The 128,098-nt window shown below is 38.3% G+C and overlaps 2 protein-coding genes across 8 annotated transcripts; one reads left to right on the forward strand and one right to left on the reverse strand.

Moving 5' to 3' along the window:
• Positions 1-15,527: 15,527 nt before the first annotated feature.
• OSGIN2 (oxidative stress induced growth inhibitor family member 2) lies at positions 15,528-40,649 on the forward strand. 3 transcript variants are annotated; one of them, XM_043601328.1, is made up of 6 exons: positions 15,529-15,989; positions 24,545-24,699; positions 30,071-30,207; positions 30,998-31,189; positions 36,454-36,545; positions 38,780-40,649. In XM_043601328.1, exons 2-6 carry the CDS (start codon positions 24,633-24,635, stop codon positions 39,807-39,809), a joined length of 1,518 nt encoding a protein of 505 aa, XP_043457263.1. In that variant the 5' UTR covers positions 15,529-15,989; positions 24,545-24,632; the 3' UTR covers positions 39,810-40,649. The 3 variants fall into 3 exon arrangements, with proteins under 3 accessions (XP_043457264.1, XP_043457263.1, XP_043457262.1); XM_043601327.1 differs by lacking the exon at positions 15,529-15,989 and adding an exon at positions 16,706-16,836; XM_043601329.1 differs by lacking the exon at positions 24,545-24,699 and having other exon boundaries at positions 15,528-15,989.
• An 11,239-nt stretch (positions 40,650-51,888) lies between these two features.
• Positions 51,889-103,814, reverse strand: NBN (nibrin). Of its 5 annotated transcripts, none has more exons than XM_043601331.1 (16): positions 103,662-103,814; positions 101,877-102,007; positions 100,170-100,318; positions 99,553-99,712; positions 96,898-97,001; positions 85,991-86,108; positions 84,793-84,986; positions 77,859-77,956; positions 74,877-75,003; positions 72,420-72,692; positions 70,041-70,485; positions 64,265-64,336; positions 62,967-63,122; positions 60,964-61,077; positions 53,272-53,321; positions 51,889-52,070 (listed from the first exon to the last, which is right to left on the reverse strand). In XM_043601331.1, the coding sequence occupies exons 1-16, from the start codon at positions 103,696-103,698 to the stop codon at positions 52,040-52,042; spliced, it is 2,259 nt and encodes a 752-aa protein (XP_043457266.1). In that variant the 5' UTR covers positions 103,699-103,814; the 3' UTR covers positions 51,889-52,039. The 5 variants fall into 5 exon arrangements, with proteins under 5 accessions (XP_043457266.1, XP_043457265.1, XP_043457267.1 ...); XM_043601330.1 differs by having other exon boundaries at positions 102,744-103,684; XM_043601332.1 differs by lacking the exons at positions 62,967-63,122; positions 103,662-103,814 and adding an exon at positions 102,744-103,552.
• Positions 103,815-128,098: the final 24,284 nt, after the last annotated feature.

Raw genomic sequence — 128,098 nt, forward strand, 5'->3', positions numbered from 1 at the left:
CTCTAACTTTTCATTAAGATTGTAATGTTGCTGACCTAGCCTAGCTAGCCAGTAAGCTCTGTCTTATTTACATAGTTACGAGGTTGGTTTTTCCTAAAATATAAGGGACATATGATTCTTAAGTTATTTTCCTTTACAATTTTATCCAGCTGGTGTTTCTGAGTCTACATTTTCAGATCAAATTAGTTTTTCTTAAAATATCCTCTGTAGAAAGTACAACATTGCATCCTCAGCTTCTTTCATTCAAGATTGTTTGATTCCAGATAAAGACCTTGTTTTTCTGGTAAAGAATTACTTACCTTGAAAGAACTTCCCTCTTAAAGCAGTGACCAGTCTGATGCCTAATACAATCTGTGAGCATGTGGCATCCATTGGACTACAGCATGGTTTGCTTTCCACTCTTTCTTTGGAAGAACTCCCTGTCAGCCCATGGTCATATTTGGCAAGGAGGAAGAGAACTGTGATAGCTGGGGCCACAGTGACCTAGCTGTCTGCAGACAACTGGATTTGATACAAAAAGACATCAACAATCTGAGCCAACCCAAACTTACACTGCATTGGGGGATAAACACACACACGTACATACACACACAAGGGTTCAGAATGGAATTTGCCTGGTTTAGATGATTAAGTAAGTCCCATGTTTTATGCCCAAATGTTCAACAAGAGGGAATACTGTTAAATATGTTAGATATAAAATATAGGGTATACTATTAGGAAACTATTAAAATATTATTTTCAAAAACTATTTAATGAAAGCAGGATTTTAAAAGTATATATATATGGGGCGCCTGGGTGGCGCAGTCGGTTAAGCGTCCGACTTCAGCCAGGTCGCGATCTCGCGGTCCGTGAGTTCAAGCTCCGCGTCAGGTTCTGGGCTGATGGCTCAGAGCCTGGAGCCTGTTTCCGATTCTGTGTGTCCCTCTCTCTCTGCCCCTCCCCCGTTCATGCTCTGTCTCTCTCTGTCCCAAAAATAAATAAACGTTGAAAAAAAAATAAAAAAAATTAAAGTATATATATACATATATATATATATCATGAATTTATATGAGTATATGTATGTATATTACAGAATGTGCAAATATATTACAGTGGTTACATTTAGTGGTATGATTCTTATAATTCTCATTCTTCTCTTTATAGAAATGTATACACTTTTCTTAACTTTATGTAATAATCAGGTATTATTTCTAAAGTAGAAATTCAAATATATATTCTTAAAGGAAGGAGGTTTTTAATTTTAACATGTTTGAAAAGTATTTGGATATAAGTGCTTTTAAAGCATCCAGATATTTGATAAACCCCAAAACGCCTATTCCTAATAACATTAGTTTTTTAAAAATTACTAAATTGCATGTATCTGAAATATCCCATTTTCCCTTTAATATCTTTCCAGTCTTTGGGTATAATAAAAATTTATACTTTTATAAATTTATTCATTTTATAAATATATCATTCATTTAGCTTAAACATGTATTTGTTGCTTGATTACTGATTTACTCAGATATAGCTATCAGCCTAAGTAAGTACCTTAAGTAACATACCAGTGACCTTGGAAATCTTCGCTCCCAAGAATCTCAAAACGTGAGCTCTGTGTTTACAACTTAAAGCCATGCCTTATCTTTAACAAGGATCAACTTTAGCTCAGCATTCCTAAAAGTGACTAATGTTGAATCCTACTTGCTTTTCACTAATAATGTTTTGAAGGAGGTGGTAGAAATTAAATGAACAGCTTTCACAATTAGAGTACTTAAAATATCTCACTACCTCTTATTTTATACTGTGCCCCTGCTTCCCCGGGTACTGACTGTGGCACTTTGCCAAAGGACCAGAAAAAGCATAGAGTGATTGACAGTAACGAAGATACAGAGGCTTAGAATTGGAAAGAACATTAGAGACCAGATGGTTGAAGTTCTGTCCAACAGATTCCTTTGCACAACATGCTGAAGGTTGGTTGTCCAGCCTCTGCCTGAATAACACCTCAGGAAGCAGGAGGCTTCGTTCTTCCTGAGGCAGCACATTGAATGCTGACCAGCGCTAATTTCTACACCTATGTTTATTTTTATCACTACTGCTTCTGCTACTGCTCTTGCTACTGCTAATTCTATCGCATTTGCACGGACCTTTCACATGTATTATCTCATATCACCTTTACAAAACTCCTTTGAAGTAGAGATATGAAAAATTATTATCCCCATGTTATACATTGGGAGAAAGAATTTTGAGAGTTTAGGTAACTTGTCTAGATCACATCGTTAGCAAATGCCAGCCCACAGCTGAATTAAAAACCCATCTTTTCCTTCTACATGAATCATTTTGCTCTTTGTTGGAAAGTTTTCCTGTTCTGAGCCAAAATTTTCTTCCTTGTAATTCTCCCCTACATTAATGCAAATCACCCTCCCCACTACTAAGAACTCCATTAATGTTTCACATCCAACTCCTTCAACTTTGATATAGACTATTAGAAGGAAATTAATGAACCAAATTCCCCAGAGGTTAAGAAGAGACAGGCAACATACTACGATGTGTCTGTTTGGATTGGTATCTAGTTCAGCTACTAGAGAGAGAAATTCAAAATAACTGGCTTAACTTCTCTTCCATGAAATGTGGAGCAAAGTCATCAAGGGTTGATAGTATGACTTCACAAACTATTGCACATCTTTATTGCCCCAGGGAAAACTAAGAGGAATGAATTGAGTAGAACCTTATATAGAGAAACTCTATATAAAGAACCTGTACTCAGAATCTAAATAAGCAGATAAAAAGATGCTCAACAGTATTAATCATTCATGAAAAGCCGATTACAACCAAAATGAGATGCTACTTTCCATACTACCAGAATATCTAAAATTAAAATGACTGACAACACCAAGTGTTGTTGAGGGTATTAAGCAACTGAAACTGTCATGCATTGCTGATGAGGTTGGAAAGTAATACAGCCGCTTTGGAAAACAGTTCTGCATTTTTTTCTAAAGGTAAGGATATGCTACCATTTGACTCAGCTATCCCACTCCTGGGTATTCCCCAGAATGAAACGAAAACACATCTACAAGGATGTTTACAGCAGTTTTATTTTTAAAGTCTTGTCCATGATAACCCCAAGTGGGAAATAACTCCAATATCCATCAACTGATAAATAGTTGTGTAGTTTATATAATGGAATACCATACATGGAATACCACTCAGTAATTTTTTTTTGAAAAAAGGACATTCCAGGGAAAGAATAAAGCTGACACAAAGGCTCAAGACAAGAACTATCTTGGAGTATTGCCATAACTGCTAGGATTTGGATGTCACTGGAAAGTTAAGTGGAAGGGGTTAACCAGCAGTTAAAATAGACCTCATACCCTGCATTCTCTGCAAAGGCTTAAGGTTGATATTTTTGGTGAAGGGATAATTTCTGCAATTAGTTTTGGTCAGGATATGGAAAACAGGCAGGTATTGAGATCAAATAAATAGAAACGAAAATGTTTATCCAACAGAACATGAACTGACTTATTGTCAAGGAATCCTAACCTGTGTAGGTAGGCTAGGGAGTCAAAGACAGGGAAGAGAGCAGTGGCACCCAGTGGAATTTTCTGGAGTGTGTGATTTAAATATGGAGGATAGGTGAGATCCACAAGTATATTTCTATGTCATTTCTGTGTGGTTGCATTAAATGTATAGTTTCTCTTTCAATGTCCAGGTTAACATGGTTAACACATTATGAAAATCAGAGAAGTGGTAACTATATCAACACTATCAGAAATACGGTACTTTTTCAAGTAACCAGAAGTAGCCAAAAGTAACTTTTTCAAGTAACCTCTATCTATAGAGGAAAAAAAGAACATAATATTTTCTTCTGTCAAGAGAGTAAATGAAGCTTTAACTCTATTTTATTTCAGGTTTTGGCTCTAAAATATATCTTTAGAAGATGAAGCCAAGAAGTGTAACACATCGGTGAATTACATAGGGTTTGGGGCATTCCTCAACATAAGAAAGTAAAAAGCTTTGTTGAACAAAACCCACCAGGATGGGTTGATGGTAGGAGAGCCCCAGATAGAAGTACAAAGCGGGAAGAAAACCTGGGTTATGGTCACTAGGGAAAAGTTGGAACTGAACTAGTGGAGGAGGTAGAAAAGGCAGTTGCCAGAGTTGCAATAAAGCCAAGTTGTCGTAATGGAGGCTTGTTGCCAACTGCTTTCTTTGCACCAGGTTTCTCCTTGCCTGAGTGCTCTGCCTGGGCAAGTCTTCAGAGGGTAACCAATGATCATGTTGGAAGGAAGGGATGGATGTCTGTTCATGTCTGAAGGCGTGAATAACAAAGAAGGGACTGAAGAAGAGTGTAATGAATCCGCTCCAGTAGCCTCTTCTCTGGGAGCTCGTGGCCCACTTGGCCTCATTTGATTTGTAGCTGTGCCATGAATATCGAAACTCAGTACATGCGTGGACTCTGCCTGATGGGTTCAGCTCATCTACCTTGTGACTCAGTTCTGGTAACTAGATTTTTGTTGTAGGCCAAAAACCTACTGCCCATTTTGACTTAATTCAGATTGAAAAACAGGCCTGCTTTGTTCACATGTGTCAGTGTTGTTTTCTGTTAGTTTTCTCGGTCTTCGGTCTATTCAGAACTTTCTTGGCTTTTGCTAGTCCCGCTCTCATAGATGGTGTCCTGACTCTAAGCAATGAGCAATTAGGTGTGAATTCTACTGCCAAAGAAGTTTTTCTGGCTGTAATTACATGTCAAATAGCAATAAAGTATTATTAAGCATTGGGCACATCAGTAGTAAATTCAAGTTTAAAGTACTAGTTTGATCCTCTGAAAGAAATAAAAGAACTATTTTACGTTACCCTAGGAATGGTGAACATCCAGAAACCATATAGTACTAGACAAAATTCAGTCAACTATTTCAAGGGGAAAGTTATTTACTACCTTTGTACCTAGGATACAAGTAAATGTGAGTATAATAATAGGGAAATCATTAATAAACTCAATTGGAACTCACAAGGAGCAGGAAGACTTGCATATATTAAAGATTTTCATAAATATAGGTCAGCGGATTCAGAACGAGTTGATATTGTAAGGACCTCTTCCTCCTAACACAAACACATGGATCACCCCAAACCATGGAAATTGTGTATGTACTATCAAGCTAGAAATTGACAGGAAATTCTCCAGATTGTAGAAATAAAGAAATGGAAAACATGGGGCAGTGATTAGAGAGTAGGAGCAGAAGCCAAAATAGCTTACACTGTAGAGTGACAATGTACTGGTTTGATAAGGATAGGCTTGCTTTGCACCTGCTGCTTCAGAGTAGTTAGAACAATGTCCCCTTCCAATTTTCTAAGTGCCCTGATCTGGATGCTAAGTTATAAGGTCCTCCCAGCTAATGGACATGTTGAAACCAGATATGATGCTTGAGAGCAGGGTGCTGGGATTCTGAGAAACATGAATGAAGTATGTCCTAGCCAAAAGACCTACCTATAAACTTCCTGCCTATGAGCAGGAGTCATAAGGAGCTGACCTTTTCATGAAATGGAAAAACTTCAGCCACTGATCCTGCTTAGGAAATTGCAAGGAAATGGGGCGCCTGGGCAGCTTGGTCATTTAAGTGTCTGACTTCGGCTCAGGTCATGATCTCGCACTTTGTGAGTTTGAGCCCTGCATCGGCTTCTGGCCTGACACGTCAGAGCCTGGAGCCTGCTTTAGATTCTGTGTCTCCCTCTCTGCTCCTCCCCCACTCGCACTCTATCTCCCTCTCTCAAAAATAAATAAACATTAAAAACATTTTTTTAAAAAAAGAAACTGCAAGGAAGCTGGGTGGAAAAGAAGTCACCCACAGGAACCTACTATCTCAGCCTGTGGGCAGCTCGAGTCAAACTTCATTCTCTCTGCTTGGCTCAAATGATCCTCAGCTGAGATATTTTCATTAAAACTGGTCTAGGTTTGGCCCAGTCTAAGCAGAAGCAAATGTGCAACTAGGCTGTGGTATCTACATCCTGAGACCCCAGCATAAACTCCCAAGTTGGCTCCTGTTGGAGATGAATTTATAGCTGGAGATCATATTCTTCTTGAGGAAATCAATCACTGGAGAAGGTGCTAACAGACACAACAAATAGAAGAATTTGCACACCAAGGACTAGAAAAAAGGTCACAATCTAGTCTGAAAGATACTTTGACGTGTTTATAAAGAAGGAAAGAATATAAATCACAATGAAAGAACAAGACAGTACGTTAAATAAGAGCAGACAGATTTGTAAATAAGCGAAACAGAATCTTTCTGCAAATAAAATATATATTCATAAGAAAAACAGTACTGAGTAGATAGATTTCAAATTTCTTTATTTAATTAACTTCTGTAATGCTCCGGTATCTTTTGTTAACTCTGGAGATCAAACCTTGCAAATGCAGTATTTTTAAACAGGAAAGAAAATTGATCCTCCCACCCTCCCTGGAACTGCATGTGGAAGCTAGATTTGTTTTACATGCTTCTACAGAAATTGATTCCAAATTCTGATTCTGGGCTCCGGGTGCCGCATTAAATTTCTAGCATACTTTGCTTGAGTTTTTATTGACTTCTATTATTGTTCCTAAAAATAAAACACAAATAGGCACAGTCCTTGGCCACCTTCCAAAAGTACAACCCTATCAAACATTCTAGTTATAGAAATGGAACAGGCAATTAGACAGTCGATAAAAGATTAATTTAACTATGTTACGACTGGTACATATTCTAAAACACAACTTAAGAAGTAACTATTTGTTCACATTTATGGGTAAAGCGATTATTTCTGGGATTTATAATAACCTGTTTTAAGATTGAGAGCAAGGACAAATACATAGTTATTTTAGTAATGCTATCTATCTGATGATATCCCTGTTACATAAATACAGGGTATTTGTCTTATTTTAAAATAATTTTTAAATCGTAAGTGCTTTAAAATGCCAGGCTTGCAATTCCTCCTCTTTTATCACTGAAACATATCAAGAAGAGATTATATAATGTTGGCTATTCAACTTTTCTTTCCAAGTGATCTGATCTTGATGTATTTCACTTTACAGCTCCTTCTTTCTTTTTTTTTTTTTTAAATTTTTTTTTTCAACGTTTATTTATTTTTGGGACAGAGAGAGACAGAGCATGAATGGGGGAGGGGCAGAGAGAGAGGGAGACACAGAATCGGAAACAGGCTCCAGGCTCTGAGCCATCAGCCCAGAGCCTGACGCGGGGCTCGAACTCACGGACCGCGAGATCGTGACCTGGCTGAAGTCGGACGCTTAACCGACTGCGCCACCCACGCGCCCCTACAGCTCCTTCTTTCAAATCTATAGGGCATAAATGCAAAATAGCGGTGGATGTTCAAAAGGAGTGAGAATCTTCAACCAAGTCACTGTTAATTGTTAAGTAACTCGAAAGAGTCTAAGATCCACACATGCAAAAGAACTGCTATATCATATAACTACACATACAAGAGTCATACATACATAAGACTCTTTTATTAACCGAGAAGGCCAAATAGTCTCAGAAAATGAGAGAATAAAGTTAGGAGCAAAATAACAAAAATCCATTTTAAAGTAAGAAAGCAATGTCAGTGCCCTTATGAAATTATCCTATTGGGGGCATAAATTGAAATGCTAAAGCCTCTGGAGAGAAATGTCAGAAATGGGTCCCTTTCCAAAAATAACTTTGCCAAACTCTTAGAATTTCCTCTAACTTAATGAGCAAACAATCATTGAAGAGGATGAGTAGGTAGAGAGGATATCTATAATTATATTTGTTCTAATCCTTTTTTATGGATAAAACTGATTAAGGGGAGGTAAATATACTTTGCAAGATGTTGATTGGATAAGTTTATATCAACAAAATATCAATATTTAAATCAAGTAAATAACTGATCTATTAAAAAAACTAAAACAATCTATTTTCCTGCAGTCAATATTCTTCATAACCTTACTAATAAGTCTCAGCTACTGTCATCATCCAGATCGAATCTCCTTCTGGCACTAAAATGACTCTTAGTGGAAACAAAGTCTAAAACTACTATATCGATGTAAATTAATGAATTGAGTTAATTAAATTGCCCAGATTTAATATTATTCTGAGATATTAAAAAGCCTCATTCAATGAAGGAAATTAAGTTTTTACTGTATTCTTATAAATCTGAGAGACTGAATATGCAAACAAACGATGATCAAACCATATATAAAAATAGAACTTTGGGGGTGCCTGGGTGGCTCAGTCAAGTAAGCTTCTGACTTCGCTCAGGTCATGATCTCACAGTTTGTGAGTTTGAGTCTGGAGCCTGCTTCAGATTCTGTGTCTCCCTCTCTCTCTGCCCCTTTCCCGCTTGTTCTCTCTCACTCTCACTCTCTCTCTCCCTCTCCCAAAAATAAACATTTCAAAAAAATAGAACTTTGACCCACAACCTGCAGCAACTTGCTCCGGGAATCCAGCCCCCTATCGATAATTAATAGCCCAGGAAGCCAGCCTGTTTTGTCATACTTACAGGGAGCTAGATTGCTATCTTTTGTGACAATCCAGGAAGTTATGGAAAGTTACAAAATAACTTCTGTAATAATTGGCTCCAAATGTCCGGGACTTGCTAAATAACTGCGAGCTCCCCTATTTTTTGTTCCTGCTTCTGACTTAGTAGCAAGCATAGAAAGCCAAATATGTACCCCTAACCAGTCACATGGATGTCTGGCTTCTAGGTAGCCTGCCTAGAAGTTCCCCTCGCCATCGGTCTCCGACCAGAGGGGCCTACCTGAAAACTCTCCTCTTTTCCACTGAAAGCCTTCCCACTCATCTGCCTGCCTTTGAGTTTCTTCCAAAATACAAATGACGGTGGCCAACTCTGCTCTACAGAAAGCTCAGAATAAATAGCCTTCGCTTTTCTCATCTGATTAGTCTTCATTTATTTCCACAAACCCATGCAACAGAAAGTATTGCTAAGATTAATATTTCATAAAAAGTTAATAACTAACAATTATTGAGGACTTCTCAAGAACCATGCACCGTATTAAATGTTTTGCATGGGTTATCTATTTTCACAGTAAATATAATGACTTCTGAAATTGGCACCATTACTATATTCATTTTACAGAAGAAGGGACCTGAGGCTGAAAGGTGTTTAATAACTTGTTTGATACATAGCTAATGAGTAGCTAAGCAAGGATTAAAATAAGGACAATCCAATTCCACGGAAGATAACTGTTAACCACTCTACAGTTATATATAAATTTTATATAAATTCATCTTGCAATATGGCAATAGGTGCATATTTTAACTGCTTTTATAAGAAAATGGAAGACAACACAAACTTTACATTGTGTTTCAGTCTCACAAGTGGTAATAAAATATTTTATGATGGAAGAGGAAGAAAACTTGGAATTTCATTTATACCAATCTCCTTTTATAGATTATGTAAGTGAGGCTAAGAGAGGTGAAGGTAACTTGCCCAATAGAATATCCCTAGTTAACGGCCAAGACTAAAGCCCAGGTTTTCTGACTCCCAGCCCAGATATCCAGCATGCTCTGCTGGGAGACAGAACATTTGTGGATAGATTTACAACTCCACAAAGACTTTATGTAACAGCGTAGGGCTAGCACGTTCCAAACACATCTTATTATAACATGGCTGAACACATATCTTTTATAGAGATAATGAGCTAAATGATATTTAAGAGCCCACTGAAGCCCAGCAAATATTTATTGAGTGCTAACTATGTGATAGGTACTATTCTAGACACTCAAGTTTCATTCGTGAAAATGGAAAAGACCCTATCTTATTGGTTCACATTTGAAGGGGAGGGAACAAACATCACACAGTCGATCCATTTAGCAGGAGTATTATATATTAGAAGGTAATAAGTGCTATGATAAAAAGAAGAGTAAGGTGAGATTGAGAGTACTGACTTGGGACAAGAAGAGCAGGTTATAATTTTAAACCAGGTGTTCAGAGTCAGCCTTATTGAGAAGGCGATATTTGACTAGACTTCGAGGAGGTAAGGGAGTTACATGTGTGATATGGTAGGAAGAGTGTTCTAGAAAGAGGGAAGGAACAGTCAATGCAAAATCCTAAGGAGAGATTGCTTTGGTATGTTTGGAAAGAACAGTATGGCGGGGGGGGTGGGGCAGCGAGGGGGGGGCGGGGAGACACTGAGAATAAAAGGACAGATTAGAACTGTAAGCTGCTATGTGTGTGTAGGGGGCTTTTGACCAATCAGTTAACTTTATTAATGAAATATAAGCTATTCATTTTCTATTTACACTATAACTATGTATTATGGGATCAAAGAAGTGAGTGTAGTTCTCCCTCAGACTCACTATGGTATGAATATCAGGATGAAAAGTGGTTTAAGCTCTAATTTGTTTTGTCAGTTCAACCAGTTATGCAAACACTGTTGTGAATTGCATGTTAATGACTTGAATCAGGTGCCTGGAGTCCCTTCGCCAAGGACTTTGCATTTCATCAGTAGTACTTCATACTACCTGGGCATTGTTTTTTAAACACTTCCAGGTGATTCTTTTTATTTTTTATTTTTCCGCTTCCAGGTAATTCTAACATGCAGCCATGCTTGAGAAGTGCTACTCTGGTATATGTGAAAAAGAGAAGGCTTTTCTTACTCTTGCTCCCAGGTAGTCTGTCCAATACCTCATCATGTTTGTTCCGTGCTCATGTCAGTTTGGGACTCCAAAACCACAGATCGCCTCCACAGAAATCGTGGGACCTCCCCCAGTCCCCAAACTGGTAGAGAAAGGTAAGACAGGCTTATTTGTCCTCTGCTTTCCCATCCCCAGGTTCCCCACAGCACCAACAAATAAGACTGGATGTGGGGGTCAGATGACTGAAAAGTTTATGGTAGAACATGACAAGGTAAGAGGAAGGGTTTTAAAGAGAGGGGAGGAACAACATGGTTGGAATCAATTGCCTAATAATTTTTTTAAGAACAAGGCTAGTGTTCTATTTTAAACTTTGGCCTTGTTGTGATAGAAAATATACGGTGTCTCCAAATCTTCTGTTTCATTTGTGTGCCTGGCACATTTTTGGTACACAATACATATTTGTTATATGAATGAATGGATCAGGTCAGGTGGGTTGAACACAAAGCAATGAGCCCAAAACCCATCCTTGCTCAATTCCCCCAATCTTGTTCCCCAGAGGCAATCACATTTACCTCATTGGTACCCTCCTCTCTCTAAATATTATTACCTATAATAATTATTTATTAAAATAATATTTATTAATAATATTATTATTAATTAGCAGCTTATGCTGCTCATTCTGAATTTACCAGTTTAGATCTTGCATGCTCACTTCCTGCCCAGAGAGGTAAGAATTTAGTAAATTAACCACCTCAGATTTTCCCTACCTGCAACTCCTAATGAATTATATGGCTACCATTAGCTTTCCCATTAATTACATTTATGATGTTAAATAATTATTGTATTTTATTTTCAAGTTTATTTATTTATTTTGAGACAGAGAGAAAGAGCGAGTCAGGGAGGGGGAGAGAGGGAGAGAAGAGAATCCCAGGCAGGCTCTGTGCTGTCAGCACAGAGCCCATGAACCATGGGATCATGACCTGAGTCGAAGTCTGACGCTTAACTGACTGAGCCGCCCAGGTGCCCCAATAATAATTTTAAAAAGATATTTCTTGTTTCAATTATAAGCAGTATCTCTTTACTTTGTCAAATAAGAATATTGTATTCCATACTTTTCTTTTCACCTCTCTTGGTCTCTTTACATTGTCATGATTAACATTTAAAATACATTTTATAACCATTGTTATGAGATTCTTGCTTCGTCTACAGGTGAAGTGTAAATCTGAATATCCGTAAACAATGTTTACATCTACATTAGCATTGTCCACTTATCCACTGCCCTCGTGAGTTGCATTCCATGACTAGACTGTACTTGTTTTTTGTATACTTTTGGTCATACACCCGCTTGACTTCTAATTGCCTTTTTACTTTTATCTCAAATTGTCTGCTTTCATGGCATCATTAGAACAGGTTCTTCCAACATTTCCAGGATACTGTCACATCTAAGGACTCTTTTCTTTCTGTAGGCAGTTCTCTTGCAGCCCTGAGGTCTTCCTTCAATTTGGATGGGGGGCTCTCAGGCCTGCTGCACAATTGTCATCGTGGGACTTGCCTTCATTGCTTTTGTGAATTAGTTCTATTGTTCATACATCCAACCTGCTCCAATTTCTTGGATAATTCCCTTGTTTTGCCAGCCCACATTCTCAAGAAGCATCCTAAAAAAAAGAGTATTTGGGAGAGAAAACTTTCTTGGTTTATGTTTACCGTTCTTTTTCATTCTGCCCCCATATTGTATTGATAGTTTGGCTTGGTTTGGAATTCCAAGTTCAAAATCATTTTCCTATGGAACTTTCAGGCTTGTTCATCCCAACATCCAGTTCTGTTGATGGAAAGCTAGCCTATTGCTAGCCTGATTCTCATTCCTTTATGGAGGATCTGTATTTGCACTCTGGAAGCTTTTAAGATCTTTTTATTCTTGCTATCCTTAAATTTTAAGATATGCCTCCATACAGACTTTTTTCCTTTTCAGGACTTAATAGGTCTTACACATTGCAGATTCATGTCTCCCTTTTGTTCTGAACATTTTTTTCTTGTAAGTTTCATCTAACCATCCTCTCTGCTCTCACTCTCTGGATCTTCTGATGTGAAACCTTGATTAATTCTGTATGACTTACCTTTTAGGAGATGCTTTCTGTCTCTGGCTACCGCTCTCTATTCTCTACTTTTCTCCTTTTCTTTAATCTTGGAGAAATGCAAATAGAGTCTATTCAGTTGATCTTACAGGCAATGACCAACAAATGAGTTGTAACTCATGTTAATGCCTTCCATTTAAAGGCTTATCCAACATCAGCCCTGCTGGTTTACTGGATGAGTGTTACTTATGATGCTGTGTGTTTATCCCTACTACAAACCAATATCTGTCCTCAGTGCTGTGGTACATAACCGTGAACAGAAAAACTAAGTTCCTTTGTGGTAGAGGGAGACAGACAACAGGTAAAGTGTTGCAATGTCAGGTATAGTTCTGGAATCAGCAGCTGTAGGCAAAGCAGTCAATTTGGCAGACAGCATCTTGGTCACAGACAGGAGGCAGCTCCCTTGATGGCTTACCTTTCATTGTGACTTCAGGTATTTTTCTTAGAGTTGTACCTATGTTTCTTTAGTCTACTTATGATTCTGTAACATGTTAATATCCTGTAAGAAATTTTTTTTTTCTTAGAGTGAATTCTAGGAGTTCTGTTCCCTGCAACAGAACCTGACTGCTACAATATTTACAAAAATAAATTGCATTTTTAGCAAGCTGCCTTTTTGGTATTTTTCCCTCTGTCCTAAGTTCAAACAGCAGGAACAAACTTCAACTTAAGAATCCAGCACCAGCTTCTGTCTCCAGTTTTCTGTGTAGTCAGGAAAACCCTCTTACGATTTGCCATCAAAATAGAGAAGTGAATTAATAAGAATTGCAAACTAACAGCTAAGCAGAGGTGTTCACTGTACCAAAAAGTACTGAAGGCTTGAGGATAAGAAATCTGAAAAGCGTCTGAGCTTCCCAGAGCTTCAATAAATGAAGAAGTGTTTTTTTCTAGAATGTTTTCTAAAATGCATTAAAACTGAGTATCGGGGCACCAGGGTGGCTCAGTCAGTTGAGTGGCCGATTGTGGCTCAGGTCATGATGTCACAGTCCCTGAGTTCGAGCCCTGCATCGGGCTCTCTGTCAGCGTAGAGCCCACTTTGGATCCTCTGTCTCCCTCTCTCTCTGCCCCTCCCCTGCTCACGCTTTCTCTCTTAAAAATAAATAAAATGTTAAAAAAAAAAACCCAGTATTACACTGCCAAACTACTGCATGAGATGGTCCATTGACAGATATACCTAATTTATGAAATGCAATGGTTTATTTTGAATAGTTTACATTAATTTTGTTTGTTTGCTTCTAGAAAATGCAAAAGCATACTGTCTTAGTGAGCCTGGGCTACCTTAACAAAATGCCAGAGACTGAGTGACTTAAACAACAGACATTTATTTTCTCACAGTTCTGGAAACTGGGGAGTCTGGAATCAAGGTGCCTGCCAGTGTGGTTCCTAATGAGAACTCTTACCGGCTTACCACCCTCTGCTGTCAGAAAAAGGGAGCTCCTCTTTTTATAAGGTACCAGCCTTTCTGGATTAGAGTCCCACACTTATGACTTCATATGGCCTTAATCAACTCTTCACAGGCCCTAATATCACAAATAGTCACACTGGGGGGTTAGGGCTTCAACATATGAGTTTGGCAAGGGGCACAATTCAATCCATACTTTCTGGATTTCTGCTTTAGAAAATGTAAAAATAATTTACATTATTATTATGGGTAACAAGGAAAACTAACATTTATTCAGCGACTAACATGAGCCAGGCACTGTGGTGAGTGCTTTATAAGTATTTTCTTATTTCATCCTTATAACCAATGAAGTTAAGTTCATAACAGATTAAGAATCAAAGCCCAGAGATGCTAAGTAACTTGTCTACGATCAACAACAGAAGACTCCAACAGACAGTCCTTTTAGCCACTATTTTATAATTAAATGTATGAAATACTGGTACACTATATACCAGTTAAGAAGAGTCGCTCAGGAAGGATTCTACAACCACATAACACTAGGAACCCACTGGGTACCATGGAGTGACAAGGTTACTGGTGTGGTATGGACCCCACCCTCAACCTGCTAGTGTGGACACTGAAAGGTTGGCTGAGGTGCGGCTCTGCAGGTGAGGGAGCGTTGGATTACATACTAATTTACATTATCCCCAGCTGTATCTGAGTCTGTTGCCCCACAACGTCACCTGCAATTTATATCTATTTTTTAATACAAAACCTGGGCTTTCCATTTAAATAAGACCTCACCTACAGTTCAGAATAAAAATACAAACACTCTGACATGCCCCATTTCCTGTAAGAAAAATCCTCTATGTAGTCATTGTGACAGGATTTCATCACAAGCCGTTATCAAATGTAAACCACGATAGCAAGTTCACAAGGTTTAAATACAAACCAGAGTCAGCCTAAAATCTGAGATGCCCGCTCGGCTCTTTGATCTGAAATACTACAAGAAAACTCCTAAAAACAAAGCCGTAAGGGAAAAATTACGGAAAATAATTACAAACATTCTTGTAGTTTTAAATATCTCAATTCTCTGGGTTGGCATAAATTTTAGGCATCTAGGCCCTTTAAAAGGATAATGTTATGAATATTAACAGAAAAGTAACTTCATGCTTCACTCTTCGAAACATTAAAACGAACTGAACGTGTCAAATTTCCAGTAATTGAAAAAGAAAAACAAATTTTTTATAGTTCTGGAGGCAGGCTGAGTCCTACAACTTTCTTTTAAGCTTCACAAAATCTAAAATACCTAAGTGTAAGTTCGTTCAATGACAACATTCAGCAACACTTGTGAACTTAAAAAAAACACAACTATTTAAAAACAGAAATGATGTATCCCACATTTTAATTGCAGAAATACTTGGGCTTTTTTTTTTTCTTTTTGAAGTAGAGCTAGAGACACGTGTGTGTAACAGTACATGCAATTAACCACTTCTAGGAGTTTTTCCCGCCTATATTTTTTGACAACATCGAATAGGGACAGGCGGTACTTTTCTAACTCTTCTTGCATCACCTTCACCTGGAGGGACTCACGATACACCTTCCTGCCATTTCCCCCTCCCGGAAACGGGCTCAGTGAGTCTTGGGCGGGGCTAAGCACTGGTATTTTTAACCAGAGATGCAGGTGATTCTCACACTCTTGCAGACGGGTGAGCCGGTCGAGGCTCTCCCGTTCCAGAAGCCAGACTTGCACAGTCAGAACAGTGGGGGTTGGAACCCGGGCACCTGTGGTTCGGGGTATTTTCAGCCCCACTCTCCACCCCCGGCGATGGTGATGGAGGAACGGGAGCCAGAAGCGCGCAGAAGCTCCCAGCCTTAGTGAGGAAAGGCGCTAAGGTGGGTGTCCTGGGTGGGAAGGTCGGCCTTTCCGGGCCTCCTGGGTGGGAGTCCCGCGCGGACCTCCTGGGGGCGAGCCCGCGTGGCTCGGGCCGCGGAAGCCGCGCTGTACGGCGGCTGTCTGTCCCGCGAGCCATTCCGCTGCCCGGGTTAGCAGCTCTGTCGTCCCCTCACCACCAGCCCCCCCCCCCCCGCCTCCCCCCCTCCCCCCCCCCGCCTCCCCCCCTCCCCCCCCGCCCCCCCGCCTCCCCACGCGCATCCGCCCAGCCCTGCCAATCCCTCCCGGCGCGGAGAGGGCGCACGCGGAGGGCCGCGAGGCGCAGGCCGAGGCCCGGCCCCCGCCCGCCGCCGCAGCCGTCCCGCTTGGCGCGCGGCCCTCGGTCCCCGGCCCGCGCAGCCGCCGCTCGCTCAGGCCCGGCCCCTCGCCCCGGCCGCGGCTCCGCCAATCGCCGGCCTCGCCCGCCCCCGCCGCACCTGCGAGGAGGAGCCCGCGCGCCTCCGCCGCAGCCGTCGCTGCGTCCCCGCCCCGCCCCCACCGCGGCGCCCCCAGATCATCCGCCGCCGGCGTCTGGCTGCCCCGGGGCGAGGAGCGGAAGCCGCTATCCCGAGGCGGAGTTCGGGGCGCCGGAGCCCGGCCGGCTGCTCAGCCGCAGCTTCCGGGCAGCGCCGGCGACGCGCGGGGCGCTGGCGCCCCGCGGACCCCGCGACCCCGGGCGAGTGGGCGGGCGCCCCGGACGGGCAGCCCAGCCGGCGCAGGCGGCGGTGGCGGTGGTCGCGCTCAGACGCCCCTTGCGCCGCGCTCCATGCCGGTGTGGTGCTGCCGCTGCTCCCTGGCCGGTCATTTCAGGTGACTTCTCTGCCGGGGAGGGGAGGGGACGGGAGCGGGCGGAGCGCTTCCCGGCCTGGATGCTGCGACCGAGATGGGCTGAGGCCGGGCGGGGTCGGGACGGGTCCGGGATGGGGGGCGAGCGCCTGGTCTGCAGCGGCCTCCAGCCTCGGCCGCAGCTGCCTCCTGGTTCCTGACTGGTCGGGGTTCCCGCCTCGGCCGCCTGTGCTTGGGGGCTCCTCGCTCCGGGGGACTGCCCTCTGTTGTCCCCTTTTCCTTTCCCTGGACTGTGCCAGTCATGGGACTTCGAAACCGGCTAGGCCCGGAGTGGGTCGGTTACGGCGACCTGAGACTTCTAAGTGGTGCGAAGTTTTAGGGAAGTATTGGCGAAGCTTCCTCCCTACCCCACCTTTACTATATATGTATACGTATGTACCTATACCTGTATCTATGTGTTTATTTTAAACGCGATAAGTTACTGTGTTGAAGGGAGGTAGGGAACTCTTTCAATTGGAATGATCTAGTAGATGCTAACTTTGTTCTAAGATGTTTGTCATTGTGAGCCATATATTGTGGAAATTTGAAATAGGTGGCCATTCCGGACTCACATTATGGCAAAGTTTGTAGGGATGATCAGGTTAATGCATTTTAAAATAAAAGTGAGTATATTATGTGTTCTAGATCTAGCACACTTGGCCAATGCTTAAGTCAGTTGTGGAAAGACCAAAGACACTTGGAACTGGTTTTAACCCTGTGAAGAAATGTTAGACTTAGCAAAGAATAGTAAAGCACCTTACTTTGGCGTCTATGAATGTGCTAGGATAATGCTGTATAAATTTTTTCTAGTAAAATATGAAACTCAGATCCAGGGTTTTTTGGGGTTTTTTTACGTTTATTTTGGGGGGAGGGAGAGAACAGAGAGCAGGGGAGGGGCAGAAAGGGAGAGGGAGACACAGAATCTGAAGCAGGCTCCCGGCTCAGCCCTGTTAGCACAGGGCCTGATGTGGGGCTGGAACTCACAAGCTGTGACATCATGACCTGAGCCGAAGTTGGACATTTAACTGACTGAGCCACCCAGGCATCTCTCAGATCAAGAGTTTTAAAATTGGAGTTCATGGGTAGAACTCACATGGTCATGAACTTGTATGTAAAGAAAGGTACAACTGATACATTGGCTAAAAACTTCAATCAAAATTTCATGTCCTTCAACTATGAATATAAGCAACAAGCAGCATAGTATTTGTGACCTTGTCACCAATAGAATGCACATTTTCACTTCATAGTGGTAGATTTCTAGGAACACTGTATACTTATTTCCTCAAAATTACAGTGCTTACACATCACTAAACTTGTTTTTTAATACAATAGAGAAGTGCAAATAAATGTCACAAACTTTTTGTAACTGTATTTTAATGTAATTGGTTTCCTTGTAAATTCTATGTATCTTTTATGTGTTTAATATATTATTCAAAGAAGAGGTTCAGAGGCTTCACCAAATTGCAAATGAGTGTAAGGCACAGGGAAGGTTCAGGACTCCTTTAATAGAGAGCAACAGTCCAGGCTTGCCCAGCCTCTCAGTCAATGAGTTCTGTAGGGATTTCTAAGTTCTGGCTATTTAAAAAACATTGTTTTATTTAATAAACTGCTGAATTTTGGGTTCTAGGCAAATTAGTTTGTTGACTGCTTGACAGACGTTGTTTTGAGAGTATCAGATCCACTTTGGAGAGTTTCGAAAACACATTCCTCTAGTGAAAACTTGTTAAACTGAAGCCCCTGAGAAATTAAACATGCCTTTCAGAAAAGTGCTGTCCAAAAGTCTTTTGACCGCTTTTGGTACAGTTGAACTCTAAAGACACAGGTTGGGATTTGTATCCATTTAACTAACCCTAGGTTGTGGATACCATACGCTTACCTCTTTGTATAGAAATTTGGAGGATTTGTCTTTCCCAAAAACAAAGTACTTTATGTTTTGATCTTGAGGGTTAAAGGAAAGCAAGACTTGCTAGCCAAAAGGTGAAAATTATGATTAATAAATAATATACCCATTGTAAAAAAAAAAAACTGTATTGTATCTCATTTAAAAAAATAAAACATCTAAGATGGCTTCTTTAGGAAGGTGTTTATAATTTACTCATGTTGTTTTTTTTGAGCGATTTTATTAGGAATAATACGTTTTAAACAGGTTGTGATAACCTCTGTATTTTGGATCTTACACAATATCTGAAAGGAACAGGTATTCTGAGAACTGTCCACTGACTTCTCAACCATCTAACTGTTCCATGCTTACTATTTTGGAAGATGAACAGTGTGGTGAACATTTGTAACTTTAGAGCCTTTTTTTCCCATATAGTAGTATAAATTTGGTAACAGTTTAGGATAATGTTTCCAAAGACTGTAAAAACTCTGGTAATATTGCTAGATGTGACAAAAGTCTTTTTGCTACCCAAATTTTATGCCTGTGCCATCCTCTTAAATTTGTTTTGAGACTGGACTATAATATTTCAAAAATAAAAGATGGAAGGTCTCCAAGATCATATTTATCAAATAGTCTTTTTTTATTTGTATTGAGGAGTAAGAGCATGGAGGTGGGGGACAGAGAGAAAGCAGGGGAGGGGCAGAGAGAGAAGGAAAGAGAGAATTCCAAGCAGGCTTTGTACTGCCAGCACAGAGCCAGATGCGGGGCTTGAACTTAATCGTGAGATCATGACCTGATTCTTAACCAACTGAGCCACCCTGGGGCCCCTCAAATAATTTTTTAACTTGATACCTAATAGTAGGACAACTATTTTTGCATGTGTGTAAAATGTTTTTACACTATATTCTATATTGTAGTTTTGTATTTTCTAATTTAGTGTTCCAAATGAAGGAAAAGGAGATTTTTTTTATTAGAATAAATACTTGTTTTAAATACAACATTCATCAAATTGGATATCTCAAGTAGAAACTGAAAATGTTGATAGACCTGTGATACAGTATGCATATATTATAAAACTAAATTGTAGCTGAATTTTTTAGCAAGAATACTTGCCAGTAGGCCTTTGTTTTATCATTGCTTTATCTAAAACCAGTGAACCATACTTTTGGTTTTCTCTTGATTCAGTTTTTTTCTCTGTTAATCTGTATTAATCAAATACCATGCAAGTTTATTGCAAATAGTTTATGCCAGTATTATAGATAATACACATATTACATACATACAGTTTATACTAATGACCAGTAGGAAATCAGAACAAATTACTTACACTGTACACAGGATTTAGATAAGCTAGAATGCTGGCTTTAGATAAGCTAGTTCATGTACTAGAGTATTGGAACAGACCAGTTAAATTGTTTGAGGTCCACACACAAAACCTATTAGACCTAATAAATGAATTAAGCAACATTGGAGAATACAAGATCAACATACAAAAATCAGTCATTTTTCTATACTCCCTAGTGATGAACAGTCTGACAATGAAATTAAGAAAAAATTCCATTTACACTAGCATCAAAAAGAATGAATAGGAATAAGTTGTAAGACTTGAATAGTGAAAACTACATAACATTATTGAGAAGAACTATAAAGGAATCCCATATTCATGGATTGAAAAGCTTAGTATTTTTAATTAAGATGGCAGTATTCCTCAAACTGGTCTATAAATTTAGTGCAACCCTATCAAAATCCTGGCTGCCTTTTTTTTTTTCCAGAAAGATAAGCAGATACTAAAATTCATAGGGAATTACAAGAAACTCAGAAGAGCCAAGACAACTTGAAGAAAGTTGGAGAATTACTGCTTCCTAATTTCAGAACTTAATATAGAGAAACAGTAAGCAAGACAGTACGGTGTTTGCATAAAGATATAGATCAGTGGAATAGAATTAAGAGTTCAGAAATCCATACATTTGTGGTTGGTTGGTTTTCCATGGGATCACAAGATGAAGGGGAGATTCCAGTCTCCTCAACAGATGGTTTCAGGACAAATGGATATCCACAAGCAAAAGATGTCTTACCTGACACCTCATGTGTATAAAAATTTAATTCAGAATGGATGAAAGACCTAAACATAACTAGAAATCTAAAACTTACAGAAAATGGTAGTCCGTCTTGGTGATCTTGAATTAGGCACACAGTGGTTCCTTGGACACCAAAAGCACAGCAACAAAAGAAGAAGTAAATTGGACTTGATCAGAAATTGAAACTTCTGTGATTCATAAGAAAACAAAGAAAGTGAAAGACAATCCACAGAATGGGAGAATATACTTGCAAATCATCTATTTGAAAAGAGACATGTGCTCTACACGTGTAAAGGATTTTTAAAGTTGAACTATAGGGGTGCCTGGGTGCTCAGTCGGTTAAGCGTCTGCCTTCGGCTCAGGTCTTGATCTTCTGGTCCATGAGTTCAAGCCCTGCATCGGACTCTGTGCTGACAGCGTGGAGCCTACTTGGGATTGTCTCTCTCCTTTCTCTGCCCCTACCCTGCTTGTGCTGTCTCTCAAAATAAATAAGCTTTAAAGCAATTAAAAAAAAGAAAAACCTCAATAATAAAAAGCCCAGTTTGAAAGTGGGCAAAAAATGGAAGATTTCTACAAAGAAGGTGATACAAATGGCCAATAAGTAAATTGAAAAGATGCTTAACATTATTAGTCACTAGGGAATGTGTTAGGGAAATGCAAGTCAAACTGCAACGAGATGTCTCTTCACACCAATGAGGATAGCTAAAAAAAAAAAAAAAAAAAAAAAAGTGTCGGTGAGTGTGTGGAAAAGCTGGAACCCTCTTACATTGCTGGTGTGGTTGTAAAATGATACAGCCACTTTAGGAAACAGTTTGGCAATTCCTTAAAATGTTAAACAGAGTTTATGATCTAGCCATTGCATGTACTCCTAAGAGAAATGAAAACATTTGTCCACACAAAAATTTATATGTGAATGTTCACAGCATTATTTGTATAGCCAAAAAGTGGAAACAACTCAAATGTTTATTGACTAGTGAATGGACAAAATGTATTCTATCCATACAGTGGAATGTTACTTAGATGTGAAAAGGGGTGGAGTACCAACACATCCTGCACCGTGGGTGAACCTTGAAAACATGCTAAGTGGAAGAAGCCAGACACAAAAGGCTACATAATGTATGAGAGGTTCCATTTGTATGAAATTTCCACAATAGGCAAATCCAACAAGACAGAAAGTAGATTAATGGTTGCCAGTAGCTAGGGGGAGGGAAGAATGGGGACTGAGTTTTAATGGGTGCAGCAGTACTAACTAGTTTACTATTATTAACTCGGTTTATCACTTTTACGGTGATAAAATTCTAGAATTAGTGGTGGTGATTGCAAAAATTTGTGATTATACTAATAACCCTGAATTGTACACTTTAAAGTTTATTTAGAGAGAGAGCAATAGAGGGGCAGAGGGAGAGAGAATTCCAAGGAGGCTCTTTGCTATCAGCACAGAGCCCAACATGGGGCTTGATCTCCTGAACTGGGAGATCATGACCTGAGCAGAAATCAAGAGTTGGACGCTGACATGACTGGGCCACCAGCTGCCCTTGAATTGTACTCTTTAAAAGGAGGAAATGTTTAAGGTTTGAAGGACACCTCTCCTTAACAAAAAGAGTGATTATCATTTTTTTTTATTTCCCAGATTATATATATGGGAACAACGTTTGAGATAGGGAAATCTGGAAGAGACTGAAGGTGAGGTGTTCATCTTCAGACAAAGAATTGTGGCCTTTACAGCCTCCACAATGATATTAATCAGGCCCGGGTATCCAAAAGGACTTTGGTCAGAAGCATCCGAAGTGAGCTAGGGAACCTGCCCTTGGCACGCTTTTTGGAGAAATATCAGAAAAGGCATGAATATAATGCACTGATGTTGAGTTCTGTTAACAAGAAGTGGAAGCAGGCCAGACAGCTAGTATACCTGGATCTGATCAGAGAAGTAGTTGGAATGATCTGAAAGGGATAATTTGAGTATAAGACACTTCTTCCAGGAGCAGTCTTCACTTTGAGGAGGGGCTATCCCTAGTAACCATGTCCAGAGGGTATCTATTCTGGCCCAAAGAGCCATGTATCCTTAGGGGAGTCCAGATATTTGGGGTGGAGGTTATACCTTCAGGAAGGCTGTCGGTGTATTCTGGAGAAGCCCACTCTATCCTGGTGCAGACTGGGACCTTGGGAGGCTATAGGGAAGCAGGAATTTTGGTTTTTGCCTCATCCTCTCCATTTATCATTGTCCTCCAGGATCTGTGAGGCCTATGAAATAACTGACCCATCTCATGTTTATCATTTTGGAAATGGTAATAAGCATACTCACCCATAGTTGGTGCTCAGTTTAACATTTCCAGATAGTGGCCTTTTACTGACTATATGAAGATGAAAAATAATTTGGGGATTCTATTCTGAAATAATCACTAGTATAATGCAAAACATTTACTGTGTTTGGAGGATATTCCATTTATTGCAAGAGTGTGTCAGAATGTTAAAATTAGTTTTGGGATGCCTGGGTGGCTCCATCAGTTGAGTGTCCAACTTCAGCTCAGGTCATCATCTCATGATTCAGAAGTTCAAGCCCCACGTCGGGCTCTGTGCTGACAGCTCAGAGCCTGGAGCCTGCTTCGGATTCTGTCTCCCTCTCTCTCTGCCCCTCCTCCCACTCATGCTCTGTCTCTCTCTCTCAAAAATAAATATTAAAAAAAAATTTTTTTAAATTAGTTTCTAGGGAGGTAACTGGGGAAGAAGGTAGATTAGAAATGAGCATTAATACTTTTCCGTATTCAGAGTGCCTGGGTGGCTCAGTTGGTTGAATGTCCAACCTCGGCTCAGGTCATGATCTCACGGTTCCATGTTAAGTTCTGACAGCTCAGAGCCAGGACCCTGCTTCAGATTGTCTCCCTCTCTCTGCCCCTCCTCTACTTGCACACATGTTCTCTCTTTCTCTCTCTCTCTCTCGCTTTCTTTCTCTGTCTCTCAGAAATAAACATTAAAAAAAAATGTGAGATCTTTCTATATTTTTAAAAAAAATTTTTTTAACGTTTTATTTATTTTTGAGACAGGGAGAGACAGAGCATGAACAGGGAAGGGTCAGAGAGAGGGAGACACAGAATCCTTAACAGGCTCCAGGCTCTGAGCTGTCAGCACAGAGCCCGACGCGGGGCTCGAACTCACAGACCGTGAGATCATGACCTGAGCCGAAGTCGGCCGCTTAACCGACTGAGTCACCCAGGCGCCCCTCTATATTTCAATATTTAAGAATTAATAAGATGTATAAACCTTTCTTTTACCAAAATGCATAGTTTATAATGTATAAAAACAGTAACTTTTCCTTAAAATACTTTATGTGACTTCCAAATATACCACCTCTAGTGCACTTGTCTTTTTATTAACTAGAAAAAAGTAAAAGAAGCTGGCCATTCCTAGGAAATCCCAGAGAATTATAAAAATCCCCAATACAGTGCTGTCTCTTCTGTCTTTGAAGATGGCGTCTTATTTAGAACTTGTCTGGGACTTGGCCTGCTGGTAACGAAGACCTTAGCGGCCATTTAAGATTTCTGACTTTAACAATGGTACAGGTTGACATGCAAGCTAATCTACTAATTTGAAAGCATTCCTTTCAGAAAGGACTTCCTTTTCTCCTTTTATGGGACTTGAATATTTTATGGCTAAATCTGAAGAAAGACTGTTATAAAGGCTATATTGACTATATCTCTTGTTTTGTTTTTGTTCCGTGTTTGTGTGTTTGTTTTTAAAGAAACTATAGTGACACTGAAACCGAAGGAGAGATTTTTAATTCCTTAGTGCAATATTTTGGTGATAATTTGGGGCAAAAAGTTAAAGCTATGCCATTAGTTGAAGAAACTTCTTTACTGGAAGATTCATCAGTGACTTTGCCTGTGGTAGTAATAGGTAAGTTACTAAATTTTGTCTCTTAAAATTATGGTCCTTACTGCTACTGTCTACTCATAGTTACATGGCACAAGTTCTTTGGATTGTCCTGAAAAATACTCTTAGGTTTTTTGATATGTTTAACCAATAACCAAATCTTTGGAGAGAGTAATGGGTTTATCTGATACTAGATTCTGTGTTAGAATGTAACACTCTTTTGTTGAAAGCCTGATATTACTCTATTATGTTATACTATCAATTGAGTTAATTATGATAGCATCATGGCAATGATGATAACCAGTATTATTAGAGCTCTATACAGAGCGTTCTGTGTGCACTGTTGAATTATGCCTTACAACCTTAGAGCCCTCTTTTGTAGGGTAGATACAGTCAGGGCAACTCAGAAGTTGAGTAACTTATGCAAGTAGTAACCAGTTCTCAGTAATGAACGTTACGGTATTCTGCAGTAATGTTTATAATGACCTTAACCAATAGCTAGTGTTCTGTGTCCTTTGTACCACCTCAACAGATAGTCCTATAAGATACTAAAAATTAAGCAATTAATAAGATCTAATTACTTCAAAACTACAGAAGTTTTTATGATAAAGTTTAACTGCATGTGTTTAACTACCTGTCACGTATATCTTGCATCTAATATTCAGACTTACCTGGTCAGACAAGTACTACAGGTACTGCTGCAGGAAAGCATTATGGGGCATAATGTACCTTGATGTCCTATAGTTTCCTTAGTTTCTTTGACAGCCCCTTTCCAAAGTTAACAGGAAGGGGAGAAAAGTCCTGTCTTCTGACTGGCATATGGGGGATGCGGGGAAGGAAGGAAGGAAGGAAAGGAAAGGAGGAAAGCAAGATTGTTCTATCCTAGATTTCTCTCTCTCGGGGAGATGGGAGAGATGACGGTGTCTTTAGTGGCTTGCATCCAGGGTATCTTAGACACCATACCTCATGTTCCATTTTCTCACTTTCATCCAATCCTGAGCCCAGGATTTTCCTTCCCAAATGTATCGGCATGAGTAAAGAAACCCTATTTTTGTTTCAGCTGGGCTGTGGGAGCATCAGAAAAGGAAAAAGTACCGTGATTTATACCTGTCCACCTCACTCCCCCCAATACCATCTACTCACGTTTTGCCTCAGCTAGCCAATGGGTAGATTAACCTAACACTCTAGGACTGTTCCTGCTGGCAATAGCCCTCCGCAGGAGCACAGAGCAAGAGCTCGTTTCCTTAACATATGGGTTTTCTGTTGCTGTCCAATTCCCACAAACGCTAGTGTCTTTAAATGATGTAAATTTATTATCTTACCATTCTGTAGGTCAGAAGTCCAACACTGGTTTCACTGGGCTAAAATCAGGATATGTGCAGAACCGCATTCCTTTCTGGAGTCTCTAGGGTAGAATGTTTCTTTGCCTTTTCCAGTCTCTAGAGGTTACTCTAATTTCTTGGCTCCTGGACCTCTTCTCCATCATCTAAGCCAGCAGTGTTGGTTCTCTCTTCATCTTCCATCATCACCTTTCCCCCCTCACCAGAGCTGGGAGAGAGTCTCTGTTTTTAAGGACCTGTATAATTAGATGGGGTCCACCTTTGTGAACCAGGATATTCTCCCCATCTCAAGATCCTTCATTTAGTCACATCTGCAGAGTTACCTTTTGCTGTATAAGGTAACAATCTCAGGTTCTTGGGGTTAGGATGGAGACATCTTTGGGAGTGAGGGAAGCATTCTACCTACATTTTTATTTCTCTCTGAACTGCCTGTGTGCATTTATTGCCAATGTCTGTTGAGTGTTTTTTCTTTTTGATAAGACTTCGCTCTTTGCCTCAGATCCTAATTCCCGCTATTTTGCGTTTATTTAATATTTATTTTAATTAATAGATTTTATTTTTTAGAGCAGTTTAGGTCTACACGAAAATTGAGTACAAAGTACAGAGAGTTCTTATATATTCCCCTTCTGCTACCTCCAGTTTCTCCTATTATCAGTATCTTTTTATTGGTGTGGTGTATTTGTTATCACTGGTGAAACTCTGTTTATAGGTTACTATTAACTAAAATCTGTAGTTTACATTAGGGCTCCCTCTTTATGTTGTACAGTTCTGTAGGTTTGCTGAATGTATAATGTCACGTATCCTCATGTATCCACAGTTATAGTATCTTACAGAATAGTTTCACTGCCCTAAAAGTCTTCTGTGATCCACCTGTTTGTCCTTTTCCTCAACCCCCGCCCCCTGGCAACCACTGATCTTTTACTCTGTGTGTTGTTTTGATTTATCTAGAATATCATATCCATGGAATTACACAGTATGGAGCCTTTTCAGACTGGCATCTCTCACTTAACAGTATACATGAAAGTTTCCTCCAGGTCTTTTTTGTGGCCGGATAGCTCATTTCTTTTTTGTCACTGAATACAGTTCCATTGTATGGATGCTTCAGTTTATTTATGCACTTATTGAAGGACATCTTGGTTGCTGCCTGTTTTTTACAATTATGAGTAAAGCTGCTATAAACATGGATGTGCAGGTTTTTGCATAGCCATTAGGTTTTCAGCTCGCTTGGGTAAATACCTAAGTGCTCATTGGATCATATCATAAGACTATGTTTAGCTTTTTGAGAAACTGTCAAACTGTCTTCCCAAGTGGCTGTATCATTTCGCATTCCTAACAACTGTGAATGAGAGTTCCCATTTCTTTAAGTCCTTGTCAGCATTTGGTATGGTCTATGTTTGGGATTTTAGCCATTCTGATAGGTGGGTAGTGGTACCTCATTGTTTTAATTTGCAGGGCTGTGATCATACATGATGAGTGTTTTTTCATATGCTTATTTGTCATCTGTTTATCTTTGATGTCAAAGATAATTTGTTCAGATCTTTTGTGTACTTTTTAATGGATTGGGTTATTTACTTTCTTATGGTTGAGACTCAGTAGTTCTTGGTACAAGTTAGAAACAAGTACATTATCAAACAAGTTTTGCAAATATATGCTCCCAGTCTGTGACTTATCTTTTCATTCCCTTAAGAATGTCTTTTCCAGAGTTGAAATTTTAAATTTTAGTGAAGTCCTGTTTATCAGTTTTTTCTTTCATGGATCCTGCTTTTGATGTTATATTTAAAAACTTACTACCAAACCCAGGGTCACCTAGATTTTTCCTGTTTTGTCTTCTAATTTTATGCTTTATTTATATTTAGGCCTCTGATCTATTTTGAGTTAATTTTGGTAAATGATGATATAAGGTTACTATCTAGATTCAGATTTTTGCATGTGGATGCCCAGTTGTTATGGTACCATTTGTTGAAAAGACTATCCTTTCTCCATTGGGTTGCCTTTGTTCCTTTGTCAAAAATAAGTTGACTATATTTGCGAGGATCTAACTCTGCTCTGTCCTTTTCCATTGATTTGCTCCTCTTTCATAATTTCCACACTGTTTTGTTGACCATAGTTTTATGATAAGACTTGAGTTTGGATGGTGTTGGTCTTGACTTTCTTCTTCAATATTGTGTTTGCTATTCTGGGTCTTTGACCTTTCCATTTAAACTTTAAAGTTTTTTATTATTATTTTTAATGTTTAATTTTGAAAGAGACACAGAGTGCGAGCAGGGGAGGGGCAGAGAGAGGGAGACACAGAATCCAAAGGAGGCTCTAGGCTTTGAGCTGTCAGCACAGATCCTGAAGTGGGGCTTGAACTCATGAACTGTGAAATCATGAGCTGAGCTGAAGTCAGATGCTCAACCGACTGAGCCACCCAGGCGCTCCTCCATGTAAACTTTAGAATTAGTTTGTCAATATTCACAAAGTAACTTTCTGGGATTTTTATTTGGATTGCATTGAATCTGTAGATCAAGCTGAGAAGAGCTAACATCTTAACTATTGAATCTTCTTATTCGTGAACATCTATTTAGATCATCTTCAGGCTCTTTCATCAGAGTTCTGTGGTTTTCCTTGTACGCATCTTCTATATATATACTTACCTTAAATATATAGAGATTTATACCCAAGTATTTGTGTGTGTGCGTGCATGCACACACACGCGCACAAATTAAACGGTGTTGTGTACTTATTCTAAAATGCCACTTGTTTATTGCTGGTATATAAGAAAGAAATGACTTTTGTGTATTAACCTTGTATCTTGCAATCTCGATGTTCTAGGAGTTTTTTGGTCAGGTCTTTGGGATTTTCTACATAGATAATCAAGGCATTTGTGAACAAAGACAATTTTATGTCTTTCCAGTCTGTCTTTCCTTTTCTTATTACATTAACTAAGACCTCTGTCATGGTGTGTGTTGAGTAGGAATGATGAGAAGAAATATCCTTGTCTTGTTGTTGATCTTAGAGGGAAAGCATCTAGTTTTTCACCATTGAGTATGCTGTTAGCTGTAGATTTACTGTACTCCTTACGAAGTTGGAGAAGTATCCTCCTTGTGAGTTTGCTCAGTTTTTTTTAGTTTTATTATGAATAGGTGTTGGATATTATTAAATGATTTTTCTGTATCTTTTATTTGTATTGATATTATCATATGATACTACTTCCTTAGTTTTGTCTCTTTGGTTTGATTAAAGGAAATTAACTCTGCCTCAGGTCTTCTAGTATTTCTTGTTTGATTTTCATTTTTAGAAGTCACATGGTTTCATTTCCTTTCTGTCTTTTGAGTTTTGTGTCATACTTAAAGGCTTCAGCATTATAAGTAGAAGAATTAGCCTATATTGTCTAATATTCTTATGAGTTTACTTTTCATATTTACATCTTGGAGTTTATTTTATTTGGGGCAAAACATTAGAGATGGAAGAGGATTTCCTTCCTGATAGCTGGCAGTTAGCATAGCTGGATTAAATTTTTGGTAGTTGGAGATAATAGAGAAGTGGAAACCCGGACTAAAGGAACTACAGAAATGGATGCAGTTCACCAGGGTTCAGCAAAAAATTCAGTTTAGTTTTAGTTTAAGCAAATAAAAATATAGGAAGATGGTATCAGGAGATCAGTCTGGTCTGATTGAGACCAGAATATGGTGAGCACTGGATAGCTAAAAGCAAGCAGTTAAGGCCTTCCAAATGGAAGGGGGTAGCATGATGAGGATTGTGTGTTATCAGAATTCATCTGAATGTAGAATGTGAAAGGATTTTGGAATAGAAGTGTGTTCAAGTCTCTTGAGGAGAATCAAGAGACTTTTATCTTCTGAGATCATAAGAATTGACACAAAGACAGCTGAATGGATATAGTGATTGAATAGATTTAGAATCAGAACCTGATTAATTTAGGAGTTTGTTAGCACCAGACTTTGAGAGGGGTTGATATTTAAAGGGAAGGGCACCTGAATGAAGGAACTCATGAATATGCTTTTGAACACATGATGCACCTGTCTCCACCTTTTTTGTTTGTTTTTTGGTAATAGGAAATGGACCCTCAGGAATCTGCCTTTCTTACATGTTATCGGGCTACAGACCATATTTATCATCAGAAGCAATACATCCAAATGCAATCTTACATAGTAAATTAGAAGAAGGAAGACATCTTTCCATTGTTGATCAGGTATTTATTTCTTACATGTTAGTGCTTTTGCCTTTTTTTTTAATACTCAAGGTTAGTTTTGTACTTTTATAAGCATTGTATTTTTTTTTTATTAAAAAAGTTCTTTTTTAATGTTTATCTTTGAGAGAGACAGAGACAGAGTATGAGGAGGGAAGGGGCAGAGAGAGAGGGAGACATAGAATCTGAAGCAGGCTCCAGGCTCTGAGCCCGACACAGGGCTCAAACTCCCAAACTGTGAGATCATGACCTGAGCCAAAATCGGATGCTTAGCCAACTGAGCCACCCGGGTGCCCATAAGTATTGTATTAACTTAATTGAAAATTCTTTCTTCTAGACAACATTTTCTAACATTTTTATTTTTGATTTGTAAATATAGTCTGCCAAGTTACTTCTGTTTATTTTCCTTTGATTAAAGCAGAATTTCCCAAATTATTTCCTGGTGGGAGTTTTAGTAGGTGCTGTATGTTCAAATAAGTTTGGGAAGTGCTGCTTTTTGTTACTGGAATGTCGTAGTAAATATTAAGGCATATTAACGTATTAAGTGGATCTTCAAGATTTGCAGTAAAAGGATCTGATTAGCTTTGTTTGAAATCCTGTCTTATATTCATTTGACCAAAGCATCTATGAAGATCTCAAGGTGTGTTTTGTAGCAACACTCTCTAGGAAGTGCTGGATTTGAGTAATGGCTTTCATTCACTATTAAAATAGCTGGGGTGTTTTAGTTTTAGTTTTGTTTGTTTTTTCCTTCAAACTCTACCTGCCTTTTTTCTTTTTTAAAAAATTCATTCAGGACTTAGAATACCTGTCTGAGGGCCTTGAGGGCCGATCATCCAATCCAGTGGCAGTACTTTTTGACACACTTCTTCATCCAGATGCTGACTTTGGGTACGATTATCCATCCGTTTTGCATTGGAAATTAGAACAACATCATTACATCCCTCACCTAGTTCTCGGTAAAGGTCCACCTGGTGGAGCTTGGCATGTGAGTATATTTTTCTTAGCATTTTAGTCCATGTGAGTTATTATATGTCGTCTTGAGAAGGCTGTTTGAATTCTGAAACATTACAACATGAAGTACAGTGTTTACCACATTTGTATCTGAGAATTTTAATGCTGTTCAATACAATATGGGTTACAAGAAGGTAAGCCACATTTGATTACTGATAGTCTTAGCATAAGCTTCTCTATACTGTTTTACAAGAATTAAGTAGAAAATACTACAAGAGTGGTTTGCACAGTAAAAAGTTTTAAATTCATTTTAGACTTTACAAAATCTCACACAGCGTCTCATCCCAATGAAGTTGTATTATTGGGCTGCTATAATGATATAACATAGACTGAGCGGCTTAAGCAACAGATAGGGTTTTCCATTACCTCTCAAGTTTTACTGTCACCTTCAGTAACTACATATGTGACACAGAAGCAACACCTTAACCTCTTAGTCTCTTACCTCTTTATTCTTTTTTTTTTTTTCAACGTTTTTTATTTATTTTTGGGACAGAGAGAGACAGAGTATGAACGGGGGAGGGGCAGAGAGAGAAGGAGACACAGAATCGGAAACAGGCTCCAGGCTCCGAGCCATCAGCCCAGAGCCTGACGCGGGGCTCGAACTCACGGACCGCGAGATCGTGACCTGGCTGAAGTCGGACGCTTAACCGACTGCGCCACCCAGGCGCCCCAACTCATCTCTTCATTCTTAACGATCTCTTAACCATTCCTCCTTAGACGCAAACTCCTGGGGTTCCACTGTAACTACTCAGTGAAAATCTAAATTCTCAAATATCTTCGTGACCACACCTCTTGATGCTTCCAGCTCCATTACCCAGTTCATACTGTACCCAGTTTTCAAACAGAGCATTTGAAACTCTGGTCTTAACCTCCTTACCTACCCCAGCTTAGGTTCTATAGTCCCTTGATTTTAGCCATTCTCCTTAATTCCCTTGCCTCATTGTCCTTCTGCTACACAGGCTTGGCAGTAAAAGCAATTCACGTAACTGTCAATTTTGTCTTTTCCTATACTTGTGCTATTAAATATTGCCAGAAAAAAAGTTGTACAACTGTGAAAAGTATTCTCCAACCTCATTTGGGTCCTGAACACTGTTTGGTAATCCTTTGATATTTACTTATTAAATGTTCTTGTCAAACTTCTATTGCTTTTTTAACTTTCCTATTTAGAAATATTCTTAATTCCTATGTGATGGATTCTGTTTTCTAATTTTGTACTCAAACCTACAAACTTATCTCCATTCATACTGCTTCCTTGTTTCTTATCCCCTGTTAGAGTGGAAATGGTATCATTTCTATCTGAGGCTTACCTTCCGACTGTATCCTGTATCCCTGTCTTCTCCAGAGACATTGTATCTTGAGTTTCTCTGCTGGCTTCTGTTCATCAGTATATGAATATACTAAAATTATTATCCTTTATTGAAAAGTTTTTAGGGGCGTCTGAGTGGCTTAGTTAAGGATCCGACTTTGGCTCAGGTCATGATCTCACAGTTCATGAGTTCAAGTCCTGCTTCAGGCTCTGTGCTGACAGCTCAGAGCCTGGAGCCTGCTTTGGATTCTGTGTCTCCCCCTGTCTGCCTGCCTGCCTGTCTGTCTGTCTGTCTCTCTCTCTCCCCTCCCCCCACTCATGTGCTGATTCTCTCTCTCAAAATAAACAAACATAAAAAAAAATAAAGTTTTTATGTGGAGCTCCTGGGTGGCTCAGTTGGTTGAGTGTCTGATTCTTGATTTCTGCTCAGGTCATGATCCCAGGGTCATGGGATTGAGCCCCACGTCAGACTCTGTGCTGAGTGTGTAGCCTGCTTGAGATTCTCTCTCTGCCCCCCTCTGCTTCTCTTGCCTGCTTATGGCCCCCACCTCTCTCTCTCTCTCTGTCTCAAAAATAATAATAACGATAATAAAGTTTTTATGTGCCAGCTTATCTGTATCCTTTGCTTTAGAGCCAACTTCTTGAAATAGTTACCTATCCTTTATTTCTCTGCCTTTGCCTCCTATTCCTTAGCTCACTTGACTGTAGCTTCTGTCACTGCCTTTTCTCCTGGAGCTTCTTTTTGAAGGTCAGTAACTTCTTTTTGCTCAGTCTGAGTCTCAATGTATCCCTCCTGACCTCTGCAACATTTGGTAGTGTTGATATCCCTCTTAGATTCTCTGAACCTTTCATCTCCTCATTTTTCTTCCTGTTTCGTCACTCTTTTTTTCAGTTACCTTATGTACTCTTCTGTAAACTCTGTCCCAGGCCAAGGTCATCTCTTTATATTCTTCATTCTCCCTGGCTTTCCTCATATAACTCCACTGTCTTGCACTGAGTGATTCCTGAATCAAGAACCGTAGCCCAGATTGTTTTCTTTTGTATATTCACCTCGTTACCTTCCCCTGATTATTCCTTGGTGTTCTCAAACTCAACATGCCTAAATAGTCATTTTTATTATCAGATTTCTTAAATTCCTTATGGAATAGCACTGTAATGTAGTTACTCAAGCAAGAAACCTTTCTTGATTATTCTTTCCTCAACTCCCACTCCAAACCAATTATCCTATCTTTTCCATATTTTTCATAAACATATGGTAAGTCCGTCTACCCTACTTTTCCCCATTGTAATTATAATTTTGCTATATTGGCCATCGTCATCCTTGACCCATATTATTGGAAAGGCTTCCTACTTTTGCTGGGGGGTCCAGGTTCACCATCAGACTCTAGATTCACTAGGATTGACAGGATTCCTTAAAGGTCTTGTGCTCATGGTTATAGTTTATTATAGTGAAAGGATACAGATTAGAATCCTTAAAGGGGAAAAGTTCATAGGATGAAGTCCAGGAGAAAACAAGCTCCAGTTTCTAAATGTTCATTTTTACTGGAGTTTTACTGGGGATGCACTTAATTCTCCCAACAATGATTTGTGACAACGTGTGCAAAGAGTTGCCAATCAGGGATGCAGGGATGTTCACCCACACCTTGGTGTCCACGATTTTCTGGGAGCCAGTCATGTAGAACAGCAGTGGCCACATGACTGATCTCAGTAACTGATTGCCTTGCCTCTCAGAGCTAACATTGGTGTTTACCATAAATCTTGTTGTTAGGATAAACTACAGTTCTACTGGTACAGCATGGCCCAAGGCCTCTGGCCTACAAAAAAAAATCACTCATTACATAGAATATTCAAAGCACTCAGTGTTGCTCTCATAGGAGGCAGCCAAAAGCCAGTCCTTAAAGACAGACCTTTCTGAGTAACGTGTACAATTCAAGCAGCCCAAACCTGTTAATACTTTCCTGCATAAGGCTGACCTTTTAATTCCTTGAAGGCACTCCTGTTCTTTCTCTTTATAAACTGTCACATGATGTCTTTATCCAATCTAGAATATTCTCCCTTCCTTTTTAAAAGATATTTTTTTAATTTTTTTTTTTTTAATGTTTATTATTTGAGAAAGAGACCGAGTGTGAGCAGGGGAGGGGCAGAGAGAGAGAGACACAGAACCTGAAGCAGGCTCCAGGCTCTGAGCTGCCAGCATAGAGCTTATCCGGGGCTCAAACCCACAGACTGCAAGATCATGACTTGAGCTGAAGTTGGCTGCCTAACTGACTGAGCCACCCAGGCGTGCCCCTAAAAGATATTTATTTTTGAGAGAGAGAGAGAGAGTGGGCAAGAGTGGGGGAGGGGCAGAGAGAGAGGGACAGGAAGAATTCCAAGCAGGCTCCGTGTACTCTCAGTGTAGAGCCTAATGTGGGGCTCAGTCCAGGAACTGTGAGATCATGACTGAGCCGAAATCAAATGGGATGCTCAGCGGACTGAGCCACCCAGGAACATCCTCCTCCCTTTTTAATATTACACTCCTTACAGCCCATTTGTGTCCTTTAAGAAACATGCTTCTGTTTCTTCTCTTTCTATATGCTCCTGTCAGGTTTGCATCTCTTAATATACCAAGTGTCCCTGACAGCAGGCATTCATGGCATTTAGATCACATAAGGGAAAACAAGGCAGATAATGAGAAAAGAGATCAGGGACTAGGGCTCTCAACTAACCGGAAGAACTGGTGCAGGGGGAATAAAGTTGAGATTATTGACAGAAAGTGGACTCTTAGTGCCCTAAGGGTTTTGAGTTCCAGATAAGACAATTATGGCTCCAAATAATTTCTGTATACAATAAATTCTTAAGTTTCCCTTCTGATGTTTTCCATCTTCTTGGTTGTGATCATAGTATCAGGCCCAGCCTGCCTCAGAGCAGTGACTGCTTGCTGCCTTCTCTCCCAGTGGTGACCTACACACTGTCATAGATAATGGGCTTCACATGGCTCAGCATATAGTAAGTGCCTGGAAATGTTAGTAATAATAAGTACCATTCCCAGTACCGGATTGTTCAGAAAACAGGACAAGAAAAGTTAAGAAAAAGCCATAGCCTAAAAGAAATGGTTGAGAGAGATCATTGGGGTCATTGGGACAGGTGCTGTTGGCCCTTGGGCTTGTTGCTTTGAAGTGAGCAAAGCAGAAGTAAGTGGGACAAGGGAGCTTGAAGGGCTCACTTCCTTAAAGGCAGCATTAGCCTCAGCTGTGAGTCTGTTCTTAATCAGGTAACCACTACTTATTTCCTTAGTTTTAGAAAGAGATGCTGCTGTATCCAAGCCACCTTGGACCTCACAATTATAATTGATGGAGGGGGAAAGGCTGTTTCACTGCCCAGTTTTTAGAAATCTGTTAGGGGTGCCTGGGTGCTAGGTCAGTTAGGCATCTGACTCTTGGTTTTGGCTGAGGTCATAATCTCGTGGTTTGTGGGTGTGAGCCCCACATCGGGCTTTGTGCTGACAGAATGGAGCCTGCTTGGGATTCTGCCTCTCTTCCACTCGTTCTCTGCCTGTCTCTCAATACATAAATAATTAAATAAATAAAATGAAGAAAAATCTGTTAAAATGGGTAGACATCTAAAGTGTTAGAAATTAACTTTTTTCCTCTTGTTTAAAAAGTGAAATTACAGATTTCCTATAACATATTCTGTATCTGAATTACTTTATAGGCCGAAGCTATCAACATTGTATAGGCATCTGGCAATATGATAAACTTGTTTTATAAATGTATACTTTATGAAAGGAATATAAATACTACAGAATGATAAAAGTATTTTTAATTTACACAACTTCTTCTTTCAGCTCTCCTTATCCACATTCTTAATGATAGTGAATGAAGATGGGTTTGGTTTTTTTTACAAATCCATGTTACTGCTTAAATGTGTTTGTGCATTTTTTATTCAAATAGAATATGGAAGGTTCCATGTTGACAATCAGCTTTGGAAATTGGATGGAGCTACCTGGACTTAAATTTAAAGACTGGGTATCCAGCAAACGAAGGTAAATATCAAACTGTTAGAATCCTTTGATGTACAGTGGGAAAGTCCATTGGCAGTTTCCAAAATATTTGTGATACTGTCTTGGAATAGTATAAATTCATGTGTCTTTCAAATAAAACCTCTTTATAGCCAGTCATCATGAGCTAGTTTCCATTTAGAGACTAAGCACACACAGGTAAAGGTTTGTCTACAGATTGGGTTTCTTTGACTTTTGTTAGTTATGGATTTATCCCACTCTCCTGTTAAACCACTCTGTTTAGTTTCTCATCCACCCACAAATCCTTTCTACGCTTATTGTTATCAGTGGATATACACGTTTGTGTATGGATATCTCACGTATACGTACTTACAGTGTTTGGCTTTCAGAGTAGATGAGTGTATGTGCTTAATAATTTAGAATGATGGAATAAGCCAGAATCTGTGATGTGATTGGCTACACTGTTGGCTACTATAGAGGTAAATATTTAATAAGAAATACGAAAATAGAAGGAACTGAGAAGAAATCTCTCCTTGGAATAATATAATTTTATTTGGGAGGAAAAAACCCAAAATTTAAGAAGAGAAATAATATGAAAAACCTTATATTCAAGGATAGTAGTATTAAATTAGATAATATAGAGAAACCTAATTTGCTCACAGAAACAAAGTAAAGCAGGAAGTTACTTAATCTTTGCAGGGTTGTAAACATTGAGTGCTTGACTTTCTGCTGGATAGAAACCATATTAATCCATGGAAATTATCCTTGAGAAGATTTAAGGAGAACAAATTCAGACCAGCATGGGCCATAGAGATTAAACCTTTCAAATATTTCTGTTGGGATTTTTTTTTTAAGTTTTATTTGTTTAATCTCAGCATTCAACATGGGGCTCAAACTCACGACCCCAAGATCGAGAGTCACACGTTCTGACTGAACCAGCCCTGCTTTTGGGTTTTTTTTTTTTTTTTTTTAAAGGAGTTTTATATTGGTTTGAAACAAAAAGTAGCAAAATCAAGCAAGTTGTACAATTTGATTTTCATAAGCAAGCAAGTGAAATTGCTCAACATTCTTCCTTTTGTGATAGGGGTAAAAAAGGGAAGCCTTGGGGCACCTGGGTGACTCAGTTAAGCGTCCAACTTCTGCTCAGGTCAAGATCTCAAGGTTTGTGAGTTTGTCCGCCGTCAGCGCAGAGCCTGCTTTGGATGCTCTGCCTCCCTCTCTCTGCCCCTCCCCCACTTGCACACACTTTCTCTCTTCATCTCTCAGAAATAAATAAAAACATTAAAAAACCGGGGGGGGGGGGGAAGCTTTATGATTATGTGCCAAAAGTATTCATTCTTTGACATTGGGCACATTGTATATCGAAGCAATATGTGAAGAATCTTGTAATTAAATACTGGCTTTGAGTCTGCTGTCCCGCACCTTTTCCTGCCCCTCCCCCACGCACGTGCCTGCACACCCACTTACATGTGCTAGCTCTCAAAAAAAAAAAAAAAAAACTTTTATGAACTTCTAGTTACAATTTGTAATGAATTATGTGAAATGATTTGGTATGTTTTTACTGCTACTTATTCTCTAACTGGGGCCCAGTGAGGGTTACTAATGCCTATTGCTTTAAAGTTCAAGTGGAAAATGAATATGCTGTTTTTGAATAAAAGTACATAAGTGTATTTATAGACCTCTGTTAATAGGAAAACACAGAATTGTTTTATCTACTTAGATATAAGATGATTTTATTCAGAAGACCGATATGAATTATTTTCAGTCATTAGGAGAAAATAGCAACTTAGAAAAAATCATGTCAGAATCCTATTATCTTTAAGAATCATGTATTGTAGTTAGACCTGCAGTGTAATATCAGTGTTATAATCTGTCATTCTATTATAGTGTGTAGACTGAATAGTATATAGACTGGATTATTTATAGTTGTGAGATAGAGTGTAGTCTGAATTTCCACATTTTAATTCATTTAAAAAATTCATTGGTAAAGGTAGCTAATCTGAACAGATTCTATGCAAAGCCCTGGGGAAACAGATGCATTAAAATACAGTCTCTACCCTCGGGGAACTGACTGATAAAACTAATTCTTTACTTAAAAATGTCGAACTTTGTTAAAGAAGGCTTTCTCTGTTAAAGGATAATTTATAGTTAAGACAGGCAAAATTAAAAAGATCTATATCATAGCTTACTAGATGGAAAAGGAATAATCATGGAAACTATCAAAGTACTATCTTCATAGCATATTTTTCCTTTTTTAGGAACCTAAAAGGGGATCGTGTTATGCCAGAGGAAATAGCTCGTTACTATAAACATTATGTAAAAGTCATGGGTCTGCAGAAGAATTTCAGAGAGAATACTTATATCACCTCTGTATCAAGACTCTACAGAGATCAAGGTGATGGTGATGGACAAGACAGAAATATTTCAACGCAGCATTTACAGATAGAGAAGTCAAAACTTATCAAGAGAAATTGGGAGATCAGAGGTTATCAGCGAGTAGCGGATGGTTCCCACGTTCCCTTCTGTCTCTTTGCTGAGAACGTAGCTCTGGCAACTGGAACGCTAGATTCTCCTGCCCATCTGGAAATTGAAGGGGAAGATCTTCCTTTTGTGTTCCATTCAATGCCTGAATTTGGAGCTGCTATAGGCAAAGGAAAGTTGCGTGGCAAAGCGGACCCAGTGTTAATTGTGGGTTCCGGGCTTACTGCAGCTGACGCAGTACTGTGTGCGTACAACAATAATATTCCTGTGATTCATGTATTTCGCAGACGAGTAACTGATCCAAGCTTAATTTTCAAACAGCTTCCCAAAAAGCTTTATCCAGAATACCATAAAGTCTATCATATGATGTGTACTCAGTCATATTCTGTAGACTCCACTCTTCTTTCTGATTATACCAGTTTTCCTGAGCACCATGTGCTTTCCTTTAAGTCGGACATGAAATGCATTCTTCAAAGCATCTCTGGATTGAAGAAAATATTTAAGCTCTCTGCAGCAGTAGTACTGATAGGTTCTCATCCCAATCTGTCTTTTCTGAAGGAGCAAGGGTGTTACCTGGGCCACAACTCAAGCCAGCCCATCACATGTAAGACTAATCCTGTGGAAATAGATGCATATACCTACGAATGTGTTAAAGAAGCCAACCTTTTTGCATTGGGTCCTTTGGTTGGAGACAATTTTGTTCGATTTTTAAAGGGAGGGGCATTGGGTGTTACACGCTGTTTAGCTACAAGGCAGAAGAAAAAACATTTATTTGTGGAAAGAGGAGGAGGAGACGGGATAGCTTAAAGTGAGTTTACAAGTAATTTATATGGACAGTTTACAATTAAAGATTTTTTAATAGTGGTTTTGCAGTGTACTGGCTTGAAGTTTCTGGACTTGAATGAACTGAAGAGAGCCTCAAGCTATCTATAGTAACTATTTTTTACAGTTACAAGAACTTGGCATCCTGATCTATATAGTATCAAAGGTATCACTGTCAGACCAATAGAAACACTGCCAATTTGGTATACTTTAAGCGCTTAACAAAAACGTTCTTTTCTTCCAAGACTTATTTTTGGTGATCGTTTGTGGTTATGTTTGATTCCAAAATCTGACAGCCTTGAATAATGGATAAAACCCTACAGTCCCATTAAACCAGAAATTGTCTTCACTGTATATTCGAGCAGCAAGGTGACCTAAGGGTGGTCTAAAGACCAACATTAGCTTCACTTGTAGCTTGGTAGAAGTGTGGACTTTCAGGCCCCACAACAGATTACTGAAGTCAGAAACTGCATCTAATGAGATCCTCAAGGAATCTGTATGCTCATTTAAGTTTGAGGCATACTGGTGTAAAAGAACTATAACTTAGGTATGCTGGGGGTGGGCAGAGTAGGAAGCATTTATAACTCAGGTTTAATTTATTTTGAATGATCAATTCTGTAAATCTAATTTATTACCAAATATGGTATTTTAAAAAATATTTTTATTGTAAACTTGGTAAGTACTTCATATTCTTAGCTTCTAATAATTTAAAGAGTCCAATAATGTTGGCATACACTTAAACATTCAGAAACCTGCCAAAATATTTTTGGAGATTTATTCTCTCTTTAACAATCTAACTTGCAATTCAATAAATTGTGAAAACTATCCCTGTGTCAATTTTGAGTTACTTTGTCATTAAAACTAACATATTTGGGCAAAAATACTTATAATATTGTAATATTATTTGGGTATTCCTAGAATTATTTAAGGTTAAAACCTTTCTTTTCCATTCTCATGATTACTTTGAAATCTGTTGGACATGACCTAGCAGCTTATCCTATGGCTGTTTATTGAATTATATACCCTATCTTGATTTACATTTATTTAGATGTGCTTAATGTCTGTGTTTTCACACAAGTCCCCAGAATTTGTGTTAGGCATAAAAAGTCTGTCTTCTGAATTTCTTAACCTTTTTGTAATGGGTTTATTGAATACCTATTCCTTTTTCCTTAGTACATTTTTCTGTTCAGTTGCAATGTTATGTGCTTACAGGATCATAATTCACCTTAAAATATAATTCAAAATCTACTTCTCCAAGGAGCTGTTTCAGATGAATTCTTACACGTCCCATAATTCTAAATCTTTTCCTTATCACTGTCAACCAGCTATTTGGGATAGAGGAAAACACTCAATTTTAATTGATAGTTATAATGATATCTTCTTCACCCCTTAAAACTCTAGCTCTGGAAAGAATGTTTAAAAAGCAGAATCACTTGGGCACCTGGGTGGCTTGGTTAAGTGTCTGACTTCAGCTCAGGTCACAATCTCATGGTTTATGAGTTTGAGCCCGTGTTGGGCTCTGTGTTGATGGCTCAGAGCCTGCTTTGGATTCTGTGTTATCCTTTCTGCACCTCCCCTGCTTGTGTGCTCTCTCAAAAACAAAAAAATCACTTCGGGGTTTGAAAACAAGATGTAGGCATGGCTCTTAGTGGTTTTAGGCAGTCTTAAGTATGTGAACTTAGTTCAGAACCTTTTAATTTTGAAAATCCAAGTATTTAAAAACAAGTGGTCAACAGAAGTAGTAAAAACTCTTCCAAATTAAACCTATTAAATGAGAGCAAGTCCCAGCCTGACAATCACTGAGGCACCCAGAATGAAAATTAGACTGAAAGGTCATTTAAAAATTTAACTTGGTTACAAGCTTTATTGCATAAAGCCATTTTGATCAGATCATACAGACTTTTAAACTACATTGTATACATTCCTGGGAGAAAAAAGGGGCCGTGATCCCTAAGCCTAACCTGAAAAGAGTACATGGAATAAGGACTGACCAGACATTCTGTTGCTTGTGAATGTCCCTGCCTTCACCCCAGGGTACTCAAGAAAAATGGTGTATGTGGGGAAGTAGCAGGGCAAATTAAAAATAGCCATCAAATTTAAATTTAAAAATAAAAGGACAGCTTCCTGTTTCAACAATGATGGAGTAATGGAGTATGGAGGAATGATTACCCTTCACTGTAATCAACTATTATACCAAAAACACAAACTGATGTTTTCACACAATGGACAACAGCCCAGGACTGATTTTTAGGAGAACAGAAGAGGTGAGTTATACAATTACCCAGACTGCCCGAGGGCATTTTCCAAATGGACGCTGGAAGTGGTGTCTCTAGATGGAAGAAAACATCACAGTTTAGGGTTCCTTGCTGCAATCTGATGAGGTTACTGGAGAGGAGGGAGGTACACTGAGAAGCAACTCCAGAAATCGGATTATTCTCTTAAATGTGTCTCAATGATAAACAGTACAAGGTGATGGCCCAGAAGGCCTAGCAGAGAAGAGCAACATCAGCTGAAACTGAAAAGACCTTCTGGATGCATGCAGTTCTGTGAGACACTGGAGTTCGGTACAAACAGAGTAACAAGACCTTGCTGATCACCCAGGCATTCAACAGAGGCCTCAAAAAAAGGCCAGGCTTTGGGAATAATTACTCAAGTCCAAGTTAGCCTAAAACTAAAGACAACAGGATCAACTCGACCTGCCAATAAGTTAACTGCCTGCCAGCACAAAACTGACACTCTTTAAAGGAAGACAACAAAATGCAGATTCTCAGCAACATCAAACACACAACAAAAAAATATTGGTTATGAGGACAAACAAGAAAATATGACTAAGGAGAAAAATACAAAAACACCGAGACTTGATACTGATGTTAGAAAGCAGACAAGCACTTTGATTTACTCTATGATTATATTCAGAATTGTAAAGGAAAAGGTTAACAATGAACAGGCAGTGAATCTCAGAAAAAAGTACACTGTACAGCTGAAAGATACATTCTGAAATGAAAAACTGATTAGATGACCATAAAAATATACAAGAAGAAAAGATGAACTTGAGGGCAGATTAGAAACTCCAAACTGAAAGCACAGAAGTAAAAGGATTTAAGAAACCAACAGACCTAATAACATATAGGATAAATAACAAGGGGCCTAACATGTACAGCTGGAATCCAGAAGGAGAAGAGAGACTAGGGCAGAAAAATACATGTGGAGTAATGAAAAATGCCCAAATTTGACTTAAAAAAACAAAAAAAACAAAAAAAACCCACAGATCCAAGAAACGCAAACTGCAAACAAGATAAAGGAAATCTCACCTACGCATATCACTATCAAACTGCTGGAAAATAGAGGGGAAATTTTAAAAGCAGACAGGAAAAAAGACTCATTAACAAAACAACAAACAACTGACCAGAAAAAAACATACTGAAGACAGTGGAGCAGTGTCTTTATAGTGCTTAAGTAAAAACCTGTCGAGCTTTATCTACATAAAATTCTATATCCTTTAAATTTTATGAAAGCTAAGAAAATTTGACTTCAGAAGACCGGCACTACACAAAATATTAAGTGAAGTTCTTCACATTGGAGGCACATGAGATCTGATGAAACATGTATCTTCATGAAGGATAAAAGAGTGCCAGAAATAATTTAGGCCCCAGAAAAATAATTTTTATTTATTTAAAATCCAATTAACTGTTTGTTGAATGTCATAGTGTATAACCAGAAACAATATAAAGCAAATTTAAGATTTAGGACATGGAGAAGTAAAATATAATTATACCATAAATAATGGGATAGGTGGAAGTACACATTTACAACATACACATTATACAGGCATAAATGGTATGTTAAATTAAAAAAAAATTTTTTAAGGTTTATTTTTCAGAGACAGAGCGTGAGTGGGGGATGGTCAGAGAGACAGGGAGACAGAATCTGAAACAGGCTCCAGGCTCTGAGCGGTCAGCACAGAGACCAACGTGGGGCGTGAACTCAGGGACCGTGAGATCATGACCTGAGCTGATGTCAGACGCTTAACCGACTGAGCCACCCAGGCACCCCATAAATGGTATGTTATTTAAGGTAGGCAGAAATAAGTGTATAACCTTACAACTACTAAATAAATGTAAAAGGTGTAGTTATAAAGCCAATAGAAGCAATAAATGGAATACTAAAAAATATTTAATCCAAAGGTGGAAATAAGTAGGCCAAGGAGAAAAATATGATGACAGACTTCAACCCAACCACAAATTATGTAAGATTAAGCACCACCAGTTTAAATACAATTATCATCATCATGGATGAAAAGCAAGCTTCAATGGTGTTTATAAGAGACTTATGGAAATAAAAAAGACACGGATAGGTTATAAAAGGATTAAAAAAGAAAGACATAGGATAAGAGGCAACTTCAAGACAAGTATTACTAGAGATGGATATTTCATTGCAAAAGATAATAGTAAGTCCAGAAGACATATCAATCTTAAATGCATATACACCTAATTACTGAGTATTAAGAAAAATAAAGTTCTGGTTCAAGACAGTGACACAGGAGGCTCCTGAATAATTTCCTCCCATGCACACACCAAATCTATAGCTACCCATGGAACAATCCCTTTTGCAAGAAATCTGGAAACTAGCGGAGAAACTCCTACATGGGCAAATGAGGAGAGGAAGAGGAAAAAACAAACAAACAAAAAAACCCTCCACCTTAGTAAAAGGGGTAAGGAGGAGCTTAGACACACCCTTGCCATAAACCCCACTTATGGCACAGCAGCAAATAATCAGGAAGAAACTTATATATCCCACCCCCCTGCCAGATTGAAGGGTGTGGATTCAACATCTAATGTCCCCAATTTTAAGACTTCCTCTGAGGGATGAGCCTCCAAAACACCTAGCTTTGAAAGTCAAAGGGGCTTGTGTGTACAAGACCCACAAGACTATAGCAAACAAAGAAATGTTTCCTAACTGGCTTGGACTTATTCTGGATATTTCACCAGAGGCAGCAGAGAAAAATGCTCATTTCCCTCCCAGTCTTTCTCTAGAAGAGGCTTATTTGCCGGTCTTAAAAGCTGCAGCCTTCAAGTCTGGTTGCTAATTTAGCACACATCTAGGACCAGACTGCTATCCTCTCCAGAGACCAGTAGATGTCTTCTTTGCATTCTCCCTTTGCCCTGCTCTAGGTCACTAGTGTTTTCCTAAAAGGGGCTGGTGCACATGTTTGGTGCACTAGCTTTTGTGGCTGCCCCCTAGAGGGCACATTCCTCGATAGCCTGGCACTGGTGGCCAGCAGTATTGTTTGTGGGTTCAATAGAACTATGACTAACCAAGAAAACAGTTCTTAACCAGCTATATGTCCAGGGGTCAGTGCGGAATCAGTACAGAATTAGACACACCCTAATGCTCTTGTCACAAGTCTCTCCCTGAAAGAAGCCTATTTGCATATTATAAAAAGCTGTAGCCTAAGGGTCAGGCTTCTAATTTACCTTGCACCTAGGGAGAGACTGCCATCCTGCTCAGAGACTAGAGAAGCCAGCAGACACCATGCCTGCATTCTCCCTGTAGCCCAACCCAAATCACTAACCTCACTAGAAGGAGCTTGTGTTCAGGGTCACACAGGATTGTAGCTAAGAAGAAACAATTCTTAACTAGCTACTCCTCTCTACGTTCAGCACAAAAAAAGACAAACATCCAGCTCACAGGTCCATGGAAGCCAGCCACTTGAATACTTTAAAATACTTCTGAGGGTCCAGCTTCTAAACAGCCTGCATCCAGATGCTAAGATTCTCCTCTTTAGGACACTTACAGAACTTGGCACACCCCCAACCATGTTATCTAATACACAGAGATCAACACAGAGAGTCAAGGAAAATGAAATATAGAAATATGTTCCACATAGAATAACAAAATAAAAATTCAGAAGCAGACCTTGGAGATTAGTAATTTATCTGATAAAAAGTTAATGGTCACAGAGATGCTGACCAAGTCAGAACAATTATGTGCAAAAAATGATTATTTCAACAAAGAAAAAAACATCACAGGGCTGAAGAATACAAAACTGAACTGAAAAATTCAACCGAGGGGTTCAAAAGAGACTAGCATAAACAGAAGAAAAAGTGAACTTAAAGACAGGACAGGGAATTAATCTAGAGGGGGAAAAAAAAAGAATGAAAAAGAATGTAGACAGTTTATGGGACTCATGGGACCAAGATCTGCATTAAAGAGATCTCACAAGAAGAGCTAAGGAGACAGAAAGCTTATTCAAAGAAAAAAATATCTGAAAATATCCCTAACCTGAGGAAAGAAATTGGCATCCATATCTAGAAAACCGAAAAGTTCTTTAAAAAAAAAAAAAAAAAGCTATTTAGAGAAAGAGACAGCATGAGCAGGGGAGGGACAGAGAGTGGGGGAGACAGAAAATCCCCAGCAGGTTCTGTGCTGTCAATGCAGAGCCTGTTATGGGGTTCGATCTCACAATTGTGAGATCATGACCTGAGCTGAAACCAAGACTTGGATGCTTAACTGACTGAGCCACCCAGGCACCCCAAAAAGTTCTAATTAGAAGAAGCTCAAAACACCCACAAGAACACATTAAATAATTGAATAGTCAAAAGTTGAAGACAAAGTAAGAATCATAGGGTGCCAGGATGGCTCAGTTGGTTGAGTGTCTGACTTTTGACTTCAGCTCAGATCATGATCCCAGGGTTGTGGGACTGAGCCCCTGTGTCGGGCTCTGCACTGAACATGGGGCCTAAGACTCTCTCTCAAAAAAAAAAAAAAAAAAAAAGACAATCTTAAAAGCAGAATGACAAAAGTCATTTGTTACTTACAAGGCAACCCCCTACAAGATTATGAGAATTATTCATCAGAAATATGACAGGCCAGGATGGAGTAGAAAGACAGATTTAAACTGCTAAAAGGAAAAAAAAAAGTGCCAATCAAGAATAGCCTACCCAGCAAAGTTGTCCTTCATAATTGATGGAGAGATGGAGTTTTCCAGATACAAAAACTGAAGTTTATGGTCACTCAACTAGCTTTACAAGAAATGTTATAGGGACTTCTTCAATCTGAAAAGAAAGAATGGTAATTAGTAACAGGAAAATAAAAATCTCACTGGTAAAGGTAAATACATAAATTGAAAATAATGTTGTAATGGTGATAGGTAAATCATTTATAAATCTAGTACGAATGTTTAAAGACAAAAGCAGGGATGCCTGGGTGGCTCAGTTGGTTAAACATCTGAAACTTGATTTCAGCTTAGGTCAGGATCTCACCGTTCTTGAGTTCAAGCCCCATGTTGGGCTCTGCCCTGAAATCATGGAGCCTGCTTGGAATTCTCTCTCTCCCCTCCCTCTCTCTCTGCCCCTCCCCTGCTCTCTAAATAAACATTTAAAAAAAGATGACGGATTTTGTAAAAAAAAAAAAAAAAAAAAAGTACGTACAATTTGTTAATAGTTACACAAGGTAAAAATATGTAAATTGTGACATCAAAAACAGCATAGAGGAAGAGTAAAAATGCAGAGTTTTAGTATGCATTCAACTTTAAGTTTTTTATCAGATTTAAATATACTGTGTGTCTATAAGGTATTTTAAGCCTCATGGTTAACACAAAGCCAAGAATCTACATTAGATGTGAAAAAGATAAAAGGAAAGGAATCTAAATATACCACTACAGAAAATTATCAAATCACAAAGGAAGAGAGCAAGAAGAAAGGAATAAAGGAAAATATAAAACAATTTAAAGAAATTAGCCAGGTAACAATTAGACAAATGACAATAAGTTCACACATATCCATAATTACTTTAAATGTACATGGTATAAATCCTTCAATGAAAAGACATAGAGTGGCTCAATGGATTAAAACAAACAAACAAAAAAAGACCCAACTACATGCTGCTTATAAGAGACTCATGTCAACTTTAGGGACATACACAGACTGAACATGAAGGGATAGGAAAAGCTATTCCATGCAGATGGAAACAAACAAAAAAAGCAGTAGCTATACTTAGATAAAATAGACTTATATCCCGAGTGTAAAAAAGCAAAAGATCATTATATAGTATTAACGATAAATCCAATAACAACACATAACAGATGTAAATACTTATGCACCCAACATAGAAGTAGGATATATATAGGCTATAAATATATCCTATAATATATGGGATAAATTTAATAGACTTGAAGGAAGAAATGGAAAGCAATACAGTAACACTAGGGGACTTCAATGTCCCCATTTTATGTAATGGATAGATTTGACAGAAAATCAATCACAGAATATGGAGCTGAGGTGATGCATGAGACTAGATGAATTTAAACAGACATTTACAGAACATTCCATCCAACAGCAGCAGAATATATATTCTTCTCAAGCACACATGAATATTCTACAGGGTAGGTCATATATGTTAGACCAAAAAGTCTTAAAATTTTTAAGATTGAAATTCTTGTATCAAGCATCTTTTCTTATCACAATGTGAAACTAACATTCAATTACAAGAAGAAAACTGGATGGAACTGGAGAGTGTGATGCTAAGTGAAATAAGCCATACAGAGAAAGACAGATACCATGTTTTCACTCTTATGTGGATCCTGAGAAACTTAACAGAAACCCATGGGGGAGGGGAAGGAAAAAAAAAAAAAAAAAGAGGTTAGAGTGGGAGAGAGCCAAAGCATAAGAGACTGTTAAAAACTGAGAACAAACTGAGGGTTGATGGGGGGTGGGAGGGAGGGGAGGGTGGGTGATGGGTATTGAGGAGGGCACCTTTTGGGATGAGCACTGGGTGTTATATGGAAACCAATTTGATAATAAATTTCATATATTTAAAAAAAAAAAAGAAAATTGGAAAACAAATAGATGGAAATAAGGCAGCACACTACTGAACAACCAATGGATCAAAGAAGATATCAAGAGAAATGAAAGTACCTTGAGACAAATTAAAGCATAAAGAAAGCATACCAAAACTTATGGGATGCATTCTAAGAAGAAAGTTCATTATCAGTAACTGCCTGCACCAAGAAACAATAAAGATCTCAAACAACCTAAATTTATACCTCAAGGAACCAAAAAAATAAGCCTAAAGTTAGTAGAAGGAAGGAAACAAAGATCGGAGCAGAAATAAATGAGACAAAAATACAAAAGATCAATGAAACTAAGGTTTTTTTTTTTTAAGGATTAACAAAACTTTAGCTAGACTTAAAAAAAAAAAAGACACAAAAAAGTTACATTAGAAATCAAAGAGAAGACATTCCAACTGATACCATGTAAATATAAAGGATCATAACAGAATATAATAATGATAGGCCAAAAAAACTGTAGAATTTAGCAAGAGTGGGTAAATTGCCAGGACTATACAATCTAAATATGCAATCATAAAGATACAAAATATCTGAATAGATTAAGCATTACTAAGGAGATTGAATCAGTAATCAAACATCTTCCCAAAAAGAAAAGCCCAGGACTAGGTGGTTTTACTGGTGAATTCTACAGAACATTTAAAGAGGAATTAAAACTAATCCTTCTCAAACTCTTCCAAAACACAGTAGCGGAAAAAACACTCATTTTGTGAGGCTAGCATTATTCTGATGGCAAAAGCAGAAAATTACACTACAGGAAAATACAATTACAGGCCAGTATCTCTGATGAACATAGATGCAAAAGTCTTCGATAAAATATTAGCAAACCAAATTCAACAATACATTAAAAAGATCATATACCATGACCAGGGATGCAAGGATGGTTCAACATTGGCAAATAATTCAATGTGATACTTACCTTTAAGAAAATGAAGAATACGAAAAAAAATAAAATAAGAAAATGAAGAATACAAACCAGTCATCTGAATAGATGCAGAAAAACTATTTGACAAAATTCAATATTCATTCATAATAAAAACTCAACAAAGTAGGTATAGAGGGAACATACCTCCACATAATAAAGCCATTCATGACAAGCCCAAAGCTAACATCACACTCACTGGTGAAAAGCTGAAAGTTTTCCCTCTAAGATCAGGAGCAAGACAAGGGTGTTCACTCTCACTATCCTATTCAACATACTATTATTAGAAGTGCTAGCTAGAGCAATCAGGCAAGAAAAAGAAATGAAAGGTTTCAGAATTGGGAAGAAGTAAAATGGTCTCTATTTACAGAAACATGATTTTATTTAAAAATACTAAAGACTCAACAAAAAAATTGAATCAGTGAATTCAGTAAAATTACAGGATATAAAACAAAATTAACTTACAAAATCAGTAGCATTTCTATACAGTTAACACCAAATTTTCTGAAAAAATAAGTAGATCCCATTTGAAATGGCACCAAAAACAAAACACTTAGGAACATTAACTAAGGAACATTAACTAACTTAGGAACAGTAACTAACATTATGTACTCTTAAAACTACAAAATACTGATGACAGAAACTGAAGATACAAATAGAAAGGTATCCTTTGTGGACTGAAGAATTAGTATTGTTAAAAGTGTCAATACTACTAAAAGGCATCTAAAGATTCAGTGCAATTCCTATTAAAATTCCAATGGTATCTTTAGGATACCATTGTAGGAGTATTGTAGTAGAAAAAGTACTCCTACAATTTATATGGAACCACAAAAGACCCCAAATAGCCTCCCCCCCCAAAAAATCCTAAGAACAAAACATTAGGCAACACATTCCCTTATTTCAAGCTAGATTATAAAACTATAATCAGCACAACAGTATGGTACGGATATAAAAACAAATACATCAAGACAAATATAGAATCAAGATCCCCAAAATAAACCTAAGTATATATGGCCAACTAGTATTTGCCAAGGGAGCCAAAAACACTCAATGGAGAGGGGTCTCTTCAATAAAGAGACTGTTATAATTGTTATATCATGACAATGATAAGTGCAATTACATCAACCTAAAAAGCTTCATCAAAAGCAGCCATCAACCAAACAAAAAGGCAACATATGGAATGGGAGAAAATATATGCAAATCATATATCTGATAAGGGGGTAATATCCAAAATATATAAAGAATTCCTACTCAACAGCAAAAAACAATCCAATCTAAAAAACAAGCAGAGGAGCTGAACAGGCCTTTTTTCAAAGAATATATACAAATGGCCAACAAGTACATGAAAAGGTGGTCAACATCAATAATCTTCCATGAGGATCTAGCAATAGTACATTTATTCTTTTTATTTTGATGGGGGAGGGGGGCAGCAGGAAACAGGCAGAGAGGGAGAAAGAATTCTAAGCAGGCTCTGCACCAGCAGTACTGAGCCCAATACAGAGCTTGAACCCACGAACCATGAGATGATGACCTGAACCAAAACCAAGAGTTGGACACTTAACCGACTGAGCCACCCAGGCACCCCAAGACTATTACAATTCTAATGTACAAGGTTGTCTTCATACAAAATTTGAAAAAAAGACTTTTTTCTTACCATCTCCCTTTAACATGGAAGACAATCTTATCACTTACACTTCGCAGGTAGGAAAACTAGGACTCTAAGAAGCTCAAAACAGAGGTACACCCAGCTCAGTAAGATCACCAAGTAAGTCTTCCCATTATACGAGCTTGAAGAAGTCTTTCATATTGTCTTTTCTAGTACTAGAATGATATGTGGTGACATCTTCATCACGGAAATCCATTTCATTTGGGTCAGTTCAGCTCAAGGAAGGCTATGGTATAGTGGGGGGGGGGGGGGGGGAGTATGCTCTGATACGTGTATGATCTTCCAATCTATTCAGCAAGGTGCAGAACAGTGTATATATTATGCTATCATTTTTGTAGGAAATTACTGAAAATATGCATAAAAATTTTAATAGGAAATCTCCAGAAAGACTCATAAGAAAGAAGGATCATAGTTTTTTTTTTTTTTTTTTTTTTTGAGGGGAACCAAGTAGCTAGACCAGTCGTAGAAGGGAGACTTTAATTTCTTATTCTTTTATTGTTTTAGCATTTTGAATTGTGACTATGTTAAGTATTCAATAAGTAAACAACCACATTTAAAAATGAAAAAATTACCATAAGACATGAGATGACAAAGACTGGAAACTGAATAATACTGTCACACACAAAAGAAATGGGAATTCTGTGCATTTTATTCAACAAATCTAGGGCCTAAAACATTTGTAATTTAAATCTCTTCTATGTACTTTATGTATATATTCTAGAGGAAAAGGACATAAATGCTTGATGGAAATGTTTTCTGTGACTTCTTCATAAAATCCTCAGTTATCTTCTCCTCCTTACATTAGGATTGTATCTGCAAAGAAAAAAATAAAGTTAAAGCATTAGATAAACGATGGCATTTCTTTCACTTTTAAAGTTAAAGAGCTTTCAAAATATAGTTACACTCTGGCAAACAATGAGCATGCCAATTTTATCCTTAGGATCATACATTGAGCACTGATATTTTTACTTTCTTTTGTCCTTTTGATGTTGGTTAGATGAATATTTGGTAAAAATAAAACAACATCAACAATAACAAAAAGTCCTGTAAAAGCATTAAAATAATTAATGAAAACAGTTCAAAACTAAATCTGTTTCCACCTTTCCCAGTATGGCTTCAGACTCCTCCAACTCCCAACTAAAGTATAACATCTGCCTAAGAGAGTATAATGAGCCAAAAGTAAGACTTATTTATAAAATTTTCTCCTACAGTATTTCAACAAATTTAGCTGGCAACCATATATTCTCCTTTAACTACTTAAAAATCAGCACCATATGTCACCATTTTCACCAATGATATATACTGTTAATAATAAAATTAAAGAATCAAATTGGCTGCAAAACAAACTCTGAGACACAGTACTTCTCGGTTCTGCCTTTAAGTAAATTTGGGAAAATGTTATTCTCCCCTAGCCAGTATCTACCTACCAGTAGGAAAAGTAATTTTATTTTATACTATTTGTGAGTATTTGAGAGCTAATTATTATAAGGTTTCTGGCCTGCAGGAATGCTGAAAATGTGTTAAGTCAGAATTAAATTATAATCACCCATTATAAAGCCTCTCAACCTCCCACAAAAACCTGATTTGAAACTCTAATCCAGCCTCTTGTTTTTATGCTTGTGCCAACTAAAACTAAACAAATGCTCTGGTATTTTGTCTTAACTCGAAACCCATTCATTCATAATTCTACTCAGAGCTGAAAATCTCACAAATGTATCCAGCCAAATTCACCCAGTGCGGGACCCTTCTTTTGCATGAATGCCCCCATACAAATTTTAAATATCATGTGATACAGGTTCAACTGAATCAACCCCAAACCTCAAAGACATATCTAGCAAACCTAATTAAGAGGTGCTCAAAGTAAAAATACATACATTAAAAACAAAACATTATTTAGGTGAAGGGACTAAACGTCTATTTCTAAAGTCAGAAGAAATGAATATTTAATCTCTATGAGTAAAATGGCATTTTATATACATCTCAAAGATTCAAGAGAAAACAAATTAAACTTTACCTAAAGAGATCATCAGCAAGTGACTCTTCTTTTGCATGTTGATTTTGAACCTGTCAAAATTGACACAATATCAAACATTTGTTTAACAACGAATGTATGGTTCATCAACTGCTATATACTGGGTAGTCACAGTTATCTTTGAGATTTCAACATCCATAAGGTCACCAGGTTTACGAGTTCTTGCCTCTATCAGTATCTCCCCCATTCACCAGATCCTCTCCATTTTCACTTTCTGCCAAAAATTCTGCAAATGTTCTCTAATTAAACAGCATTCTCCAGTTAATCCCTTCCCAAAGGCAACCGATATAAGTATATATTGCTAGCTTACTGAGTTTTTAAATATTTTTTTCCAACAAAACGCTTTAAAAAAATTAAGTGTTTTGAGGTCACAGGACTACTGAAGGGGCTGAGATGGCAAAATCTACCCCCATCTTCAACCAGAGCAGCCTCCAGCTGCAATGGTTTTCTTCCCCAAGGTCCCAAGTCAGGCTCTGAGGCTGATGCTTAGTTACTTCACTGACAAAAGTATTTTCAACATAAACTTGCCAAACTCCTAATGCACTGCTGAGAGGTAGGAACAGAAAAACTCTGTGCTGGGTCCCTCTTTCTAAAGTGTAGCTATGATCCTACCATGTGCCATTCAAAACCCTTCAGTGACTTCTTCCACCTACCAAAGGAAACACAAATTCTTGAGTTTGACCCTTAAAATGGGAAAAGACCTTCATAATCTGGCTCCATTCTACATTCTCAGTCATTTCTCACCTCCCTCTTCACAAACCCTGTATGTCTGTTAAAACTCAATCACAAAACAACCAACCAACCAGACTCACCTCCCAACAAATATCTCATCCCTCTCTGCTTTTGTTCATATTTTTCTCTCTGCCCAGAAGATTACCTCTTTTCTTTCCTCTTCCCATATCTGACGATATTTCAGTGTGCATTCATTCAATAATAATTTAGGGCCTACTATGTGCCCAGGAACATGTTCACCTCTTTACCAATGATTATCCAATCCTCTTCATTTAAAAATAACATCTGCTATGAAGAACCCCCATAAAACTTCAGCTCTACAACTCAGATTTGTCGTATCAATTTCCACCCTGTATCATATCTTCCCTAAAAGACCAGAAGTTCCTTGAATGTACATACTGTTTATTTTTATGTTAATAACTTACATTTGTGTATTTCCAGACACTATCTTAAAAGTCTTTATTAAAAAAATCTCATTTAATCTTCATATAACTTCATTACTACTATTAGACTATTATCCTAGTTTTAACCAATAAGGGAACAAAGAGTTAGGTTAAGTAACTTAAGGTTGTCGTATGAAGAACAGGATTTGACCAGGTCTTCGTAAGTAAGAAGAGCACCACCAGGTCTTAACAGGCTATTACAGAGCTTCTGAATCTGTGGAAAGGGCCTAGATGAAGGACTTGCAGGGATTCTTCCAGAATGGTTTTCTATTCATACAGGGAAATATCAAAATGAAATTACATCTTTCCACATTTTCTAATAGGTATAGCAGCACATAAATGGGAAGATAATGATTTTTATCAAGGAGCTGTCAAAAAAAGTGGCTGGTATCATTATCATAATTATCCTTAAAGGCTTCCCGGCAGGGGATGCTAATTTTAAACTTATAATAAAGAACAACTGTAAAGAAAAATCAGCTTTATTTTATGTGCCTTAGTAGAAACATTAAGTAAAATAGTATTAAGAAATAGAAATCCTGATATTACTGACATCTTTTTAAAGGTTTGGGAGAATTACATCTCCAGTCTTTCAAAATTCCAATCAGGTTGGATAATGTCTCAAAGAATTATTATGTTTAATGCACAGAATGAAAATATCCTAAACTGAAGGAAACTCCAGGAACAGATTCAGTGATTATGAAAACAAAGACTGGTCTACAGCAGAAGCACCAAAGGAAGAACTGACAAAGAATGAAAGAAAGGCAAAAGATACTTAAGAACAGCGGCTGGGACCAGCCTGGGGAAGTATGATGTCAAAGCAGTAACATACTTCTATACAGACAGCGTAGTTGCACAACAAAGTCAACTCTATTATCTTAAAGAGTGAAAACAACCTAGTTCACCTAAAATTGTTCTAGCAAAGAGAGATTTGGTGGAATAAATCTGGAACACAGACTCTACTAATTCTAATCAAATAAACAAAAGACCGAAAAAAGTCAGCAGCTACACTGTCATTCTCTCAACCCTCCCTGTCCAAGAACAAGTAAAACCTTACAGCCATAATAATCAAGGAGCCACAGCCTTGAAAAAAGTGGCCTGCAAAGAACCAAAAGATTGATGCAGATGTTTCTAACACTGCCCCAGCACATGAAACAATGCCACAGAACTAAAACCAACCTGAGAATGCTTACCAATACTCCAATTTTGGGAAAAAGCAGCCTGAGCAGGCAAAAGAAAACACCGCTGGTGGGCTGCTGGGAAGGGACAAATGGCACAGGGAAGTGAGTGGGACTAACACTGACCAGGCACAGGCGCCACACATCCCTGACAAATTAGGTAAACAACCTAAAATGGCAGGTGATTGTCTTCTGGGAGAAGATACGCTCCCTGGTACACATTTAATTCCAACCCCAGGAAAGCGATGCACAGGTCCAGCTGAGCCTTTCCTTTCCTGGATTCAAAGTCTCCAGGCAACAGAAACCAGATGCGACATGCACTGCAGCCCCGAGCACACTGCCACACTGACGGTACAGAGGCACAAGGGTCATTCCGTTCTCCACCAGAAAGCTAAGAGCTCGGGTAGGAGTAATTTCAACTACATTCACTTTTTGCCTCACAAACTGTCTTTAGATAGTAATCCCTGCATAAAGTAGCACAGGATGCTTCGCAAAGCAAACAGTATCTGGACAGGGTATTGTACTCCAAACAGCTGCCAAGATCATAGAAAACCAAAAACTACTCCACATACTAAAGGGGAAACAAAGGACAGCAACTGGAACAGAACGTGCAAAATAAATGAAGAACTTAGTCTGCAAGAAATAACAATCCAAGGATCAAAAAAAAAAGTTACTAAGAACATGAAAGCAATAAAAGGAGAACCAAAAAGTTAGATGACAAAACACAATGACAATGAGAAGGGAACAAATGCTAAAACACTGAGACCTATTAATAACATCATTTCAGAATCAAATAAATTAGAAATAGCTAACACTGACTCTTTCCATGGTTATAAATGCTTTATAAATAGCATCTTACTTAATTCTCACAAAAATTCTGTGAAACGGAGGTACTATTATTATTCCCATTCTACACAGGAAGAAACACAAGCATAAAGTAATCAAGTAATCCACCCAGGGTCATATAGCTGACGAAGAATAACACAGACACAACTGAAATGTGAATTTTTGACACAGTGAAAGAGCTTAAGAAAACCACAGGGAGTGCAGAAGAAATGGGTATAGAGAGTAAAGGTGATGTAATAAAAGCATGGTTACATCTTAAATATACAGAACCCAGCAAATAGAAAAATGCTTTCAAAGATGTAACAGAAGAGTTCCTTGAAATAAAAAGAAATGCATCTGCAGATCAAAATAACATACTGTATTTCAGGGAAAACAAATGGAGAACTGGGAAACACTGAGACACATTCTCACTGCTTCTGACTTGCAAGTGCAAATCACCTTTAAAAGGGAGGTAAGAAAGGACTGTCAGAAGATGGGCGGGGGCAGGGAGAATGGAGGAAGTACAATCTCCTCACTGTTGACAGCAGGGAGCCAAAAACCATCGAAAATCAAATAGGCAGTTTGAAACAAATACTGATTCTAATCTGATAGTGGTTTTTTTTTTCGTATCTATCACCCCTTGGTCTTAGATGCATCTCAGAAAACAAAATATCTTGAGAAGAAACATTTGCACAAATTCAGCAATGCTTTCAGCTTTACTTTCTTCTATCGATCCTCCCCTTCTCTTGCACTCTGTCCTAGCTATTACTCCTCCTCAATAAAGAGACGTCTGGAATAGTTTACTGAATTTACATGGGTTATTTCTGGACTTCAGGATTGTAACCTCATCATTATTTTGGGCAGTACCATAATTCTTTGAAATGCACATTTTAAATAGTAAGGCCATTTATTCTTTCAAAAAAGAAAGGAGGAAAGATGTCATTTTCATTCTTCCATTTTTTGACACTACATATCCTAAGTGACCTTGAACAACCTCCATTTTTTAGTGACCTTTGTAACAACTTTTTAATTAAAAAGCATTTTTAAAAACAAATTGCTAGAGACTACATTAAACCCACAATGAAGAAGAATAAAAACCCTGAGAAGTTAACAACACAACCAGCTTTTGCCCTCCTCTGTGGGTATCCACAAACCATAAAAAAACTGGGCTCTGCCTTTGATGTCTGCAATGGGTGATGAGTGATATGAGAGAAAATCAAAGATGAGGGATCTAAGAAAAGACTCCAGCATTTAAGGGAGAAAAAGGAATAAAGTCTACAACACAAAAGAAGATAAGAAAGAAACTTGTCTGCCTTGACCCTAGCACAGGGTGAAGGAAAGAAAAAAACTATCAAGTTTATAATGACAAGCTGGCCTTCACTCAGGTTTCTGAGTACTTTAGGTGATCCTAGGAATTAACTACCTAGGTAATCCAAGAAAATCGCCAGCTGAGGCTAAAGTGGTTTCCTAGTAGTAGAACAAGACTGGCAGACACAACATATCTTTTCTGGAGGATCAGAACTCAAGGAATTCCCACAGATCAAACTACAAGGAAAATGAGTGGTTCACATAAAAAGATCACAAAATATGTACTTGGAAACAAGGCTCCATAGGAGATGATTAGCACAAACATAAATAGCAACAAGCATTTTAGGCACAGAAAACAAAAGAAGAGCTTACAAATATCAGCAGGGAACAAGATTTAGAAATGAATGAAACAGACATCCAAAATTGAAAAAATACAATAGGCTAAGTGAAAACTTAATGAATGGGTGGGAATACCAACTAGACAGAGTGGAAGGGAAAAGTACCAAACTGGAAGACAATGTGGAGAAGTTACCAAGAAATACATTTCAGAGGAAAAAAAAAAAGATAAAATATATATAAAATAAGATAAAGAAAGGGATATAAAATTGTAGAGTTCAGGGAAGAGTTATTATCCTCACCCCTCAATTGCCAAGTGGCCCTACTTCAAATAGCCTGCTGAGACAACCTATCTGGAGCCCACCTTTGGGTTCCAGGAGGACTGGACAATCAGGCAATACAAAGACTAAGAAGAAAACATTCTAACCCTAGAGGAGGCCTTTGATTATCTCTCAATTCAATAGTCCTATGTTTCTGAAATCTTAACTTCCATGCAGTAACTTCCTCTATGGCAGAAGTTGTCCACTTCACTTAATTTTATTAAATTCTCCAGTTTAAAAAAAAGTCAGGGGTTGAAAGAATTATGAATCAGGTAGATGGTCTTTTTACATAATATCCACTAGGACTCAAAACACCTAGGAAGAAAGTAAAAAAAAGAGAAGCATAGGGGACCCTGGGGGGGCTCAGTTGGTTGAGCGTCTGTCTGACTCTTTATTTCAGCTCAGGTCATGATCTCACAGTTCGTGAGATCGAGCCCCATGGGACTCTGCAATGACAGCATAGAGCCTGCTTGGCATTCTTTCTCTCCCTCTCTCTCTGCCCCTCTCCCACCCCCATGCACATGTGCTCTCTTAAAAAATTTGAAAGAAAAGAGAAGCTTATTTTTATAATCTTTCCTGTGAGTTCTCATTATAGCAGTATATAAATATATACAGCTGTTATGTGTAAACAGTGAGTTCTTGAAAATCACATTCTAACATGGAGAGCTGTAAAGCAGTTTATAGTTTCCCAAAAGAGCAATGTCATAACTGAGATTTGGTTTCCTGAGACTTAGGCAACATATTAGTTGTAGATATGATCGAAGACATGCCATAAGGCAAGTATGCGAAATTATAAAACTTTAAAGCAATTTCAAGTATCAAAATTATGCTGCTGATCCTAGTTTAGGGTTTTGAACATGAATTGATTGTATTAAGTACCCTACTGTAAAGTGATAGGAAGACACACTCTGACATAATATGTACTTGATCAGAAATCTGTATGTTTGAACATATAAATAAAAATGAAATGAAAAATGATTGGGATTTGCTTTAAAATATTCCAGAAAGAAAAATATTCCAGAAAGAAAAAAAAGTTGAGAAAGGCAACAGATGAAGCAAGATGTGCAAATCCTGATATTTGTTGAATCTGTGTTTGAGGTTTGTTTCATTCCTCTCTTTGTGTATGTTTGAAAACTTTTCATAATTAAAAGTTTAAGAATATGAACTAAATGTAAATAATTACTACTTAATAATCAACCAACATTATTTAATGATTTCTCTTACCTTCTTAAAACTTAGACTCTGGGGAAAAATGAGATGGATCAGTAACAACTGCCCATGGGAGGAGGCATTAAGGCAAGGTTCTCACAGCAAACAGTTGTCAATAGTATAACTGGCTTGTCACCATCGAGATGGTATGTTCATGTATCATTGAACCAAAGTGTGAAAGTGTAACTAGAGAGAATGAAGTTGGACTCTAACCTTACACCCCTTATGAAAATTAACTCAAAATCAAAGATCTAAATATAAGGGCTAAATTATAATACTCTTGGAAGAAAAAAGGGAAAAAATCCTGACATTTGATTTGGGAACGATTTCTTGGATATAATACCAAAAGCACAGGTAAGCAACAACAAAACGGATAAACTGAACTACATCAAAATTTAAAATTTCTGTGCATCAAAATACAAAATCAACAGAGTGAAAAGGCAACCTAGAGAAAGGGAAAATACTTGCAAATCATATATGTGATAATAGGGACTAATATCCAAAATATACAAAGAACACCCATAATTCAAAAACAACAAAAGATAAACAATCTGATAATCAGAAGAGATTTTTGAATACATATTTCTCCAAACAAGATACACAAATGGCCAATAAGCATATGAGAAGACGCTCAACATCATTAATCATTAGGAAAGTGCAAATCAAAACCACATTGAGATTCACACCAGTTAAATGTACATTATCAAAAAAAAAAAAAAAAAAACTAAATGAAGTGCTAGAGAGGATGTGGAGAAACTGGACCCTTGCACATATCAGTGGGAATGCAAAATGGTGAAGTTGCTATGGAAAAATTATGGCAATTCCTTAAAAAATTAATATACAAGAAAAAAGAGATACAATAGAAAAACAGGAACAAGGTAATACTAAAATAAGGACTGAGAAATTCTCAGAACTGCTGAAAGATAATTCCAGATTTGGAAAGCCCAGTTCATTCACATACTATATATAACTGATATTACTTGTAATATCCCCCGTATGACTGTACAACCATCTTTTAACAGTTATCTTTTAGTATTCTTTTATTTTTTGCTGGTTAAGTCTCTGTTCTCTCCTTTACATTAGGATGTAAACTTAACTCATTTGTCTGGGTCCCATCTTTTTTAACTAATAAATCTAAAAGTCTCTAAAGAAGCATTATGCAAAGATACAAATTAACCTTAATGCTCTGTAACTCAGGAATTTTCCTTAATGAATGACCTTAGGCCAATTATCTTAAGTTTGGTTTTACGAAGGATGTGCTCTAAAGAAACCACAAGGGACCAGAATGTAAACCAAGCAAGTTACTAGGCCTCACTTCCTACTAACCTCCATTTCCTGCTTTAACCACTCGTCTAATTCTGTATTCTTCCGAGCATGATGAGCTATTAGATCTGATCCTCCAATGATGTGTGGAAGTTTTCCTGCTCCAGGAAATATGACCTGTTAAAAAAAGTAAAAGTAGTAAGATTAGGGGCAACTGGGTGGCTCAGTCAGTTAAGCGTCCAACTCTTGATTTTGGCTTGGATCATGATCTCACAGCTATGAGACTGAGCCCTGTGTCGAGCTTAGTGTGAAGCTTCGAGCCTCTTGGGATTCTCTATCTCTCCCTTGCTCTTTGCCTCTCCCCCATTGACCCCCCTTCAAAATAAACTTCAAAAAAATTTTTAAAAAAATAAAATTTTTCCAAACTGCTTTCCAGAAGTTTGTACTACTTTATAGCTCTTGGCCATCCCTGGGCCAACACGGATTGCTTTATCTTTGGTAACTTCATTAATAAAAAATATGTATCAGGGGTGCCTGGGTGGCTCAGTCGGTTAAGTGTTTGACTCTGTCATTTCAGCTCAGGTCATGATCTCACAGTTTGTGGCTCTGCATTAATGGCTCTGCATTAATGGCACAGAGCCTGCTTGGGATTCTTTCTCTCTCTCTACCTCTTCCACGTTTGCATGTTCTCTCTTAAAATAAATAAATAAACTTAAAAAAAAAAGTATGTCTTTTGAATTTTGATTCAACAATGAGACTTGGTAACATGACACTGAACATGAAATAACCATTCGGTTAAGAATAACCCTGTGACGGGGTGCCTGGGTGGCTCAGTCGGTTAAGTGTCTGACTTCGGCTCAGGTCATGATCTCACGGTCCGTGAGTAACCCTGTGACGGGGTGCCTGGGTGGCTCAGTCGGTTAAGTGTCCGACTTCGGCTCAGGTCATGATCTCACGGTCCGTGAGTTCAAGCCCTGCGTCAGGCTCTGTGCTGACCGCTCAGAGCCTGGAGCCTGTTTCAGATTCTGTGTCTCCCTCTCTCTCTGATCCTCCCCTGTTCATGCTCTGTCTCTCTCTGTCTCAAAAATAAATAAACGTTAAAAAAAAAAAAATTTTTTTTTAAAAAAAGAATAACCCTGTGGTATTCATGCGCTACACCTGAGGGATGGAAAAGAATTAAGTGGGTGCCATCTAATGGGAAGTATTTCCATCTTCCACTCTAAGTAGAAGAAAGGGGAGTTCAGAACCTTTTACACATTGTCATAGTAAGCAAAAAATTAACAAATGTTAATAGTAGCTCACATTAGAGAGGAAAAGCTACAATACCTCATAGTCACAGCAAGAATCAAACAGATCATATTCTAGTGAAAGGCAGTCTTCCACAGAAACCACTTTTGAAAAAATTAACTGTATTCTAATTAACTGCTTAAGCAAAAGGTAGTAGTAAGTAGTAGGTATGGAACAAGAAGCAAATATCCCAGCAATAGACAACAAAATACAGACTGGATCGGAAATATCCTTTTAGTCATATTGACAAACTAAATACCTTATCAGTTCCTAAAAAAGAAGAAACTCTGGCTGATGGTAACACTCAGGTACATATTTACATTTTTTATATATACACATAACAGTAAAATGCCTACTTTTCATTATTTAATGTGCTCAGTTATTTTAAACAGATCTATTATCTTCATAAAGTCCTGAGTTAAGGACTTTCAGGTCCTTTCAGGTAGCCAGAGATCCTTATTATAAGTAGAAGAACCCTTTCAATATAGCCTAAAGCCTGCCCCTTAAGGTGGAGAAGACCAGGTAAACAGCACCCTTTAAAGAATTCAGTCTCAATGAAATTTGTTTCCATGTATTCTTTATATACTCAACATATATTTATTCACATATTCATTAACTGTCAGTTTATGTTCTTACTAGAATAATTTTAACTGTTTTAAGCAGAAGAAATAGTATCAGTTTTCAACATGAACCGCTTTTACTATTTAGCATCAACAGTATTTCTAAAAACATTTCAAACGCTGCCCTCTGGTGATACTGTAGTTAAAGGAATACCATACCTTTTTGAATTTCTTGAAATTCTTTAATTGACCATAATCACTATTTACACAGGATGTATTTCTGGAGGTAAAGTTACTAACCACCAGTGATCTAAATTCAGTCAGTAACACCTTCCTTGGAAACATATCACCATCACCCTGAAGCTCATCTTTGATCTTAAACGGGGTTACGACGGATACATAAGCAGAAAAGATAAGGAAAAGAAAATTACTTATTTGGGCATCTACAGAAAAAGTTCAAATACCTGAGGAAAAAAAAAAAACAGTAAAAAAAGGTTTATTTCTGGCACCCAAACTCTGTATTTGGAAATCAAATCATAACTACTTCAAAACCAGAATATTACTTACTCAAATACTCTATACACTCATCTATGACAGAAGACTAAAACTATTTAGCATTTTTAATTTAGTAGCTTATTCCAATGAATATCATCTCAATACTTCATCTTCTATATATTTTCTCAGCAAGGAATCTGTTTTGTCTACTTATCATAAAAACCATGAACTAACATTAGTGTAACAATCTGTTCTACAAGTTCTCATCTACTATATTTAAGCTTCCTTGGATTTTCAGTAACATTATTTTTCACATCTCCAAAAATCATTAGTTCTGGACACACTCATTACTCATTAACTGAAAGCCATTTTTTAATTGCAGATTGACAGTATTAAATCAGCCTGAAGATTCCTTCCTGTTACTGGATGAGATTCTTTAGGTAATTTTCTATTAACCAACTAGTTACATATCAACATTGCCAGAGCAACTCAAGGCTGACCATCTAAGTTTTTTACTCTTCGACTGCCTATTCAAATGGAAGTTGCTAACAGGGAGAGAAAGAAAAAAAGTGGAAAGTCAAAAGACAAGGTTCATCTATTAGTGACAGAATGTAATTAGGAACTCTAATAAATTAACAATGACTTAATACTTTTGTAAATGTGTTTTAGCATTTAGAAATAATTCACATCCATTCCTCTATCTGATATAAATGATCACCCTGTTGGAAAAGTGCTGACCTGATTTTATAAAGACCTGAGGTCCATAAATGTGGAAGTGACTTGTTCAGGATCAAACATTTATGCAGAAGGCAGGGAATTATACTCAGGCTTTTCTCTATCCTCTTTTTGCTATATCATGATTATAATATGATCAAATTATTCCCAGAGTAAGCGTAACTATGAAATAGACCAAAATTACACAAAGGGAAATAACGAATCCTAAGAACGTAAACTAATAGTAATTGATCAGATGTTGCTCATTAAGTCAAATCTTTATAAAAATTAAAGAAAAATTTCCTTACAGATAGTTCTTCTTTAGTTGACCACAGTGTATCTTTCTTGAACTCACATTTCTTCCCAATTTCATTTTCTTGCTAAAGAAATAAAAATACTGTTCATAGAAATTATAAAATGGCAACTTTAAAAATATTCATGTTCTTGACCCAGTTATTTGATTTTCAAGTATCTTTCCTAGAAAAGCTGAGAATAGAAATCTACGTAAAAAAAGACACTGCAGTATGAATTACAAGAGCAAAGAGGACACAATCTAAGTTCATACCAGTTATTTTACAATATGAGACGTGACCATAGTATAAATGAGTAAAAATGGCTATGAAATTACATTAACAGTTGATTCTAAGTTTGCAGAATAAAAATTAATAAATAAAATACAATATTATCTATGGTTATCTACAGATGGTAGGTAGGATTATCAACAAATCGTTATGTTTTGATTTTCTATATTTCTACATAGCTATGTACTACTTTTATACTCTAAAATAGAAACATTTTTAAAGGATTCTATCTAAATTTACACTTAGTATTTAATTTTAAATTGCCCTTAATCCAGGAAAAAGGAAATAGGGTTACTTTAATTACTCAAGATATATGTCTGCAATAAAATGCAAACTGCCTTGTAGTTTCCTTCACATCCAATATCCAGACCAGGTTCCAGACAAGAGGATATTACATAGATGGCTTTCTGACAATTTCAGTAAAAACTATAATCCCTTGGGTACACTAGGGGAGCATACGATTTTACATCAAATTTTCAATGATTCAATATTAAATTCAGAAAAACTGTAATAAAAAGTTGGAAAGGACAGAAAAACAAATGTACATACTTTGTTTTTGCTTAGGGACTAAAGAGAATTAATACTTTTATCAATAGTAAGGTTAAAAATTTATACTAAGCCTACCATGTGCCCTTTCACTACTTTCATATACATCACCCACTGCAAGTTAATCACAATCAGAACATTTTACACCCCTGCCCTTTCTCCCTTATACTGCCCCACTCCTTCAAACTTGCTCATCCTCTTGAGCAGTTATTTCCCATCCCAGAGAATCATGTTACAACCCACCCAAGCACTCAAACTCTAAACTTGGGAATTATCCTATACTCTTTTCTTCTCTCTCCATTTCTCATGCTGAGTCAATCACCAAGTCTTGGAGATTCTTTTTTTTTTTTTTAATTTATTTATTTTGAAAAGGAAACAGAGTACAAGTTGGGGAGGGGCAGACAGAGAGAGAGAGGAGAGAGAGAATCCCAAGTAGGCACTGCACCATCAGTGCAGAGCCCAACACGGGTCTCACACCCACAAACATGAGATCATGACCTGAGCCAAAATCAAGAGTTGGATGCGTAACCGACTGAGCCACCCAGGTGTCCCTGGAGATTCTACCTTTTAAAGGCCTAGCAAACTTATCCTCTCAGACAGCCTTTCATGTTAGCATGCCCGATGCCTGGAGTAACTGGATAAATGAATGTCATTCTAAGAAAGCTGATAAAAGGAATTGCCAAAAGAGCAGAGTAGCCCTACATTTTCGTCCCAGTTCAAAACCTAGCTAAGCAACCTTGCCAAGTTACTTAATACCTTACTGTCAATTTCCTAATCAGTTCAATGTGTATAGTACTGCTTCACTGCAGAATTGCTATAAACAGAATGATGATATCCAGTAAGTGGTAGGTATTACTACTAGGTTTTGGAAGATACTGTAGTTAAGAGAAGTGGAAACCTTAATTTAGAACAGGAGGGTAGAATGAGGTGAAGAAAAGATGCTCTGCACTCAGTGGGTGATATTAAGAAGAGGAAATGTTAAGGATGAGTCATGTTTGTATTTTGTGAGACTATGAAACTGTAAGGCCGCGACACAGGCACAGCTGTCATATATATAAGGATAAACTTCTAGCAGGAATATCTAGTCACAAGCTTTCTATTTCAGCTTATAAAAAGTATTATAAATGTGCTAGAACCTATATTTAAATCCCAAAATAGAAAAAGAGTGGTTCTATCATCAACAGATTTTAGAAATCTATCTAAGGAATCCAATGTCAAAGAGAAGTTTCACATTTTTGCCTTAAAATTGCATTAAGTTTTTTTTTTTTTAATTTTTTTTTAACATTTATTTATTTTTGAGACAGAGAGAGACAGAGTATGAACCGGGGAGGGGCAGAGAGAGAGGGAGACACAGAATCGGAAACAGGCTCCAGGCTCTGAGCCACCAGCCCAGAGCCTGACGCGGGGCTCGAACTCCCGGACCGCGAGATCGTGACCTGGCTAAAGTCGGACGCTTAACCGACTGCGCCACCCAGGCGCCCCAAGTTTTTTAAATGAAAGGATTAAGAATTTTTTTCCTGATAATCACTTCCACAGCTAAAAAAAGTAAGTGCAATTCCTTTATTCCATGAACATCTCATCTACAAGGACTTTCCAACAACAAATTCTTAAAACGATAAAAGTGAAAAAATTAAAAATAATCTCCCATTGTTTAAGGTTGATGAACTGCATCAATGTCAACTTCCTGGTTGTGATACTGTACTGTAATTATACAAGATGTTACAATTAGGGGAAACAGGATGAAAGGTATACTGGATCTCTCTATATAATTTCTTACAACTGCATGTGAATCAACAATTATCTCAAAATAAAAAGTTGTCAAAAATTATCTTACACTGAAAGCAAAATAACAGGCTCTTACTAAATATGTAGAGTGTTAGAATACAGTGACTGAACTTTTAATATACCCAAAAGTATATCACAATCAAATCACTATTCACCCTCCAGAAGATTTCTGTAATTTTATTTAGAATGTTATAAATTCTAAAGTAGTAAAGTAAGGACAGAGGAAATTATGCTACAGAACCACAGAACAAAATAAAGTAACTGTATGCCCTAGTATCAATATACAGCACGTAAAACTCAGCTATTAAATGAAAGGTCTTTTCAGATACACAAAAGACTGTTTACTAAATCCCGTATCACTGGTGTATAATGATCACTTCCTGTCTCTCCCACTCTAGGATCAAATGCCCAACCCTGAGTGACCATGAACCCTGGGAGAATGTGCAGTCAATGCAGAGTATTTCAGAATATTAACAGCCATACAGGAGGGGCCAAAGAGTTCTGCTATTAAAACCATAACCATTTTCAGACAGAGCTGTAGCCACTGTGAACAGTGGACCAATCTGGGATAGAAGAAAAAAAAAAGGCTATTAAAAAAATGAAAGCATGTAATAGCACAAGACTAGAGAAAGAAAATAAGAACATACCAGAAAAAACTAAAAATGAGTACATGAGGAAAGATACACTGCAAGGGAAATGCATTTGCACGGTGTAATGAAAATAATATAGAGTCTAACTTTCCAAAGATTAAATGCTTATAGTATTAAGTAGTCTGAACACAAATTTTGGAATAGTCTGGAGCTAAAATAACATTGTAAATTCATAATACAAATAAACATACCTTTATAAAGAGATACAAATTTATTAAATGTAGTTAGGAAATCATCCCTTGGACTTCACCAATACCACATGAAACCAACGTGAAGTTCCACTCTAGTGGAAATTGCTAAGCAAGTAACTTACAGGATATATAAACCACTTGGTTCAAGTAACCTCTTCTGTAAAGTGACAGCTAATCTTTGATAATAAAGAACCTCCCTTTCTCTGAAGTTCTCAATTTGGCTAAACAGGATCTCACTGTCTATTCTTTCTTCCTTATCTAATGCTAAATTTGTTAGGGACAGCAATGTGTCAAGCTTAAAACATTTCCCATACTCTCTTGTAGACTAAAGGTGAGGGATAGGGAGTCATGCAGACCATTACTAAATTCTGGCTAATAACCAAAGTTATAAAGTGAGGTTTCTGAAACAGCTCCTTAGAATGCGAGGGGGAACTTAAGTGGAGAGGCCTTTTTACCCTGTCCCCTTCTCCACCTTGTTCTTCCTCCCTGGAAAGTTGACATGATGGCTAGAGGTGCCACCTAGTAGAGAGAAAAAGAGACACCTAAGAAATTAATACCATGGAACTTCCAAGCAGCTTTGGTTACCTACTTCTGGGCTTATTTTATTATTTTTAAAAATTTACATCAAAGTTAGTTAGCATATAGTGCAACAATGATTTCAGGAGTAGATTCCTTAATGTCCCTTACCCATTTAGCCCATCCCCCTTGCCACAACCTCTCCAGTAACCCTCGGTTTGTTCTTCATATTTAAGAATCTCTTATGTATTGGGGCGCCTGGGTGGCTCAGTCGGTTGAGCATCCGACTTCAGCTCAGGTCACGATCTCACAGTCCGGGAGTTCGAGCCCCGCGTCGGGCTCTGGGCTGATGGCTCAGAGCCTGGAGCCTGCTTCCGTTTCTGTGTCTCCCTCTCTCTCTGACCCTCCCCCGTTCATGCTCTGTCTCTGTCTCAAAAATAAATAAACGTTAAAAAAACAAAAAAAGAATCTCTTATGTTTTGTCCCCCTGGGCTTCTTTTATAGGAACAAAAGAACCCTACCTTATTTAAGCCACTGATTTTAGAATTTTTAAAGACAGCAAAAGGAATTCTGAACTAAAAATGAGGGAGCATTTTCTGGGAAGAAAACTGGATGTATCAGAATCTTTGGGGATTTTGGTCTGGGTATCCATATTTTTAAAAAAGCTTACCAACTGGGGTGCCTAAGTGGCTCAGTTGGTTAAGCGTCCGACTCTTGATTTTGGCTCAAGTCATGATCTCGTGGTTTGTGAGTTCCAGCCCTGGGTTGGGCTCTACTCTGCACTGATGGCATGGAGCCTGCTTGGGATTCTCTCTCTTTCTCTCTCTCTCTCCCCCTGCCCCTCACCACTCTCTCTGCCCCTCCCCTGCTCACATGCACCCTATTTCTCTAAAAATAAAGTTCAAAAAAAAAAAAAGCTCACCAGCTGATTCTGATGCATCTGATCCACAGAAAGGCATTTAAGATTCACTCAAAATAAACTAACAAATAATAAGGATTTTCTCTCATAGGAAGATGCCAATATATAGGCTAAACAGGACACCTACTTTGTTTTCTCAACAGTAGTTATAGATTTACAGTGCTTGATACACACTAGGTTAACAAATACTTATTAAATCATTATACCTTCCAACCACTTAATCTTTATCCTTTTACTCAGTCCTGTTCTTATGCAGTAGCCATTTATAGGAGGGGAGTGACCACAACCATGAACAAGAGTAGAGCTAATCAACCTAAATGAAAGATCAGAATATTATATTTTTACTTCATCAGGTCCATGCTCTCACCTAATGACCTAACTATTCTACAGAAGCGGGCAACTTAGGCATAAAATACAAAATAATCTGAAGACTTTTCTTAGATCAAAGTGGTAAGACAAGTTATTGACATTCATGAAAATAGGATATTAAAGACCAAAATGAAAATAAAAATTCCTACTGATGTTATACCTGATTTATCTAACAATTTATTTCATAGTTTGTTTTACTAACTTTCTTCATTTTTGTATGTCTGCTTGCTCTATTAAGGCATCTCCTATACTTACCATCAGTGCCAAAGGTCTCATATAATAGTACAGTAATAATACAGCCTGGAACTATATTAATCATGAACAACAGTTTGTTGTCATTTATTATATACTGTCAAAGAAACACTATTTTTAATATTTACCTTATCCACCAACAAATCCTTACACTTAATACTGGGTGAACACATGAACTTTTTCAAGGAAACAGTGGATGCTTTTACTGTCTTAAATTTCTTTTTAATCTTCTAAGTTTCTGTCTGTGATACTTCTCATTAAAAAAGGTTACTTACAGATATTCTGTTACTTTCTGGTATTGCTTCATCATAATTAAAAGTGCCATTTGTTTCTATATCCAATCTTGGCCTTTTCCTAATATTGACATCTTCCTCTTGTTTTTGAACTTTCACTCCAATTTCTAACTCTGATTTTGTGTTGAGTAACTCTTCCAATATTTCATCTTCAATGGCTAAATCATCAATTTCTTTTCTTTTTTCTGATCTTAGTTTGTCTGTAGAAAGAGATTCATTAACAGAACTTTTCACAGTGGATTTTAAATCTGTATCTGTAAGTAAGTTATCTGGTTTCTTTTCCAGAAGCTCACTCTGAAATAGAGACTGTTCCTTATTTTTCCATACTGAGGGTGGAGCAGGTTGTGTCTGTTCTAACAGAGAACAAGACATTTCTATTCTTGCTGATTTGGGTGAAAAAATTTCTTGATTTTCTTCATCTCTTTCCCTTAGATTTAAAAAAGGAGAGAAGAAAACAAAACAGAAAATGAACGCAGCTGATATCTGGCAATATTCACTTCCTCCCATTTAATGCACAATATTCTTGTTTTTATTAATATTACTGGGAATAAAAAAAAGGACATCTGAAAAAAGTACATAATTCATATAGACTACTGCTTTCACAGGACTGCCAACCCAACGGCTAAAACAATAAGGAGAAGTCTATCTTCTCTGCTAAGGCAGCAGTAGCTAATAAATCAATGGAGAGGAAAAGGTAGGAAGACATAAAAATACAGAGGATTTGTTGCTGGGAAACAACAGCTTACTTTATAATGTAGGGAACTTGCAGGCAGGGAAAAATTACCTTGGAAATAAAACCTGATGGGTTAATGAGAGCTAATTCAAGGTAATAAGTCAGAGTAGCTCTATCCACAATACAGCACAGACTATACACTGCAAGTAATACGTGAATACATGGGGCGCCTGGGTGGCTCAGTTGGTCAAGCGTCCGACTTCAGCTCAGGTCATGATCTCACAGTTCATGGGTCGAGCCCTGCATTGAACTCTGTGCTGACAGCTTGGATCCTGAAGCCTGCTTTGAATTCTGTGTCTCCCTCTCTCTGCCCCTCCCCAACTTAGTGCTCTCTGTCTCTTTCTCTCTCTCTCAAAAATAAACATTAAAATTTTTTTTAAAAAGTGACTATAAGAGTTTTCTATACAATACTGTTTAAGTACTGAATAGTTTATTCATTTATATACTGTACTTCTAACATCCACAGGGAACATAAAAATGTGGATCTCTGCTTCCCAAAAGTTTACTGAATTCATGCTAATTTGGAATAATCAAGGTGATATTTTAATAACACAAATATAGTATCAGGGTACTGGACAGATTTATCAAGAGGTTTCTGCAATAATTTAGGTAGAGTTTAAATCAGAGAGCTGGCAATACAAACAGATGAAAAGGGAGGAATTTAGGAAACAATGAAAATAAGAATTACAATACTGTTTTGGGGGGGTAGAATAGAGAGTCAAAGATTTTGACAAAGTGAACTACTAATAGAAAAAATACATAATCGATGACAGAGGAGAAAAGATTTAGGTGAATTATTTGGGAAAACAGCAGAAAATTCCTGTGGGAAAGCAGAAGTGAGGTTTAAAGGTTAAGTTAAGGCCAAATATATTGATCATCTGTAATAAAGTCATGAAACTCTAAAGGTACCACATACAACACATAAAAAGCAGTAGTACGAAAAAAGAAAGAAGTCCTCAAAGGGGGCAGAGAAGCAAAACAACCAGAAGCTACTACTACTTCCGAGAAGACACTGTAAGGAGAACAAAGATTCAAGAGTTGAGTATACCAAAGGCCACTAGAGCTAGCAACTGTGTCAATGGTTACTTTTCAAGGACATCATGTCAAGATGAAATATTGCTGGTTAAGAATTATTTCATACAGCAATGGGAGCAGTAACAGTAATATCTTTTTTTGAGAAGTTTAATAGTGATTGTGAAAGACAAAAGGCATTTGCTAGAGGAAAGAAACAAGTCAAGAGAAGGTTTCAAAAAATAAAAGGGACAGACAGATTTTGAAAAGAGAAGGACCTAGAATAATTAAAGGCACTGGAAACTGAGAAACTAACTGAGAGCATGGTCTTAGAGGAGGTAAGAGAAGTTGAAAGAATGAGGTGTGGGAAAGCTCTTCTTCAAAAGAAGCATGGTAAAATGAAATAACAGGTAAGCTAAGCTATCTAGGAAAAAATAATCTATCTACAACGACCTTAGTGAAGGAGGAGATTTGGACATTTCTGAAAGGGCGTGAGGTCAAAGAGTCAGTTTTCCACAGAAGCATTTTCAAGCAGAACACAGACTAAATGCATTCTATAATCATATAACAGATATTAATATTTTTCAGAGACACAGAGGCATTATTTTAAAATATACCGTTTTTTGGTAGACGGCTGAAAGTAGTTTTTGATGGAGTTGGTCTGCTGCTGAGAAGCCCGATCTCTACTTTTATTTACACCTGAGAATTTATTTGGTGAAAGCTGATAGGTTGGGATTTTCCTCCTAACCAGAGTATTTGATACTGTATTATTATCATTAGAGCTTATTTTGTGGGGTTCCTTCGCAGCGGATATTTCTTGTGAAGACATTCTGAATTTCTGTTCCACTCTGGAGATTTTGATTTCTTTAGGTCTTTCACTCAAATCCATGCTGTAGCAAAAGAAAAGAATGCAAGGTAAACAAGTGGATTTACAGCAATTTTTATCTAGAAACAAAGTCTTCTAAATAGTACTAATGTGATACAGCTTTAGAACATAATTATCTTTAGACAATAATTAAATGAATATATTTCACTACCTCAAGAAAGTCACTCCTTTTTCATCAAAGCTCCCTAAAGACAAATGATAACTTTCTCTTCTTCATTCCTTACAGCACACAATGACCGGCATACTCTATTATAAAAAACTACCATACACACATGAGTATCACCCTAGTATTCTATTAAAAATTAAACTAGGTGATAACCTAGGTAATTATTACTTTAAAATTTCAGAATTATTTTCATGCAAAAAAATTAATTAAAAAAAGGAAAATCAGAAAAAGAACAATCTTCTACAATTCCAGCATCATCTATAAGGAGATATTTAGATCCCCTTTAGAACTAAATTAGATAAATTTAGATTCACATGGACTGATATGGCTATTTTCTACCCAGATGGCAAGAATACAGATGAACTAATAATGGTTATATTCCAGCCAGATGGTAGTCCCTAGAATAGAACTCTATTCTCTACCAGAAAAATATTGAAAACACACACATGGTTCTACAATGTATGGTTAAACATATACTGCCTTTAATACTCTTATTTCACACACACACACAAATATTCTTATTTCACAAAAAAACTAAAGTGGTCATACAGATGACTTTCAAAACATTAATAGTTTCTCTTTAAAAAGTTACATCTAGGCTGGGGCACCTGGGTGGCTCAGTCGGTTAAGTGTCCGACTTCGGCTCAGGTCATGATCTCACGGTTCATGGGTTCAAGCCCTGCGTTGGGCTCTGTCCTGACAGCCTGGAGTCTACTTCGGATTCTGTCCCTCTCTCTCTCTGCTCCTCCCCTGCTCATGCTCTGTCTCTGTCTCTCAAGAATGAATAAACGTTTAAAAAAAAAAAAGCAAGTTACATATGGGGCGCCTGGGTGGCTCAGTCAGTTAAGCATCCAACTTCGGCCCAGGTCATGACCTCATGGTTCGTGGGTTCGAGCCCCATGTGGGGCTCTGTGCTGACAGCTCAGAGCCTGGAGCCAATTTCAGATTCTGTGTCTCCATCTCTGCCCCTCCCAGGCTTGCGCTCTCTCTCTCAAAACTAAACAAACATTAAAAAAAATTTCTAAAGTTATATCTGACCTCAATATAACAAAAGGATATATTAAAATTTTAAATATGATCCAATATAGTGATATCACAAATATCTTTCAATATGAATAGTTTATTATGGATTATTTAAAATATACTATCTTAAATGAAAAATACCGAAGAATATATATAAGTTGCCCTTGCTCAAAAAAACCCCCAAAGAACAAAAAAGGCCTCTTCAAATAGAGAACTACTAGAAAACTATCTTCACAAACAAATATTAATTGTTTAGATAGCCAGGTAGAAACACAGAAAGGATCTCCAAGGGGCGGCTGGGTGGCTCAGTCAGTTAAGTGTTCGACTTCAGCCTAGGTCATGATTTTGCTGTTCCCGAGTTCGAGCCCCACATCGGGCTCTGTGCTGACAGCTCAGAACCTGGAGCCTGTTTCAGATTCTGCATCTCCTTCTCTTTCTCTGCCCCTTCCCCACTCACACTCTCTCTCAAAAACAAACATAAAAAAAAAAAAACCAAGTATCTCCAAAGTTGTAATATTCAGATAAAGGCAACATTATACAGCACACATTTATTTCAAAGTTATTTCACCAGTCACAAAAAAAGTACATAATTCTTTTTGGTCTTCCATGTGCATTTCTAAGAAACAACAACAAAACTTTGTAAGACAGTGGTTAGCAATCTATGGCTTACGGACCAAATCTGGCCTCCCACTTATTTTTGTAAATTAAATTTTATTGGAACACAACCACACACATTCATTTACATGTTGTCCAAGGCTGTTTTCATGCTACAATGGCAAAGCTAAAAAGATGTGACAGATATCAATGACCCACAAACCCAAAAATATTTACTCTCTGGTCCTTTATAGACAGTTCACCAATCTTGCCCTAAAACATGACATCCCATTCTCCCATACTTTATCTCCTAAGAACTAATCTGAAAATGGCACTGACTTTACTTCTTAAATATACTATTAACTCACTGATAGAATTAAGTGTCTGTTAACAATGAAACTTTACCATGTATCTGCTTGCTCTGATTCCGTATCAGCTACATATGTTGTAGTGTTCACTGGGGCACTTAGCATTAGTTTTTCATTGACAGACAAGCCTTGGGAAAAGCTTGGCCCTGGAGTCATCTTCAATGCTGTAAATCACACAAGCAAAAGGAAGAATCATAACTGCTAGACACAAGATGAACATTTTGTCACTTAAAATGGTTAGACTGTTCCATGCCAAGGGAAGTAAGTTGGTAACATAGAACACAGTTATCTTCAGTCAGTGGAGCCAACAAATACTTAACGAAATAGCCTAAGAGCAGCCTGTTGGCATTTGTAATGGGCTTATCTGCATCAAATCATTTTAAAGCTACATCAAATCTTTCATGAAGTATTATAATCTTAAATAAAAATAAAACCAACAAATTATAATTCAAATTATGCTTTAAGTCAGTAGGCCAAAAAATTGCATTTCTTCCCCACAGAAAGAATATCGACCCTACTTGGTCTACACAAATCAAAATTAAAGTGAGTTTCACTTTCTGAAGGAATACTGTCTGAAAAAAAAGACATAAATAGTTTTAGGCACAAATTTTGTGGTCACTCCAGAAAACCATAATGATTACTTCATCTTTTCATTAATTAGAACAACAACTTAATTCAAGTGCCACTCTTCCAGCATACTTTTCTGAACCTCCCACACTGAATTAGGTATCCTTCATTTCAGCTCCCATACCACCCTTTACATCACACTGTTAACTTTTTGCACACTTACCATCAGCTACACGACCTGCATTAAATTATTTAACCTCTCTATGCCTCAGTTTCCTCATTCATTAAATCTGGATCATTTTGTTTTGAGGCACAATGAATTGATACATGGAGAGCACTTTAAAAAATGCGTGGAAACAGTAAGTACTATGCAAGTACTGTATTAGCTGTTATCATCACTTTATATTACGCTTGTTTACTTGTTACTTTCCCTTATTAGACTTGGAATCTCGAGAGTAGGAACTGGCTGTTGTTCGTATCTAAATCTTTGGTACCTGAGCAACGTTTCAGACAGTACATATAAATAAGTTAATGGAATTAAATTATTAAAAGAAAATTTTAAAAAGTTGACATCTACTAAGTTAAATTATCACTTGTTAGGTCCTCATGACATAGGATGTGCTAAATAAATGTTTATTGCTGATTCCAAATTCAGGTATATAAATGACTTGTCACTTTCCTTATATGACCTCCTTAGAAGCTCATTCGCATCTCCTTAAACACACATATCCTTAGAATTCATGTCAGCGTGCACTTAAGTTTGTAAAAAATAATAATTACAAATACTTACATTATTACTAAAAGAAACTGTAAGTAGAATGTAAAGATCCCAAATAAGTGATGTTTGTCAACAAAAGATTTATAATGTTCTCCTTGCTAAAAATACTATATAGGAAGGAATCTGATTGGCTCACCTCTTTATTCCAAGTGATTAGATTATAGGTATATTACAAATATTCAATAAATATCTGAATTAATAAATGAAAAAATATGGAAGGAATAAAGTAAGGAGGGGAGAAAGGGAAAGATACATGATTTTGTCTATTCCCCCACAACGGATTATGGTGTAAAATTGTTTATAAGTCAGATGTCTAGGACTTGGAAACTATATAGACCCACCTATGTGTATTTGCAACAAGTTAATACTACTGATTGTAATGTTGATTTTTACTCCTTATGACCCTGTTTCTATATGAAATGATACAATAGAAAAGGTACTAGTCTAAGTGTTCAAAACACCCAAACTTTAGGATTGGGCTGAACATGAAGTATTTACGGAACCTTATCTTTTCTCAGCCTTGAGAGCTCTCTTACCTTTTGAAAGAAAGACAGATTAGATGATCTCTAAGGCCCTTTTGGCCATAACACATTTCCAACAGTGGATGATAAAACTTTGTTGCTCCACACTGGCAAAGATAATCCTGTGTACCAACAATTTAGTTCAATTAAGGAAACATTCATACCTAGTACAAACAAGTACTATGCGCAGTGCTGTCAGGGAATCCAAAATTAGTAACATAATTAATCTAGTGGCTGAAAGAGGCATGGAAACTGGTTACATTTCAAAGTAAGAAGAAACGCTAACTGGAATAAAAAAGTTACTGGGGTACAGAAGACACAATAATTCTGATTTGGAGAGTTATGGGAGACAAAACAACTTAGAAAAACTTCATGAAGTAGGTAAGCATTTGCAGAATGAATCAAATTTTGAAGAGCAGTATTGACATTCTAGAACAGGGACCATGATGAGCAAGATCAAGAAGTGTGGAAACTATAAATAATATGACACATATATACTGTAGGGAGATGTATTTTTAAAAAGATGAAGATGGGAGAAAGGCTGTTTATCAGCTAAACTGCTGAGGGCTCAGAACTCTTGATGAAGGGCTCAGGGTTTTACTTCATAAATAATGAGCTAGTAAAAGGTTTTAAGAAAAGGTAAGCTGATTCTATTGGCAAAGTGAAATGTTAACTGTAGAGGGGACTATGGAGACAGGACCATCATTGGTGCAATTACAACAGCCCTCAGGACAATCAGACAACAGAAGGTTCAAATGGGGCACTGGCTGTTGAGAAGGAATGGCAGCAGACCTCGTGAGTAGAAGTTACAGAGAGAAAATTTCAGGTCTTGTTTTAGCTTTCTCTTTATGCTTGGCCTTACATGAACTTGTCCAATGTGTTTGTTTATTAACTGAATCTTGACCTTTAGAATGTAAAGTTCACAAGAACAGGTATCTTGTTTTACTTTATTCACCACTGTATCCTCAGCACTTAGCAACAGTGCCCAGTACACGGCAGCTACAAATATTTATCAAATAAATAAACGGATAGAGGAGTGTTAAAAGATGGTGAAAATGGTCATCCCTGACAAGTACAGACTAATATGCATACAGTCTATCATCAAGTTATGAATAAAGATGTTATAGAATCAAGAAAATAATGCTTTAATTACCTGTACTTGGCTGGCCGTGAGGATCACAGTAATTCTCTGTAGTCATGAAAATGACTGCCAATCCAATTTCTGCTTCAGGAATAGGTCTAAGACCCTGCCTGTGAAAATAAAACAGATTAAGTATGATAGTATACTGAAACTAACAACTCTTATTAAAGTGGTATCAAGTTCAATCTTTTTATTCCTTCCTTAAAGAGGTATCACAATTTTACGGTATGGAGAGAATTTCAAATACACTGAGTACTGGCCTACTAAATTGGGGCAATGTTACACTGGGAAAGCCCATCACCTTTTAGTCACTTGGTTATTTCATCTGGAAATAAAGACCTAGAATAAAGGATATAGAGACTTCCAGTTCTGAAATTCTGTAATTTTTAGAATTAAAAACAAAACAAAAACAAATAAAAAACAGTAATGCCCCAATGAAGCAATAAATTATTCTTTAATTTTTAACATTTATTTATTTTTGAGACAGAGAGACAGAGAGAGACAGAGCACAAAGAGGAGAGGGAGACAAGAATCCGAAGCAGGCTCCAGGCTCTGTCAGCATAGAGCCCGACGTGGGGCTTGAACTCACAAACTGCAACATCATGACCTGAGCCGAAGTTGGTCACTCAACTGACTGAGTCACCCGGGAGCCCCTAAAAGAAATTTTTATAAGCAAACCTAATACTAGGATCCAAAGATAAAACTTGAGAGACAGAAGACGGTAGACAGGGAAGGAGAGAGAAAACTACAAAGAACTATCATAAGCTGTATCTATACATGTTTTATAATTTAAAGTTTAGTAAATAAAATCATTTTACCAAATTTACATGTATTAAGCAAACTTATTAAAGAATCATACAGTGAACGGTACGTACCTTCTGATTTCTGTGAATGAAACAATAACTACCATATAGAAACTCTACCTCAGACTTTAAGAACTATAAAACTCCTTTAAATGCTTATTGTAAAGATGTTTTAAGTGGTTGTAGTTTAAAAAGTCTTTTTCAAATGCTAAACATTTTGTTTACGTCCTAGGTTTATGTAAATAAAATTCAACCGTATGTGCAATTATGACAATACCATATTAAAATATATTTTTAAAACAGAATAGGGGCGTCTGGGTGGCTCAGTCAGTTAAGCATTTGACTCTTGATTTCGGCTCAGGTCATGATGCCATGGTTCGTGAGACTGTTTGAAAACAAAAAAATTTTATGGGACTCCTGGGTGGCTCAGTTAGTTGAGTGCCCGACTTCGGCTCAGGTCTGATCTCACCATTTGTGAGTTCGAGCCCCGCATCGGGCTCTGTGCTGACAGCTCAGAGCCTGGAGCCTGCTTCGGATTCTGTGTCTCCCGCTCTCTCTGACCCTTCCCAGCTCATACTCTGAGTCTCTCACCCTCAAAAATAAAAAAAAATTCAAAAAATATTTTTAAAATATTAAAAAAATAAAGTATTATAATCAAGTGATCACATATCTATTTATAATTCAGGTAAATCAAAATTGATATTTTATTACCCTTTTTTGAAACTGTAAATTATGTAAATTAGTTATAAAATTTAGCTCCATAAAATAAAAACATTTTTAACATATAATTAAAAATGCTACACAGATACTATGTCATCCTAAATGGGGAAACACAATCCTTTTAAAGTCAATAGTGATATAAATGTGGCTACTAACCCTAATTCAACACTACTCTAGAGGTTCCAGTAGGTATGAACAGAGAAAGATAGAAAAGGAGAGAAGTATCAGAGGTATAAGGATCTAAAAAAAAGGACAAAAACTTTACTTACAGATGAGGATTTTTACAAAAAAAAAAAAAAAAAAAGACCGCAGATACATTAGAAATAAAGGGGAGGCTAACAAAAGTAACAGGATATAAGAGTAATATCTAAATGACTACTGAATTTATATTAGAAAATGTAATTAGAAATAACATATTTATGTTCTACTTACCAGACATATAATATCTACCAAAAAATATGTAGTACCGAGGAATAAATCTAATAAAAGGTATTCATGATGTCTATAGGGAAATTATAAAAATTGTTAATTCTCCCCAAATTGATTTGTAAATTCAATGGCATTCCTAATCAAAATCCCAGCAAGGTTTCTGAAGATGACTCAAAATGTATATGGAAAAATACAGAGCAAAGAATGGACAGGACGATTCTAAAGAAGAGCAGAAAGATTTACCATAGTAGATTATGAGGAATTGATGTTATAGTAATTAAAACAATGTAGTAAATGTGGTGTTGGTACAAGAACAGACATAGTGACCAATGGAATAAAGCCAAAAACATCCCTATGCATGTATGGAACTTTGGTATAAAACAGAATCAATTCCAGATAGATTAAAAATAAATTTGAAAAACAAAATATCAAAACACTAGCAACAAATTAGTAAAAAGCATAGGTGAATATCTTTTTAATCTAAGAACAGAAAGATTTCTTAAATTTTTTTTTTTACATTTATTTATTTTTGAGAGACAGAGCAAGACAGAGCACAAGTGGGGAAGGGACAGAGAGAGAGGAAGACGCAGAATCCGAAGCAGGCTCCAGGCTGTCAGCACAGAACCCTATGCGGGGCTTGAACTCACAAACTGTGAGATCATGACCTGAGGTGAAGTCAGACGTTTAACTGACTGAGCCACCCAGGCACCCCTAGAAAGATTTCTTAAAATACAAAAAGCACTAAGAAAGAAAAGGTTATTTAATGTTAATTTTTAGTATATTAAAATTAAGGGCTTTCATGTATCACCAGTAAAACACTAATGACAAAGTGGTAAAAGATTTTGCAATACATACAAGTGAAAAAAGGAATAATATTGAGAAATATATAGAACTTATACAAATAAAAAAGAAGAGCATACAAATATGCAATTACCACATGATCCAGGAATTGTACTCTTGGGCATTTATCCCAAAGAAATAAAAACTTATATTCAAAAGAAACTTACTTGTACATGTATGGTTATACAGGTTTCATTTTTGACAAAGACTGGAAAAATGCAGATGTCCTTCAATAGAATGACTCAACAAACCGTAGTATATACATATATTTATACATAACACTAATGAGCAATAAGAAAGGATGAATGACTGATACGCACAACTTAGGTGAATCTCCAAGGAATTATGCTAAATAAGCAGCCCAGTCCTAAGGATTATATGCTATATGATTTCATTTATACAACACTCTTTTAAAAGACAAAATTTTAGAAGTGGAGAATAAGTTAGTGGTTTGCCAGGATTTGGGAACATGGAGTGGGAAGTGAGGACGGAGAGAGGAAAGGAGGGAAGGAAGTGGGTGTGGCTATAAAAGAACAACAGGAGGGATCCCTGTGGTGATGGAACTGTTCTGTGTCTTGACTAAGGTGGTGAATATATGAACCTACAAATGTGATAAAATTGTATAGAACTAAAACACATTCATACACACACACAACTGAAAAATCCATATTAAAAAAAATAAAACAATTACACCAATAGAAAATGAGGTCAAACACATGAACAGCTATTTCAGAACAGGAAACACAGATGTCCAATAAACATTAGAAAGAAATGTTTCTCGGGGCGCCTGGGTGGCGCAGTCGGTTAAGCGTCCGACTTCAGCCAGGTCACGATCTCGCGGTCCGGGAGTTCGAGCCCCGCGTCAGGCTCTGGGCTGATGGCTCGGAGCCTGGAGCCTGTTTCCGATTCTGTGTCTCCCTCTCTCTGCCCCTCCCCTGTTCATGCTCTGTCTCTCTCTGTCCCAAAAATAAATAAACGTTGAAAAAAAAAAATTAAAAAAAAAAAATGTTTCTCACTGGTGATGAGAAAAATAGAAATCAAAATCTTAAGACATGAATATACATCCATTCAATTAACAAAAATGGTAAGTCTAAAAATATCAAGTGTTGAAAACAATGTGCATCTACTTGATCTACCATGGGTGGAAGTATAAAGTGGAAAAGAATTTGATACCACCTCCAGAGGTTGAGTGTTCACATAACCCATAACCCAGCAGTCCTAACCCTAAGAATATTCTCCAAAGAAAATCTTGCATTAAGTACAACCAGGAAATACAAAAAATGATCTTAATAGCAATGTTTACAATAATAAAAACCAGAAATAAGGTATTTTTCAATGTGGAAAAAATGAATGAACTCTGGTCTATTCGCACAATGAAACATATTTTACCATCAAAACAAATTACAGCAACATGCAACAAAATGGATGAATTCTTATTAGCAATGTATCAAGTGAAAAAAATCCCCAAAGATTACATGCAGTATGAGGACCAGGTTATCAAGTTAAATCAACTAAAACATACATACACATATTTTAGGAATATATTAAAAAACAATAAAACTGTATATAAAATGATAAGCAAAGGATTCAGGAAGATAGTTATCCCACGTAGGGGGGACAGTGGGCTAGGAGTATCCTATTTTAGAGGTAGGTTATTTTCAAGTACCTAGCTTGTATTCTGCAGAGCAGATTCTCAGATATTTATTATGTAATTTAAAATACTACTGGGGTGCCTGGGTGGTTCAGTCGGTTAAATTTCTTGACTTCAGCTCAGGTCATAATCTCGCGGTTTGTGAGTTTGAGCCCTGTGTCGGGCTCTGTACTGACCACTCAGAGCCTGGAGCCTGCTTTGGATTCTGTGTCTTCTACTCTCTCTCAAAAATAAACATTAAAAAATAAAAAAATAAATAACTACTTAACTAGTGAACAAAATTAAGTTGTATTAGTTATGATTCCATGATGACAGTGTATCATGAACCAAGGATTAAGACTCATCCAATTTTGTGCAAAACTGTGCAACAGGTGAAGAGAGGAAAAGTCAAAGAGGAGGAAAGGATAAAGAGAAGATAACTAAATTAGTAACAGGAAGAGTTCTCAAATTTGAGCTAAGATACTGGGAATATACCTTAGCAAGGACAAAAATCATTTCCCTTAGACTTTGAAATTTTCTTCACAAGGTATTTCATTTTAACCACTCATGTCCAATACCCACTTTTTACCACTAATCAATATAACTATGGCAGTAGCCAATCCCAGTATTGCCTTGTCTGAAATTCAGTTAATAGCTGGCTTTACTGGCCACCTGCCTGATCTAACTGCACGTTCAATGACTATCAGTGGCTTGGACTAAGTGGACACATGTTACCCTAAGTGTCGGTCTTTCTCAAATTATAAAACTGCCTTCCCTCCAAAACCAAATTGTAATGGGGCCAAATGTCACCATATGATGAAGGCACCAACCTCTGATCAACTTTGTACTCTAGCTACTTTCTTACCTCGGGGTCACAGTACATGCTGAGAAGCAGTGAGATGTAATGGTGAAGAGCATGCACTCTGTATCCAGGCTGCCTGGGTTCACATCCTGGCTCTTGCTCACTCCCTGTGTTCTACCCCTTTTGTCTTATCTATACAATGGGTACCATAACAGTAGATAATACACGGAGTTGTGTGAGGATTAAATGTCTTTATATACGTTAAAACTCTTAGGACAGGATCTGCTATACAGTATTCTGTAAGCATAGCTTTCACTACTGCTGTTTTGCCTGGCTTTCAAAGACTGGTCATAGGTAAAGTATTGTCTAAAAGAGGCCTTCTCTTCTTTATGCTATTTAAAATAAACTTCTTGGGGCGCCTGGGTGGCGCAGTCGGTTAAGCGTCCGACTTCAGCCAGGTCACGATCTCTCGGTCCGGGAGTTCGAGCCCCGCGTCGGGCTCTGGGCTGATGGCTCGGAGCCTGGAGCCTGTTTCCGGTTCTGTGTCTCCCTCTCTCTCTGCCCCTCCCCCGTTCATGCTCCGTCTCTCTCTGTCCCCAAAATAAATAAACGTTGAAAAAAAAAAATTAAAAAAAAATAAAAAAATAAATAAATAAAATAAACTTCTTCCCCTTGCCTTGTTATTCCACTTCCTTTATACACATTTGTAATTATCTGGTTACTTGTCTTAATCTGTCTTTCCCTCTAGACAGTAAGCTCCAATGGTGGCAGGGACCACAGCCACCTTGTTTACCACTATATTCCCAGTGCCTAAAACATATGAAAACAATAGTAAATTCTGGATGTAGTAGCAAGATATCACCGTTTTTATACAAGTATTTTCTTTTTGTAGCAGTTACTACATCTCCATTAAATAAAATATTTATAGGGGCGCCTGGGTGGCGCAGTCAGTTAAGTGTCCGACTTCAGCCAGGTCACAATCTCGCGGTCCGTGGGTTCGAGCCCCGCATCGGGCTCTGGGCTGATGGCTCAGAGCCTGAAGCCTGTTTCCGATTCTGTGTCTCCCTCTCTCTCTGCCCCTCCCCCATTCATGCTCTGTCTCTCTCTGTCCCAAAAATAAATAAAAAATGTTGAAAAAAAAATTAAAAAATAAATAAAATATTTATGGGACAGATGACTGAAATATTAACTTTTGTTTCAGCAAACATATAAATAAAATCAATCTCCATGGGTAGAAGGACTATTGGGACAGGAAAAATGAGTATTGTAGGGAATAGCTATGGACTTTTTAGATATATTAAATACCCTACGCCGTAACTACTTTTTGGTAGGTGAATAGAAATTTGGTCAGCAGATTGCCAAGCCTGACATTTTTACAATACTTTTAAGCTTCAACAATGCTAAGATCATTAATATCAATAAAAAGTTTAAGAAAAAAACCCTTTGTTTATCTCTTTCGCACACTCTCTCCCCACTACAAATCCTATTATTGAATATATAGCATTTTTTCTTGCTTTTGCATGGTAGCCTATATGACAGGACTTAAGATTTTTATATGCACTGACCAAAGAACAAATACATTTCAGTTCTAGGCAATTTCAGAAAAAAAACTTACATTTGTGTTTGTTATAAAGATACTCTATTTCTAGCATACTAAGTTACAATAAATTTTCAGTTATAGATAAAATTGCTTTTTTTTTTTAAATAAAGAATCTTCTGTACCTTTGGAGCATATCCATAATTGAGTGAATCCATGTTTTCTGAGAGTCAGGAATTAGAGTTTGTGAATTTGTTACTCCTACATCAACAACACAAATTCCAGGAGCTGAAAAGAAACTATCTTCTTCTTCATTTTCTTCTGATATCAACCTAGCATCTCCTCCTCCAAAAATAACTGCTGAACTTAACTTTTTATGCTAAAAATGGAAACAAAAAGTAATGAAATAGCCCCAATTTTTGAGTACATTCTTTTTTTAAATTTATTTTAATTCTAGTATAGTGAACAGTGTTATATCAGTTTCAGGTGTACAACATAGTGATCCACACATCGCCCAGTGCTCATCATGACAAGTGTACTGCTTAGTCCTCTATCACCTATTTCACCCCCATCTCCTTCCCTCTAGTGACCATCAGTTTGTGCTCTACAGTTAAGAATCTGTTCCTTGGTTTGTCTTTTTCATTTGCTCATCTGTTTTGTTTCTTAAACTTCACATATGAATGAAATGATATTGTATTTGTCTTTCTCTGACTTATTTTGCTTAGCATTATATTCTAGACCCATCCATGTTGTTGCAAATGGCAAGATTTCATTCTTTGTTTTACGGCTCAGTAATGTGTATACACACACACACACACACACACACACACACACGTAGGTATGTGTACATGTATGTACACACATCTTCTTTATCCATTCATCTCTATTAGGGAAGTAACATAAAAGTACAATTGATTCTATTTTTTGAGAAGACAATCTGAGCTTCCTCTCAGAAAATCCCTGGTTCACCAGGTATCTCTTCAGCTGTGGAATTGTTACGCTGTTTGCACTTCTTTATCATAATTCACAGTGCTCTGTGGGTTTGCCTGCATTTTTGCACCTACAACTTAAACTCCTTGAATGCCCATTTTGGCACATATAAGACATTCAACACCCGTTTACTAACTGACCAAGTAAGGACTTAAATCAGTTTTCTGTCCCCACTCCCCCACTTATATATTAACATAGCCTTAATTATCCAATTAATATATGTCAAGAAATACCATAATCATATACATCAACAATGGGAAAGTTCTGGTGCCTGGGCAGTTTATTTCACTTCGCGCTTCTATACAAAATCTCAAAAAAAAGCATTTACTACTGTTAACGTTATTAATTTATCCTAGTTTATAACATCTTCTTTAGGAAAATTTAGCCCATTACCTGTTTGGCATTTAGAAATACAAATGTTTTCCCTTTGAAGATTTGCTTTCTCTCCTGTCGTCCTGACAGATCAATGTTTTTATTTCCAATAACTGGTTCATCAATAGGTGGGTAAAAGCTGTAAAAAAAAAAATTTTTAAAGAATATTCTAATTATATACTATTCTGTATGTGTACTGTTAAATTTGTAAGCAGAGTAGCTATCTAGACACTAGAAAGGTTTAATTTCCATAACACCATGAAAAAACATTTTTTTTTAAAGTTTTATCTGGGACAAAAAGGCAAAAAGCATCTAGAAAAATTGTGACACATGCCACATAAAATAGCAGAACTGTTCTCTATTTTCTGAAAAAATATAATCCAAGGGTAGACAATCATAAAATACAATTTAATAAACATGAATCAAATAAGTTATGTGAATTACAAAAGGCTGAAAAAGACAATGTCCATAAAGATCAAATTCTATTGGCATCTCGGGTTTCCTGGGAACCAATGTGTGTTAATGTTCACATCTAATTCTGTGAACTACTATTGTGTTTTATTATAAATCCATTGGAGAAGCTCAGGAAATTTTAAAACTTATTTTTGTCAGTTTAAATAAAACTTCCAAAGTGAGATTAAAAAACACAATCTTTTAGCTCTTTAACATAATGCTGTAAGAACACCTTAATCATCCATGAAAATGAGGGAAAAGAAGAAAATACAGAAGCAAAATCAACAGATAATTCTTAAGCCTTCCACAGTTCCAACTTTCTACATAATCAAATCTTTTGCTACAATAATTCATAATGGACCAGCCTTTCAGCTTATCCACTTTCAAGTAAAAATTACTAATTACTAATATTCATGAATAAGAAGACTCAATATTGTCAAGATATTAGTTCTTCCCGACTTGATCTATAGATTAAACATAATCCCAATAAAATTTCCAGCAAGTTACTTTGTGGATACTGACAAACTGATTCTAAAATTTACATGGAGAGGCAAAAGATCCAGAAGGCCCAACACAATATTAAGGAAGAACAAAGTACTAATACTACCCAAATTCATGATTTATTATAAAATTACAGTAATCAAGACAGTCTGGTATAATGAAAAAATAGACAAGAGACTAGAGAGCCCAGAAACAAACTCACATAAATATACTCAACCGATCTTTGACAAAGGAACAAAGACAATACAGGAGTTCAGTCTTTCCTTTTTTTTTTAAAGGGTTTTTTTTTTGTTTTGTTTTGTTTTGTTTTTTGAGAGAGAGAGGGAGAGAGAATGAGCATGGGAGGGGCAGAGAGAAAGGGAGACACGGAATCTGAAGCTGGCTCCAGGCTCTGAGCTGTCAGCACAGAGCCCAATGCGGGGCTTGAACTCATGAACCCCCAAGATCATGACCTGAGCTGAAGTTGGATGCTTAACTGACCGAGCCACTTAGGAGTCCCGAGATCAGTGTTTTCAACAATGATGATACTGGACATTCACATGCAAAAAAAAACAAACAAACAAACAAAAAAAAACCAAAAAAACAGAAAAACAAAAAAACAAATCTAGACTCAGGCCCTACAGTCTTCACATTAACTCAAAATGAATCATAGACCTAAATATAAAACTCCTAGAAGATAACATAGGAGAAAATACAGATGGCCTTGGTTATGGCAATGACTTTTTAGATACAACATCAAACATGATCTATGAATGAAATATCTGGTAAGCTAGACTTCATTAAAATTTAAATTTTCTGCTCTGTGAAAGGCGATGTCAAGAAAATGGATGACAAACCAGCGACTGGGAGAAAATACTTGCATAAGACACATTTGATAAAGGAATGTTATACAAAATATACAAAGAACTCTCAAAGCTCAACAGTAAGAAAACAACCTGATTAACAAATGGGCCAAAATCTTAACAGCTACCTTACCAAAGAAATACAGAGATAGCAAATAATGAGATACTCAACATCATGTTATCAGGGAAATGCAAATCAGAACGAGATACTGCTACACACATAAGAGAATGGCCAAAATCCAGAACACAGACACCACCAGAAGCTCATGAGAACATGGCATGACAGGAACTTTAATTCATTGCTGGTGGGAATGTAAAATGGCAAAGTCACTTTGAAAGACAGTTTGGTACTTTCTGACAAAAACTAAACCCATCCTTACTGTACAATGCAGCAATCACACTCCCTGATATTTATCCAAAAGAGCTGAAAACTTATGCCCATACAAAAACCCACACATGCATGTCAACAGCAGCTTTATTCCTTTTTTTCAAGTTTACTTCTTTTGAGAGAGAGTGTGAGAGCGCACAAGTTGAGTAGGGGCAGAGAACAGAGAGAGAATCCCAAGCAGGCTCTGCACTGTCAGCACAGATCCCAATGTGGAGCTTAAACTTACAAACCATGAGATTGTGACCTGAGCCAAAACCAGGAGTTGGACGCTTAACCAACTGAGCCACCCAGGTGCCCTGACAGCAGCTGTATCTTAATTGCCGTAACTTGGAAGCAACCAAGATGTGCTTCAGTAGGTGAATGGATGAATAACTGTAGTACATTCAAACAATGGAGTATTATTCAGCACTAAACAGAAATGAGCAATCTAGCTATGAAAAGACATGGTCAAACTTTCAATACATATTACTAAGTGAAAAAAGCCACTCTAAAAAGGCTACCTACTGTATCATTCCAACTATATATGACATTCTGTAAAAGGCAGAGACAGTAAAAGATCAGTGGTGGCTGGAAGCTGGGGGAGTGGGAACAATGAGGGTTTTCAGGGCAATGTAAATACTACAATAATATAATGATGAATACGTGTCATTACACATTAATCAAAACCCACCACATGTACAACACCAAGAGTAAACCCTAATGTAAACTATGAACTTTGGGTGATTATGATGTGTCAATGTAGGCTTGTCAACTTTAACACATGTGCCACTTTGATGGAGAATACCCCAAATGGGGCAGGCAATTCATGTGTAGAAATGAGAGGTACGTGGGAAACCTCTGTACCTTCCTCTCAATTTTGCTATGAACCTAAAACTGTTCTAAATAAAAATAAAACCTTAAATAAAAATAATTTACTAACACAGCATGGTGATGAGGAGGAGACAATGCAGGACAGGGGAAATTCACAACCTGGACAATTAGTCACTAAAAAATCAAGAATTAACCATCTGCAGAGAGCAAACAGTCAATGTAGTAAAAATATTTTGGTCATGAGGATCACCATCCCACATTTAAAAAAAATTTTTTTGAATGTTTATTTTTGAGAGAGTATGAGCAGAGGAAGGGCAGATAGAGGGAGAGACAGAATCACGAGCAGGCTCCAGGGTCTAAGCTGACAGCACAGAGCCCAATACAGGGCTCATACTCATGAACTGTGAGATTATGACTTGGGCTGAGTTGGATGCTTAACTGCTGAACCACCCAGGTGCCCCTCACCATCCCCCATTTTAGAACTAATTTCTTTACATATTTTTTCTTCCCTTAGAGTCTTCCTTGGCCACATACATATTTCACAAAGTCAGCTAAGTCATGATTAAACAATTTTTTAAAAATTCTGATAACTGATTGAAACCACAAATGTACATGTTTCAACCTGCTACAACAGATGTTCTAAAATTATGATTCCTAGAACTTGCAATCTCAAATGAGCTATCTGCGGGCAAAAGCTGACTTAGCCAACAGGATGAAATGCAACCCACTGCATTACTCTGATTTTTCTAGATAAGTGACTTTAAAATTCTATTTACTTTTTTTTTTTTTAACGTTTATTTTTGAGACAGAGAGAGACAGAGCATGAATGGGGGAGGGTCAGAGAGAGGGAGACACAGAATCTGAAACAGGCTCCAGGCTCTGAGCTGTCAGCACAGAGCCCGACGCAGGGCTTGAACTCACGGACCGCGAGATCATGACCTGAGCCGAAGTCGGCTGCTTAACCGACTGAGCCACCCAGGTGCCCCTTTATTTACTTTTAAAGTTACACAGAGAATAATGAAAACAATTTGTGTTAAATTTTTTTCTTTTTTTTTTTTTTTTAAAAAAAAAGGGCATTTGGGGCACCTGGGTGGCGCAGTCGGTTAAGCGTCCGACTTCAGCCAGGTCACGATCTCGCGGTCCGTGAGTTCGAGCCCCGCGTCGGGCTCTGGGCTGATGGCTCAGAGCCTGGAGCCTGTTTCCGATTCTGTGTCTCCCTCTCTCTCTGCCCCTCCCCCGTTCATGCTCTGTCTCTCTCTGTCTCAAAAATAAAAAAAAATAAATAAAATAAAAAAAAAAAAAAAAAAAAAAAGGGCATGAAGCTCAACACGACGCTTGAAATCAGACCCTGAGATTAAGACCTGAGCTGAGACCAAGAGTCAGAAGCTTAACCGACTGAGCCCCAGGCGCCCCTAAGAAAAATTTTTAATATGCCTTTTATCCTCTCCCTTTTAACAAGAATTCTCCCATATTTCACTCTTCTTTCAGCGTGAAAGGCAATTAACACTTCACTTACACACAAGGGCTCGTTTACGAAATTAGTATACACAGTAATGTTAACACTGGAAGATGGAGCCATACCCAGGCAAAAATGGTACGTACGTTCAACACATACATATGACTAAAGAGATGTGAGAGTCTTACTGCTTTCCAATGACATAAAATGATTTTTAAATTATCTACATACACCATTGTGCTATTCATACTTTCTTAATTCTGCCACAAATAGTGGTTTATTGTACCCAAAGATCAGTTAACTGTAGTTTAGTTCAATAAAGAGTGAACATTTGTTGGAGCACCTGGGTGGCTCAGTCTGTTAAGTATCCAACTCTTGGTTTTGGCTCAGGTCGTGATCTCACAGTTATGAGTTCGAGCCTCCTGTGGGGCTCTGCACTGACAGGGTGGAGCCTGCTTGGGATTCTTTCTCTCCCTCTCTCACTGCCCCTCCTCTGCTCATGCTCTCTCTCTCAAAAATAAACATTAAACGAAGAAAAAAGAAGCGAACATTTGTTAAACCTTCAGCCAGGCTCCTAAAGACAGGAGCGTGATACGCCCTTTGTTTTCCCTGATGGCACTACCAGAGTCCTAACTTTAATGTGTCATTTTTCAGTATCTGGCTCTTCTACCAAGTGCCATAAAGACAAACTGTAATGCTTTTTGGCTCATCATTATATCCTCAGGTCTATCTTGCTTAATTCATGGTAGGCATTCAGAAATATTTGTTAATAAATAAACTGATAGTACAAAATATAAATTAAAAACTCATCTAATAAATTAAAAGTATAAACATCCCTCAATTTCCTCAATATATAAATTTGACCATTAAAATTCTGGGACTGGACAAAAACATAAAAGACTCAAATATGGAGAACAAACTCTTAAATATGGGTTGCTGGAGGGGTTGTGGGAGGGGGAATGGGCTAAATGGGTAAGGGGCACTAAGGAATCTTCTGAAATCATTGTTGCACTATATGCTAACTTGGATGTCAATTTAAAAATAAAATTTAAAAAAATAATAAAATAAAATAAAATAAAATAAAAATTAAACTTCTGGAACTGAAGGGGTACCTGGGTGACTTGGTCAGTTGGGTATCTGACTATGGCCCAGTTCATGGTCTCATGGTTTGTAGGTTCAAACCCTGTGTCGGGTTCTGTGCTGATGGCAGAGACTGCTTTGGATTCTGTGTCCCTCCCATCTCTGCCCCTCCCTCACCTGTACTCTCTCTCTCAAAAATAAACGTTAATAAAAAACTAAAAAATTCTGGTACTGAAAAAATGTATTTTAGTTTTCTTTTAAAAACACTGGGAAATTTGAGCCACTCAGTAAGACTGATCTTAAAAAAAAATACATCACTGTATTGTGAAGAATCTAACCAAATGCTGGAGTCATGTACAATACATATATATGTATGCATATGATGTATAGAAACAATTGATAATATAGTGATAAATAATACACTATGTTCTGAACTTTACATACCCAGAGAAGTCTTTTTCTCTTTAATAGTGTATGGATGAGAACAAGAAAGGAAACTAATAATAAACGTGAGAAAACTTGGGGCGGCTGCGTGGCTCAGTCTGTTAAGCATCGGCTTCAGTTCAAGTCATGATCTCAGTTGTGAGTTCAAACCCTACAACGGGCTCTGTGCTGACTGCTCAGAGGTTGGAGCCTGCTTCGGTTCTGTGTCTCCCTCTCGCTCTCTGCCCCTCTCCCACTCGCACTGTCTCTCTCAAAAATAAATAAACACTAAAAAAATTAAAACAAACATAAAGTGAGAAATCACTACTAAAAATCAGTATTTCTGAAGCAATACATTCTAGAAGTTTTAAAGCATTTCTGAGACTACAGTGATTTGACAGCTAGTAAAAACTTTGGAAAAGAGTAAATTAACTTGGGAGAGATCAAGGTCTCTGAATACTAGGCTACCACAAATATAATCTAATCTCCATTTTCTATAATGAAAAAATTAAAACAATTTGGCCCACTTCTATGGAAGCTTCAAGAGCTACAAATAGTTATGTTTTATTATATAGTAACTACTACATATAATTCACAAATTCTATAAAGTATTAATCTAGAAATCCTGACTTTCCCTATGTACATTCTATGACTTTTTAAATTCTTTACATCATCTTCAATAAATTTCATCTAACTCAAAGCACATCATCTTCATTTTTGTCTCGAGATTATCCAAATACAGAATTTTTCTCAATTCACATATAATTCTGGCCAAAAATACTGTATCTCAAGCCACAATGTTCATTTGCCCAACATCTGGATGGCTCTTTATTTCATTAGTCCCATAGGCATATGTTCATGATTTGTATAAGAACTTACTATACAGCTTTCTTTTGGTGATCTTTAAAAGGCTTGAATTACACTGACATACACAACTTGTAAATGTGAGGTTTTATCGCCAGTAAAAAATTTCTGCTGTATGTTAAATTTCTTTGCCTTGAATTTTGATTGATTACATACAGTCAACTCCATAAACTTCCTAAACTAAGACTGTTTCAGACTAACATGTTTCTTGGGTCTGATTATTTGATTACAAGCCAACAGCCTGTTCCTGTTTCTTGGATGTGGGCAGAAGACACAAGACTCCTGGGTCAGAGACAAAGTGAGCAGCAAGCCTCAGCGTATTTGTAGCATATCTCCTCTCAGACCAGTCCTGTGGGTACAGTATAAAAGGCACAAACAGTAAGTTGTGTTACAGGAGAGAGGAACACTGAACTTAAGAATTCACTCAGTTTCACAGCAAGCTATAAGGAGACCTGTTCTTTGTGTCTGGAGGGACATTACTTCTTCCCTCAAGGCTTCTCACTGCAAACCATGAGAAATGGTCTGGGTATAGAAGGTGGTCAGGGCCTTGTATTCTTGGCACATTCAGCAAGTTGCATATGAATGCATATACTAATTTTCTCCCAACAGTGTTTTCCCAAACACAATGCTTGTTATTTGAAATATAGTAACTGAGAGGGCACTCCACAATATGAGAGACTAAAAATTAAAACAAAAGGTAACTCCTTCTCTTTTCTAAGGGGTCATTTCTTAACATTCACAAAATATACAATATTTTAATGAGCTTCCTTTAATAAAGTATAAATAATCAAAATTCAGTACTTTTAAATGGAGTCTTCTAAAAATGACTTCATCAGCATTGGTATTTTGATGACAATACAGGCAAGTAAGATCTCACAAATCATGTCAGGTACATGAAGCTTAAACTCTGTCTTACTCTGAATAAGTAGCAGTGCCAAGATGAAGACATAACCGCACTAAATAGAATTGTACTTTTTGTTAGGTTAAAAATATACTTCTTACTCAATTTTTTTTCAAAGTTTATTTATTTAGAAAGAGAGAGAGAGGGAAGAAGGGAGGGAGGAAGTAGGGCAGGGGCAAAGAGAGGGAGAGAAAGAGAATCCCAAAGCAAGCTCTGTGCTGTCAGTGCAGAGCCCAATGTAGGTCTCAAACTCACAAACCATGAGATCATGACCTGAGCCAAAACGGAAAGTCAAATGCTTAACCAAATGAGCCACTCAGATACCCCAAAACTATACCTCTTATTTTAAATCCAGTGATAATGCTGTTTCAGAACTAAGAGGTAGTTACATTTTATTAAAGAGCCACAATTTCATAAACCTTTTGTAACCCATCCTATTTAATATTTAAATTTAATCCTTTTTCTATTTGATAGTTGAGTATATAGTCAAATAAGACTTCAACAAGGATATCAGAATGGATCCCAATAGGTACACAAATCTAGTAAGGCAAAAAACTACATATTTTAAAATAATATTAAAATTTGATCAGTTGCCATTATCAAACATGGCTAATGTAAATGCTTTTCATGGTTAACAATGAATTAGAAATTACTGAATAACCTTATAGCTGAGAAGTTTTATTATAGTCATCTAAGTTAATAGAGTCACAAATTAAAGCCAGAAAAAATTATGACGAACCTAAATTCAAAAACAGATCCAGGTTAAACACACCTAAGTGAGTCTGAACAATAAGTAGAAATCAATGACTAAACCTGAAAACTTCAAGACCATAAAACATGGATTATCAGTAGTAGAAACCTATCAGACCCCTCCACTCCCAAGTAATACAGAATTAATAATTGTTTATTATCTGTAGCAAAGATCATTACTTATAGGATTTATTGGGTTCCCTAGGAAGAATCACAAATAGGCTTCAGGGAAAAAATGTGATTCTGTTGAAATACTTTGCAAGTTGGTAGTACGTAAGTGAAGTTTCTAGAGGAAAGACTAGTGTTTTGTTGCTCTCAGAGGGGTCTAGGATTCAAAAAAGGTTTTAGAATCATCTATTTTAATACCTAAGGACCTCTTTCTAGAGTCCAAAAACAATACATTATCAGTTAACCTCAATATAAAAGAAACCTCCCAAGGGAAAAATAAAAACAAGGAGAAATGTCTTTCAGTTACTTTTAAAAGCAGATACATAAAAAAAATAAAGCAGACACATATTATCAGATATAAATAGTCCCTAAAACACACACACACACACACACACACACACACACACACACACACACACACACACACACACACAAACCTGTGTTGGGCAAAATAGTTTATGTAACGATATTTTACAAATACTAATACAATTCTTAACTTGCCTAACATTTCAGATTTTTAAAGCCTCAAATACTCAAAGTTATCCTACAGAGATTCAGATGAGCTTATAAAGTATACCTATTATGTCATAAAGGCTATAATCTAGAGACATATATTTTAACCAAGCATGTTCATGTGCTAGGTTGACTAAAAACACCTACTCATTTTTACAGTCACCAGCAATTCAACCATGCAATCTGAAAATAAAAATCCAAACATCTTCCTCCTCAACTGTAGCTTTATATTACTTCAAAGCATCAGAAATACAATATATATGGTAGGTAGATCCTTTAGTCTGGTGGTTCACAAATTTAGCAGTTATCTAAAATCATCATCACCAGCATCATCATCATCATAAAAGTTACTACGGATCCTACCAGATATTAATGCAATTAGGAACATTTCTTTTAACAAGCACCTATCATGGTGCCAGGCAACATCCTCAGACTCTGTATACTCTATTACTTAAAATAATGCCACTCCTAAATACTTAAATACAGGACAAATATTAATCTCATTTTTCAAAGGAGGTAACTGATGCTCAGAAGAAATAAGCTCATTCGCAAGGCCACAGTGCTATTAATAGTCTAGCCCAGGACTATGTGACTCCACAGAATGACATTGCTGCACCACACAGTTCCAGGAGTCCTGCATACATGATGCCAGGCACTGGAACATGTGGCCTCTGGACTGTACCTCTGTGCCATTTGCTGTCCTTCAACTATTTTGTTTAAATACTGGCATATATGGGAATGCACGCTGGTGCAGCCACTCTGGAAAACAGCATGGAGGTTCCTCAAAAAACTAAAAATAGAACTATCCTACGACCCAGCACCTGCACTACTAGGTATTTATCCAAGGGATACAGGTGTGCTGTTTCAAAGGGACACATGCACCCCCATGTTTATAGCAGCACTATCAACACCCAAAGTATGGAAAGAGCCCAAATGTCCATTGATGGATGAATGCATAAAGAAGACGTGGTATATATATACAATGGACTATTACTCGGCAATCAAAAAGAATGACATCTTACCATTTGCAACTACGTGGATGGAACTGAAGAGTATTAGGCTAAGTGAAATTAGACAGAAAATTTGTCAGAAAAAGACAAAACTCATATGAATTCACTCATAAGAGGACTTTAAGGGACAAAACAGATTAACATAAGGGAAACAAAAATAATATAAAAACAGGGAGGGGGGCAAAGCATAAGAGACTCATAAATATGGAGAACAGAGGGTTACTGGAGGGGGTGTGGGAGGAGGAGATGGGCTAAATGGGTAACGGGCATTAAGGAATCTACTCCTGAAATCATTGTGGCACTACAGGCTAACTAATTTGGATGTAAATTAAAAAAAATAAAATTAAATAAATAAAATACTGGCATATATGTCACATTTGTTTCACTCACTGAGATTGAAGACAACAAACCGTTCTTTACATACTAACAAAAAAAACTTTGTAAAATTGAACACTATATCCTGAAACAGTCTTTAAGAGTTTTTATGTTTTACATTTATATGTTTTATAATTTATGTTAAGACTACATAAAATCAGTGCTATCACATTCTGTACATCATATTACATTTAAAATGCACAATACAGGAATTTCCAGGTTGGTGAACACATGAAGGTACAGGGAGGGTGGTGCACCTGGAGAGGGCGTGCAAGCTCCTTGCCCTTTCCCCATACCTTGCCCTGTGCATGTCTTCATCTGGCTGTTGGTTAGCATCCTTTATCATATCCTTTAATAAACTAGTATAAGTTAAAAATATATACATAGGATATACCTTTCAATTTGTGGAGGCTGTTTATTGGTCTTAACTGCTTTAAGAAATTCAGTAAAATATTCTGGCTTTACAATCGGACGTCCACAAATGAGTGCACATATTGTCTGAAAAGAAGAAAACATATGTGAATACATACACTCATGTTCTAGCTTTTCTTTTTTTTTTTTTAAGAAACTACAAAGGGGCTGTTCTATTATGTTTTCCCTTTCATCTCTCTAAATTTATAAAGGAGCCACAATCTATAAAATTCAAGTCAATATTTGGCCACTAACTTAGTTTTAGTAATACAAATCTCTATAGAATGACTTGATTTTAAGAAGCCACCAATTACAATATTAATTTAAAAACTGCTTTGGGGAGGGGGGTGCCTGGGTGGCTCAGTTGGTTAAGCATCCAACTTCGGCTCAGGTCATGATCTCATGGTTTTTGAGTTTGGGCCCTGCATCAGGCTCTGTGCTGACAGCTCAGAGCCAGGAGCCTGCTTCGGATTCTGTGTCTCCCTTCTCTCTGACCCTCCCCTGCTTGCACTCTTTCTCCCTCTCAAAAAATAAACATTAAAAAAAAATTAAAAAAAAAAAAACCTGCTTTAGGGAAGGCAGAACATAAGATATAAATCAATTTTAAAATGTATTCCAATTTAAAAGAGATTAAATATTAAAAAGTAGATCGTAGGACTAAGTCTATCAAGTACCCTAGAGATAAATATGAGTTTTAAGACCTTTTCTGCCTAAAAAAATGCCTTTTGAACAGATTGTAACTATGGATTCAAGTATTTTTGAGAAAGTAAATAAAAGTAACAGTTTGGGGAGGGATAAAAGCTCAAGATATACGGAGATCAGGGAGGGCGAGGGTGGAGAAACCGCAAATAGCAAGTGAACTAAACTATCAACATCAAATATATCAAAACCTGAAAAAGATTAGAAAATACCACTGAATATAAAAATCAAGATTCATCATAACTTTAGGAAATAATCCAACTGAAAAATTTCTAAATATGTTTCTAATAACAAGAGGTAGTACTTAAATATGAGAAAGCAGCTTAGGGTGTCTCTCAAGAATGAAATCTGAATACACCAACCTCAAATGTGAGTGAAATAACTGACTTCTGGCAGGAAGCAGTGATGTGCAACTCACACTGGACTGAGTAAGCTCCAATACATGTGATCCTGGGCAAAGGATTTAATTGGTCACGCCTTAGTTTCTTCTTCAGAAAATAAAAATTGAACTGAATGTTCCTTAAGTTTCCTTTGGGTTCTGACATTTAATGATTTTAAAAATATAAGGTAACTTGTACTTTTGGATAATTTACCCCCAAAAGAATACAATAACTAGGTTTTCTCTTTTGGCACATGACTGATCAAAAGTATTTGAAAAAGAACTGCTCTACAAGTCAATGATGGTGTATATCCAGTGACTCTCTAATAACCGCTGCCATTAGTATCCCACTCACTGGAATAGTGTGTTCTCTGGTGAATGAATGCTAGTTCCAGGTATGTCACAGACTCAGTAAATCTCTCTCAAGACCTTCCAACTGCCTTTGCTCTTATTTCATAACCACCAAGTGAGTGCATGACTACCTAAGTTTCACTTCTCAGGTACCTTAATACCTCCAAGAGGCTTGTGTCCCCTTAATACCTTCAAGGAAGTCCACACATAAATATGTGGTCACTATAAAGGTGCATCCTTATGGTAAGCTAATAAATGGACGTTTTGATTTACTAGCATAAATCGGTACTCAGGAGGTTAATCACTCTGAATTTATAAATCGATTTCATAAACTTGCAAAGATGGAATGATCCTTGATCAGAGATAACCCCACCAACATAAAAGTTTAACCTGAGGTTCAATCTAAGCAGCAAGTCTTTCTCTATGATACCTGTTTAGCTAAAATACATATATTCTAATTACATTAAATATTAATGGATTTTTGCATCTAATAAAGGAATCTAAATATTTTTTGCTTTTCACTATAGATACTAACCTAAAACAATCCCACATTATCTATAGTCAACCTGTTTAAAAGGAGACAAATCACCTCCCAATGTCATTCTTCAATTAGCTTTGGATACGACCAAATCTGATGAAGATGCAAAATCTGAAAACACACCAAAATATATCACTGCTTTAATGAAGAGTTGGCACCTTCTAATGGTGTGTACCTACATACATGTCTCTAGATTGTGAATATAATATTAACTGATAAGAACTTAGAAAGTCTGTGATTAGGGCATTATACAAAACAGAAACTAAGTAAGAGAGCATGAGACCATGAGATGAGCTAGAGGAAGACAATCTGATAGAAGAGACTAGAGATGCTAACTTCGGGGACTGGCAGTTGACTTCCATCACTTTGCTTTTAGACTGAAGATATCAACTATAAACTAACTTATTGGTGAAAAGTATACCATGAGTCATTTTTAAAATGCTAAATCAAAACCTGAAATATAATTTTATGTGCTTTTGCTTGTCTCAAATAATAAACAAGTTACCTGGAAAGTCATTCTAGCCTATATGGTATACAAACGCATGGATTAGCATATATAAATCCACAACTAACAGCCCTGATAATTGTAAAGTAAACGGCTTGTGTATAGTGGGAGAGTAAGCTTAAATTCAAGAACTTATTTTAACATAATAACAAGGCATTCAACCTACTTTAATGGTAACTTTGACTGATATCATGACAAGATGAGTACATTCTTCTGTCCAATTGTTTACAGTAAGTCCTCCAAGTTGCAATATAGCTTGATTTAAAGCAGTTTTCCCAGAAGCATCTAAACAAGAAGAGCATGCAACCAAAGCCTCATATTCTACTCTGTAAATGAGAATAAGTTACATAAAGTTGTATTATCATAACTCCAGAAAGGGCAACTTATAGTACTGTAAACTTTAAGCTCATGTCACATTGTGTTATTTTAACTTTTACATGTTATTAAACTTCCTAATTTATTAAATTATCACTTCCTAAGTCTTAAGTTGCACTTAGGAAAAACAATGATCAAAGTTAACATTATACTTTCATTGATGTGGAATCAAACAAACGTAGCTCCCATTAAGGTCCTCGGAGACCAATCACACTCTTATTCACCCTTGGCACTACCTATGATTGGCAAAGAGCACTAACCACACATGATGCAAAGTTCACTAACATGCTAAGAAGGAACTAAATTAGACGGTTTTCAATTTATTATCTATAAATAACGTGTCCTTTAAAATTTGAGTAGTGCAAAGCAAAGCCATCCATTTTTAGTATCAATTAAAAAAATCCTTACCTGAATTTACTTTCAAACACTCCAAAAGTAACTCTGTCCCCGGTCTTCAAAGCTTGGGAAAAGCCATTCTGCATTTTTTCCTCATTAACAAAGGTACCATACTTGGAATTATCTTTTATTGTCAATATAGGAATTTCATCTGTTTCACTCTGGGGGAAAAAAAAAATCAATACTTAATTTAAAGTCTTTTACCACTCAGTAAACACAATTCTCAGGGGGGAAAGGTTTCAAAATAAAAAGCCGGTAACTTTTGAATAGGTAATTGATAGATGGCTAACTTCCTAACACATTAGGCAATAGTTATTGTTTTGGTTACCTGCACAGAATCATCACTCAGCTAGAAATTAATGGCAAATGTCTTAATTCCAGGATCACCCCTCTTAGAACATGCATTTTTGTAAGTCAGTGGAGATTTTTCTGACCCCTGAATTTCACACATTTGACAATTCCTTGTTTTTGTATAGTCTGTTTCACACGACAGCTTCGTTCCTAAGGGGTTTTTTTTGGTTTTTTTTTTTACATTATCAAAGTAACATAGTAAAAAATGGTCCAATGAGAAAAGGGTAGAGTCTCTAACCTGCAGTAATAATTTTATTTTCCCTTTAGGAATTTTAACAATAATCTTCTTCTATACCTAAAAGAATACAGACACAAAACCTAAATATTACTGAACAGATACAGCATTTGATATATAGTCTTTGCTCAAGATAATGGCTTTTCTTCTTATTATCACCAGCATTATCATGAGCACATATATATATACATGTATATATTTATATATGTTACTTTCAACACCCAGAGTTGTAATTAAAACAACTAACCAAATAAAACAAACTGAAAGCCATTCAGAGGAGCTATGGGACATAAGCAACAGCTGTTTTTCCTAATAAAACAAACCAATTTCCACTGTGAAAACCTACATTATATGGGAAATGCCTATCTTCACATGGCTTACAAACTCTTTAAATAAAACAGGAGTTCTGACTTCGGCTCAGATCTCGTGGTTTGTGAGTTTGAGCCCCGTGGACCCTGAAGCCTGCTTCGGATTCTGGGTCTCCTTTCTCTGTCCCTCCCCAACTAGTTCTCATTCTGTCTCTTTCAAAAATAAACATTTAAAAAAAAATTTTTTTTTTAAATGTTTATTTATTTTTGAGAGAGAGAGAGAGACAGAGCATGAACGGGGGAGGAGCAGAGAGACAGACAGAGAGGGAGACACAGAATTCGAAGCAGGCTCCAGGCTCTGAGCTGTCAGCACAGAGCCCGATGCGGGGCTCGAACTCACGGACCGTGAGATCATGACCTGGGCCGAAGTCGGGTGCTTAACCGACTGAGCCACCCAGGCGCCCCCCCACCAAAAAATTTTAAATAAAGCAGGAGTGTGACAGTCTGTCACTGCTTCACTGCCAGGCTTGGCACATTGATGGACACACAGTAAACACGTAATGTTCATCAAGTAAGTATAAATTTGTTCTACTTCCTTTGACTTTCTAAATTACTACAACAGAGTAAAACATGGGAACAGAAACTTCAAATATCAAACTAAACGAGTATCATTTTTACGACTACCAAAATGTTAAGTATTTAACATTTAAAGAACACCTTTATGAAATTAAAAATCCTACAAACTCTCTCACATACCCACCAAAGTAATCCTGTAATTTCAACTCCCTTACTATATAAACTAGTGAAATAAAATTAGTAACATACCGGCATGGTTACTGAAAAGTTAGCAGTTAACACAGCATGATTTCGACTGATTGACTGATCCCCTTCAATTAGAATGCCACAGTTTTTCCTTCCAACAACGTATTCAACACCAGTCAACAGTCTGAATGGTTCTATTAAAAAAAAAAAAAAAAAGTAAATGTATAGACACACATCCAGATACACATATATATGCAGGCAAATACTACAATATTCTTATTTTACTATTTACATGTTAATAATCAACTTTATATAAATCAAACTTGGGTTTTCTGGTAAAGTCTCACTGAAGAATGCAAAAGATTAGATAAATGGAAAACTCTAGAATTTTCTAAAGAGAAAACAATATTGAGCAGTGTCAATGCTTGCCCAAATTAACTTACACATTTCATTCATTACCCAACAAAAATCCCAATACTACGTCTGGAACCTGATAAATAGATTCAAAAATCCACTGGGAAATAAATGTAAAAAACTGTCAAGAAAAATATGAATATTACAGAACCTCCCCTACGAGATGGTAAGCTATGTCATAAAGCTATAGTAATTAAAATGTACGGTATCAGGAAGAAACAACATAGATCAATGCAAAATTCAGCCCTGATTTAAGTGTGTATTGGGGGGGAATTTTGTTTTTACGTTAAAGATAGCATTTCAAAAAAGCGGGAAAATGTTATTAGTTTTGTTTTGTTAATGTTGCAATCACAAACTATGGGTTGCAACAGCATTTTGTTGGAAGCTAGTAGAGTTTTTGTATGGGAACCCAGGAGTCCATCACCGGAGTGGTAGGGTAATTAGGGCGGATAAACTCGCCTAAAAGTCAAGAATGCTGGTCAATGATGATAGAGGCATTTTTGTACTGCTACCTACCTTGGCTACAGGAACTCTGAGAGCCAGCCACAGGGCACGGCTGTTCTTGGAAAGCAACTGAATCGTACTCGCCCACCAACAGCTTACGTTCTACCTCAGCACGGCTCCAAGTCCACGGTGATGCCTTCATCTTTAGTCTTTATAGTACTTACTTTCCTAACCATTCGTTTTGGCCTTCTTCACACACTGTCAGTAAACTGAGGTAGGTCTTTGGCCCATCATAATGTTGCCTAAGGGCGACACCTCATCATAGGCTACAGCCGCTTAACAAGGACTCGGACACACCAGGCAACCAATTAACGGGACATAACCACCTGCCATGGCTGAAAATACACGGCAGAAAAAAAAATCTACTTTGTCAGTTCTGATGACAAAAAGGGCTCTAAAACAAAACTGAAATTACGCTTTCCTGTGGTTGCCACTTATCCGAGTCATGGCCGGTTTTTCGCAAGATTGAACAATGCGCTCGAGACAAAGTCATCTGTTGCCATCACGCGGTCTAGCCTGCGTTAACTTCATTCTCGCGTTTCGCCAAAAGCTCGAAACATTAGAGGACGCAACAAGTGGCCGGCCAAGGCTCAATTCGGCAGGGCCTGCAAGGCGGGTCAGAGCCGGTCCCTACCCCCGACCACTAGACGGTAGGCCGGGTGAGGGACGCCAACGCCACTGACAGCCCCTGAGCCCCACGCCCCCTCCACCGCGCACGCAAAAGCCGCGTTCAAAAGCACCGCGCTGCCCGGGAAGACACCGTGGTCCCCACACCCCGCTTCCGCAGCCTCCCGGGGCGGGAACGAAGGCGGCGCCGCAAGGCGGGGAGAAGGCCAAGAAGAACCGGAAGCATCGCTCCTCGGGGCCCCTCTCCCCACGGCAACTGCTCCCGGGAAAACAGTCCCGGGGGAATCTCCCTTCCGCCCTTACCTCGGGCCGGGCCCGCCACGGGGACCAGCTTCCACATGGGTCCGGGTCTTCTGGGGGGGATGGACGACGTGCGGAAGCGTAACAGCAGCTGACCGACGTGCGCGGCCACAGCTCCCGCAATCGGCGTGGACTCCTGGACGTGCGCGCTCCCGGGAGCCGGTCCGCCTAGGAAGAGGAGGGATAACCAGGAGTGCGACGTGGGCTGCTAGTCGCCACCTGGTGGTGAAGGGATTGAACAGCGCAATCTGTATTGAAATGTGCTGTATTAGGTTACGAAGTATGGATCCCATTGTAAATAAGATTATCTAACCTTTTGTGATTGTGAATGGAAATAATTTTAAAAACTAGCTACAAAGCAACCTTGACATAGTAACCAATCATGTAATTTCATGCATTTGCGATTTCTTAGATTGCAGTCATTCCTTTGTATGGATCCAAACGATGATGATAATTATAATGAAGATAAAGATTTTACCCCGCGTCAACTCATTATTTTTGCCCTTATCCAAGCCTTAATCAACTTCTTCTAACTTCTCTACTTCACAACATTACCCTTCCATCTAATCAGGAGCTAAACATTGGGGAGTCTATGCTTCCTTTTCATTTCTACTTGAACCAAACTGGTCCAAGCTCTTCTCTAAATACTCCAGTAGCCCCCTAATTCTTCACCACCCATCTCCTGCATAAATCCATTCTATATCTTGTACACTACAAAATAAACATCCTAAAGCACGCTTGGGATATATAATTTCTGGTTTTCTAAAGCATTTGTAATGAGAAGGAAAAAAATGTTACTTTAAGAGGCTGGTTTATCAATCTCCATTATAAACATAGATGCAAAAATCATAAACACAAAATTAGCAAATTTAATCAGGTGGTATATAAAAAGGATAATCATGACCTAGTGGGGCTTATTCCAGAAATGGAAGGATGGGTATTTGGGGGAAAGTCCAATATAACTCATCAGAATAACTGGGGGGGGGGGGGGGAAGAAAATTCATATGATCATCTTGGTAGTTGTGGAAAAAAAAATTTGATAAGATTAAACATTGCTCATGATAAAGACTCTCAGAAAAATGGGAATAGAGGGAACATCCTTGATCTGATAAAGGGCATCTATGAAAAACTACAGCTTATGTTATACTTAAATCATTGAATGTTTCCCCCTGATGTAAGCAATGAAACAAGTACATATTTGCTATTACCACTTGTTTTTTACTTGTTATTGGATGCTCCAGCCAATGCAATAAAGGAGAAAAATAAAAGGCATATAGATCAGAAAGGAAGAAATTACACCGTCATTCATAAGACATATGACTATATACAGTTAAAATCTAAAAGAATCTATCAGCAACTTAATAAGTGAATTTAATAGGGTCACTGGATACAATGACTATATACAAAATTTAATTGTATTCCAGAGAATAAATAGAAAATGACACATAAAATATACAATCATAATAGTACCCAAAGTCATCAAATACCTAGTTATAAATCTATAAAAAGATGTGATACAAAACATTACTGCCTGCAAAACATTGACAGAAATTAAATACTAAATAAATTCAGCTATATCCATATTTATGGATTAAAATGTCATTTCTCCTAAAACTTATCTATAGATTCAAAGCAATTTCAGTAATGTTCCAGAAGATTGTTTGAAAGGAAATTGATAAGCAGATTCTAAAATACATATGGAAATTCAGAGGCAGAGAATATCCAAGGTAATTTCAAAAAAAAAAAAACAAACAAAAACGGGAGTACTTTCACTGCCAGATATTAAGACCTATTAAAAGGTTATAGTCATTAAATCAGTGTTCTATTGGCACAAAGATAGAAAATAGGCAAATGGTCGAGAGAGAGAGAGACCTAAAAAAGATGCACACATGAAAGGTAATTTGACTTTTCAAAGGTGATACTGCAGAGCAACATAGGAAGTTGTTTTTTCAGAGGGAGGGGTTCAATAAAAGAACTTGGGGATATTTATTAACACTACAGAAGAAATGAAGGCTGACCACCTTCCTTACCAACAAAATACAAAAAAATCAATTCCAGATGGATCATAAGTCTAAATACGAAAGTAAAATAGTAAATATTTTTATAAGAAAACATGACTGAGAAATAGACAAATACTTCTTTTTTTAATTTTTTAAATGTTTTTATTTATTTTTGAGAGGGGGGGAGGGGCAGAGAGAGAGAGGGAGACACAGAATCTAAAGCAGGCTCCAGGCTCTGAGCTGTCAGCACTGAGCCTGATGCAGGCCCTGAACTCACGAGCTGTGACCTGAGCCAAAGTCGGACACTTAACTGACTGAGCCACCCAGGCACCCCATGGCAGATATTTCTTAAATAGGACACAAAAAAGTATTCTCTGGAACCCATAATTCTTAAATTTTACTGATTTGGGGGATCCCCAACAATTCGTAGGGTTTTTCTTCTTATTCTTCTGGAGTAAACATGTTTCACCAAGGCCTCCAATTTTTATCAATCTAACTCGATTAGCATAATACCATCAATGCGGTAGACCAGTATTGTGTTTTGTGAGATATCCAAACATTTCAAGTCTCTTAGGACTATATTATGACAGACGGTAGAAAAGACAACATAGCCCTGGGGGAAGACTATAAATATTTTCTATTATTTTTTCTAAGTGAATGAAAACACCTTCTAATCTTACTTTCTGATAAGGTTGGAAAAGAACACATTCATCATATCAACCACTTCAAGCCAGTTCCCTGAGGTCATGTTGCTCTGTTCTTGTAAAGATACCACATGCGGTAGAGCAGCTCTAATTGTAGTTATGACTTGCAGTTCAATTGCAGTAGTCTATTATTTATTCTCCAGGAGCTGTTGGGTCTCTGGAGGCACATGAATGGTGAATTAAATGGATATGATGGGAACCAAAAGTGGCATTAATATCTACCATTCTCCTGTATTGTTTTTATTTAATATATTGGCTGTGCAATTTCAAAGGCTCCTTGTGGCCTTTCGCACTTTCATAACCCTTATCCCATAGGCCAAGAACCAATGTGGGTGTTATACTAACTACCAAATATGTCCTTTCCAACTATACGTTTAGGAGTGGGGAAACAACCACCACATTGGTCCATGTGCTCAGTGGACCTGCTGTATGCCAGATCTGGGCAAAAACTCCATTCGTTACCTGGCTCCTGTATACCTCTACTCTAATTGAAGGTCATAATAATATTCAGGGTTCCTAGGTATCAATAATTGTGCCCAACAGTCTTCAAAATATTTAGGCATTGTCTTTTCTTCAGTGTATGGTTTCCCAAGGGAATGGCCGTAGGTCTCTTTGGAGAAGAATTGCTGGGGGCATGGGTGCATCACTGTATATTCTCACTGTAGTGTTACAGGGTCCTCCCTCTTGGTGTTCCTAGCTCTCCTTCAACCACTAGGATCTGGAATGATAAACTGGTTCAAGTCAAGAAACAGGGGAAGAGACTGAACCTTTTTATAGAGGCTGCCGCTCTCAGCCTTGTGTTCATCCATCCCTGACTTTTCGTTTTCATTGAGTATGCTTTCATTGGCTAGCTTCTGTCTTTCCCCTGAAGGGTGCCATGTTCTATTAATCATCTTCAGAGCTCTCTGTAGGTCAAGACCTCTGGCTGTCACTCCATTCTTGCCACGCAGGAAGACAGTTGCACCCTTCTGATGCTGCTACCTGGCCTCTATTGTTTCAAGATTCAGGTATCTTTGTTGCTATCTTTGAACCTATTTTGGTAACAGCATCTTTTATCATCAGCCATGAGGTATGGAGGAGAGCCCACCAGTGAGGCTGGTACCCCTCTCACCAGATAATTCCTAGTCACTTTCATAAATGGAGAATTTGAATCAGAACTTTGTCATCTGGTGGAGTTTCCAGCTTTACGTGCATAACCACTCTAGCATACCACTTTTCTGAGCATTTTGCTCCCTGCTTCCACCATCTGCCATGACAATTCTATTTCTACTTCTCTCAGCATGGGCCACCACTTTCTTCAAGCCTCTAAGAGCCATCATGGAACTATGACAGTCGTATTTTCCAGGGTCCTTTCCAGGGCATTCATTTGTCTCTTCCTGGTGAGTGCTCCCAAATCGATAAACTCTCCCTTATCCAAATTTATTTTCCATTTGCCCCTTTTTCACGATCCTCAGAATATAGTCCCAAAGGTACTCTCCTTGCTCCCACTGACACATTGATGGCCTTGCAGCTCCTTTTACTGTAAAGTCACATCTTCTCTTATCAGGCCATGTCCTTCCCCAGCTGGGTTACACTATAACTTAGCTCTATTTATTTTCTGATTGCCAGGAGGGGTCATGGGGCAATGTTAAAGTGATAAAGGAAAATTTATCTGTCGCTTGGCAACTGCACAAGACTGATGATCAGAGCTTAGAAATTTTTTTTATTTTTTTTAAATCTTTTTTGTATCTAAAAAAGTTTTTTTTTAACATTTATGCATTTTTGAGAGAAGGAGAGAGACAGAGCATGAGTGGGGGAGGGTCAGAGAGAGAGGGAGACACAGAATCTGAAGCAGGCTCCAGGCTCTGTGCTGTCCGCACAGAGCCCAATGCAGGGCTCGAACCCACAGATGGTGAGATCACGACCTGAGCTGAAGTTGGACACTCAACCAACTAAGCAATCCAGGCGCCCCTCTTTTTTGTTTTTAAAAAATTTTTAATTCATTCATTTATTTTTTTATTTTGGTGGGGGCAGGGAGAGAATCTGAGGCAGGCTCCAGCCCCAGCATCAAGACCTACTTGGGGCTCCATCCCATGACCGTGAGCTCATGACCTGAGCTGAAATCAAGAGTCCGATGCTCAACCTACTGAGCAACCCAGGTGCCCCTAGAGCTTAAGAAAAATTTTAAAGGGGGAGACAATGCAAATAGAGTTTAAATTGGTAGCAGATTGGTCTGCTTACTATTCCAGGCCCCCTGCTTTGTGTAGCTTGCTGGCATCTGCTGTCACCTCCTGTTCTGCTGTAAGCAAAGACTGCTAGACCTTTTAAGTCTTCATGAAAACTTTCCTCTATGTCCTGCCTTAAGTGAAACAGAGCTCTCACCCTAGATCAGTTTTTCTCAACCGGTTCTGGGATAATTTCTCCAAAGCCTCTTCCATATTTACTGACCAGTAGGCTATCCACCATATTTATTGGCCAGGAGGATTACTATTTCCACCTAAACCTACACCTTCACTTTCCATTTTAGTGTTTTACTCTTCCCTGCCCTGCAAAATCTCTCCTAGGTCCGAATCATTTTGTGTGAATACACACTCTTTATAAATTCTGTTACTGTTACCTATTGGAGGTATACCCATGTCACTTGTCCATATTCGTCGAGGACATCGCCACCTACAGGAGAGTTTTCTGCTCCATCCCAACTCTTGCCAGTATTTTCAAGTAACTGTAAGACACAAATGGAAAACTCATTCTACCCATTTCTCCGACTTTCTCAAATCCTAGGACTTTCACCTCTACTCCCCACACAGAACTTCTTCAGGGGCCACCCCTTAGGTCATTTCATCACCAGGACCTTCCCCATCTTTAACATGCTACTTTCTGACAAGCTGCCTGGCCTTCTAGGTTTCTTATATGCTCACTCCATTACACCTGCTTTCAGCTTCATCCAGGTCTCTCGGCACTTGATCCCTCCACTTTACCCAGGTGATCAGACTCCTTTTATCCTCCATCATATCCTGGTATGGCTGGTTACCAGGATCGTAGCTTGAACTACTTTTACTCACAGCTCTGCTTTCAGTACTGGGAGCAGCTCTCAGCACTACTTTCATTCTCAGAGTCTCTGTAGCTCACTTGTCTAGGAGCCTTAACAAACCCCAATCATGAGCCAATTATACAACCACCTTCTATACTGAAGCTTCTGGATTAAATCTGCCTATCTTTGAAAACGTGAAACCAATGAAAATTCACAAGCTCTAATATCAGTTGAATTATAGAACAAGACTCATTAGTTCCACCTCTTGCTTTAAAAAAAAAAAAACATCCATTCTTGAGGCACCTGGGTGGCTCAGTCGGTTTAGCATCTGACTCTTGATTTCGGCTCAGGTTGTGATCTCATGGTAGTGAGATTGAACCCCAAGTCTGGTGCTGCACTGACAGCATGGAGCCTGCTTGGGATTCTCTCTCTCTCTCTCTCTCTCTCTCTCTCTCTCTCTCTCTCTCTCAAAATAAACATTAAAAAAACCCTCCATTCTCTGAAACCCTGAACAACTGTTCTATACCTTTGCCAGTCTCCTCACATATGACCATCTCCTGTCCTCCTTCCAAAAATAGTGTTTCACATCTTACAGAGAAAATTTTTATAAGGATTTATTTACCATTTCTGCTGAACTCTGCTTTTATCCCTATCATAAGATAAACTTCTTTTCTTTTCTTTTTTTAAATGTTTATTTATTTTTGAGACAGAGAGAGATGGAGCATGAGTGGGGGAGGGGTAGAGAAAGAGGGAGACACAAAATCCAAAGCAGGCTCCAGGCTCTGAGCTGTCAGCACAGGATGTGGGGCTTGAACTCGTCAACTCCAAGATGATGACCTGAGTGGAAGTTGGACGCTCAACTGACTGAGCCACCCAGGCACCCTGAGAAACTTCTTTTCTTTTTTTATTTTTAAAAAATTTTTATTTATTTTTGAGAGAAAGAGAGAGAGAGAGAGAGAGAGAGAGGATGAGTAGGGGAGGGGCAGACAGAGGGAGATGCAGAATCTGAAACATGCTCCAGGCTCTTAGTTGTCAGAGCCTGATGCGGGGCTTGAACTGTGAACTGTGAGATCATGACCTGAGCTGAAGTTGGACGCTTAACTGACTCAGCCATCCAGATGCTCCTACACTTCTTTTCTTTTAAAATCTATACTTACACTTCATCCTTACCTTCTTATCTCTGGTTTCCAGGTATGATTTGACCCTTCAGTTTGAGATCACTTCTTCCATTTGTGCTCAATTTAAACCTGTCTCCTCTCATTTCTCCCAAGGCTTTGCATTATCAGTTACCTCCTTCTCCTTCGTATTTTCAATTTCTCTGTTTCCTTCACCTTATCTTAAAAACATTTAAAAGATCATCTTGCGCATAGATCAATGTAACAGAACAGAAAACCTAGAAATGAACCCACAACTATATGGACAGTTAATCTTCAAAAGAGCAGAAGAGAATACCCGATGAAAAAAGTCTCTTCAACAAATGGTGCTGGGAGAACTGGACAGCAACGTGCAAAAGAATGAAGCTGGACTACACTCTTACACCATACTCAAAAATAAATTCAAAACAGATGAAAGACCGAAGTGTGACACAGGAAACCATTAAAATCCTAGAGGAGAACACAGGCAGCAACCTCTTTGACCTCAGCCATAGCAACCTCTTACCAGATATGTCTCCTGAGGCAGGAGAAACAAAATCAAAAATAAACTTCTAGGACTTGATCAAAATAAAAACCTCTGCACAGCAAAAGAAACAATCAACAAAACTAAAAAGCAACCTATGGAATGGGAGATGATATTTGCAAATGACATATCTGAGAAAGGGTTAGTATCCAAAATATATAAAGAGCTTATAAAACTCAACACCCAAAAATCAAATAATCCCGTTAAAAAAATGGCAGAAGAATGAATAGACATTTTTCCAAAGAAGACATACAGATGGCAACAGATACATGAAAAGATGCTCAACATCACTCAGCATCAGGGAAATGCAAATCAAAACTATGATAAGATATCACTTCACACCTGTCAGAATGGCTAAAATGGACAACAGAGAAAACAATAGGTGTTGGCGAGGATGTGGAGAAAGGGGACCCTCTTACTTTTGGTGAGAATGCAAACTGGTGCAGCCACCTGGGAAAACAGTATGAAGGGTCCTCAGAAAGTTAAAAATAAAACTACACTAAAACCCAGCAATTGCACTACTAGGTATTCATCCACAGAACACAAAAAAACTGATTCGAAGGGGCACATGTACCTTGATGTTTATAGCAGCATATCAACAATAGCCAAATTATGGAAAGAGCCCAAATATCCCTTGACTGATGAATGATAAGCAACATGTGGTATGTATATATGTGAAATATATATATACCACATATATATATATATACACACAATGGAATATATATATGCATATATATATATATACAATGGAATTACTCATCCATAACAAAGAATGAAATCTTGCCATTTGCAATGATATGGATGGAGCTAGAGTGTATTATGCTAAGCTGAATAAATCCAAGAAGGCAAATACCATATAATTTCACTCATATGTGCACTTTAAGAAACAAAATCAATGAATACAGGAGGAAAAAGAGAGGTAAATCAAGAAACAGACTCAACTCTAGAGAGCAAACTGATGGTTACCAGAGAGGAGATGGGTAGGGGGATGGGCTAAGTAGGTGGTGGGGATTAAGGAAGGCACTTGCTGTGATGAGCACTGGGTGATGTATGGAAGTGATGAATCACTAAATTCTACACATGAAACTAATAATAACATAGCTGTATGTTAGCTAACTGGAATTTAAATAAAAACTTGGGGAAAAAAAGATAAATAAAAAGACAATCTGGGGCACCCGGGTGGCTCTGTCGGTAAAGTGTCCAGCTTCAGCTCAGGTCATGATCTCACAGTTCGTGAGTTCCAACCCTGCGTCGGGCTCTGTGCTGACAGCTCAGAGCCTGGAGCCTCCTTCAGGTCCTGTGTCTCCCTCTCACTCTGTTCCTCCCCTGCTTGTGCTGTCTCTCAAAAATAAATAAATGTTAAAAAAATTTTTTTTAAAAAGACAATCTTGTCATCCTCTAAAATTTCATTAACTTGGTCATCAACTTCTAATTTAAGCGAAAGCATAGGTTTAACAGGGCTAGGATTTCATTGTCTCAGGATAACACACAAGTACCAATAAAGGTAGCTTAGTCTCCCTTTACATATAGGTGGGCTTAAATTATATCTACTTTGCAATATTGTTGTTAGTATTAAATGAGATACTACACTATACATCATGGGTATCAAACAAATATTGAGTTCCTTTCCCTCCTTTCTAGTTCCTTAAGGGTAGGGGCTGCATCTAAATCATATTTGGGTCCCTACTATCTAAATCATTTTGTATATCTAATATTTACTATAGTGATGGATACTTGATGTAACTGTTTATTAAATTGAACTACTCATGGAAACTTTTTTACACTTGTTTCCAATATTTATGTTGAACTGTGAAAGCAGGTGCAGTTTGGGGAAATGAGAAGCATGTGGAGAACCAGTGTTGACCCAAAGTGTATCTTTTTTATTATGAAGATTATCTGAGGGTAAGGAACAAGTGAGTTCTATTTTTATAGCTCGACCCTAATTTCATTTTGCTAGAATTATTTTACTGCAATAATTCTATTGTATATTTTACTAGAATAAAAAATTTAACTTCTGTGTCTTAATTGTTTTATCTTTATATGGGAGTATACAGTATATATCAAGTTAGTCTGTGAATTATTAGTAGAGTTACCCAAACATCAGTGGATTAGTTGAATTAAATTGGCTGTTTAACTAGTATTTATTTATTTATTTAGTAATGTTTATTTTTGAGAGAGAGAGAGACACCGAGTGTGAATGGGGGAGGGGCAGAGAGAGAGGGAGACACAGAATCCAAAGCAGGCTCCAGGCTCTGAGCTGTCAGCACAGAGCCCAACGTGGGGCTCGAACTCACAGACTGTGAGATTATGACCTGAGACAAAGTCGGACACTTTACCGACTGAGCCACACAGTCACCCTGTATAATTTATTTTTTTTAATTGGAAGATAAAAGGATGTCAGACCCCCAAATTGCAAAGTGTAAGACTTGCCTCTATGGCACAAGAACAAATAAGCCTTTGTTTGGGATCATGGGCAAACCTCCCTTCCAGAGGTCATTCAAGAAGCTAATTGAGATTGCTAAGCACTTTGAAAATATGAAGTTTAATATTCACCTAAAATGTGTAAAATTAGATGAGGTACTCAAGCACCAGAGAAGCATAAGAGCTAATATTCTGAAGGAAGAATATTATCTACCAGCTTTTTAAAAGTCTTAATAGCATTTCACAATGACCTTCTTAGTACCTCACCAGGTGGCCTATAATAACGTTGCCAAATCTAATTTATTTGTAAAATCACAGATTTTTAGAACTACTAAAACTAGAACAGAAGTGATTTTAGAGATAATTTACACCAACACCCCAGTTTTATGATGAGGAAAATAAAGCTGGTAAAAGTTCACTTGCCCAGTAGCTGAAAGCCAATCTGTAGTGGAGTCAGGACACAAACAAGATAAGCAGATCTTGTGCTTCTCAGTGCAATCTCTTTGAAGATTTTTTCTTAATGTTTTTATTTATTTTTGAAGGAGAGAGAGAGAGCATGAGAGGGGGAGGAACAGAGAGAGAGGGAGACACAGAATTGAAAGCAGGCTCCAGGTTCTAAGCTGTCAGCACAGAGCCCGATGCAGATCTCGAACCCACAAAGTGTGAGATCATGACCTGAGCTGAAGTCGGACGCTTAACCGACTGAGCCACCCAGGCGCCCCTCTGTGCAATCTCTTTAGATCCCTGCAACAGCAGCCTGGACCAAGTCCTCTGAGCACTCCTGTGCACTAACACTGCAGTAGGTGAATGATGTCAGCCTCCTGTGACCCTTTCAAGTGACCTCAAGAAGAAACGAAAAACAAGAAGAACCAGTAAACCAGATAAGTGGAGGCATGCACGCAATATTTTTTATCAGACATGATAGAAACATAATGAATGTATTAAGATGAGCTGAGGGTCTTCAACATGTCTATGTGGAAATTAATAAACATTGGTTTTCACAACTGATCGAATTATATCTTGTGACGGGCAGACCTTGGGGAACTGCTTACAGATACCACTACCCTTTAACCTTTTAATATATAATGCCCTGGAAACTGACATGCTTTGGAGCAGTTCTTTCAGAGCAATGTGAAATACTGTCCCCTGGACTATCGTCCTCAGTAAGATGATGAATCAAGCATTTACTAACCTATTTTGAGGTCGGCTTTTCTTTTCAGTTCACGCTACCGTTTAGCAATCCCCATACTATGCAGCCAGGAGTGAATGAATGCTGGATCGAAAATGGAGGTGGGAGCATTTTCAATTGTTGTTCCTTTTTCTCAGAATCATACTTCTACCTTTAAGGATGTTACTGATCCCATGGCCAGCACCTCCCACCTAAAGTAGTCAAGAATTCCCCTTTCGGGTGGGCTTTCTTCCAATTGTTCAGTAGTGAAACAAATCAGTCAAAGGATTTCTCATGCCGCCTCCCAGACAATGCTAAACAACTCTCTGGCCTTTTCTGGAAGACATGGTTTTTTTTATTTCCCTGGCAGTGAGGCCTGAGGCCAGTGTAACTGTGTGACGTTAGGGCTGGGCACTAAGGGGTTTGAAGTTCATTGCCATTGGGGAAACATAGTTAAAACAGAATCTTCTGACATACCAGACACCCTTTCCACAAATATAGAAGGGAAAGGGAACTGTTTTATTATCGAATAAGCATAAGCCAGAATTCCAGACAATCTGCTCAAAAGATCGCTGAGAGAAATCTCACCCTTTTATATAGGCAAGCAGATAAAACTCATTCCATAACATGTTCTCCAGATAAACAATGGCTAGTCCTTGAATAAGAGGACTTGACAGCCTCATTTGTCACACATAGCTCATCTTAGGTTCACCTGGCAATTGTGTTAGCTAATTGCCTTTATCCAGAAGACGAACTCATATCTTTTTTTTAAAGTTTATTTATTTTTGAGAGAGAGCAGGAGTGGGGGAGGGGCAGAGAGAGAGGGAGACACAGAATCTGAAGTAGGCTCCAGGCTCTGAGATGTCAGCACAGAGCCCAAAGTGGGGCTCGAACTCACCAACTACAAGATGACCTGGGCAGAAGCCTGATGCTTAACTGACTGAGCCACCCAGGTGCCCTGACAAACTCATATCTTTATGACAGGCGATAGTTTTACAGGTTGAACTAGGAAATGGGGTCTATCTTTCTTGATTGTTACATTTCAAAGAGATGGCCCCCTGGTCCTTGAGAGAGATTACTGGGTTGTAAAGGTAGCAGAGTTTTATTTAACCTTTTAAAAAGGATCTACATACATTTCAGAGGCCACGGAAGAATTTACAATGACAAGTTTTCTAAAGTAAATGCTCCAAAAAAAGGGGGAGTCATTTCCCCTATTTTCAACTGAGAATTGTCTTCATATTAATTCATATTCCCACTTGTTAGATCAAAAAAGATGTGACCACCAGTTGACCCGTGAGATGGACCAGGGCACTTCAAAGGCACTTCACCCCTGCTCCTGCCCTTGGAATGTGGGTTCAACTTGTCTTTCCTGCTCCCAGAGGCTGCTCCAAGGACACAGCCTTGAGATGGTGATGTGATGTTGAAAACACCTGCACAGTGTGCATGACTGAGCCCACTTAGGGCCTTTTTATAAGCTTTTAAGATTTGGAGGGTGGGTGCAGGGATCGATTCATCTTGCCGCTCAAGACGAGCCTCATATGTAAGTTCCTTTGCTATTATTAAAATTGCCACCTACCAACATGGAGAGGGCTGTCTCCTTCTTCAGTCTCTCCCCGCCTCTGCATAAGGGGGCTGGGTTCCCATTCCACCACTATAGCTCCGAGGGGGGTTGAGAACATACACCACTTAAATTGTCAAACTGATGGAAACTGATCACCTTCTTCAATCTCTTCCCCAGGGACAGAAGCTGTGAGCCTTGATTTCATCCAAACACAACTTTGTTTACTTATTTTGGACACTTCATGTTAGGTGTCTATAGAACTCTCTAACAAAAATATGAAACAGCAATGATTGCAATTTCTAGACAACACAAGAACAAGGCATTTTGTAGGCTTTTCCTTTTTTTTTTCTTCTTCCCTGGGGTAGTTTATCTTCTGGATAATAATCTTGTTGAACTTGCTAAATAGTCATAGCCTGTGGTTCCATGAGAAAAATGAAAACACATTATATAGTGATTTCAGGGGTTTCCCTTAACTCTGGGCTACCTACTGCTCAGTCTCTAAGTACATGATCATAATGAGCATTTACTGTTCTGTATGTATCATGCCCTGTTGCAAGTGCTTTAAATATATTATTTAAACCTGAGTAAAACCTTTTCAAGTTAGCACTCTTAATATCTGCACTTCACAGATAAGGAAATGAAACAGAAAAAGTTCTTGACTGCCTAAACTTGACATATCTAGTGAGCCATATAGCTCTGCTTGAGCCCCAACAGTCTGACTCCCATGTCTACACCCCACTAGCACAGTGACAATGCACTGGCAGAGAGCTGGCCCCGGGCTGGGCTCAGACTCCATCACTGTTAGTTAATAGCTGGGCAGTTTGCCTAATTGTTCTTTGCCTCAGTTTCCAAATGAGGATAATAATAGTATAAACCTCACAAATGCTTATGAGGACTAGTAGACATGTAGGGTGCTGAGCACAGTCTGAACACAAAACAATTAAGAAATACTAGCCTTCAGGAGTAATATATCCTCAGGCATTGAAGTCAAACCCCATGGCTCCTGCCGAAGTGAAATAACTCAGGGCATTTGGAGTGACTGCTTTTTTACATGCCCCCAGTCTATGCCTTAGTAGTGCCTATCAGTGCTACAAGTTGTCTAAATTATATTTATGGTACTGCCTTTAGAAGATGGCAACAGCCTCAGTGTTTATTCATTCAACAAATCTGTGCGGAAGGCTCACTATGTACCAAACATTTGCTAGATGTGGGGGATAGAAGGATGTGTAAAAAAAAAAAAAAAAAAAAAAAAAAAAAGACTCCCCCCCACACCCTACTGTATAAAAGAGAGACACAACCACAATTGTATTAAGAGCTACAAAAGGAAAAACCTGAACTCTATGAAAACGTGTAGCAAGGGCAGAGGTGGCTTTACCAGAAGCTGGTAAAACTCAGGGCCCCTTAAGTGCACAGTCCTTTCATCACACCGGGCCATTTATTTTTCAGTAAAATTTGCAAGAGTAAGATACCACAACATTAGTGGTTAAAATAAGTCTTTTCATTCCTACTTTTATTTGTCTTTGGGCCCTGCTTTCTCCTTCCCTCTCAAGATCATGAGAAGCGCCCCAGGTTTGACACAGGCCTTTGAGGAGACCTCTCTGGTTTTCAGACCACAGTGGTTCTATCTTCCCCTAGCTGACTTGTTCTCTTGAAGCCCAAGCCTCTGCCAAGGTGTACCAAGCTTGATGTCCCAACACTTAAGCTGAGTGCCCAGTGCCTAGCCTGCCGAAGTGTATTTTATAGCTATTCTCTTCTGACTAGTGGTAGAGTGTGGGCCTACCTGAAACATTTGCAACCTCCTTTCCTTCCTATGGATAGCATAGTGGTTATGGTAGGCAGAATTCTAAGAGGTACCCACAATCCCTACTACCCAGTGAAATCTCCTCCCCTTGATTATGGATCAGATCTGTGACTTGGTTCTAGCCAACAGAATATGGCAAAGGTGAAGGGATTTTGCACATATAAGTAAGGTTCTAAATCAGTTGGTTTTTAGTTAATCAAAGATTATAATTATTCTCAGTATGCCACACTTGATCAGGTGGTTATCCTTAAAAGAGGGACTGGGTCCCTCCTGAGATGAGAGATTCTCCTTGCTAGCTAGATGTAATAAGCAGTCACATTGGAGAAGCTCATATAGAAAAGAATTACAAGTGACCTCTAGAAACTGAGGGTGGCCTCCAGCCAATGGCCAGCAAAAGCTGGGGGCCTCAGTCATATGGGCACAAAGAAATTAATTCTGCCAACAACCTGAATGACCTTGGAGGCAGATTCTTCTCCAATTTAGCCTCCAGATGAAAACTTGGCCTCGTGGACAACTTTATTGCAGTCTTTTGAGAGCCCAAGCATACCTGGATAGTCATAGAGTTTGTCTACGACTGTCTAGGACCATATCTGGGCTTCTGACCCATAGAAACAGTGACATAATAAATATATATCATTTTAAGACCCTAATGTTGTAGTATCTCTGTGGAAACAAGATGGACTCCACCCAAAATTTGGTTTGGGTATCAAGACTGATGATGCCAAACACACACACACACACACCACCACCACCACCACCACCACCACCACCACCATCATGAGAATACAATGAGAATACAAAAAGCTTTATTATTTATGTAGTGAGATTGGTTGGGAGGACAGAGAAATCCTCCTGAGCTAATCTAAAAATGGTTTGAGAGAGCAAGTATTATGGGCTGAATTGTGTCCCCTTCAAATTCATATTTTGGCGTCCTAACCCCCAGTACCTTAGAATTTGACCAATCGGTCAAATCACCCATTTCAGAGATATGGCTTTAAAGAAATAATAAGGTTAAAATGAGGTCATTCTGCTGAGCCCTAATCCAGTGAATGACTGGTGTCCTCATAAGGAGGAGACATTTGGTCGTAGAAATGTAAAGAAAGAAGAGCATGTGAAGACAGTGGAAAAAGACACAAGCTATGAACCACGGAGAGAGATTTCAGAAGAAACCAACCTCAGTGACATTTTGATATCAGATTTCCAGCCTCCAGAATTGTGAAAAAATGAATTTCTGTTGTTTAAACCACCCAGGCTGTGATGCTTTACTATGGCAGCCCTAGAGAATTAATACGGTAAGGAAAAAAGAGTGGCTTGGGGGTTTTTAGAGTTGTTAGGGGCTGGTTAGGGGTTAGAATGAGGATGCCCACAGATGACAAGGGGCTTGCTGCAGTGCCAAAGGAGGGTGTGTTTGTGCTTTCTTGTCAGCTTGCCCAGCTGACCCAAGACACAAGGGAAGGGGTGGGGGGTGAGGCTGAAAACTGAGCATCAACAAGTGAAGTCAGACTTTTGTTACAGTGAAGTTGGTGGTACTTTGTCACAGGAAAAAGAATGTACTGGGAAAGAGCACAGGCTCTAGGTCTGGACAGCTACAATCACATCCCAGCTCTGCCTCTCCAAGGCTGTGGAGCTTGAGTCAAGTACCTCAACCACTTCGGTATATGCCTCTGGGACATAAGGGAAAGGATAAAGCAAACCTTACAGGGTCGTGAAAATTAGATGAGGGTGGGTTGACAATGGGGAATCCCACTGGTAGACCCTGGGGCCTTACCACTTCAAGGTACCATCTACCACCAACTACAGCGTCTGCATTTCTTTTCTTGAGGTCCTTCTCTGAAGCCCCGATGCTAAGCCCACAGGACAAAAGGGCTGGAGAATCAACACCTAACCCCAGCAGCCCTCAGTGTTTAAAAAGGAGTGGTGTGTAAATACCCCAGCTCCCTCACTTCTAGGTGAGATTTCTCTGAGACGTGTGTTAGTCTTTGGGCTGCTATAACAAAATATCATAGACTGGGTGGCTCATAATCAGCAGAAATTTACCGCTTGCAGCTGCAGAAGCGGGAAGTCTGATGCTAGAATGGTCAGGTTCTGATGAGAGCCTCCTTCTGGGTTGCAAACTGCTGGCTTCTCATTGCACCTTCATATGTTGTAAGGGATGAGCTAGCTCTCTGAGGTCTCTTTTATAAGTGCCCTCATCTAGTCACTTCCCAAAGGCCCAACCTCCTAATACCATTGCCTTGGGGGTTAGGCTTTCAGACTATGAATAGTCAGTCCATAGCAGCATGTTTTCTCTGAGTTTCCTCTGTGGCATTGGCTCTAGTTGTCCACAGTGTTAGCTAGCTGGATAACCTTGTATCACTTGCCTCTCTTCTCTACTGGTAATTCCCAAATGAATAACTTGCACTGGATCCTTGTTCCATAATCTGCTTACAGGGAACCCAAAATGAGACAATGAGTTAATATAGTAAAGGCAATGTCAATACCCTCCAGCCAGAGTCCACTAGGGACACACCTACAGTTGAACTGATAGGATTCATTATTTTGCATCAAGGGAGGACACACACCATGGGAAACCATGGGGTGTCTTAGTAAAAGGGTGTTCGAAAGAATCTATTATAGGATTTGGACTTTTGTTGGATAATTTGGGAGATGTTCTAAGGAAGTGGTGGGTTCACTCTAGGTTGGATGCTGTCAGAAAGCAAGGGAAATTCTAAGAAGGACGATCTCAGTAAGTTTTATCTAGAGTGAGGGGATACTAGAATGAGATAAAAGTTGTACTTGATAAGGAAACAGTCACTCATTAGAGCCAAGAGACAGGTTGTTAGATGTTTTGTGGGTAACAACCGTGATCTTGTTTTTGTGCATAGACAAAATTATGAAGTCAGCTCGCTTTGTCTCACTTTTTGATCTTGGACCAAACTTGTGCAGTTTGTATTCTGTGACATAGTTTATATCCAAAAGGAAATTAGTATGGACTACACGTGAGTGACAGGTCAGGTTCTGAATGTTCAGGCTGCTTTTTGTTTTTCTTTCTCACTACTTTGTGAATTCTCAATGTCACCTACGATCAGTCTGAGCTTGGGGCTTCACATCCATCCTCTTTCAATCTTCACAATAATCCTAAGCTAGGTATGAAAATTCACATTTTAGGGGCGCCTGGGTGGCGCAGTCGGTTAAGCGTCCGACTTCAGCCAGGTCACCATCTCGCGGTCTGTGAGTTCGAGCCCCGCGTCGGGCTCTGGGCTGATGGCTCAGAGCCTGGAGCCTGTTTCCGATTCTGTGTCTCCCTCTCTCTCTGCTCCTCCCCCGTTCATGCTCTGTCTCTCTCTGTCCCAAAAAAATAAGTAAACGTTGGAAAAAAAAAAAAAAAAAAGAAAATTCACATTTTAGAAATGAGGAAAGAAGTGTGATCTGAGTTCATGCATTGTGTCAAGAGGTACATTATATTAAGATGGAGAATGATGAACTAAAGATATGCCTTTCTTTTAACGTGTGTATTACTCCTTTTGCAAGAAAAGCAAAACGTCCAACCGGCAGAGCTAAGCTGCCTCTCAGCGATAGGGGGCAGTGTATCCTGCAAGAAAGTCACAGCTGCCTGGAAGCTGCTGCTTTTGTTAGATTTCAGGTGCTTTGCCCCTGGACAAGGGAGGCTGACTTTTAAATTATTATTTTTTAATGTTTAAATATATAGAAACTACACCAAGTGGTGCTCAGTTCTTCGGGCACGAATGACCTGAGTGGTGCCGGCAAGAATAAAGTTGCTTCCTGGAAAGAAAAGCCAAGGTGTCACAACTCTCTGTGTGGGAATCCCGCTACATTACTTGGGGGCTCGTCCGGGATTCAGAGACAGTGCATTTGCTGCCTCTTTGGCCACAGGGATACAAACCTCGGAGTGCCAGGAGAGGTGGGCCTCGCCTGGCACCAGCAGACCACTTGATCCACAGGAGACTAGCCCTCTTGGACCACCAGGGCAAGGACCTTGTGTGTACCAACGGAACCTGTGAGGCCCAGGAACCAGCTCAGGGAGTGCCGCCTATCAGACTAGTAAGAACCTGGGTTTGTTTTGGCAGACCTGCCCCTAAGAGGCAGAAAAGGAGCCTGATCACCTCCCAGAGTGGCCCTAGCAGTTCCACAAGGGATGAGGAACGAAGTTGCAACTCTAAGGCCCTGGGCGCTGGGCAGCAGGTTGGAGTCACTGTGTGACTATGTGTGGGAACTTGTCTGTCATTTATTTCCTGGATCAATGACTATAATTAGAGCCGACTGTCTCTGGTTATTCTACCTCAGAATGGGGACTTTAAGGAATATTCCCAAGCAGCTGCCAAAACTCCTTTTGTTTCAAGGAAATTCCTTGTCTTCTCCAGACTGACGTGGACTGCTTAATTCTACTAGTGGAAAACAAAACAAAACAAAACAAAACAAAACAAACCTGGAGTCTGCTCCTCTGTCTGAGCTAATTCTACTAGTGGAAAACAAAACAAAACAAAACAAAACAAAACAAAACAAACCTGGAGTCTGCTCCTCTGTCTGAGCTGACAAGATTTAAAACTGGGAATTCTTTCTCTGCCTTTTGCTGGCACCTTGCCTCTTCTGCCTGCCCTTCCCCCCTTCCTGTTTCTGTACCACCTGGGGTACGGCCTACATAACTGGCTCCTCAATGCCTCAGGCACCATCAGCTCCTCCTGCCACCCTAGAGGTCATGGAGCAGAGACCACCCATTTCAGATTTCCCCACCAATGCTCTAGGTAAAAATTAACCATGGGGAACAAATTGTCTTAAATGGATCCAAGTAAAACATATTCAGTGTTTAAGCTAATTTAACTCTGTTGGCTCAAGATAGACAATGTTTTTCAACACAAAAAAAAAACCTTTTATTCTACCTAGATTTGCTGAAGGTCAAATAAGCTCATGTTACCTCTGTTCCAATTTGTTAGCAAAAAGATGACTTAAAGTAATGGTTAACTTGGTCTGTCTCATAGTTTTCCTGGGTAATTGTTAAGAAAGCTTTCAAAGTCTTTGGTAAAATGTTAAAGTTTTTGCTTGCAAGATAAGTTGGGATTAAATTCATTGGATATTTAACAAGAGGCTAAAACACTAATTACTAGACGTAGGTCTGTGCTTTTGACTTGTTGCAGAAAAACCAAGGATATTTGGATCTGTTGAAAAACATGCTTTGGGCTTAATTGATTCATAAGTTTGCCATCTAAGAAATTCTAATGTAACAGTTCACAATTGTTTACTACTTAGTTTTCACCGGAGACTAAAGTTTCTAAGAGTTAAAATTCTGCTAAATATAGTTAAGACTAATAAAAACAAACAAACAAAAAACAAAACACAACTCTACATATAAAAGAGTAGATATATATTTAAAAAAGAGTAAATTTGTCCTAAATGAGACTGGTTGTTTGAAAAAAAAAAAAAAGACATCAAAATCTAAAAGCAAAGGAAAAGTTGTAAAAAGTTTGTAAAAAAAAAAAATCTTTAAAAAATTTTATATATTGTTAGGAGGTCTAAGGTTAAATCTTTAAATTATGCTAAATTAGCCACTATTTTACAGACACAAAATAAAATCCTGGTGGCCTTCCTGGAAACATTAAGGGAGGCTCTTATTAAATATATGGCTATCTCCCCTAACCCACCTGAGGCTGAGACAATTTTAAAAGTCAAATTTGTCACTCACTTGGCCCCAGATATTTGAGGAAAACTGCAAAAACTTGCTGTTGGTTAGGAAAGGACCCTGGAGGAGCTCTTATGAGCTGCCAGTTGGGTATATTACAACCAAGATCAAGGGGAGAATAAGAATAATAATTTAAAAAAACCCAAAAAAACAAAAACCTGAGGCCTTGTTGTGGCCTGACATACTATGTCAGACTAGACTTCTCAAGGTCCTGGAACCAAGTGCCATTTTTATGACCGTTCTGAGCACTAAAATGAAAAAGTCCTCAGAGGGGACAATCAAAATGAAAACCTCATAAGCCATGCCCCTTAAGTGAAGACAATCCCTAGAGATCTGAGTGCCGTCGGGGACCTCTATCTGTGAGAGCTCAGATAAGGGACTAACCAGGTCCTGGGGCTCTTCATGGTGGCTCCCCTAAACCAACTGTTTATCAGAAACTCAGAGCCTCAGGTAACTCTAAATATAGAAGGAAAACTGGTTGATTTCCTTCTTAACACCAGAGCTTTTTCTGTCCTCTTTTCCATTCCAGGCCAACTATCCAAAAGCAGCATGACGATTAGAGGCATCTCCAGAAAACTTATAACTAAATTTTTCTCTCAGTCCCTGGGATACATATGGGAAAAACTAATTTTTTTCTCATTCATTCTTGATAATATCAGAGAGCCTTACTCTCTTGCTAGGAAAGGACATTATAACTAAATTAGAGACTATAGTACTACTAACTCCAGAACGAATAAACAATTGTATGAGTTTTGGAAAATTACTGAATATTATAGGCTGTAGGTACCAGGGTTCAGGAAAATAACTTGCCTGCTGTATCAATTATTAAAGGAAACTCAATCCCACCTAGTCTCCCAGAAAAATAAACTGGGGTCTGACTCCTAGACACTGTCTCCAGCCCTTGGAATGGTTACAAACAGAGCAGGGCAATTACTATTACCAAGCTCACAGAGCTAAAAGATCTGCAAGTAGTATCAGCCTGTGAGGTATGTCTTTTTTTTCTTTTTTTTTTTTAATTAAAAAAATTTTTTTTTAATGTTTATTTATTTTTGAGACAGAGCATGAACAGGGGAGGGGCAGAGAGAGAGGGAGACACAGAATCCGAAACGGGTTCCAGGATCTGAGCACAGAGTCTGACACAGGGCTTGAACTCAAGCACCATGAGATCATGACCTGAGCTGAAGTTGGAAGCTTAACCGACTGAGCCACCCAGGCACCCCAAGGTGTGTCTTAAAAACAATCGTTTCAACCACAAACTTGCTCTCCCAGGCAATCCAGGAACTGGAGACTATCCAGGAAAGACTAACGATTAGGTTTCACTCATCTGCCAAGGTCAAAGGAATTCCACCATCTGTTGGTATGGATTGATACTGTTACTAATTGAGTAAAGGCCTTCTCCTACAAGACAGAAAATGCACAGAAAGTAATAAAAGTTTTGCTTTATAAAATCATACCCAGGTTTGGCTTACCTAAAAATTTACAAATTAATAATGGTAAATGGATGCCTTGCCTCTTTCTCTAGTAGAACTCCTGGCTCTTGGAAAAGTTTTACACCTCAAAATAAAGCAGACTGTCTGCTTATACTCAGCAAAACTCTAAATAACACCTCACAAGCATTAGATGCTTGAATATTTTTTAAAAATGAAGTTAGGGCCAAACTCTTGGAAATAGAGCCACTATTGATTACTTACTGCTTCTGCTCCTCCATCACCTGGGTTATGAGAAATTCCCTGATATATGTTGTTTACAAAGTCAGGGTCTCTCCTAGATTGACAGGTTTGGAAACTGTAGACGCCATTTTAAGATGCCATCTTGTTGGTCAGTAGAATCTTTACTTTGTGTTTTTCTCCTTGTGTCTGCTTTTATGTTGCCTCATGTCTGCCAGTCTTCCTGTAAAACCATACTGTGGGCCACTGGACTGACCCTTGGGTTGACTCTAATTGGTGTATCCCTACACTGTCCCTTATCAGCTTGAAGAAGCCAGAACGGTCATCATCCTGTTCCCCAACAGCAGTTACAGGCCCTATTCCGGGGGAGAAAGAAATAGGGAAGGCGTTAACATTAGGCAGGGAGAGATAAGGGACCTCCAGCAAGGCAGACTGCAGCGGCAGGTGGGAGGCTAAAGCAACAGATGGGGTTCTCCCTTTAATAAAAATCCTTTATGGTGCCCCCCCCCCATTATCAAGAGCATAAGGGGGGGATCTAAATGAGATAGGCAATCTAACCCTAAGGCAACAGATGTGGGCCCCTTGGTTCTACCCTAACCAGCTTATACCAGTGGGTCTGGGAGCGATTACCTATGAGTCTTACCACAGACGCTCACCCCTTTAAACCAGGAGATGCGATATGGCTAAAGGAGTGAAATGTCCAACCCCTAAAACCCCTCTGGAGGGCCCGTTCAGTGTCATTTTGTCCACCCCTACTGCAGTAAAGGTAGCCGAAGTGGGTCCTTGGATTCACTACAGCAGAGTGAACCCAGCATCCTGAAACCTGGAATGCATTCCTAACCCATCAATGCCATGCAAGCTGACCATATGGAAAAAGCAATCCGCAACTCCAGAGGCTCCAAGAGACTACAACCCTGCTTTAGTTGCTCAGGAAGCTGACTATCTGTGCATGGCAGAAGCTTGAGGAATTGACAGTCCGGTGAAACAAAAGACTGTCCTTGTTTTCTGTATCTGTTTCCTTACTGTGATGCAGTCACACCTTGTTTCTCACTATTATTGTGATTCGTGCTCCACTCTTTGCCATAGGACTGGCCGAGTCTGCCCTGGCCGACTGAAAATGTGGTGAGAGGTTTCTGTTAGCACTCACCTTCCTTTTGTGTATAGGATACTTCGTTGGTACCAACAAGGGGAAACAATGGCCGTAAGAGACTAGAAAGTTAGATCCCCACAAACCTTATAGTAAAACAAAATACCCCAGTACCACTACCGGGGATTGGCTCCCCCAAAGCGCAATTATTGGGAAAAACCGTCTTGCCTGGTGGGGAAAAAGTTCATGGTCATCTTTATTAAAAACTTAACATGCCTAGGCCAATGATTTTATAACTCAACCGCCTGGAAAACCCAATGGTGGGGGACCTCAGATCACCTTGAGCCAGATCCCCACACCCTGTCTAACTTCTCTCATCTCTGAGAGGCCTGGGACAGTGTCAACGAAGCCATCAAATGGCGGGACCCAGGTGGACTAGACTAGATATGTGGAAGGACAGCCTATATAGTACTTCCCTCAATCTGGTCAGGGTCGTATGTGCTGGAAACTATTTGTCCAACTTTCTTCCTGCTCCCACTTGCCAGATGGAAACATTTGGGAGTCCAAATGTATGGGGACAGAGAGACTAAAAAAAAAGTAGCATGTCTCACAAATTGACAATTAAAAAGATGATAAATGGCCTCCCAAGCGTATAATCCAATATTATGGCCTTGCCACCTGGGCAGAGGATGGGTCCTGGTGCTACCACACTCCCACTTACATGCTAAACTGCATAATCAGACTAAAAGCAGTTACAAAAATTATAACCAATAAAACTCAGAACTCTTAATTTACTAGCCAAGCAGCAAACCCAAATACGCAATGCTACCTATCAAAATCACTTGGCATTAGATTGATTACCTGGTTGCTTCTGAGAGAGGTTTGTAAAAAGTTTAACCTAAACAACAGCTGCCTACAGATAAATAATGAAAAAAATGTCACAGAGGAGATCACAAATCAAACAAAAGAATTGCTCATGTCCCCGTCTGGCCCTGGAACAGTTAAAACCCTAGGGAGTTGTTTGGAAGATGGTTTTCAACTTTCCGGGTATTCAAAACTCTCATAAGAATTATCCACCCAATTCTGGGAGGTTACTCAATCGTATCTTGCTTGGCTCCACTGGTTGTGCGGTCTGTCTCCAGTCTATACTGGTTCCTGACAACATCCCTCAGGACCTCATAACATGAGACTACTTAGTCAGACTGCATGTTTGTGTTACCATATATGGGAGACAAAGGAGTAAAAAAATATGTATATAAAAAACTATACCACGTGGCATTCAGGGCTCAGTTCTTTCTGTACGAACCCAACTGAGCGGTGCTAGCAGGAATAAAGTTGTTTTCCTGAAACAAAGGCCTCAGTGTCAGGACTCTGTGTGCAAGAATCCTGCTACAAGGTAAATATTACTACTCTGATGGCGTATGATTCAGCGCCACACTAACGAGGAATTAGACCTGGGGTCGAGGGGCGCCAGGGTAGCAGCCAGGAAGACACGCCCCACCCCGCCCCTACCCCTGCTGGCCCCGCCCCTACCCCGTGGACCGCGTGCCGCCGGCCCCCCACCACCCCCCATCCCATCCGCCCGCTTGCAGCTTCCCGCTCCCGCCCACCGCGACCCCTGCCAGCCAGGCTCCGACCACTCTGGCTCCGCCCCCTTTCCCTCCTCC

Source organism: Prionailurus bengalensis, chromosome F2 (genome assembly GCF_016509475.1).
Source record: "Prionailurus bengalensis isolate Pbe53 chromosome F2, Fcat_Pben_1.1_paternal_pri, whole genome shotgun sequence".
Taxonomy (NCBI): domain Eukaryota; kingdom Metazoa; phylum Chordata; class Mammalia; order Carnivora; family Felidae; genus Prionailurus; species Prionailurus bengalensis.

Coding starts and splice junctions, on each gene's coding strand:
- OSGIN2 (XM_043601327.1), top strand. CDS start 16,793: ATGCCGGTGTGGTGCTGCCGCTGCTCCCTGGCCGGTCATTTCAG. Junction 16,837..24,544: donor TCCCTGGCCGGTCATTTCAG/GTGACTTCTCTG, acceptor TTGTTTTTAAAG/AAACTATAGTGACACTGAAA. Junction 30,208..30,997: donor ATCTTTCCATTGTTGATCAG/GTATTTATTTCT, acceptor AAATTCATTCAG/GACTTAGAATACCTGTCTGA.
- NBN (XM_043601330.1), bottom strand. CDS start 102,873: ATGAAGGCATCACCGTGGACTTGGAGCCGTGCTGAGGTAGAACGTAAG. Junction 102,008..102,743: donor TCAGAGTTCCTGTAGCCAAG/GTAGGTAGCAGT, acceptor TTTTTTTAATAG/AACCATTCAGACTGTTGACT. Junction 97,002..99,552: donor CAGTCAAAGTTACCATTAAA/GTAGGTTGAATG, acceptor TCTTCTTTTCAG/ACAATATGTGCACTCATTTG.